Source organism: Zosterops lateralis (genome assembly GCF_965231275.1).
Source record: "Zosterops lateralis genome assembly, chromosome: 3".
Lineage (NCBI taxonomy): Eukaryota > Metazoa > Chordata > Aves > Passeriformes > Zosteropidae > Zosterops > Zosterops lateralis.
Genome location: NC_139764.1, coordinates 78,380,089 through 78,524,267, shown reverse-complemented (window position 1 = coordinate 78,524,267; position 144,179 = coordinate 78,380,089). Strand labels below are relative to the sequence as shown.

At 40.8% G+C, this 144,179-nt stretch overlaps 1 protein-coding gene and 2 long non-coding RNA genes across 5 annotated transcripts in view; 1 reads left to right on the top strand and 2 right to left on the bottom strand.

The window, feature by feature from the left end:
* The window catches only part of SYNCRIP (synaptotagmin binding cytoplasmic RNA interacting protein), a 24,712-nt gene extending 6,294 nt beyond the window's left edge, over positions 1–18,418 (bottom strand). For 2 of the 3 annotated variants that reach the window (XM_083856461.1, XM_083856462.1), the window contains exons 1-10: positions 18,287–18,395; positions 16,827–16,986; positions 15,832–15,950; positions 15,549–15,656; positions 13,737–13,850; positions 13,478–13,654; positions 8,430–8,565; positions 7,506–7,711; positions 2,392–2,541; positions 946–1,067 (exon numbers count right to left, since the gene is read on the bottom strand). In XM_083856461.1, the coding sequence (XP_083712587.1) occupies positions 946–1,067; positions 2,392–2,541; positions 7,506–7,711; positions 8,430–8,565; positions 13,478–13,654; positions 13,737–13,850; positions 15,549–15,656; positions 15,832–15,950; positions 16,827–16,974 (1,280 nt within the window). In that variant the 5' untranslated portion in view covers positions 16,975–16,986; positions 18,287–18,395. Of the gene's footprint in view, positions 1–945; positions 1,068–2,391; positions 2,542–7,505; positions 7,712–8,429; positions 8,566–13,477; positions 13,655–13,736; positions 13,851–15,548; positions 15,657–15,831; positions 15,951–16,826; positions 16,987–18,286 lie in introns of all 3 variants that reach the window. The other variant, XM_083856463.1, reaches the window with a different exon arrangement.
* A 15,174-nt stretch (positions 18,419–33,592) lies between these two features.
* Positions 33,593–39,561, bottom strand: LOC310906856. The gene is made up of 6 exons (XR_014589494.1): positions 39,499–39,561; positions 37,904–37,953; positions 37,352–37,421; positions 36,715–36,794; positions 35,010–35,062; positions 33,593–34,394 (listed from the first exon to the last, which is right to left on the bottom strand). It is a non-coding gene; the product is annotated as an uncharacterized lncRNA (long non-coding RNA).
* A 2,332-nt stretch (positions 39,562–41,893) lies between these two features.
* LOC310907227 lies at positions 41,894–103,268 on the top strand. The gene is made up of 4 exons (XR_014589571.1): positions 41,894–41,925; positions 42,076–42,144; positions 78,135–78,254; positions 102,919–103,268. It is a non-coding gene; the product is annotated as an uncharacterized lncRNA (long non-coding RNA).
* Positions 103,269–144,179: the final 40,911 nt, after the last annotated feature.

The window sequence follows — 144,179 nt, the reverse complement described above, 5'->3', positions numbered from 1 at the left end:
TTATGGTGGCATTGCCAAGATGCAGAATACACAGAAAGAAGTACAGCTGTATCAGCAAAAGATTTAAGCAGAACAGAAAAGGTCTGCTTGGCACAGAAGAAAAGCTGAAGAAAAAAGAAGAAATTCACTTCGTACAGTAATACCAGATGCCCATGGAAGAACAAAAGGGCTAATAAAGTTATGAGAACTATAAGCAGGGCAAACTTAACCAATTCCATGTGTACAGTAGGTCACCATGTGGAAATCTCTATTAATCTTGCAACCTCACTATTCCATCTTCTTGGATGCTGCACAACAGCACTTCCAAGTTATTTTTGGAAGTAAGGTGGGGGAGGGAAGACGGTTAAGAAAGCAGGAAGATATCCAAGAAGAAAAACACATGAGAACATTAAGCAGAACACACCAGCAAGAAACTGCCTTTTTTGTTTTGTTTCCAACCATGCTCAGCATTTACTAGTGCAAGATCTCTATCAGTATGAGTTCATAAGCTTCATGGGTAGATATATCTTCTGGAAGTAGCAAGAAAGAATATCAGGATCCTCCTTTCAGTGGGTACTTTACTGAAGAGGGAGTGCTGTATCAATACTACTAAGCCTGCTGAGAGGAATGCACAATGCTAAGTTCATCCATGTGATGTCACTACAGAAGTACAGGGAAATTTAGAATAAAAAGTGAGAAATATGTATGTTTCATGACTTTCAGACAGTTCCTCCAGTGCTCTCATGCTCAATAAGCAGAGCAAGACAGCACCTAAATTATCACTAAACACCACTGTTAGATATTTTTTTTGTGCAAACAAAAATGAATCCAACATTTTTCAGAGAAGCCAGAAAACCTGTATACACTACAGGATATCTACTGAAATACCCAGATGTTCTAATTTGACAGGATTGTACACATCTTTCAGAAGTAATAAAACATAAAACTACATGCATTTACACTTACATCTGATTTTTAGCCGCTTGTCTCTGAGCTTTCCGTTCTTTCCTTTTTTGATCTGGTGGCTTAGCAAAAACAATTTCAATGTTTTCTCCCTCTAAATCTTTGCCATTCATTTCTTCCATTGCCTGAAGGAATTAACCAGACTTTAAATATACTTCCATGCATATCTGAAGTTATTAATTTTGTTCTATCTTTTAGAGTATGCATTTTTTAGATTTGTTATCCAGAACTAAAATAACAATATAAAGCTAAAAAAAATTTAAACAATCAGCATAATATTATGGGTTCCAGTCATGCACTTCTTTTGAACTTGGCTCTCAAACGCAGGACTTCATGTATCAGTTTAGAAATCTTCCCCTCAAAACCAAAAACGGGCTTCAATCTTTGCAAGCTGCTACAATTAACAAAGCGACAGAACTGTCCTCTGAAAGTGCACATTTTGTAATCCATGAATAAATTCCTAATGTCAGCACACATGCAAACAGTACTAAAGCTAGGGCTCAGTATATTCTGCTATTCCTTTTACTTGTAACAAATATCAGCACCTTTTTCAACCAGAAGCCAAAAATTAAAGTCATTCTGATCAAAAGGAAAAAACAACCAAACCAACCACAAAAAAACCCATTCCTCACCACCGTCTCCCCACAACCCTATCCTCAAAAAAATGCAATACAAACAGCAAACCATCAGCTCCTTCCCTACCCTCCCTGCCACAGAGAATTCCTGTGGGCCACACTTATTACTACAAGTTAATTTTGAGCAGAGGAATTCTAAGGATTCTACCACTTTTAGGGACCCTACATAGCTAAGCCCTGACAGGATATATGTCTTACTAAGACTCTTCCCATCATCTTCCTAAGCATCTGTTTTAAGACATATGGATATGTAAGAATCCCCCCGTATCCTGCATCCACCCACAGAACACTAAAAAAATGGATACACTACAGGCAGGAGGGGAATTACACCTTCCCCTCCTTAACAACACATGGCATCAAGACTGGGCTAGCAAAATCCAGGAATGACAATTACTAAATTGTCCAGCACCCCTCATTTAAAAAAAAAAAAAAAAAAAAAAAAAAAAAGTGTTTATTCCTGTAAAAATAAATAAAAACATTACCTAAGTTTTTATCACCTGCTCTAGAGAAACTGCTTTAAATTTCTACCAATAATTTGATGAAAGAGTCATTCAACTTCTGGCACTTGAATTTCAAAAGGTAACAACATTATTATCTCAAAAGTTCATCTGCAGAATTACTTAGGATAGGTGTATTTAAGATCCACTTCTCAAGCTAGAATTGCATCATCCTAGGAGACACTGACTGAGGACAAAGTTATCAGTAACAATGTGTTATCATTTCTCCAGACAAAGCTTTTTCTCAAGTTAGAAGAAGCATACAGCTTCTAAAAGCACTATTTACAACACACACAGTTATAATCCTCTTCACTTACCTTTACAGCACCATCCCGTTCATCAAAATGAATGAAAGCATAGTCTTTTAGCTTCTTCACTCGTTCTAGCTTTCCAAATTGACTGAAGGCCTTTTCTAGAATCTCCTCTGTTACAGTATTGGCAAGATTGCGTACAAACAAAACTTTAACCTAAGAGGGATTTATATTAAAAAAAAAAAAAAAAAAAAAAAAAAAAAAAAAAAAAAAAAGAAAAACAAAAAGGACTTAAGAGTATGATCTAATTTCAAAAACAAAATGAAGCTTTGCAAGTTACTGTTATTGGCAGTACTGAAAAAACATCATTACATTTTCTGTACAGCATTTTATATACATATGAATATGTACATTTAAATGGTAACACAGTAAGAGTTAGCTCCAAAATTCCCTGACAGAAATATTCCATTTGTTATCAAACATGATTACATAAGTATTAGTATCCTGAAAGTCAATTCAATTTGTGTTAGTGTGATCCTAGCAGCAGTTATCTTCAACCTAGAACACTATTAAACTTGAGAGAAGGTAACCAGAATTGGTTACCCACAAAACAATTAACTTATCAAAACATTTAGTTGTTTAGACAGGCTTTTGCTCAGTTATTTGCAGAACAGTCATCACTGTAATATCTAGGTCAGAGGTGACAGGCCTGCAGCTTTCAAGCTGCTTAACTTGTGATTCCCATGCTATAGCTACACCAAACACCTAACATCAGGACTGTGCTTGCCTGAGGGGCACTCAGTGACCTGAAGTCACTGCTAAAAGAGAGAGCTGCAGACAGAGGGGGATACTAAGGCTGACACAGGCCAGCCACCCTTCAACTTTCCCAAAAGTCAAACTGTGCTGTTCCCTTGAGGAAGGGTCACCCCCACATAAATCTGGAAGTTTACTCACTCCCCCAGCTCACTAAAGAACACAACTCTTAAGCTACACAAAGACTGCTCTGCAGCTTCTTTGAAAATCAGAAAGGCAACTACTGACTGCCTGACATGGACTAAATCATCAATATAAAGTTTCATCAATCACCAGTTGCATAGGATAAAGGAAAATCTAGAGCAGTCTGACAAAGGCTTGAACTAAACCCTTACTTAACATAGCAGACAACATATACTGGAAAGCAGGAATCACCTATTAGTGACCCGACAGTAATGAAAGACTCATCCTTGTGTCCATGCCGAGGCTGCACTCAATGACTGAACATGAGCATGTTTACACGATGTCATCCACGTGTTCTCACCATTTACATGACTCTTCAACTTGCTGAGAAGAGTTCCTTCCACATGCTGGCACCATGCTCTGACAGTTTAATCACCTCCTATTGCCAAGGAATGCTCAGTCTTACCTGCCTACGATGCAGCTGCCAATCAGCTGCAAGACCTGCAACTTCTGCTTACATCCCCTCTGCTCCTACTGGTTTCAAATTAGCTGATGACATCAAACGAACACTGCACATGGCAGCACTACTCCTGACCCTGAAGGCCAACACAAATAACACAAGGTGTGAAGGGACAAAGGAAAGCATGCTTCCATTTCTGAAGCAGAGCTGTACTCTACACTCCCACCACATACAGGAATCCAATAAACCCAGACACCCTTTTTGGAAGAACTGCTATGTAATTAAGTTACCCAAAAAAAAAAAAAAAACCACAAACAGGAAAGACCTCCAAAAAATCTGTCTCACTCACTAGCTGAACTAGGGATAGGATGCAGAATTTGGAAGAAGTGATACTACAGACCATAAATCTAACCCAGTGTATCAGCTCTAGACTTTGGCAATAGTAACTCCTGCTGATTCTCAGGAGATCATAAAAGTCATAGCCAACTCCACAAGGAAAGCTGTTTCCTATTAAGTATTAAGCTTCTTCTACATGTCTTGATGGTAAAACAACCTTTATTTATTGTAACCCATACATAATAACCATTTTTAGTAAAATATCCGAACTGTTACCTTAACCTCATTCCATGGAAATTCATTACACAGCAAGTTTTGTGATGTAATCACTGGGTTTGAAAACCACTAACTTTTAAACAGATGTTCCATATTCTTGCTCTTTAGAAAAGCATGAAAACTAGAACCTCACAAGGAACCATAACTAGCCTAATGAATCTGTGATGACTGACATGATTAAAACCTAGACAGAATACTCACTATTTTTAAAAAGATGCACTAAACCAGTGTTTTTTAAAGAAATAGAAAAGCAACAAACCTAAATTTTCCCAGTGCAGACCAATCCATTAATCTCTAATAGCTGAAACTTTTTAACACCTTTGCTCGTGTTTGATTGAAAGTGTAACTGAATGAGTCTAAGATAATGTAAAAGCTATTAGGCAGGTTAAAGCATAGGCTGAGAGAAGATGAACCCATTTTTACTTCACTTAAGCCAGCTCAAAAAGGAAGGAAGGGGAAAGAAGTCCTCTTCATTAAAGCTCACATATTATTACATCAAGAATCCGTAAGTACTCCTAAAAAGCAACATACCCAGCAACAGCATTTTGTTTTAAAGGCAGAACTCACATTTTAAAAACTGTCTACTATCCCAAAACTTCTGGTATCTGCTCCTTTTCCTCCTCTTACCTACAGCACAAACACTTCAGGCCACATTCTGCAAGGGTTACTAGCCCTGTCTCTTGTCCTGTAATCTGCCAGACAGCCACAAGCATAAGACTTTATTTGGCTGCTTAACCTGCCACTCCAGAACGTCCTCTGCAGCCTCAGTCATCCTACAGAAATCAAGTAAAACATTAATAAATTTAGCTAGACTACAGGTATAAGAGGCAACAAAATGACACTTAGAAGAAAATAAACTATCAACACAGCTGCTTGTGAAGGTGGAAAAAAGTTCACTTTGGACCAGAAGTCAGTATCTTAACTAATTATACTCTGATCTGTTAGTACAAGCACTTATCTCCTGTAGCACGTCCATTTAGCTTGAGAATCCAGATTCATCCCTCATCACACTCAAGCTACTTTGTACTTAAGCTAACATGATATGCATTTACCCATACAGTACTCTCCACAACGTTTTATCAGAAGAACAAAGGAAAAGTCCTGAGCAGACATTTCAGGAATTTAGATTAGTAGGTGCCCATATATTGATGAAACAACATGCTGCTTCTGAAAGATTTAGAATACTGTTCACCTTCTAGCTACATATCAGAATCTGTCTTATAGCTTGCTCTCACGGACTTGCTCTTCTAGCAATCTTGACAAGAAAAACTGGTGACCAGATGATCATTCTGATAAAAAACAACCTATTTTTCCTAGTTTCCTCCAGAGCCTTCTACCACAGCAATGTGCAAGATGACATGGGTCAACAGCTTTCCCTTTGCTCTGGACTGACAGTAGTCAGAAGCAACGACAGCCAACCTGCAGCCCACATCCAGGAACTGCAGCAGCAGCTCTGCTGCTTTTTCTCTTAGGAGAAAGATAGCAAGAACAGAAAGTAAACCTTACACTTGGCAAAGGGTCAGACACAGCCAGCTTCTACACAGATACAGAAGGCGGCCAAGAAAGACTGGAATAGAGACCTTGCTTGTTGCAAGAATAGACTAATGGACACAGTCAGTGAGGAAGGTCTAACACCAATGATTGTCTCAGTTTTTCTTCAGACACAAGCCAGACGTTCTCTACTTTTTCAACATTCTTATTCATAAAGCCTCGCTTTTCCACACATCTTCAACCCAAGCTCCATGTCCTATCTTTGGCATGTGGCACCTGATGCATGCAAGTTGATTTTCTCCATGTTTTCTACCTTTCTTTCCTTCATTTCCATGTTTCTTCTCTTTTCATGTCCCACTTCAAATACCAAACAATAGAACATATTAACACATTCAAAAAACCTGTACAATAGACAAGGCAAACCACAATCAAGCTTTAATTTCTTTAGTCTTTCACTCTGCACATCTGTAAACTTACTTTAAAGACATGCTTGATTATGTCCTCTATCATTTCCTTTCCATCTATTTTGTTATATCAGCAGAAATTCCTGCCTATTTATTTTAACAGTTTGGTGGATTAGGTCTCTTCTCCTTTGAGCCAAGAAACTAAACATACAGGCTGCCATATCTAGGAAGTGCCACACAAATTTGACTTGCAAGACCCCTTCCCAGTCTATCATCCTGGGCAAGAAAAAATGAAGTCTGCAGACAAGATAGTCCAAAAGCTTCTGTAATACCTGCACTACAAAAGCAGCTTTTTGCCTAAATTGAGCCCCCACCCCAACCCTTTTCCCTTATGGCTCACCAAAGAGGAGATCCCAGCCAAGCTATCTTACTAGGTCCATCAAAGTAGGACTCCAGCAAGTGACGTGTCTCAGATGAGAGTAAAAGCACAGACGAAAAGCAAGCAAAGAGAAAGAGATAAGGATATGGGCTAGCTAGGAGTTTCCATTAAACAACTCAGCTACACAACACAACTGAAAAAGACAGGGTCAGGCAATATCTGATGGGGAAAAAAAAATCAGGTAGTTTGTTTCTGGCAAGATACTACACACATATATAAAACAGCTACAACATACTTCAAAATGTTAACAGTCCAGACTTCAGCTTCACCTCAATATTTGAAGTCTAAAATATTGCCAGTCTAGGTATAGAAAGGAATTAACTCCCCCAAATTAAAAATAACCACCAAGTTCCAAACAGAAGCTAATTACCGAACTCCTCAGAAGTAACTGCTAATGGCAACTTTGAAAATACATTGTATACATTTGAACACCAACATGTTCTAATGCTGAAGTGATACAGTTCCAGGTTAAAAAAACAATTAAGGCTTGGTCTGAGATCTCTATTTCTATCCTTCCAAACACTAGGGTACAAAACCATTTTTACTCTAGGAGTCATCACCATCACTTCCAGGTAAAAAATTAACTACGTCATCCTATGTGTCATTTTGGCAAGAATTACATTCACTATTCAGCCTTAGGAACACAAAATAATATAAGGCCATACAGAGTTTTAAAATCCACATAATTTCTGCGGTATATTCATTTTTTATCATCACCTACAACATTCTCTGTCAAGAAGGTTGAAAGATGTTATTTAATTTTAGGCTAATGCCAGGAAATACCTAAATTGGAACAGAGCATTTTAAATGTACTATGGTCCCCTTGTAACTTTATTACCTTTGCCATGACTTCAGGATCTGGGTCTTCTATAGGATCAGCCCATTCCACTGTAACAACATTTCCCCAGACTTTCACTTTGCCGCTCATTAACCTACGTCTGGCCTGAGCAGCAGTTTTGTGATCTTCGTATTCAAGAAAGCAGAAACCCCGGTTCTTTTTCTTGTCATCAGGCTGATGATATAATATGACATCTGTAAGACCCTCTGAAATTAAATAAAAGGTTTATTTGTTATGCTTTCAATCCATTGACTTGCTTTATAAAGTGCAGGTTGTCTTTGTAGCTATGGAAGAATATCCTCTCTCTAACTGAGTGGAAGGGAATTAGGGGCAGCCAAAAGTTTTGCTTTGTCAATTCCCTTCTTAAACCCCTAAGTTAAAACACTTATGAGTGTGTATTTCTTCCATAATGTCTGAACAACCAGAGATGAAAGTCGCATGACTTCAGTATCTAAAAAGTTTATTGCTCCAAAGAACTTAAAAGTCTATCATTCAATAACACAGAAAATCAAACAGTACCTTTGCAAGTTCAAATGTTTTCAAAAAGATCCTTAAAATTTAAGAATTATAAAGCATAGAAGCAGTTACATTCTTCAGCTTGCTTCAGTTTTGCCATGAGAAGTTTTAAAACATCCATCAGTATTGAAATTACTAAACTTTTAATTCAAATATCTTCAAACAGATTTTTTAAACATCACACACTTACTCTACAGGTAGAACTTAGAACCACTCATCTAGCCTAATTACAAATATCTCAGCCCTCAACAAAAGAACAGTTTTAAAAAACCCAAGCAAACCCCAACACAATGTTGAAGTAATTGTCTTGGTTTGGTTTCATCATCATTCAGCTATAAGGAGAAAGATCACTCATCACTGACCATATCTGACATTTTCAAGCTCTACAAAACCTACTTACTGACTCACCTGTTACTTTGCTGAATTCTTCAACAATTTGCTCCTTGGTTTTACTCTTAGGAATAGAGCCAACAAACAGCCTATTATTGGCAACAGAGATGCATACACCAATGTGTTTTCCAGAACGAATTTCATGGTTGTTGTACTGCAAGAAAAAAATTATTCAAAAAACATCAGTTACAAATAATTTTTACTACCCTTCAACAGCAGTATACTGAATATTTAACTTTGGAAAAGCCAGAATTGAGCAATATATTAAATTTTTACAGCTTAACACATTTTTACAATGTACATTCAACTGCTCTGAAGTATACCTATGTTTTCTAAAGTATCTTCAATTTCAGCCAACAATTATCTTCCCTCCTTGTTCAAGTCTCTCAATACGTTTTTCTTTAGAGACTTCTTTATACAGAACCATGCAAGTCATCGAGGTCAAGGCTTCTCCCTTCACAACCATGCAACTTTACAAGTTCCTCTGTAGGCTGCAGATATAAATTCTTGATTTGTGTGTAATACAAGACATGAGTTGCAATAAAGTCAGATTCCCTTCTGAAGTTCCACAGTTAACAAAAGAGAGTCATGATCAGTTCTTCTCCACAGAACGTTCAAAGAGCAAATACTTCCCAAAGCATTAACATTACACATGTAAAGACAGTCAGCAGCAAGAACAACTTTCTAATGATTTGAAATCCTAAGACTTCTGTTAAAATGCTTCTCCCATAACATCTGGAAGATGCCCTCAACAACTCAGCAGTTTAAAGGGAAAAAAAATAGTTTTACTGTAGACATCTGTTGAGAAAACATCAAAAAATGCCTTTCACTGAGATGCAGACACAGACATGCGTCACCCAAACAAGCAGCAGGGAGGACAACTGCTGGTACATCAACCCACTTCTAACTTGAAGCCCTGCAACAGACAGTTCTTAACTAAGAAAATGAATTTTGTGGTCAACATCTTATTGCCAAGTAGCACAACAGATTTTTAAAATTTCATCTAGCTATTTATTCTATGATTTATTTTATGCTTGATGGTAAATCTTACTACATAAGCTAGTTATTCTCCACCCCATCCTGCTTTTTGCACAATAAAATCCAGGGGAAGATGTTTATTTATATTTATCCTGGGCAAACAAAAACTCTACCACCACTGAAAGTCTTCTAAGCCAGGTAACTGCACTGAAAGTGAGCAAAAGAGAGAACTGTACATGTGGAAAGGACCCAGAGTGACATCTGCACAATGAATTATGTCACAAAACACAGCAGGAGATAACAAAGGATTTCTATCTCCATATCTGTTGCCCACGTGGCAGAGGAATAGGTGATCCTATTGCAGCAGGAGCTGCACTATCTGCATAGGAAGACTGTATATATATTATCATCACTAATAAACATATACATTAATGAAGAGAGATTAGAGTAGCTAAAAAAAAGAAATCTTCTAAAGAAACACATTTAAAGAAGCTGACAGTTTATTAGTCTGTAAAAGTGATCCTTTACTAACTAAACTGTACACTAAGAAACACTTCCTTGAATTAGGAAACTTTTTACTGAGGGTGCTCAAACACTGGAACAGCACAGTCTAAGAGAGGCATCTGGACAATGCCCTTGATGATCAAGCTGACAGCAACAATTTTGGTCAGCCATTAAATGGTCAGGGAGATGGACCAGATGATCATTGCAGGTCCCTTCCAAATGAAATACTCTATTCTATACAGATAATAGAAAGTATTATCCAACTGTTCCTGCTGAAGTCTAACACCAAAGTTTGACTATACACTTAATCCTAAAAGAGTCTTTCATACAACTCAGTATGTTCTATGGGAATAAAATTAACAAAGTAAAATTGGTATTTTCTACCATATTGCAGTTCCACTGGTAGTTTCTAGTAGTTTATTTCATCCTACAATGTATTAACTGCTATTTTTCACTGTGTGTTTCTCTTTACACAAGAAAACAGCCTTCAGTTAGGTGTTCTTGACCATCAAGTCACTGATTTTTAGGTAAATAGTTTGCATACCATCTGCAAACTCAGATTAGACATAAAAAGGCTCAGATCATGATCTGGGTAAAGTGCCAAAACAGCCAGGCTACCAAAGTAGCTATGTCAGCATACTGCTTCCCCCTCCTGTCACCATGGAATCTGTGTCTGAAGTCAGTAGCAGAGATTGCCACCCTCTAGACAATGTAATAGTTTTGGTTTTTTTCTCACTGACTTATATAAGAACTAACTGACAAGTCAAAATATGCAGAAGGTCTGTATTGTCACTTTACTGACTTATATTTTCTCTACCAATTTTAGCTCATTAGGAGCAAATGGCAAATTGTACCTCTGTGCATAGCTGGCAAACTGCTTAACTCATCTGTACCTTTGCTCTGATCAAGTTTACACCTGTTCTAGTCAAAAACACATTGAATGCTTCAATAGTTTTCAGTATGTTTTCCTACAAGCTTCACCTCGAAAGTTTTTATACTGTACAAATCTAGAGTGAGCTTATTCACACAGAAATCCTTTGAAAAACTTAACTCTAGCAACTTCTTATGAAATAGGAAGGAGAACTGAACATGTGTACAAAAGAACACAACTTGAGTTGTAAGTCTTGAACGATGTAAACATGCTAACATGGGAAAAAATTACTGAGATTAAAAAAACAAAATATTTTGATAGTGAATGTTTCTGTGAACATCTGAGACGCCATTGCTACTTAACTAGCAAAGGGTTAACCACACTGAATTAAATACTGGCCATAAAAAAAGAGAGAATTCCCTAAATTGTGTTTGAAATAGTTCTGGCTGTGTTTAAGACAAAAATGGAGTGATACTATGGCCTGATACTGAGAAGAATTACAGATATGAAGAGTAATTAATTATAAGTGGCTTAAAAATGCATATGCATAAACAAAATCAAGCCTTCAACTTTTTAAACTGCAAGATGACTTCTTGTTAACAAATAAAGTAAGTCAACATTAAGCATATCCAGAAATATTAGTTCAGTCTTAATTAAGTTGACTTACAGACTGTGGAAGATACATACAGCAGCCACACAAACACAAATTGTATGCAAAATATGTCACACCAACTCCAAGAGTCTGAAGACAGGTCAGTTAATTCTCTACTGTAGTTTGGGTATTGACAAAAACATAGCTGTCTCTTACTACCCAAGAGCCTACAGGCAATGCAAAGACTTTTAATCTCATTTTTTCTATACTGTCCTGAAAAAAAATCCTCTTGGAAAAAGATGGGAAATAACAGAACCACCATTATCTCAAGGAGTCCAGAAAGTATGAAAGTAGGTTGCATACACATGAGAAGATTACAGGCAATATCAAAACAGACACCACCTGTTAAAATAATAGGTTATGAAAATGGCTAAGACCAAGTGTTTAGTGTTTTGAAGAGGTCTTTCAACAGTATTTCCCATACACATGTAACTAATACAAGTTATAGAGCACAATTTTCAACTGACCTCAAGAGCCACAACTGGCTAACACTCCTGCAAACCACTTCTAGATAACTTGGGAAACTTATAAACCAAAGTAGCCAGATCAACCACGGTTGGAATCACTCCAGAACAAAAACTGACACATATCACAGAATCCAACTTAAGACTAACCCTACTTTCTAAGAGTTTAGCATAAAGGTTGGAAGACTGCTCCATCAACTGCAACACTTCTCAGCTGTTACCCTCAGCAGCTATTTAACTGACAACCAGAACAGTGTGCTTTTCTCCTGCACATCAAAGATCAGACATAAAGAGACACCAAGTAGCTCCTTCCCTTGTATCATTGAGTGGAAGACTGAGGCTAGGATCTGATGTTACTTTTCTGGAAACACAACTTGAATGACTTTCCAGAGAATGTTGCCTTTAAACAAAATCCAGCTAAATGAAGAGAATTGGTTTTTTAATTTACTAGGTACCTCTGAGAACTTATGTGATTTGATCCACTGTTTTGCTAAGTTTTAAGAGTTAACTCTTAAAGAGTTTCCACACACTCTGAACAGCTAGATTGACAATGACAGTACAAAGAGAACACACAATTATCCCCAGTATATCTGACTGCACACTAGAACAACTGTTTTTATTTAAAAAGCCAATGAGCATATGCCAGATTGGTTTTGTACTTCCACTTTAGCAGATATTTGCATACTTTCTCTAAACAAATTCCCATTTTCAGCTTGATTTGTTTCCACCAGTTGACTTATACGTTTATAGGGTACCATAATTTAAGCTATACCTCATCACAAACAAGTTATGTTAACCCAACTACAGCAATACAGGATCAGTACACTTCAGATGGTTAGCACTCACAAGTCATACCACACACTAATCCTGGCCATATCAGTGTAGGTCAGTAACCAGCTCAAAAAATTCAAATTTAACTTAGCTAGGAAAATAAAGGCACTGTGTTTCTCCCCACCCTCTTTTTTATTGATGGGTACTTCATGCATAAAACCTGAAAAGCTTATCAGGAATATACCACATCAAACTATTTCATACCTCTGTGTAAAACAGAGAGGAATGCTCCTTAGACCAGCAGGATTAATGATGCTCTCCTGTCAGCTGCAGCAAACAGAACAACCTTCAATGCTCAAGAGACATTTTTCCCCCCATCTGAAGTATCTTATAAAACTCTGTGACTTTGAAGCACTTTTCCAGCACAGGCCCCCTGCTGGTGCAGAAGCACATCAGGAGTCACAGACACCCTGACCAGCACTGCCCTTGTACCACAGCAACCCCAACACCACTTGCTCTCCAGAACTCACACAGATGCAGACAGCTCAGAAGTCACTACTGCCAATACAGCTTGGGCTAATAATAAGGGCCCATCTAACTGGACCAAACAGAGGTCCATCAGCTTTTTTTTTTCCCTTTCCCTAATGCAATTAGTAAATATTTATATGCAATGAGGAAATAAATTTGACACCTAGTGGACATTTATGAAGTAATCTAACAATGACAGTTTCACCCTAAGCATTTAAGCACTAGGACCAGGAGAACAACTGCTTCTAAGCTAGAGACTACTTCATCAAAAAAGAAAAAGAAATCCAAGAAAACTTACCAGTTTAACAGCTTCCTGAGCTGCCTCTTTAGTACAAAAAGTGACAAAAGCATATCCTCTGTTTAGACCAGTTAGTGGATCCATCATTAAGCGAAGATCCCATATAGGTCCAGCTTTCTCAAATAATGGAACAAGTTCATCTTCAAACAAGTCTCTCGGAATCTTGCCCACAAATATCTACAACAGACACACAAAGCACCGTTTATAAAAAGTATTTCCAATGAGTAAGTCTACATCTGTATAAACATCATCTTCTTACCTCTGTACCAACAGAAGGTTGTTGTCCTGAATATACAGACTCTGGAGGAGGTCCACCATACTTCCTCTGTCCAGTAGTCACATCAAGAGTGTAGCCAGTTCTCTCCAACAGTGCCTTCAAGTAAGAAACTTAAAATTTTAAAATCACATACAAACTGAGCAAGTTTAGCTGCACTTCATTCACAGATAGACATGTTTCTAATTCCTTTTAAACTGTCCTGCTTTGAAGCTTCCACAAACAAATGTACTTCTAGTATTTCAACAAGAAACTTGCAAAACAATTAACAGAACTATTAGGTAAAGAAACACTGCTAGAAAATTAGAGATTCACATCCAGTTTTCCCAATTCCTTCATTTTCATTAAAAAAAAAAAGTCAAGTAGTAGTGAGCTTCCCTTTAATTAGGAAGATCTTAGTCTGAGCCACTTGTTTTGGCATGTCCAATCCTGCAGATGTTTATGCACAAGAGTTCCCCGCACTTAATGAGATTACTCATGAGTGTGAAGTTAAAGAACACGTGTTTAAGTGCTTACACCCCTGGAACACTGTACAGCCTGCTTCAGGTACCCAACTACCAAAGTGGTAGCTTTGCTTCCTTTCTCTCACCAACCCTCCCTTCAAATTCCTTGTGGGCTTATACAGGATACCAGGACAACTGACCCTCACTAGCACCACTGCATGTAGTTATAGATATAGTTACAGACATACTATCAACTTAAAATGTTAGCTGACATTCAGCACGCATACACATGAGAAACTCCTCTGAAATTAAGTATTTCTTAATAATTTTGTACAAAGACAAACCAACTCTCCATACAAAGAAACTGCATATTAAACAAGACCAATGATAGTCAAGAGTTAGCAATTTTACAACTACAAAATTATGTTTATTTTAAATGCTATTGGCCATCAGCAGTAAAAGCTATGCTACTTGAAGCTATTAACCAAGTCCTCATAATATTGTTTCATGTGGCAGTGACAAAAACTGAGCCAGTTTTTAAAAAACTTGTAATTAATGGCATCCCAGCCTCCTCTCAAGTCAAGAGGAAAAATGAATTTCTAATTTTACAGGGTCATTTGTAATGATCATTTCACACTATATACATGAAGTGTCAAGGAGGAAAGATTCTCTGGATTTTTTTTACAACATCACTTAAACACACTTAGATGGTTTTCCTTCCCTTAAGCTTTGGTAAAGTTGCTAATCACAGTATTCTAAAATAAATCATTATATGCCTAACTCTTGAGAAAGGAATCCCTTGCTAGCAGCACCCATGGTCAGAAAATAATTTACCCCTTATTAAAACAGTTTGGGGTACAGTTTATGACCACAGTGATTATGTCATAAGAGTGGGCTAAATCCATTACAGTCTGTTTTTTCAGACACGTGGTATCTCCTCCCTATTGTGGAGTTGCTCTAAATCTGAACTAAGGGGGCGGAGTGGAAACAACAACAAAAAAAAATCAGCAATAGCTGAACTTATACACTTTGAACTTGAGTAACTATGCTGACAAGTGTGCACAAACTTTTTACTATGAAACAGAGTAACTGTCTCAATAAGACAAACTACGAAATCGTTTTCACTTTTGTATGTTCAGTTCCAGCAATTAAATGTATTAACTTCCTACTTGAAAAGGAAGAAGTGTAGAACAAAATTGCAAGTGACGGCTTTCAACAATGAAAAATATGACAAAAAATCTGTAATAAGCTTTTTAAGTAAAGCACAGTGCCAAAACAACCAATATAACTATCACAACAACAACTTGGAAAAACAAACAGGCAGACCTCATAACTTCTATTTTTACTGACATACCTTAATTTTTGCCTCATCTGGTCCTTTGCTAGAATCTGCCACCTTGGTCCCCTGTTTTTCCCTCTGCCTGTATGTCTTCATGACTCCACATAAAAAGGCACTTTTGTTCTGCAAAAGACACAATCTTCAGTTCTGAACACATGACAAGCCAGAATCTCATTTTACCTTGAACTAATACAGTGTTCACTTCCCATATCATACATGGATCACTCAAGAGACTTAGAGCTCTTCCCAGACAACAGTTTATCCCTCAACAATTATACTGTCAATTGCTTAATGTTACCTGAACATGTGAGAGATCACTGTCTTTAAACTGTTGAAGCACTGCCAGTGCACCTTCTTCATTGAATTCCTTTAAAGCTTCAATAGCTCTTTCATCTAGATCACTATGTGCAACTAGCCCTAGAGAAAAGAAAAAAAATTACCAATTATATTTGGTCAGTAATCTTTGCAAATCCTCATGTAGCATCCCTAACATATTTCAGTGACTTCTAAATCAATTACTGATTAAAGTAAGTTACTATGCCTAAAAAAACCATTTAGTTCCTTTGAAGTAAAATATTTAAGAGTATATAATCCTTAAATTAAAAACAAAAAGAGATAAGATTCAGAGTAAAAGTTACTACATTTATGTGTTCATTTGACTTCTGTAAAACCCAGATGTTACATGGGGCAAGTTTAATTTCAATATCCTGAAGCTGAATTAGGGGAGTCTATCAAAACCTATCAAACCCTGACTTAGCCTGCCTAGCAATGGTACCTCGGTACACTTTTAGAAGACCATAAATACAAATAAACTACGGCACTAAAAATGACCACCACGATTTAAAAAATCAAGCTTAAAAAATGCTAGCTATTACCACACCTGAAAAAACCAGCTCCATAACTTCTGCATCCATGAGCCCAAACACCATGTCAGGAAGTATCACTTACACAAGAAAATGCACACCAAGGCTTTAGTTTCTTATGGTTACCTACAATTACCACAAAAAACGCACAAAGACCACATCACCTGCTCCTCCTAAAAATCATCTGTTGCCTATTCCAGCTGTTGCTCTGGTCCCTGCATACTGCTTCCCACCCCTCAGCCCAAGTAGCCTGGGACTTTCCTCTGAAAGACAGTAAAATAAATTGAAGTACTGAATCTAAAACATCCAGATTTTGGTAAGACTGCAGTTCCCATACTTTTGGAAACCACAAAAAGTTGCTATTTTAGCCCAAAGACAGCAGAATCCAATAAAATATTGTATGTGTGGTTTTGCAAGTCTTAGATCTTACCTGCAACGTAAATTTCATCTAGTTTTTCAGCAACTTTCTGTGGTAAACCAGCATCAAGCAATGTCTGGAAATGCTCAGAATGGGTAACTGCAGCAGAAGTGTCCATGGGCTCTTCAGTACCATTCCCATTAACATGTTCAGTAGCCATGTTTCCAGATATCTGTTCAAATGCAATAAGCATCAAAATTAAACTAAATATATCTTCAAGTGGAACAATTTAAGTGACAGTACATGCAACAGACTACTCTATTCTTTTAAAGTAATGGGGAAAAATATATAAAAAATACCAGATCGCCGCCCTGATAATTTTTTTTTTTTTAGTTTACCAAGGCGCAGGAAATTCCTCAAAAGAAGCACTAACACAAAGGAAAGCCCTAACACCACTGCCTAAGGGGGGTGGGGTAGCTTCCACTGCAGGTTTTACACAACCCAGACAGACACTGACTCACCTCCCCTCTCTCTAACATACTCCCTAAGACGCTCTGAACAAGTTAGAAACGGAGCAAAAAGGCAACAGCGGGGGTGGCAGGACAAGCAAACCTGCCACATGCACGGCGATACCGTCACTGACACTCGCTGCCGCCTCCACCGCCCGCTGCAAACCCGCTGCCCCTCGGCGCACGCCGCCTCTCCAGGCCCCGGGCGCGGCCGGGATCCCTTCCCGCCTCCACTTCGGTGCCGGCCGGGCAAGCGAGAGGAACAAAGCGCTCTTCCCAGCCCGCACCCACCCACGGCGGCGGCGGCCATGAGCCCGATGGAAACACGTGCTCCGCGCGTTCAGATGTCCTACAACTTCCTCCAGTGACCGACTTCCCCCCCTCCCCGCCACACTCCCGCGGGAGGAGCGGCTCCCCCCCGCCCCGAGCCCCGGCCATTCCCCACCTCTCACCCTATTCCCCCCGGAGAGCGGCTTGCAACACCCCGGGCCCGATTTCACCACCCGGCCGGGAGCTCGCGGTGCCTCCCGGGCCCCGCCGCCGCCTCCCGGCCGCACTCCTGTCCGGAACAATGCAAGGCCCCGTTTCCCAGCCAGGAAACACCGCTGCCCGTCGCCCACCGCCTCCCGACGTGACCGGGGCCACGCCAAACCCGGGCGGCCCCGCTCCCCAGGCACACGCGGGGCACCGAGGCCGCGGATCGCCCTCTGCCCCTCACGGGCAATGAATGGAGCGGCGGGCCCGGCGGGACAATAAGGCGGGAGCCACGCGCCCCGCGCCGGCCCGGCCCGGGTGGTGCCCCGGCCGCCGCCGCCACGCCGGGGCCGCGCACCGGCCCGGCCGGCCCCCGCCCGCCCGACAGCGGCGGCCACGAAGGCAGCGCCGGCAGCTCCTCCGCCCATCGCATGGCGCCCCAGCCCCACAGCGCTGCGGGGCCCCGGCGTGCGCCTCCCGCCCGCCGCCGCCTCAGCCCGCGCTGCCGCCCGGCCCGCTCCCACCCCGCCGGCGCCCGGCCGCCCTGACCTGTGTGTGTCTGCGGGGGGAGAACCGCCCTGTGCCAAGGGTCTCTCGGGGCGCGGGTCGTGGCTCGGCGTGCTGAGGCGCTGCCCCCGTTCCGCGCTCCCGCGGCGGTGTGTCCGGGCAGTGCTGCTGCTGGAGCTGGCGTAAAATGGCGGCCGCTCGAGCGCTCACGCCGCTGCTGCTGCTGCTGCTGCTGGCACCAGCCCCGGCCCCTTCCACTCCGCGCGGGGGGGGCGGGCGGAGGGCGGGCGGGAGCGGCGCGGGGGGAGAGGGAAGAGAGGAGGAGGAGGAGGAGGCGCCGCCGCGCGCGCTGGCGCAGCCCCAAAACCCGGGGTCTCCCAGGCAGTTCCGCAAGGGTTATATCCCCGAGCCCCGCCCGCGCGCGCGCGCCCGCCCCTCCGTTCGCCCCGCGCGCGCGCTCCCCGCCTTCCATGCGGAGCGGCGCGCGCCGCTCCCTGCCCGCGCTCCCGCCTCCCGCCCGCGGGAACCGCGGCCAGGGGGAGGCGGCGGCGGCGGGACGAGCCCCCCGCGCGCACGGCGAGTTCCCCGGCGCCGCCCGCCTGCACCTGTGCGGGCTCGGCGCCGGCGGAGCGGCCGCGGCCGGACCGGGATTGGGCGAGCGGCCGTTCCCACGGCGCGCAGGTGGCACAAAGCGGGGGAACGGCGGCGGCCGCGGGCGGGGGGGCCGAGGGGAAGTCCCGGCCCGCGGCGGGGAGGGGACGGAGGAGACAAAGCCACGCAGACAAAGGGAGGGGAGAGCCACGCTTTGTGTGGCTGCCGGCCAGGCGAGCCCGGCGGCGCTCGGCGCTCCCGCACTGGGGAGGGGAGGCGCCTCACCCCCGCCCAGAGGGGCGCCCCAAGCCCAGCGCCGGCCCCTCGGACCGCCCGCCCCCAGGAGCCGCCGGGCGGGGCAGAGTTTGGCCGAGGGCAGCGGGAGTTTCCTCAGGCGCCGCGCGGAGCGGCGGACGGGCCCGGGGCGGGGTCGGCGCTGAGGGCAGCACGGGCCGGGGCGCCGCGCGGCTCTGTGGGCCCAGGAACGGGGCCTGTGCCCCGCAGCCGCGCTTGGGGCGCACCCTCGGTGGGGATTTAACTTTCTCCCGATGGCCCCAGTGGAATGTGGGTCTGCCCGCACGGCGCTGTTAGAGGCGGGTTCCCTGCTAGAGCCCACACTTCAGAACCCCAGCTCTGAGCACTCGTGCTTGCACACCCCACACGAGAAACTTGGGAGCCAACCTGCTGATCTCTGCCAGACTTGCGAGTCCAGATAAAGAGCGAAAGGGAGGCAGGAAGGCACATAGAGTATTACTCACTTCCCCAGAGGCAGCTCGGCCACAAGCTGAGCAGTGCCCGCTGCCCCTGAGCCCGGCCGAACACCTCCAGCATATCTCCAGTGCTTTAAAAACACTTGAACCTGTGCAGTGGAGCAAGCACAGACAATTACAGGGTGAGTTCGGTGTCAAATGCTCACATGCTGGCATGTGTGTGAAACATACAACTGGTATTCGGTGATACAAGGAAAAAAAAAAAAATCTCTTCGAGTATTCGATGCAATAATACTTAATTAAAAGTTGGACCACCCCACAGATGTGTCTGAAATGGCAACAAATACAAGGCAGATGCACACTATCAAGTAGTCCAGCTAATTTTTACTTCAAAAATTTGATGAAAGGTCATTTTTATTCTGACTTTTCTCCGCATTTAAAAAAATAAACCTTCCTGAAAAAAAAATAGTAAAACAAAATCTAACTTTTTTAGTGCAAACCTGAGTGGTATTTTTAAACATATCTTTTATTAAAAAATACATATTCTTTTTTCCATTCAAACGTTAATAACTTTTTCCAAGAACATAGCTGTCAGCTGGACAGTGAAAGTAATATTCTCAAAAACAAGCCCGGGGGGAGTTTTTCTACATTTCCAATTTTTCCAGTTTTGGAGGATTTGCACCAAAGCATGCTGTTTCCAGATATTTACAGAAGGTGTTTTAGTGTTATATTTATAATACAGATGTGGTCCAGAATATTACCTAAATTTCATATATGCTTTTGTTGTCTGGAACTAATGAAAATAGTGAAAAATCATAATCATTAGGCTTGGAAGGGACCTCTGAAGATTATCCAGTCCAACTGCCGGGAGATGGGTCACCTACAGCAGGTGATACAGGCACTGTATGTCCTGGTGGGTTTGGAATTCTTCAGAGAGGGAGATCCAACCTCCCTGAGCAGCCTGTTCCAGTGCTCTGCCACTCTCAATGAAAAGAAATTCTTCTTCATGTTGAGGTGGAACTTCTTGTGTTTCATTGTAATTCTCAGACAGTCAATCTGACTAATTGTAGGTGGCAAACTCTTGAGAAAGTAACTCCTGCTACAGGCCCATTTTTAGAGGAAAACTTTTTTATGCATTTAACTTCTTCCTCCATAAAATGGAAGCAAAAACAATAAAAAGACTAGGATTAATGCAGTGAACAGATTTGCATCCTTACTTAAAATCACAGCTGACCCAGAGTTGCAGTTATTTAATCCTTTGAAATTTTACATAGAAGGCAGGAAGCACAGAGTTTGACACACAGTTCCTCCAAATACAACTCCATTATTAGCCCTAATATCAAAGCCAAAGTGGCATGCCCAGGAAAACCCTGAGATTAGCTCAATTGGGTAGAGCATCGTGCTAATGAGAACAAAGTCACAGGCTTAATCCCTGCATGGTCTGTTCACTTAAGAGCTGGACTCAATGATCCTTATGGGTCCCTTCCAACTCAGAATATTCTGTAATTCTGTCAAAAGATCCATGAAACCAGTGGTTGTTTTTAATCAGGCAAAACACTAACTGAAAAAATACCCTTGCCAAGAACATTTGCAAGTACTTACCTGGTGACTCAGATTTACATGAGGAGCTTCTCTGCACATGCCTGGAAGTTTGACAGCTCTCACCATAATAAAATGTTTGCATTCATTCCTAAATTTTCCAGCTATATGAAAACCCTGCCTGCTTCTGTTCCAGTTATAACCATTGTGGAACCACACCAAAGCCACAGCTGGACTTCTGCACCTCCCAGCACACCCATGTTAAAACCAATGATTACAACAAGACCAGCTACAGAGTAGTACATACAAAGCAGAAAAAAATAAATTTAATTTGACAAATAGACTAAGACACTATTTTTTGCTTTGAAGCTACTTAATCATATCCTAAAAAAAGAACAAAAATCTAGGAAACTCAACAAGAATCTTACCTTCAGTTTCTATGATGCCTCATCTTTCCAAAGTGTGTATTCTTTGGGAATTAAGGCCTGTCTGTAGAATTCACTGTACTTGAGGTATGAAATGCACCAGCTTTAGCCCTAGAGGATCACTCTAGTCATGCAGCAAATGTCATCGCTCGTCATAACGAAACAAGCCCCTTGTGCTGTGTCTGCCTGCCACAGCAGAATTCTGAAATTAATGAGCCACTCTTGGGGTTTCTCAGCAGAGTGCTTTTCAAGCCATTCCCTGCCCTTAGCCTGGTTGGTAAGGTTGCCAAGTTATTAATATATCTATATTTTTATAAATATATTTAACTTCAGGAAAGGATTGCTGTCTGCATTTTATTCAATGTAATGCACAGCTAGCTAGTGGCCTATTTGCCCTGCAAGATCCTTGGTAAAATAAAGCTATTTGGGGAAATACCTGTTTAATTAAAAGTTTGTGCAATTTCGCCATTCTACCAAATTCTCTGTCTTAAAAGGTAGGTTGCATTATAAAACGCAAGGCCTGCGTCTGTTAAGAGAAAAAGGCAAGACAGAAATTAATGAAAAGGAGATGAATCACATATATGAAACTTTCTTCAGAAAAAATACTTTTCATATATGACTGTCTCAGTCTTTAATATGCAGATCTGAGAGTCCTTCCATTCTATAAAAAGTAACTTGCCATCTAAAATTGTCATATTATTTCAGCAAAGAAACTTTACTAACATAACTAATGATAACATTTTCTTTTACCATTCTTTCCTGTTATCCTTTGTGCATATTCAAACTTTCTCAAATCTAGGCAGGGTAGCACTTCTTAAAATCAAGGTTAATCCCCCTTATATTTAAACTATTTCTGAAGCTATAACTTTCATCCTGCATATTCTTCAAACACTCCACTTCTTCTAAGTCAGTCAGGAAAACAAAACGAGCTAACAAAGCATTTACAAATCCAGTATGATTCACAGCACTAGAGGCAATGGGCACAAACTGACACACTCTGAACATCAGGAAATACTTTTTCACTGAGTGACCAGGCACTGGCATCAGTTGCCCAAGCAGGTTGTAGAGTCTCCATCCTCCAAGATGTTCAAAACCTGTCTGGACATGGACCCAAGCAACTAGCTCTAGGCGGCCCAGCTGGAGCAGATAGATTCTGTGACACAGTTCTTTACCCTGGATCTCTACAAATCCAGTTGTATCCATGAATTGATGCTCCTTTCCTTCTCCCTGCCTCCCCCTCCCCTCCCCCCACACCCCTGCCCCAAATCAAAAACACAGAATAACTAAAATTTAACTAATTTTTAATTCTTCTAGTTCTGCAAGATGGAAGAGGAGTCTGATCCTACAGACTTGATACAATGTATTTCAAGGCTTTTGAGATTGAAATCGCCTGCATTCTGCTAAATATTTGCCCAGATAGTTGCAGGCAGAGAACAAGTCTGGCAATGAAGAAGAATGAGGCTCTCTCAGGAATTCTTCTACTGTTGAATTCTACGTATGGACTGAAGGTGTTAAATTTTTCTCTCATTCTTGTTTTATGTCTGTGCTTTAGCAACACTGCCAGTGAAAGAAAGGGTATCGAACTGCTCATTTCTGTAAAGTATCTATGTTTTAAGTCTTTTTTTCCAATATCAATCACTTTTTGCCTCTTCCGAGTCAGCATCATCCCCAAACACACAGGTACGTCCACTTCCAAACAAAACACTCCTGAAGTGACTTTGTTAGAAAAAGGTACAAGAAAAGCAGTAGAAGGTAGTTTAGTTCACATTCTGTTAATACCTTTAGTTTTTTCTAACTTAAGTTAGAAGATTTAAACAGTTGTTTACCAGCTGAGGGTTCAGAACAATCACTGTAGAATTCAATGTATTTGCAGTATGCTGTAGGCTAACATGCAAGTATTGAAAGAGGACTGGAGGAGGAGAGCACTAGTTTTGCATGCTCAGGAGACGGTGAAGTCGCTTCTGCGGGAATTGTGGAAATGCCAACTGAAAGCCATCCCAAACTGACTGTTGTCACTCACGCCCAGCCTTGCAACAAAGAACTACAAATGCCACATTGCTTACTGGCAAAAAAAGCACTGCAAAGTTATTCAGAACCTGTACCTTCAGTATAGACCAGACAGATGAGAAACCTAATGCAGGCCTACAAATCAGAAGTGGCATGGAAAAAACTAGACAATAACTGCTCACTCATTCTTCCAGCAGAAAAACTAGGAAACATTAAATCAAACTGGCAGATAGCCAGGCAAAACCCTCTACTTTTACACACATGCAGCTAAAGCTGGGGAATGCATTGGCACACGAAGCTGTAGGTATTTCCTTAAACCCCCCAAATAACTAATTAATGCAAGAAACACCCATCTAAAATTGCAAATTGCAGAGACAGAGATATCACCCCAATTTAAATTTTGCTACAGAAATTAGTGGAGGAATTGCAGAAACTGGAGGAGCATACTAGAATGTGCTATCATATCTATGCTTGCCCTATCTTTGTATTTTTGTATCTTCATATTTCTCCATTACCCAATATCCACTACTGGTCTCTGCTGTTCAGTCTAACAATTGAAATACCTTGTCATTGCATCAAGCAGAACGTGCAATCACAAAGATGTTCCTTTGTTCCCAAACCCTTTCCACTTCCTGGAAAACTATACATGCAAATGTTGCTCCAGATTCCCTCTAATCACATACTCCTCATTCCACTATAGACCTATAAATCACAAGCTTCCTATACAAATAGCCCACAAGTTTATCAAGAGTGAGGAAACTATGGAAAAAGGCTTCCCAATCTGACCAGAAAGTACTGCTTTACTATTGCTGTGTGTACAAGGGTGAGAGTTAGGACACAACTGCTGCCTTTTCCATTCCTGTTTTCTTAAGCATCTGATGCTTTAAAGCTCTTAGAGGAATGCTACCATTAGGTCAGTGCCTGGCAAAGCTCCATGGAAAGAAGAGACAAGATATTCAGCAAAGAAGTGACAGGAGAGTTACCACATATACTGCCCAATTTTCCTCAAATTAGCACGGAAAGGTTGGAGAAAGAAGTTTCCTCCGTGTTCTAGTGCATTCTGCCATGTGAGAAGGATTCATGGAGGAGAACTGCAGAGAGCATTCCTGATCAGCATCCAGCTTCAAAACATCCCCGAGTCATCTCAGGACAGTAGTGCTGTCCTGTCCACTTGCGCAGTGTGAGGTAGCCAAGTGCTGAAGCTGCAACTCACTGAATCCAGCCACAAATGAAAGTGTCAATAGGGAACTTACTGCTGTACTTAGCCCTTCCTTCGCCCCAGACATACATCCAGCCTGGCCCTTACGTCCCTGCAGCCATAAGGATTCCAGTACTTGGCAGCCTTGTAAAAGCCAGCTGAAGGAAAGAGACCTCTGGGATCTACTTAACCCCACATAAGTTACTTACTGGATTAAGACCATCTCTGAAGGCAGACAGCATGTCACTGGGTCACAGAATATTCTTCTCCAGCTCTGGGCATCTTTCCCAGGAGAGGAGAGCACAGCCCACCACAGACACAATGGCCACAGCCATACAGCAGATGGGACAGGTCACAGTTCTCCAGCTGTAAGGCAAATATGGAGAGCACAGCTTGCATTCCCACAGCTAAGCTCTCACCCACCTGAACTTCTAAACCATGCCCAAATATTAAACTGCTGCCCAGGCTTTAGCTGTCAGACTGCATTAACCCCTTTTGGCATGGATGATCTGTTGCCAGAAACGGGGCTTATGTCCTAGGCCTTTTTAGCTGGCTAGTAATTACATGGCTGAATACTCAGGAAAGTGTCTGATGCAGCAGTTGCAATACACAGCTTTTAGGTCAAGTGTTCCAGGCTACTTAACATGTAACCAAAGAACCTAAAAATCCTTTCAAGGATGGGTGAGCCCAAATAACCTTGTGTCTTCAAGGTCCTTGTAAGAATAGAACAATCTCACATACACACATTTATGACCCTTGCCAGATGCAAGACAGAAGTGACTACCAAAATGCAGCATTTCTGCAGATCCCAAGAGCAGACAATACAACCTTTTGTATACAAATTATTTTTTTTAATTTTGTTTTTTAAAGATACCTGAAGAATGGTGCCCTATAGGATTTCTCATTTACAGCACAAACATCAGACCAGAGGACAGGGGTGAAGAACTGACTATATCAGTACCTCAGGCTGTGCTTGCTGCTTTTCAATGATCTTCTTTTGGAAGGCCTACTCTCTACTTCTACATGAGTAGATACTAGAATTAGATCTTAACCTGAAATAGAGCTTCAGAACATGTGTATAAGTTTTCCCTTTCTAGCCTGTGCAGCATTAACCAGGAATCTCTTCACTGTTTTGCATTGGGCAGTGCAGTGCAGGCAACATAACCTGTGCTCAAACCTGAACAAATTTGTAAATTATTATGCTATACAACTAATGTAGCTGTATTGTGCTGCTAGAAGCACAAGTTTCGATCTTTAGAGAAGCAAAGTTTTAATTTTACATGGCAACTAATAACTAAAAAAAAAATTGCTCTTCTGTGATCTGCAGGGGCAGATAAAGAATATTATGCTTTTAATCTGCTTTTTTAAAATTTTCAGTTAGCTTTGATCCTGAAAAACATAAAAGGTTGTTTTTTCTTTTTTAAAGTTTAGATCTTAAAAATAGCAGTGAGTAAGAACATTGAGAGGGAAGTTTCATTTTGAAAACTCAAATCTATTAGGGTCAATTTAAAAAAAAAATAAAAAACCAGTTTATGACTAGGTAAATACCTGGCTGATAAATCTATGAACTTGTTTATTGACACAAACATTTAAACTAACCAAAACACTTCTAATAGCTTTTGTGTTTTCCAACTGAAGTTATGAACCAATGGAAAGCAGTGTTTGGAGGCACATACTGACCAGTAAGAGGAGTCAATGCAACTGAGTAAGAATATGCATTTTTACTGCTAGTACATCAATTCCTAGTTACAGCAGAATCAATAAAGATAGCTGAGTGAGCATGTCCATAAAAAATAGTTTAAATCACTGATGATAGTTATCTGCAGAAGTTTCTAAATTCTTTCATACCCTTCCAGTCAAGCGTTTTTAGATTTTACTGCCACATCCAAAGCAATACCTTATGTGTCTCACAAGAAAAATTATAAAATAATTCTTACCCAAGAGATGATCTTATGTACACTAAAAGGCAAAGGTTTGTAATTTAGTACCAACTTTTATTTTAACCTCTTTAAACATCAATTAAAAGATCAGTCCTGGTTAGTAAATTTGATATATGAAAACAGTTAACAAATCTCAAATCAACAGTATTGACACAGACCTGCTGCAGCCAAAAGAGGCAGTGAGGAAAGTGCAGAAGAATTTTTTTTTTAGTCTGAGAATATTTCAAACTCCTCCAGTCTCAGCACACAATGGAAAAAAATTAGAACCAGAATTAAGAATGGAGGACTATTAAAGTAGAAACTTTTGTAAGCTATGCACAAAACCCCTCAACCTAAACAAAAAAAAAAAACAACCAAAAAAAAAAAAAAAAAAAAAAAAAAAAAAAAAAAAAAAAAAAACCAAAAAAAAAAAACAAAAAAAAAAAAAAAAAAAAAAAAAAACCCAACACAAAGAACACCAAACATGAGACATTCCCAGCTTAGAAGTTCACCTGCTTTCTACAGCTCAGCCAAGGTGACTCAAATGGTTTCTTCCATCCTTAGGCTGACAATAACAGTGTTGGTAACACATCAGCTTTCCCTCTGAGCCTCTGACAACCCAACTGCTTGTGAGATTTCTTAGCAAGCAGTTGAGTCTATGCACCCCAACAATGACCAAATTCATATTAAGATTAAATCTCAGCAAAAGAGGAGACTACCTCAGCAAATCACAGAAAACAAATACTTCATAACGTACTGTTGCTTGGCTCAAGACAGTATTTTCTGTATTATTTATCTTAATCACCAAAGTTGAGCAGTAGGATTAGACTATATATGAAATCAAGACAGCCTGGGAATTTTCTAAAACCTCATTATCATGCTTCTTTTGGAAGCTTTAGCAGAAAGCTCAGAATGTTTTGCTTCTAGGGCCAGATGCCAATTCTGCTGATAGCCCTTTTTGCTGGTGCTATAGAAAAGGCTGTCATCTTCACAGACGTTAATTTCTGCATTTTTAATGAATTTGAGGTGCCTGTTTCCCAGCCAAACTTCAAAATAGTCAAGAAGAGCAAGTTCGACAGAGCCTATTTCTGCAGCATTGAGATATTTCTGAAAAATGGTTATGACTTTTTGGAGTATACAAAATACAGTTGAGTTTTAGCCCTATTACATTAATTGTGAGTAGGAAAGTTTTTTTATTTAAAATAATACTCACCTTCCACTTTTTTTTTTCCCAACACCTACTTTATAGCCTGAAACTTTCTAGCAGAGAGCTCAGTATGAGCATGGAAGCAGAAAAAGAAGTATTTCTCATCCATATCTGAAACAATCTTAATCCCTGCTAGCTGTCCTTGCTGATAGATCTGCAATTTACCTCCTAAGTGACTGTTACTTGCAGGCTGTCTCTGATTTCTGAAGAGCAAATCACAGCTGTCAAATCACATCAGTTTCAGGACCCGGTCTTGTTTTTAAAACTCATCACGTATTTCAATTTCATTATTATATCCTTGAGTCCCCAAGATTTTTCTTTTTTTCCCTTTACAGAAGTTTCATATATTCTTACAGCCCTTCTGGGATTAATATTGAATGCTTATGTAGTACTCTTATGGAATTCTGTGGTTTTTTATGTTTAATACATAACTGTTAAAAGGAAAGCAATACAGGACTAGTACAGAAGAGGAGGAATAGTATCTTTAGGAGGCCAGGACAAAACTGAGCATAATATAAAAGTTTTGGACACCAAGGGCCCAACCTTGGCCCAGAGTAAGAAATCTTATGCTGGGAGATAGCTCAAGCTTCCACAGATAATCTGCTCTTTCTATAAAAAATGTAACTTCAGGAAAGACCAGATATGCATGATTCTTTTGTCATTTTAAATGTGTTTTACTAGTTGGTAATCAACAATACTTCAGCATTACCTGGTCTCACCTCAGTGAAAAAATCACAACTAGAGAACCGCAAGTAGCCCTTAGGAAAAACCAGCAGATAAGACCAAGAGACAGAGCACCTCCAGGAACACTACCTCAGAATAACAGAATTATTCTTTTTCTTCTCTTACTGGTAGGTGAAGATACAAGAGTTTCATTATAGTGAATCGTCCTTGTCACTGTCAAGTTTCTTCAACCAAAAACCGAAGATAAGTGGCTATTTCCTTTGAAAGCTGGCACTGTCAGGCAATAGCCATCAAGGAGTCAATGGTCCTTACACCACATGTCTTTTCATATCTGTAACTCCTAGCAAATCATATTTGTAAGGTAAAAGTTTTGAATTTTCCCATATCCACCATGACTCATAAAGGGACTGTACTTTTACAGAATACATATCAAGCAGTTGCTACAATTGTTCAGTGTCACTTTTTCAATTATAAAACTAGAAACTATATAATACTCTCAGGAGAAAATACTCATACAATTTCCAGTCATCTTCTCATAGCATTTAAAAACATAGCAAAAACATGGCAAAACACCTTGCAGTCAACCCCTGCCAAAGAATCACCATATTAAGATACCTTTATATGGAAAAAAAGGTTTCCAGCAGCCTTACAACCTGTATGTCAAATTAGCAGAAACTACACTGAACAACTTTTCACTAGCAACAGAAATTAGGCTGAAGTACATGTAAATGAAGACAAGCCAGTTCAGACAAGTGTAAGAGTACTACTTCAGAAACATTTTCAAAAGCCTAGACACTCTTCCCTGCCATGCAGATTTTTTGAGGAAACACTCTCAGCACTGTGAGAGTGTTTATTGTAAATTACTGTTTCAAGATGTTTTAAGAGGTAACTCCTGTTCTGCCGTTAAACTTTTTACATTGTGTGGTTTATAATCTGTGAAACAGGAAAAGGGGAAGGAGCACTAATTCCCACAAACCAAACTTCTCTGTTTGCATAGCAAATACGCAGTTTAATAAAATTTTCAGAATCAGAAATGCATAATCCAACTACTTTCAGAAAAATTCTTATTCTAATAAACTCCAGGGAGTGAATAATCATAACCTGAACTGTTTTAGTTGTGAAGTCAAAATGACATTAAGAACTGCCCCTCACCATGTTTCAATATTGTACTTTTCTGGTGGAGTGCAAAATATAAGACAGCAATTTTGCTTGTATTTTTTGCTGTAGAAAATGATCTGACTACTCGACAGAGCTAACACACCATCATGGTTTCAGCTGGGTTAGGTATTTTTCTTCTTAGTACCTGGTACAGTGCTGTGGTTTGGATTCAGTATGAGAATAGAGTTGATAACAGTCTGATGGTGGGGTAGCACTACTTTGCAACAACCAGAAGTGTCTGCAAGTGAGGAGGGGCTCAAGGAGCCATGAGGGAGCAAGGCCAGGACGGCTGACCTGAACTGAGAGGGTATTCTATACTAGCACGTCATGCCCAGTACATAGGGGGAAAGCTGGCCAAGGGGCATGGATCATAGCTCAGGCTGGGCATGTTAGCAGGTGATCAGCAGTTGTATTGTGTATCATCACTTGCTCATCTTGGGGTTTCTCTTTGTTGTCTTCCTTTATGGTACAATTATTGTTTAATTTTAATTCTGTTCTCATTTCAACCTATTGCTTCTGCTTTTCCTCATAATTCTCCTCTTTATCCTACCAGGGTAGGAAGGATGTGGTACTTAGTTACTGGCTGGACTTAAACCTCGAGACACAGAAAAGAATTTAAATCTCAAATGCTTTTCACAGGACCTTAGTATCAGCAATACTCCGATTATATACTTTGTTTCTGAAAGAAACAAAGGTAAATAAGCCTAGGGAAAATTATTTCCTCTTTTGTCAAGGTAAGACGAAACACAGATTTAACAATAGCTGTATCTTCTTCAATGATCTTAAGCTGATTTAAAAATACCTTTACTTTTCAATCAACCTATCAATTTCAAAGTAAGGCCTAAGTATTTGTTTTGTTACAATCCATTAACCTTACTTTCCACAACAAACAAACAAAACAAAAACAAACCCAAAAAACTTCATTTTGGGACAGATATTAATCATTCTTCACCTGCCACTATAAAACTAGTACCATTGTTGCTGGGAGAGTGCTCCTTCAGTTAGGGAGAACTCCAGTTTCAGGGAAAAAGAGTTTATTGGTCTCGTGAGAAGCTTGAGGCTCTCTTAGCTCAGGAGTAAGAGCACACATCAGTCCTTCACATTTTCACCCCCAACACAGCTCAATTAAACAGGAAGGCTCTCCTAGCACCGGGGCCTTCACTGAACTTCATTTGCCACCGTTTTCAGTAACGTGAGACATCAGCTTCAAAAACGAGAAAAATAAAAGCTTTTACTTCAGCCCCCTCCCAATCTACCCTCCCTACACTTATTAACATACTCATTACTTCATATATTTTACAGCCCACACATCATTCATATTTCAAATATTTTTAAATGGAGATAGATCATAATTGCAAAGTGGTATTCAAATACAAATGAAAATCTCAGGAAATTCCCAAGAAAACTGCTGGAAGGGCTCTCTATACTTCTCCTGTTCCTTATACTGGTCATCCTCAGACAGAATACTGAACAAGGCAGACTTTTTCCCACTCAATACAGCCATTCTTCTGAGCATCAAACACCACTTTGTCCTCCGGAGCCTGCAGGAAGTTCGAGACAATGGCAGAGAAGTACTGTCTTCATGGCCCCGATAGTTTAACTGGACTATCAACTAAAAAGCCACATGATGTTTGAAAGGAAACAGAATTCATCATTCTAATTGTACTTTTCCAGTTTATATCCTCTGAGGGAAATACAAGGGCAGACAAGCAAAAATGCTTGTAAAACTGGTTGTAACACCAAAAAATAGAGAATGTAAAGCATCACATGTATTTACATAGCATATAAAGCCTCCATGTGTACTCCACTCATCTGAAATTACCATTTTTCTGTTTAATCCATTCATACTCCAGATGATAGCTCAAAGGTTGTCCTCCTGGACAAATGGAGTGTGAAGAAAAGCTACCAAAGTTAGGGCAAAAGACTCTTCAATATGAAGAATACCTTTCCTTGGGCAAAGTCAAATGCTGACTGCTGTGTCCGTGTTTGAATATACTATGGAATAATTTTCTTTACCAACTGATTTAATTTCAATGCTGGTTTTTAATTGGCACATACCCCAAACTGCGTATGGCAAATTTATACAGTTAAGAGTTTTCCTGCAGGAAAGATGGTAGGAACCTCCACACCAGCACACAATATAGCTGCAGTCACATTCACACACTCCTGCAGGACGGCAGCCAGACAGCATAACGTACACTGAAATTCCTGTTCACTGGGATCTGATACTTCAAGCAGGTATCACACCAGCACTGACACTCACATAGCAGAGCAGGTGCTGTGGTAAGATAACCACTGCTAGCTTAGTTTCACTCGCAACTCTTGATTATAGATGACAGCCTTCACCAGTAAGACAAGTTCTTCAGCAAGACAAACCTCCCACCTTAATAAGGACCTTATTATTTCAATGGTAGCAAAGCATTTATGCAGGGCTACTCTCAAATCTTCCAGGTGGTTGCACAGTATTTTTCTTGCTTATAAGCTCAACATTAATTTAATTACTAAGTCTCTACTGGTTTTGCCCAGTTACTGACAAATGGCAACACTGCAGATGTTTGTTTAACCACCAATTTCTTGGACCACAGCCCAACATCCATGTGACACCTTCTAGCCCACCACTAAGGATGGTTAGTGCAATACTTCACTGGACTAAAGCACAAAAGCAAGTAAGCGCTTTCATGCTGTTTACTGCAAAGTCTTAAACATTTAAATCTTAAATATCTGTTTCATAAACCCGAAATCTCATTGTTTTCGCAGAGAAATCCCATGCCACACGTTCTAAATGTGTCATACAATAACTCTCCACAACTACCTCTCCTTATTTCACTTGTATTAAACATCACTCCAGAAAACATACCAGAACTAAATCTACAACTGGTTTGAAAACCGGTTAACCTCCTCCCACAAAGCAGAAAAGCCAGTTTCCATCTTAAAATTGATTATAAAAATGACCTTCCAAATTTTCCCTGGTCTTATAAACCAAATCCTCTGGAAGATACCATGGTTAAAACATTAATTCACTTTTGTAAACACATGACTCCCTATACTACTAATACACATTTTTTATTGGCTACTAATTTTCAGTAGCTCTGAAGTACAGGATCATTTCTTGACAAAGTTCTGCAGGGCAATATTCAATGCCTTATCATTGACCACATCTATCTCTTTTACATGCTGAGAGGACATTTTCCACAATTAAACATTCTGAGACACACCTCTACAATACTGATATGCAATAACTTTATTCCCTGCCACCCTTTATTGCTGCCAATTCTATCCCCAAGACCATCCCAAATAATGTTTTAGAACACAAAGAACAAGACTGTCATGAAATACTTTGGGTACCTCAAGCGCCACCCACAACCCTGAACTTTAAGTCTTCTATTTGATCCCCAACATCACTTTTACTGCATACATAAGGCATTCTAAGGTTTTAACATATTGTATTAACACCTAAAGGATAAAAATGTACCTTTATTACCCAAAACACATGCCACTCTGACTTTGTAATGAATATATAAATCCCTTTGAATATCTAACATAAAGTACGTAACAAAAATTGCTGTCCTATTAATCAACTCTCTTGACATCTTAACATCAAGGAGACTGACTAGCTAGGACTGACATCTGGACTTACCAGCCAAGCAGCTCCACTAGATGCTGCTAACAGCACTCAAGACTTTTTTGCAGATCTGCAGTGGGCAGAAGATTGAGACTGATCTTACCTTCCCACTTCTTGAGTACAGTCAGTAGTTTTTGTCCCAGAGTCACTCAAGCACAACATGAAGCACCATGTGCACAGTACATGCTGCACCACTCAGCACAAGGCCACACTGCCTCCATAGCTCTTGAGAAGTACAACCAGTCAAAGAACACTGTGGTGTGACCCACGGCCAATGTGCAACAGCCATGACTTTAACATCGTTATCTTTATTCAAAAGAATGTACAGAACATGGCACATGAAAATATGCAGCACTCTCAGTAACGTTTGTTAACAGAAACAAGTATTATTGAAAGCAATGAAGAGAAAGCTATTTTCTAGTTTATTATCTGCAGATCTTGATATTCAATAGACTGATTTACCATTCCTTGCTGAAAAGGAGGAGCCCTTAACCAGAGTAGCTGGCCACCGCTTAAAAAGCAAACCATAGGAGATGCTCAGTGAGCCAATGCACTCCTGGAGTTCAGTCAGATCCTGAGCACCCACTTTAGTAGCCTCATGGATACTTATAGGGCAGTGCCATAGTTGTGGTACTAGTCTTCTGCTGAAGTGGCAATCCATAAAACCCCAACTCCTCACTCCCTCACTAGATACAGTGATGCAAGCTGTAGACATTATCTTCTTATTTGCTTTCACCCTATCTTTTCCTGTGAACTCCACTCGAGTTATCACAGACTCCAGTATCTGGAGTATCTGAGACTGTACCCATATGGTATTTTAAAAGGGTAAATAATCAAGGGGTTTTCCATGTACTGAAGCTCAGTAGACCTTTCCCTAATATTACTGCTACACTTCCTAGAGAAGACAGTAATTTTGTTCTACACAGTTTCTGAAGACAGTATCTACTGTACAGAATTGCAGCTCTTTCAGCAGACTTTTTAAAAGCATGGCATCCCACTCCAAGTCACAATATCTCTTCAGGTGTTACACTTCCTTCTGGTTACATCATCCACATTTGTCAGGCAGTTCTGACAGTGTTCCAATTCATCACTGAAAAAGGAAAACAAGATCTAAGTAAAATGGCTCATTCAAGGCAGATATTTCAATTTGCAAGTAAGCATACAACAGTTTATATTAACACACTCTATTTCTGAGGAAAAAAAAAGGCAGCAAAACAAAACAAAAAACGAAATCCACAAAGACTTTTCAGAAAGTTTAAATAAAGTATTTTAGTCTCATCTCAGATGCCGGATCCATATAAAGTTTTTCAACAATGAATTCAGGTTCGGGATAGGATCATCACAGATGAGACAAAAGCAGTACATGAACAAAAAAATTAGTAGGAAATATTTTATAAGGTTTCTGATTGCTTAGTTTTTGTATTATAACCTCTAACATTTTGCTGTATTTCAGAATAATGTACACTTATTTAAAACTTTTCATCTAGGTTTGAAAGCAAACCAAGGTAAGGCACAGCTGTCTGCTCACACTGTGCCTTGAGGAACAAGTGTTTTTTAAATGCCAACTATGACATATCGTATTAATTGATCAATTAGTCTATCATAAGGCAAAAACTATCATAATGCAAAAAAAAAATCTGAACTGTAAGCACAGTTTCTTTAGACTTAGAACCAGAAAATGTTTAAAAGCTTTTCCGCTACATACCTGAATCAGCCAAAAGCACTTGTTCCTAGTTGTCTTCTACAAAACATGTTTTCCTGTAAAAAAGAGAGAGAAGTCTTCCATAAACTTAGTTCTTCATTAAGACAGAGAAGTTTTTTTTCATCATTTAAAATATAACTATTCTATTTAGCCTCTTGCACAGTCCAAACTGCATTATTCAACATGTGTTGCATTAGTATCAGCACACTGCAAGTTCTGTGAAACTTTAATCAGAAATGTAGTCATGTCACAGTAAGATTTGTTTTCCTTCTCTTACCCAGTTATTGCTCAACCTGGGTATGAACTATGATAGGAGGGGGGGAATTATATTTGATTATCAGTATACCTGATACTGGCAATCTGCCTATCAGGATCAAAAATATTATTTATTGGAATTCATACTTTTTATTCAGAAGCAGCATTCAAGCATCTCTGCAAAGACATAAAATGTACTGGTTAGTTACCACTAACAAGGTTTGCTACTTTCAACTTTTCTCTAGGTCAACCATAGAAGTCACTCCCCTTTCTACTTGCAATAGTGCCTGTCTAAACAATACAGCATTTTATAGGCAGCACTGCTGCACAAGAAGTTTCAATCATACATTTGAACTTCTCATACTAGAACAAAACCTGTTGTTCAAAAGAAAGAACTGGTAGCTAACAAAGTATTTAAAGGTATCTTTCTTGAACAAGGAATAGAATAAAGTTAGAGATGTGTAGCAACACAGGAAAATAAGAAGTTCTCACAATCTACATTTTAAAACCAGCCTGTGGATACATCCAAGCACTAGTGCAGTAAAGTGAATTTCACTGAAAAACAAAGTTCAGATACTTAGGTGGGAATGAAGTTCTTGGAGAAACTACTGCTAATATTCTTAATGCACAGAAACCATTTGTGAGCATTCTTTTTGCCTGCTTTAAGTACATTACACCAGTCCTTGTAATTCTAGTTTGTCCCTGGAACTGAAACACCCTTATTTAGAATCCACTACAATTTACTATCTGATTCCACCTTTGTCATTAACACAAAATTTTGAAAATGCAGACATCTGAGTGAGCCCTAAATTAACTGTCCTAAGAGGATTGAAGTGCAAACATCACCACAAGCCCTCAAACAACAGCAAAACTTCCTAACCATACCTGACTTGGTGTGCTTGTAATTTACCCACAATAAGGCAGAATACTTTAAGTCTAACGCTTCCCCCTCTCTGCTCTTTAAAGAGGCAAGCTTCTGCAATAGTACGTTTGTGTCAACTGAGGTGGACTGTGATGGCTTGGCACAGAAGAGATTTTTTAAAGAAAAGGTAAGTTTTGAGCCTGCTTTGCTCTTCTCCTAATCCTATCTCACCTCAGAAAAAGAACAAATAATTCTAGTGGGCACTCAAACCACTACACGGATTTAAATAATGCACCAACATTCTTATTCACAGCCTGGTGCATGCTGGCACCTCGCTTGTACAGTGACCACATTAAACCAACACCAACTGGGATGATTTATGATTGAAAGATTAAGTGGTTTCATCTCAGTCACCAAAGCCTTATAAATGATTCACCACTATTCACAAATACCAGTGACAGGAACTGTAACACCACTCATACAGTCACATATAACACACGGCAAACTTCATGTCTTTCACTAGCAATGTACTAAAAAGGGAATACATTAAAATCAACAAAAAATGTCTGCTGTTTAATCAATAAATATTACCTCTGTTTTATTCTCTGTTGTGAGGAAATCTTTCTTCAGGACACGTCACATTCCCATGACTAGAAACTTTTCATGACATTCTAGAAACTTGAGTAAAATCCCAAATTACAATAAGTTTATGTATAATGTAACACAAGCCAGTAAGAATAACCAAATTTTATTTTTGTAACAACTGACTGTAAGCATTTGAATCAAATTAAAATCAATACAGATCCTGGAGTTCCTTTTTTCTTATAAAGTAGTGAAGATATCAGCTATATATTAAAAAAGTGAATACTTTTATTTAAATATGGGAACATTTGCTTATTTATGTTAATAAGCATCCAGACGTCCAGTTTTCTTCAACTAAACACTATCTCATACTTATTTGCCAATAAAGTGCAAAGTCACAACTAAAATCTATACTGATGTAAACTTTAAATTTAGTATGAACACTTCAGACACACATTTTACCAGCTCCTCCAGCACAAAAATCTACTCCCAATCCTCCCAGCCCACACAGTTCTAGACCATGGCATGCCCAAAATTACTGCTACCTCAGTTTTAAAGCTAATGACATAACTACTCATTTAACCCTATGCATCTTTTGCTAATTCATTTATTGTTAATTTATCCCCACTGATAATTAAGAACATACATGGCTTTCAGGAAAATCCACTTGTGTGTACCAAGTGTTGTTCTACTTGTGATGGTCCTTCCATGACGTGCTAAAATTAAAAATAAGCAAAAATTATCTTTTAGACTAGGAAACATTTCTTGCGTTGGTCTAGCATCACCTCATATGTTGCTATATCAGGAACAATCACCAAGCACTAAAAACTGACATCTTCATACAACAATGAAATACTCTTCTGGAACAGCCTACAATACCTGACAAGGTGAAATTTTGTAAGCAAAAGAAGCCCAACTAAGAACTGACCTACAGGCTGACTTTAACTCAAAGAGCACCAAAGACAAAAAATATCAAATAATGACTTATCACTTTGATGGCAGTTATGAAAATACAGTGTAGGTTTTCCTTTCCGTCCCACACAGTAGCCATAAAAAACTGACAACTCTGGCTCTCCCCATACTTTGACAGATAAAAATACAGAAACCAAGTTATGAAACACAAGTATTTACTGACTTGGTCAAAACCAGAAATGCAGAGTTACTTCTAGAGCAACATTAAGAATTCCAGAGCTGTTACCTTAATGTAGGATGTACTCGACACCACTGAAAATTTCCTCTCCATGACACCTAAAAACAAACATGGACAGTCTTACAACTTGAGACCAGCAGATTCATATTACCAGGTCAGTAAGTCACGTACATTATGAGGCCAAAATCAACACAATCTCTAGAAGCAGTACATGAAGTACTAAATCATAAGCTTGCAGGAGAAAAGCAGCAAAAATGCAGTTCTAAGCAACAAAGAAGTTACAAGTTACATCCACTTAAAACCTCATATAAAAAGTACTCTAGAAATAACAGCAGGTACTCAAGATTTTTTTAATGAAAAATCATCATCTTAGGGTTTTACTTTTAAGAACTCATTTTGATACCTCACTCTGTACTACATATATTAAATAAATGCATCCTGCCATGAAAGGTAACTCATCACACATTTTGCTTCAGACCACAAAAATAGTTAAAGCTATAGAAAGCCTTAAGTTAAAACTTCCACTTCTCACATTCAATGAACTTTACACTTACTGAGTATAAGAAACCAATTAATCAAGGGGTACTAATGGTTCAAGTTTCAAAAATTTTACTGTTCAATAATCTAATGTGTGACAGACTGTTAGACAAGCTAATTAAACACACAATGAACGGACCTGACAACTTTCACAGTAAATCCAGCCACATCCTAATCTTTGCTTGCAGGTAAGAGCCTGGAATCCTAGATATATTTAATATCATTTCCCATTCTTTTAGAAGTATTTTGGGTTTAATGACATTAGCATTAAATGGAGAGGACAAAAAGGCATCTTAAGCAGACAGCAGGCTCCTAGAGGAGCTGTGAGTTTTTTGGGGTGCTTGTGGTGGTTTACTTTTATAATAAATCGCTCTTCATTCTGCTAGGTCATTGTCTCAAAAATGTAAATAATACACCATTAGTTAGAACGAAATCTTATGATTTACGTTAAGTATCACCTAAATTTGGGGAGCCTTTTTTTCCTTGGGATGCTGTGGGTTTCCCAAATCCTTTTATAAGTCTGCTGGAGGGCAATGCCATGATTCCAGTGGCTGAGCACTCCAAATGATGTAAAGGTCACCCAAGCAGGTGGGCTAACCGTCTGCTCCACGAACAAGGTGGCTGCAGCTGATTTACCATGTTACGCACGAACTCCGAGGAGTGAGGGCAGAGCACAGGCCGCCCCCGCACCAGCCCCGGCCGTAACGGGCGGGGACCAAAATGGCGCGGGCCCGGCGGCGCCACGAGGGCCACCGCCGCCTACCGATCCCAGCCTGCCCCGCGCCTCCGGATGCGGCTTCCGGCAGGGAGCCTCCCGCGGGGCATGCGGGACTATGTAGTCCTCCTTAAGGCCCCTCGCACGGCCGCGGCTGCCAGCAGGGCACCGCGCACGGGCGGCTGCGGCCCCACAGCTGGATTACGGCTGCCTTTCGCCTGGCTCTACCCGCAGCTCCACGGGTGAGAGCTTCACTCGCCAGCTCCAGCCTCGAGCCTTACGCGACCGGCACCGCGGGCGACCCTCCCGAATGTCCAAAGAAAGGGAAGAAGCCATATACCCCCACCCCCCGCCGGGGCAGCGGCACACACCGCATCCCGCGCCGCCTTACCGCGCGCCGCCACGGCAGGCGCTCCGCAGGGAAAGAGGGGGTGGGGCGGGCGCTCGCCACCTTTATACGTACGCTGGGGGTGGGAACGAGGCTGGCCCCGCCCCCCGCGCGCCGGCCGAGGGGCGGAGACACGGCGCGGGGGCGGCGCGGGAGCGCGCTTTGGTCACGGGGGCGCGCGGAGGGGCGGGGCGCGCGGAGGGGCGGGGCGGAGGTCCCCGGCAGGGCCTGGGGCCCGCGGGAGGGACGGGACAGGCCGGCAGCGGGCACAGGGGACGGGGTACGGGGTATGGTGCTGCTCCCAGGGTCTGCAGTACGGGCTTCCTGTGTAAAACCCGGAGCGGTTTTATGTGAGTGTTTAACGGGAGGGCAGGAACCGACCTGGTGCAGCCCCACCTCCCAAACTTAAAGAATATGTTTTCCGAAGAATCATAGCGTCGTTAGGGTTGGAAAAGGCGTGAGATCATCGAATCCTTTACTAATTCCTTTACTAAATGCAAAATATTTCCATATTTCTACCAATACCTGTGGGGGGCTTTTATTGCATGTTAGTCTCTCAAACACTGGAATTTATTTCTGGGGAGAAAACACAATTAGGCCTGAACTACATCACAGTAAGTATAAATGAGTACAATTTTAGTTTGCATTTGATAATGAGAAGCCTATAAATAGTGAGGTGAGTGAGGGCTGCCCAGGGCTGCTCCGCAGTGTGGCCTTGGCAGGGGGAACAGGGGTGAGCCCCGGGTGCAGGGAGCCTCGCACTGCAGTGCCCCTGCACCCTGGAGTTTGGGACCTGGCACAGGAAACTGCTCATCTCTGTTAGACTGGAGGGTACAGCTTTACTAACAGAGCTTGGATGCACTGCTATGCAAACCCCCCCAAAGAAATGTGTCTCATATTTCTCAGCATGACCCAAGGCTGCTAGCACTGGGCCAGCCTGTGGGTCAAGTGAAGCACAGCTTTACTGTAGGGGGGCAACAATTACAAGTCTGAAAAAAGTTAACCAACCCAAAGTAAAAATGTACACTACAAACATAGATTATTTTTCAAAGTAAGTTTCTTTCTTTTGCCTTTCTTTCCCCTCCTTCAGGCTTCCACATCTTTAACCTATGTCCCAGCTGTCTGGATGAGGGTGCAAGCTGTAGAGCAAGAACTGATCCTCTGTTGCCACTCTCCAGAGAGATCCTAAGGCTGGTCTGAACCATAAGCCTAGTTGCCATAAAGTGTTAGTTTATAGATGAGTTGCTTGTGAATTTAGCTCACCACATGGCATCACATTCATGCACAGTGTCAGCACTGGCAGAAGGGAGTGCTGGTTATGAGATAATGGGGATGTATGTACTGGATTGACTCTTGTTGGCCCACACAAATGTATGTCAGCCTGGAAGTCTGGTGGTGTGACTACCTCCACTGCTTTTCAGGTCAAGGCAACTCTCTCCAAGTTCTCTTTTCTTGTCTTAAATTATTGATTTCTTGTTCTTTATTTCTATCTCCCCTCCACTTCCTTTCTGTTCCTATTTTAGATGTGACTTCCTGGATTTTCTCCAATGACATTGTAGCTTTGATGACTCATGTCTCTTGGTTTGGGGTTTTTACCAGTGCATCCTTTGGGATGCTGAGCTCCCTTCCCTCTAACCTTCCCAGCAGGAAGTCTATTGTATGTAGCTGTAATTTCTTCCTTTTCAGAACAGATAGTACTCATTGTAAACTCCTGAGCTGACTTACTTCTCAAGTCTCTTTGATTTTTAGTCACTTCAGTGTCACAGAAAGACAAGCACTTTTTTTTTCTCTTTTTAATAATAAATGAGATCATAAAAATATTAGAACAGCTGTACAGGGTCAGATCAAAGGTCTGCCAGCCCCCACCACCCGCTAGTATCCTGCTTCCAAATGTAGCCCAAAGTAAATGCCCAGGGAGGGGAATAAGGATAGAACAAGCACATCCTTCCCCAAGTATTTGCCCAGCCTCTGGGAATATAAAGCTTAGAAACCTCATAGAGGGTTATTATTTCTGTGTACATAAGAATGTAACAATCCTCCATTGATTTCCTACCCATAAGGTCGTCCAGTCTCTTCCCCAGGGCATTTATAAAATTTTAGCATCCCCAATTACAATGGCAAGGAATACCAGAGCTTAATTAGTGTTACAGGAAAATACATCTCCTTTAATTCACTTTGGTTTTGCTTTCTGTTCACTCTTTGTGCAGTTTTAGAAGATGCAGTGGGTAATCCTTCTCTCTACAGTCATCCCCTCACTGAGTCCTCACTCTCCAATCTCTTCTTCAGGCTGGGAAACTTCATTTGTTTAATCATTCCTCATAGAGTAATTAGTTCCTACCTTTGACCATACTTTTGTTGATCTTCTTTCAACTTCTTTTGCTTTCTTTTTGAGATGGCACTCCCAGAGTATACAGTCTGTTCAGGAAGCAGGTATGACATGGACTTATGCAGAGGTGCCATGATGTTCTCTGCTTTCTTTTTTTGTTCCTTATCACTTCGTAAACTCTGGTGTCCTTTTTTGGCTTGCTCTGTGTGTGCATGGAGCTGACATTGCCACAGAACTCTCTGTCATAACTGCAGGATCTCACATTGGAGCACTAAAAGCCAGAGCCCATCATTTTGCATTCGCTGTTGTGTTTGCTTTCCTTGGTAAGCAGGGCTTTGTATTATCTATGTTGAATTTCATGTGTTGCTGTTGTACTTACTCAGCCTTTTTAAGCTCCTGCAGCTACTTTTGCATCAGCAATAAAGAAATGATTACTAGTTTCTTTTTACACCTCTGCATACCACCTATTTCAGATCAATTCAGTAAGTTCACCAGTGCAGGTCATGCAGATTTCTGTGGCAGTTTTGTTCTGCTGTGAAAATTAACCATTTGCTTCTACCTTCTGTTTCCTGTCTTTTACCTTCTATCACACGTCTGCTTAGTTTGCTTAAAATCATTTGCTAAGAGGCTTTAGGGAACCCATGCACTAGATCAATTTATCACATGCTTGATGATGTGTGATGTGAGTTTACCAAGTGTTCTGACCATTGCCCTATAGATCATAATTATCCAGATACACGCTAATTCTACTTTTTAAAGTAAGCTCTTTGCTTATTCCCTGGAAGAGATGTGAGGCTTTGTGGGCTTTAGTTTTCTGGATTTTTGTAGAACCTGTTCAAAACATTATAATTCTGTTTGCTTCTTACCCTTCTTTAGCACCAGAGCAATTTCAAGGAGGAGCTCACACACCACAATTAGGAGTTTCCTCTAAAGTATAATTTGGTCTTGTTGAAACTGTAGCATCTTCAAGAGGTTGGAAGCAAATTCCCTCATGAAAGCCTCAGAAGTCATGCGGTGCGGGGAATTTCCCCAGATTTTTCACACTGAACACAGGAGCAAAAAATGAATATAATTACATGCCCTAATGTTCTCTGACCAGACTTCCTCATGGGGGTCAGATTCATGAATTTGAAAAGGGATATATTATTAGTTTTGGTGACTAAACAGTGTTACTCTGACATGTAAGTATGCTTTTGCCCTTATAGGAGCCTTGAATGTTGATTTTGTGCCTTCAAGACAGTGTTCTCTGTTTGTCTTTATACCACTTGTGAAGATCTAATGCGCATTGAGGGTTCTGTTACTTTTGTTTTTAGCAACATCTCCATTTTTAGGTATCTCCCCTTTCCGAAGCTGAGCATGGCTGTGGCAGATATTTGGGGTTTCTGCTGCAAAGTTAATCTAGAAGTACAAAGTCAATTTATACTGACTATACTTGGTTTAGTGACATAATCGAATCAAGTTTATATGGCTAAAATTAACAGTAAAGCATAACTAAGTTTTATGCAAGAAAAACCCTCAAACCCTCTCCACTTGGTTACCTAGAAGAAGCAATGAAGTTGGTGTATTAAGGCAAACAAACTACTTCATAATTTTAAATTAAATCAGCTATTTTTTCCTCTGTTTACAAAGGCAATTCTCTTTGCTGTCTCTAGGAGTACATAATTGTAACTATTTTATTGGGCAACAGAAACATTCATTATCTTGAACTACTGCAGCAGCATGCCCAAAAGTATTTAAGGGAAATTTTGGTCTGAGTCTTCATTAGTGGTTGGGAACAGCATTTTCTCTCAGTGTTTAAATCTCTTCTATGTTATTCCACATAAACAGCATATTACTGGAAGATAATACGTTTATTTAATTGCTATATAATTGCTACTTATCTTAGTGGCTTTTCTCATCCTTAAATGATGAAATGAAAAGATTCAGGTGAGATGAAAGCATTGAAGTGACAAGATGGGAGAAGAGCAATCTGTTATTTAATGTTCTTCTCATAGCTGTATGACCCAGCCATTTATTGCTATCACTTGCAATCACTTCATTAATTAACGAGGCATAGGGAAAATAATGTTTTTCTGTCATATTTATGCAGCCTTGGCAAATTAAGTGTCAAATCCATTTTTAAATAGGAAATATATCTTCATGTTCCTTAACAAGAGGCTGCCTCTGGCTCTTAGAGAGTAAAAGGCTGGAGAACTATTTGATTATTTTTATCAGAACTATTCTTAATATTGCCATATTTCAGAGCCTTTCTTACAATTATATCTTATTTCTTACAATATCCTAAAATCACACTCTACAGAATCAGGAAAAACATCACATGCTTACTTTGTTCTTTTTAAAATGGAATACCATGTGAACTATTGTAACAAAATAGAAGTTGTAAAACTGCATTCCAGTATCTGGAATTGAATCTGGATATGATAAGTACAGAACTCTGGGTAAGAAAGAGGCACTGTGTTTGAAGTGGATATTTCTCAAACATTTCTTCAACTGCTTGGAATGTTTCATTTGATAAAGTTAGAAAATCAAATAGGCATACGTATTATTTTACTCATTGTATTCATAATAAAACAGATACATTTTTTTAGTTAATTTAAAAATGTAGGAAAATGTGACGGCCTTAGCTACAGTGCCAATATGTTAAATTTAATAGAGGTAATTATGCATCAGGTCTTCACTTACAATTGTGCATAAGTCTTTCCTTCTCTGAAATTTGCAGGTATTTTTCAAATCTTTTAATGTAGAATTTTGTTTCCATGTTGTCTCGTTCTTAAAAGATAACAGGTTTTGCAAGTGTGTCTTGCTCTCAGCAGCTCAGTTTTTCTCATACAGGGAGAGGTCAAACAGCACTGTCTATAGTGTTTCAACTTTACAGTTAAGTAGAACTTATGTCCTAGAAAGGGATCACCTTGTTCTTCCCTCCCCTGTCACTACTATAGGCTGCTACAAGCAAATTACCTGGTGCAATAGAAAACATTTTTAAATTTTTGTTCTGCTTTGGTTTTCTAGCAAATCAGCCACCTGAGCTGACTTAGAATGTGGCCATCTAACCACTAAGTTTAACAGACAGGAAGTGGTGAGAACAAAAACTCTGGGCTGGGTAATTGTTGGGCAGGGTGATGTCCCCTAACACCAGCTAATACTCAGGCTGCTATAAATATGATATGAAACCTCATGCTTGATCTCTCCAAAATGCAGTGTACTCCCTATTTAATTATGCCTAAATGCAAGGATTCAGCCAATTAAAATAAAAAATATTTGAAGTTTAAGAAGTCTGTTGTTCTACTGTTTGCTGATATTTACTTTCATACTGTGAAGAAACAATTACCTCTGTTTAAATACAATTAAATTAAAGAAACAATTTATATTCAGAGCAGTAAAACTTATGACTGGTCCTACTAATGAGCAACACAATTGTGATGCTCTTCCCTAAGATATGTAAGATAAACGTGTTCAGTGTTTGAAGGTAGAAGTCTGTAGTTGTCAACAACAGAAAGAGGCAGGCACAGTTAATCCTATAATCATGATAATATTCATTAAAACCCAAATAATCCATTTCAACTGTGTAAGTAATTTGTTAACTTTAAGAGAAAGTAAACTAATATTGATAGCTTCTTAGGAGGGAACTCATAACATTGCAAATTTTTAGCAGGTACACAAGCACATACTCCCTTGTCCTGATATTCTTGACTGGAGTGGGTGACAGACCTCCTGACACCAGAGAGACTGCATCCCTCTTTTATGGAAGTGTTCATACAAGGTGGCTTCTGCTGAAGGCCCTCCTATGATCTAACTTGCTTTGCCTGCTTGTGCTCTCTTGGATATTCACCAAAACTCAGTGGAGCTCATACAGGCTCTCAGGGCAACAGAAAGACCTGAGCATTTCAGAACTTGCAGGCTCCCTCTGTGTGCTCAAGAGTAGAGAGCAGAGTAAAACAAGGCCATCCTGGTTTTGGGTCTTCAGTTTTACATACGCTGTGTAGGGAAAGTATGGGACAAGACTGCCACTCCTTGTCAGCACTGGGAACATGCAGCTAATAGACAGACAAGTTTTCTTCATGCACCTCAGGTGACATGAAGCAATTGTTCTGCCAGAGGTAATGAGCATGCACTGTCTGTAAACACAGGGCCTTTTCAGATCAGAGAAATTGTGGTCTGAAGCTTGAGTTGCCATGAATCCTCTGGTGCTCCTTAATCTCCAATTGCTGCCAGAGTCTTGGGGTGTATTCCCATCAGCGTCCATTGCAATCCCTAAGCTAGGCCCTCTTGGGAGCCAGGAATGGATGATCAGGAGGTTCTCTATTCCTTCTCAAAAAGCAGTGCTGGGAGAGTTTTCAGAGGCACCAGTGATCACATCTGAGTGTATCTCTTCAGGGAATAGCAGTTGACTCAGCATCCTCTGGAGGAACTCCCCGGTGGAAGCCTGTGGTGGTATTGTGCAAGATAACAAAAAGGTCTGGCCACTACCTGTTCTCAGATGAGGCAAGCAGCCCACTGCCCACGGGCAGCCTGGTGTTATGTAGGGGAACTTAGGATGCCAGATGGGGCTGAAGAAGCTGCTGAGTGGCTCTGGTAGCTGCATGCACAGTGAAAACCATTAATATTTGCTGTAATGCAGCTGACTATTCCCACAGGAGTTGTCTCAGTTGCCAGAATTACCATGTGACCCTGGCTGGTGCCAGTTGCCCTGTTAATTGATATCTTTCATTTCTCTTGAAGATTCTGCAGTTTATTGGGATGTTTGAGCAGTTTCTATGGACTGCAAGTGGAAGTTTGTGACACAGCTTGATTGTAGAGTTTGTGTATTACATGCAAGTAAGGGATAAACTAAGATGGCTTTAGCATAATTAATACATATTATACTAGGAGTGTCACAGAGTTTGAAAACCTTACCCAGCCTACCAGACTGGTTGTAGGCAGAAGCAGATTGAGGGGTTATCCATGTCCTCTCCTTTGGGGAATCATGTGGATCCAGCTCCATGTGTCCCCCTCCTGCTATTGCCCTACTTTGAGTTACCACAGACCTCGCTAGGATCTGCAGTAACTTGATCTTACTTTATACCTACATTTCTGCAACAAAGGCAGGACTTGCCTTGCAGGCACTGGGAGGGAACATCAGGTAGAGAGGCAGCCAGTGGGTCTTGCCCGCGTTTCTCCACAGCCTGCATGGGATGGGGCCGAGGGCCTGTGCAAAGCCAGGGATTGCTGAAGGTTGCAGCAGAAGAGCTGGTGATGAAGAAATGTGCCACACGATACTGCATGACAAAACAAGAGGCTGAAACCTTGTTTGAACCAGCAAGCAATCAGTTTTGCAATGCTGAACAGACATGTACACCTGACCTGCAGCCAGTCTGGACATGCTTGATACAGGGGCAGATGAATTTTCCCCACTTAGTGATTTTGAATGGGATGACCATTAAGATCGTTCCTCTGTAAACACAAGAGGGCACTCCCGCCTCACTCCTCAATGCTTTGTAGCACACGGAAGTTTTTAATGTAACAACAGATTTGCAGCTAATCCGTTGTACGTGCTTTGATAACACAACACTATGCATTTATAAGCATTTATAGTTCATGCACTTACAAGCCATATTTAAGAAATATGGTCTTGGTTTGATGCTTTCCCTAAATTAGTATGTATGGAGAAAAGATTGAATTTCATCCTGATCTCAATGTATTAAAACCAAAATTCTTATGTCCTTTTAACCGGAATAATACTGAAACTGGAGGATTATAGACTACTTGTTTATCTCATGGAAACAGAGATTACTTGTTTTGTCTACCATTTAAAAAAAATCTCCAAGAGAAACTACAGAGAGGGGTAGTAAGTTTTAAAGTGGTTCCACTTGTCAACACTCGCGTCTTGAAGTAGAATGTTGATGATCCATTTGTATAAACTTTTCTTGTCAACTCATTTTTGTCTGTCTAATATGCTATGCTATCAATGTTTTGCACACTCTAGTCACTTACGCAAGAAAAAATGTATTTTAAGTTTACTCAAGGGCCTCTCGGCTGTAGGGGTCAGAGCCTCACTTGACCATTCAGAAAAAAATTAATGACTTTTAATATTGTTCAGCACAGTAAAAGAAAATCTAGGCTTATAAAGGAGAACTTTCTGTCCATTTTGAAATACAAATAAAATCCATAAATAATTACCCTTTAATGTAAATACATGTATTTACAAACCCCAAAGTCCACTGTGCTAGTTATCACAGTTTAAATGCTCACAGTTCCTTCATTTGGAGAAAGTTATTTGGTATTGTCTAAAGCTTTTCCATGGGGACACAAATTTTAATTGCACATTTAGCCTCTTCACATTCTTTCTGCAAGATGTACTTCCATGCTATTTTCTGTAAATAGGATGCACTTTTCATTGTCCCTTGATGGTCCCCTCCCTGTGAAGTCTATTCAGCCTTTGCTTCTCATATAAGACAGAAAATGTCAGGCAGTGGAATAAGGAGTGGGGTAGGAGGAGAAAGCCTGGCAGTGCCCTGTGGGAGATGGTAGATGTGTATACGTGAGTCTTGTCCAGATACCAGCTTGGTGATCTTCCCCTGTGCTTCTTACCCCTTCTTCTAACCCTCTTGCTTCTTTTGGTCATTATGAGCTTTACCACTGATTTCTTCAACAACTCTTTTTTTGGCCAGGGGGTCTGCTGTCTCTCTTTCAGAGGATTTTTGATTTGAGATGCTGAAAGAAAGAAACAGAAGGATCAGCACTATCCAGTTCAGCACTCTGGGGGAAAATTTGAGGGACTAGAAGTGTAAAGTACTAGAATAAGAATTATGTAGAGTGCTGCATTAAAGGCATGTGAGTATGGGCTGTGGAGATTTGCATTGCATTTTATCTTCATGACACTACTTTTTTATTTTATGGCCCAGCAGACCCATAAGCTCATCCCTGACTGCTTCATAAAGTAGACTGTTAAGGTTTGAACAGATTAAAAGCAGATAAAATGTTTGTAAAGTAACTTCATAGAAAAATGATCGACACTAACTGAATTGTCAGTTACCAGTTGCTTATTCAAAGAAACCTGGTTTAAAAAAATGTGCATTTTGCCTGAAACAAATGAAGCGGTGACAGATCCTTTTGGGTTTATGTGCTCATTTCCTTCTCAAGTATGATCTTCTCCTCAGAAATAGTAAATGATTTGTAAGCATGGATGTTTCTGAAATGATGGTCGTAAAAGTTGACTTTTAGCTATGTTAATGAACTGTACTGAAGAGGCTGGCAGCTCTACAGAAGGCTTCCTCTGCCAGCACCAGGAAATTGCTCCCCCAAGGAGGGTCGATAGTGATTATTAAAACAGAAGAAATCAATTTGACATGCTAGTGACTCTCTCATAGGTTTTTCCTTTTCCTAAAAATGGTCCTATTTATATACATGGCAAAGTTGGGACAGGAGGAGGAACTTGTCAAAACCAGTATAATTTAAAAATAAATTGTGACTATGAATTTGGCTATGAGACATTATTGTAATTAATTGTGCAATTTATTGATAAGTATTAATTTTCTATTTCTGTTTATTTTTGATTGAATTATGAGGCCTGTATATCCCATCCTCCATCACAGACAAATCCATTTCCTAGTCCTCTCTCGTGTCTTACAGCAACATGAGGTGTTCTGGCCAGAAATGTGTTGGTGCAGTGGTTGACTGATGGCTCTCACAACCACAAATACTGTGTAGAAGCTTTTCCACCCTGTCTTTGAGCTGTATATGGAAAACTTTGCATTTTGTGCAGGCAGCTCCTGGTGCACAGGGCATGCTGCAATGAACAGGGAGAATCCTGTGGCACTGGAGGCAGCATGGGGATGTTCTGAGGCCTGTGCTGTCTGGGGAGAGCCAGTCTTGGCAATGTAGGCTCAGTAACCTCCATTTGTCAACTATGCTTTAGCAATAAAGAGTTAAACTTTTCTGTATGGTTAGACTTCAGTTTTGGATATGTTTAAACAGTGCAGGAAACAATTGCCAAGGAGAGAACTTGTGAAAGGCCTTACACCAAAAATGTTTGTTTTAAATCACATTCACAAGTAAAATGACAAAAATGGTTTGCTTATAGCATTGGCAGATGGTAGTTGAAAAACATCCTGAAGGTAGATTCTGAGAGGGATAAGTCAATATGTCCTGAATCTCATCCACGCTTGAAAACATGAGTCAAATTTAATTACAGACTCTTGGGTGACTGCCTGGTCGGAGAAACCTACCACAGTTAGTGATGGAGCAACTGCCCTCATGGAAACCATCCAGCAGGAAAAAGAAGACTGAGATGGATTGTTTTGAAGCAATATACATATAACGTGGAGTATCACTGTACTTGACTGGCTGTACAGAAATTCAAGGAGTGATGCAAGGAGGAAAATCAGCAAAAATAATTATGTGGTAGATTATGAAGCAATGACTGTAGACAAAATCTGGCACAGTAGTCCTTGTTAATGAAATAAAAGCTTGCTTCATGTTATTTGGGCGGTATGAGAATGGGACAGAAAGATACAACACAGAAGTATTCCAGTTTACAATTATAATAACTCAGCATCCACTGACATCAGAAGTCTTTCAACTGACTTTACTAGACCTTTAGTCAAAACTTACATTACCGAAGAAATACCAGAATGGTGACAACAGAATAATTTAGGTGAGCATCTTAAAAATAAGACACAATGCTCTAGCCATTTGCAGCCAGTGATCGCCAGCAAAGAAAAGTCACTGAAAAGCTCCTGAAATTCCAAACAAAGCATCCCCAAAATGCTGCTGAGCAGAAATTTCTCTTGAAAAGTAGGACTGTGCAGTGTCATGGGTACCAAAGTATTCATTTCAGAAACAAAAATATGAAAGTGCTTGCGTTGCTAAGTTGTATATTGCTGCAATGACCACAAAGCTGTGCCTCATCTCATTGTCTCTTTGTGAAGCTGTGGTTTAAGAGCAAGGCTACAGCTTAAAATAATCTGGTCTCAACATCGAGGATGTACAATGTTGAGGCCTCTATACCGTTATTCTAGTTAGAGATCAAGTTGTTTAGTGGGATATTTAAACTTTGACTTCTAATATTCATGGGCATGATCCATGGTACATGCAGCATCCTCACGCAGTGCTCCAGAGATAAAGCAAAACGAGACACCCAACACTGCAGTTTGGGTTTGATGGCTTGTGAGCAGGTAATAGCTCAGAGCTATTAATTAACATGCCTAGACATGACTCAATTATTAATCTGAGTGGATAATTTCTGTTTTGGCAAAACAATGGTAACCAGGGCACTGTGACAGAGAAGGGGTTGAGTCATCTGAGGGCAGAAAGAGTCACAAGTTTGCAAACATTTTGCCATTTTAACTTAACATTTTTAATGACTTCTTGAATGCCTGAATCAAAACAGAAAACCTGTATTTCCCAATCCCTAATGCCAAAGAACTTAGTTGTGTAGTGTTATTCAAAACACCCCCTCCACCTCCTCTTTAGTTCCTTAGATCTTTTCAAGGCAATGAGGATTCCCATAAGGAATTCAAAAGTTCAGAGGTGCTGTGTTTGTGTTCACTGCATGTGAAGGGAATGAGGATAAATCCATTCTGTGGTCCTGCAGGAGCTTATTCACTTCCTGAGCACTGCCTAGGAGACCAGAAACCTGCCCTTTGTGTCTGGCTGTAAATTGAAACACTATTCAAAGAACTCAAATAGTGAATTTTTAGAAGGTAGAATTGCAAGTACATGAACAAAATTATATTTAATAGTTCTCCCATCTCTCATAAATTCATTATCATTAATTTCAGTGAATCTGTGCTGATTAACACTGAACACAAATCTGATTCTCCTCTTTCATTCTGCCTTTCAGGAAGGAATTCCCTGTGGAGACACATTGGCTTGCACTAGAAGCCTCTGTGTGGCAGCAGACAAGTGGTGATACCATTGCAATTGTTGTCTAAATGGTAGGAGTTGCTAGGTAAGATATCAGCAGACATGGAGCAAGTGAGTTATTCCAGAGAAGAAGTTAAATCCTGGTGACTTGATCTGTTCACTAAAGAAGGAAGAATGGGGTTTTTTTCCCCAGAGGAAGGGGGATAAAAAAACAGGATTCAGGATGTACAGATCTAGGAATGAGAGCCTTGTCCTTGCAGCACAGGATTGCTGTTCTCAGCTAGCAGACCATGATCTTTGTATTGAATTTGCAAGGCAGAGTGACTGTGGTTTGTTAGGCTTGCTCTCTGAGCTCTTCTTGACATGTTTGTAGCTTGGTTTCACTTGTCTAGCTGTGACAGCAGTTTCTCTGACTGACCAGGTGTCTGTGGTTAATTTCTTTCGCTTTTGTGTGTCTTTGTGTTATACAACCATGGTTCTGTACAGATATTTTAGCAGACAGTTATTCTATATGCGGAATGAGATATTTATGATTTTAACACAGTGATGTAGTGTAGAGAAATACAGCCCTGGAGTGATAGCATCAGCCTTGAGAAATGGAAAAATGGGACACAGCACAGAGGAACGCAGGCAAGGGATAGGGAATGCAGATAGGGCCCTGTTCTGGCACTGGAGACCCCATGGCTGTGCACAGTTTTACAGCTGCCAATAAGGAAGTGCAGATATAGACAAAACTGGTTGCAGGGGTAACAAAGAACATAAATAAGTAGAATATTTTTGCTGTGAAATGTATGTCTGAGGTGCAGGGAGTCTCTCACAGTACTCTCTGGACATCATCAGAGCAGAGCTACCCTAAAAATGATAGGACAGCTATACAGCCTGCCTCCATGGACCTTCAGACAAGTGGAGTAGACCTCTGCAAGGAGGGAGCCCAGTTTTCCTGGGACTCACAGGTGGTACAGACTTAGAGGGAAAATCTCAATGTATCAAGATCACTTCACACTTTACTGCAAAAATATGCAAAAATAAGGGCACACTACCAGTAGTACTGGCGTAACACTGTGGATGTAGCATAGTATTTATGCTTCTGTCACCAGAAGAATACAGATGAGAAGCATTAAAGTTGAGAAGAATCCTCTTAGTAATTCACACTTATTCTGTGCAGGCTAAGTGTATGCATAGGTTTTCAAGCTATACGGTATTAAGTTTCTTATATGATTCTACAGATTGTTTACAAAATACTCTGCAAACATCTTCTCTTAACAGTCCTTCAACATTGTTTCAAAGGTGTTTCTGTAAATGAATATTCTGTTATTGCTCTTCCTGATTTCCCACAGTGAAGGGAAAGGATGATGAAGTGTGATTTATCTCTGACAATAGATTTACTCTGCCCATCTAAAAATGTCCAGTACCCATGAGCTACAGCAGCTGGCTGGTTTGTTAGTCTGTGTGATTTACAGCAGACCCACTGTACCACAATAACAAATGTGTGTTGTCCCTTTCAAGACATGTTCTCTCACACTGTTGATTAACAGTCTCACTGGATTGGACCATCATCTGAGAAAAAGGAATGATGCATACAACAAACCTCAGATCTTGATTTCTCATTTAATTGCATTTCATGTTGCTCTAAGAGTGTCCTCTTACTGTAGTATTACCCTTAAATGGATGTCAAGTAAAGGCTGGCATATAATTTGTGTAGGTGGTTTTCTTTTCACAGGTCTATTATTGTCATGCCTGATAGTGCAGCTGTAGGAAATGGGAATACAGGTGACCTCACCCCTGATAAGTAACAGCTGTGTTAATTAATCAATACAGCCTCACCCCTGATGAGTTACAGCTATATTCAATAAGGGTAAGTGAGATAAAAGAAGGGACTAGCTGGTGAGGGGTGGGGAAATCTTGAGGAATATGGAGTAGGAGCCTGGGAAAGGGGGAATGACTGCTGCAAGGTCAGTCTGGGTGTGTAGTTAAGAGTCTCTTATTGGAACCTGTAGTTATAGTCTAGCTGTAGTCTGCATTCAGAGTCTGCAAACCAGTATGTGCAATCATAGTTTAGCAGGAAATAACCAGCTGCCATGGTTGGCATCCTGGGAGTATCCTCTCACCTTTCCCTGGCCAGCCCTGTGACAAGTCTGGTATGGCTCGGTGTGCAGACAAGCCTTGCTGATCCAGTGAGTCCTTGGTTCAGTGTAGGTGTGATTATGGTGAAGGAAAGAAAGGGGGACTCTGTTGAGGGGCCTGCCACAGAAGTTTATCAATGCCCTGAGAGAACCAAGCTCAAGGACCCTGCCTCAGTAGAGCACAGACTGTCCTGTGACAATGGTTTTTATTTGGGGGAGGAACAAGGGGAAGGGCTAAGGAAGGAACCAATAGGGGCACATCTGGGCGTGGCTCTGGATTGAGGGACTTCCCAAGGGACCAATCCTTGGGTGTGGAGATTCACGAGAGTGAGACAGACTTAATGAGCATATCTAGTTTGGTGACTAGGATGCCCTGGCGAGGACAAACAGAACTTTGAGCTCATGAGAAGATGGGATTAGAAACCTGCTTACAGAAAAAGAATCAATCAACCCCCTATGATGAAGATGTTGAAAAATGTATGAGTTGTTTGTATGATCTTTTAACCTAATTATTGTAGTAGAAATTATTAATCTTACTGAAATGGTATATAAGTTCTTAGAAAACCTGAGTAAAATTGGATTTTGATCGTGGTCAGTCTTCCTGTCTGTCCTTCAATTGCCGATACCTGGGGGGAAGGAGGGAACTTCTTGGATCCTGAGCAATTCCATGATGCTCTCTGTGGAACTTTCCAGATGCAGGAGAGGCCCCAATGTGACTGACAGGACCTGGGGGTTACATAACACATGACTGACTACAAACTGTAACTTGGGGTAAACCATATAGCAAGGAACTTAGGGGGTACATAGAGCAAACCATTAATTAAACATACATTTAACAAATAAAACTGAAAAATGCACCACTACAACCAGGAGTCAGAAGCTGCAAGGGAAACCTACAGGAGGAGCTTGCTGCAGCCAGAGTCAGTTGGAGTTAAGATAATTAAGCCATGAAGAGGGATAAACCAGGACCCTTTTTATGCTGTGTTTAACAAGAAGTTTGTGTCTGAGCTCATTTTTTACCTGCTAATAAGAGGGTTGGTACAACATGGAGCAATTTGTGTTTGTTTCAAACAGGCAGACAAACTTACTCTTGTGCTTGCCTCAATGCAAAGGAGGACCTCTGTAATTCAGAGTTTTCTTTCAGAGGATGAGAAATAGCTGTTGATGGAGAGCTCCATGGGTCAGGAATCAAACTCTCTACCCATAGTCCCTAAATGAGAGCAATGCAGCTCTTTAGTACTTAGAACTGTTGGGGTTTTTGGTGTACATTAGTCCTGCAGTTTCATGGTGGACTAAAGGCACTCTAATTGCAGAATGTTATTGTCCCAGCTATCAGTGCATGTTCCCATCACTGCTCTTGTATTGGCTCAAGCTGTGCTTCAGGTGTTCATTCCTCAACTAAGACTTCAGTAAGATCAGTTCCCAGTCAGATCAGTAAGGAAACCAAGCTCACTGCCAGGTGGTGAAGGCTGAACCTGATGTGGCAGAGGTTAATGGGTGACACAAGGGCACCCATTTGATTACCTTGTTGTGGTCATGGTGCTACATCAACAGACAGATGTGTCTCTTATATCTGTATTTTCAAGGTTGACAAAAAATGACAAGGGCTAGACTCAAAGGATGAGATTCTTCACCACAGCCAGTGGAATGATTGTAGCCTTTTCTGAAAGTTTCTACCTCACAAAGCCTGTTTCCTCTCTTTACAATAACTCAAGGTCCCCCATGTTTGCTCCCAAAATTTCAATTTTTAACACTTTGTGAATGTAATGGCACTCTTTGTTACTTAGTTGAGAGAATTTATAGAATGCTAAATATTAATACATTAAATGATCTCTAAGAACCTGGCAAGAGCATGGAAGAGGGCAATGAATTGCTCTGCTATAACTGTTTCCTCTCTAGCCCACTGAAAGAACCTGCAGCATCTCACATAGTATTTTGAACTCTTTCTCAGAGAAAGGTTTTGATGGGTGGTCATACTGCAGAATGGTAGGCACCAACAAATGTCTTCTTAAAAGGAGAAGGTTGGATGAAATGTCTCAAATGCAGCTCAGCTCCATTTTTTTAAATATTATGCTCTTATTCAAATCAGCTTGAAAACTTTCCAGCAAAGTCATGAGTAAGCCTAAATTGATTGCATTTTTACTATACATGTTTTACAGTAGCTGACATTGATTTGATATTATGGTTCTATTTTAGTGCTTTGTAAAATGAATGCCTTAACTCATTTTTCTCATCCCCACACTAATACAGTGTCCCTATCTATAATCTGTAGAGGCAGCAGAGACATACTGTATACAATTCTAGAAATGCACCCATCAAATTATTATGCAGTTCTCGTGCATCATGAGAATACGACGTGATGTGAATAACGTCTTCCACACCAGATTTATGGGTTTGCGTTCTTGTTACATTTCTGTTTCTGTATTGTTTGTATTCTCTCAACCTTTTTTAAATATATAGGTAAAAGTTTTGCAGGGTTCAACTGCCTTTTGATACTATGGGTGTCAAGATTGAAGTCATTACAAAAAGAAGTTCATTTCAGAATGCACCATGGGTTCTAGAATTCTTGTTTCAAGATGATACATTTATCTTCTCACATAGATGTGGGATGGGGGTAAATTAGAACAAGTCTCTTCCCAAACAGAGGGACAGCATAAATTAGCTGCAACTAATCCCAGTCTGCAGAGATCAAGGGGAAAGTCTGGAAAAGGATCTTTTATCTTTTGTGAATAATGACCAGGATGGCAAACACTTAAGCAAACCAGACATACATAGGGCCCTAAGGGGTTGCACCCATGAATACTGAGGGAGCTGACCAATTTGTGCACAGAGAAATAATTACTGTAATTAACTTTGTAGCTTCAATTTTTAATGGTCAACATGGATGATACTCATAAAATTTAGATCAGTGTAATTCCAGTTCATTTCCCTTGCCTGTACAAAGCACATCCAATCCACTCATTATGGTTTTCCTGGAACAGCAGGCTTTCAGCTTGTTATGTTAAGGTATATTGAAAGAGGAATCACCGTACTTGAATATGGAAATTTACAGCATTTTGGAAACTAATTAATAGTGCATCAGATTGCCCTGCCTTGGGGCCAGCAATATCCATCAGAGGGGTAGGGCAGGTGCCTGGGAAAGGTATCAGTATGAGCCATGTAATTTCTCATGTTGCTGTGTTGTATCAGAGACCTTGGGTTCTACAGCTGCCTCTCATTTTTCAGTCCCATCATTTGCATCTACAGTAATGTTGCCACTGTTATTTTGGTAAAGTGGCCATGGTTCATGCATCTTTGCAGGTATAGAGACCAGAATTTGTTTTCTATCTTTTTTAACATAATACTGCATTAAAGGATTAACAGATTTCCTAACTGCATATAATAATTTATGACTAGTGCATTGTTTTAGCTTATGTGACAATATACCTCTTTGTGGTTTCCCAAAAAAAGGAGATATGTAACATCTCTGATATAAATTCATAGTGGTAAACTTTCAATAGGTATGACTTTTCCTCCAGATGCCCCCAAGCAGATTTCCTGGTGTTTTCTATCTCCATTCACCCCGGTACTTGTTCTTATGTGTTGCAGGAGGCTAAAATGCTTTGATTTGCTATTTATCTTTTACAATTAAACCAGATGGCCCTTATCATACATTTTACCCCTAAGATATATAATACTATTTGTTTCCTTTTGACATAGGTAAGCAGGCTTATTAATGGTGAAAATGTCCAGGTAAGGGATATAGCCATTTTTTCAAATTTAAGGACAACTTTCTATAAAATGGAAAAATTAAAGGAACCTATAAAATTTCTGTTGTAAGAACAAAGGGCTGCAACAGTTAGTTATTTTTTCCCCCTAGAGATTCTTTTTGCAAAACCCTATCAATTGAGCATAGTGAGAAATAGTTTTGAAAAGCTCAGGATTTGAATGGGTGTGGAGCAACCGAGTCAAGTCTGATCAGTAGAAATCCATTTCTAATAAAAAAACCTCATCCTTCTCTCCTTCAAGCAAATTACAAATGAAGAGTGCAGTTCCCTGTCTGCAAAATAGAACTCCAGCCTTTGATCTGTGAAGATCTACCTCCTCATCTTGAAACTAAAACACAGTTTCATTTTGTAGTACGGGATTTTACGCTCTTGAAGCAAAATGGAACAAAGGGCAATTGTACAATCAGATTTCTCTCCTGATGTATTGAAAGAACAGCATGGCATTACTGTGGTAGTTTTGCTGCTTTTAAAAAAATTGCTACAATTGGTCTCCAGGTCTTCATTGTCTTCCCTCTGTATTGTCTCCTCTAGAGGGCAATTTAACACAAGCTATACGTTTACGACACTTTTAGGCTGGTAAGTGCTCTGTCAGTGATAAGAGAGGTTGAAGAATTTATTTCCATTTAAAAGGCCTGAACAAGCTAGAACTGGTTTGTGTGGCTGCCTATCCATAAAAGATTTGCAGGGGGCTGCTTAGACTGTTAAGAGTTCAGAAAGGTGTCTGTGCTCCCCAGGGTCACATTGGCCTTTTCCAGTCCTGTAGAAGGTCAAACACAGGTTTCTGAATGTTCTCATTTTCCAGAAGAGAGTCCCTTCAACACGGGCTGGGGGACATCATCTGCCTTTTTTTCCCTGTATTGCTTCCACCTGCTTCCTTGAAAAATAAAAGAAATGCATTACCAAGCATGAACAAGTAAGTGATACTCAGGCTGCTGCTCAACTATCTGCATGAGGGTCTTAAGGGCAACCTGAGCTCATGGCTGGGCCACTGGCCTGGTGCTTCATATCCTCAGGGAGTCATTTCACCTTGTCAAGGTTGCCACCTGCTTGCCCTTAGGAAGCTGTGTCATCTCTGTGCCTTACTTTCCATGAGCAAAAAGAGGACAACAAACAGCTGCATGTGATTAAAATGGTGTTTCATAGGGCTCACCAAGTTTCTTGAAAGAGAGATTCTTTAGAGACCACTGTCATGGGCCTTACAAGAGCAGAAGATACCAATCCTCTTAAGTGGGAGAAAATCTATAAATATCAGACAAGCTGATGGCCCTTCTTTCAGAAACAATTTGCAGAAGTATTAATAGCCTTGTAGTGTCACTATGTCAACTTGGTTCAGCCCTGTTTTTCTTATCTTTTTAACCATAAGTGGTTTGTATTTCCATAATCTTTAACTCAAAGTGCCTTGTATGTTTGAAGGGGTAATATACTTTTTTTATCAGATAAAAGATGTAAAAATAAAAATAGGGGATGGGGACTGCTTCTTTCATTGTCTGAGCATAACTGCCATAGGCTTCTACCTATCTTGCTTGTGCCTAGAATAAATCTCAGCAATAGCAATGCTAATCAGGAATTGATCAAGAGGCCTTTGATTTGTAAGAGTTGTAAAATGTAGCTGGGAAAAATGAGAGGAAAGGCAAAGTGCATTGCTTCAAACAGAGGAACTTAAAAGTCTAAGGAGTCTCTTCAATGTTGGTATGTCTTGGAAAGTGATGCCTTTCAGAGGTTTACTGAATTATTAGTGCAGGTCATACAGGAACTTCAAACTCAGGAGTGCTGGGATCTAAATCTGTCTGCCACAGAGGCCTCTTAATCTAGCATGATTTTCTGTGAGGTGGCTCCAAGAACAGTAGACTGGAGCTCGTCAGGCAGAGGATATGGTGGAGGTGAAGAAAAAATGCAGTGTCTTGAGCTAATCTTTAATTTTTGAGCTGTGTTTGAGGTCTCCAGTGCAATTAAACTAGACTGAGATTTGTTTAATTTATAACAGCTACTTTAATCTGCATAAGTCTGTCCTCTTCAGGGCTGTTCCTTTTGGTTACTCTGGTTCTTCTAGCTGCTATATGAGGGATCAAGTCAAGATTTCTATAATTTGAGGGACTTCCATGACACAGGCAGTGTTACTGTGACTTTTTCAAAGCATTTTTGAAACCCTACTTTCAGAATATGTTGTAGTAATACAAGGATGATCTTTAAAAGCCCCCACTTCTCATGCAGTCAGTCATCTTCAGAGTTACAGGAAAATTTTTCGTCACTGAAATAGGAATTGACCAAACTGACTGGGAAACTGGCACTTGGGAACAAAGCCAGCTTCCAAAACAGGGGCACAGCATCATGAATTATGAAGATGTTTTTTGACTTTGAGCTCTCTGGCTTTTAATTAACTACCTCATATCAGGCATAACCATTTTACAGGAGCTGTTGTATTAAAATCAAACTATCAAATCCGTGTAATTTGCTATATTGGATTGGACATCTGATCTAGCTTTGGCATTGGTGAATACTTGATACTGCAGTAGGAGAGAGGTCTTCAGTAACGCTGATTGAATATAGTTCTTTATTTTGGAAATCGATTTTTCCCTGGTCTTCATGTATGACTACACCCTTGAAAGAGGAAGGTGGATTTTCTTCTTTTGTTTGAATTCCTGTACCTAAAAGCCTGGCAGATACTCAGGTCCTGAAAATTCTCCATTGCACTCATGTGGAAATTGGTGAAGGTTGCTTGGCATATTGGTTATGCCAAAATTCATGGTTGGTTTATTTTGCATATAATGTTTTGGGTTTTCTACATCAATTTGCCATGGAGTATTAAGCTTTCTCTTCTTTCAAATTGCTCTAAAGCTGCACCATAGACTTGGGTTCAATGTCAAACATGTAACAAAATACATAGTTGGCCACAGCCTTGCCTGTCTGAATGCAAATGTTACATGGGGTTAATAGTATGAATTTCTCTTGAATATCAGCAGAAAGCACTGTGAGTTTCACAATGTGTCAGTTTGCAAACGTTGCTATGCTAAATGAAACCGGGATTTATTTTTTTTTTTGGTAGAACATAGCAAAGATTCAGAGTTGCAGAGCTGATTTTATCTAACAATAGACTTGTATTCTTAGAAATAAAACTGGGTTAATTTTAAGTCTGACTCAATAAAAGTGTCCAGACTTCTACACAGCAGACAATCTGTGCAGCACCATTGCAAGCTTTTAAAGATTTTGCTATGTTTTGTGGTCTTCAGCACACTCTTACTAGGTTTACTTACTATGAGACACTTTTCTCTCAAATTAGCTAGTGTAGCACATGCCTGGCTTCAATACACCAGTCTACTGCTCCATAGACAGGGAAACATAAAACCTCTTGTCAGTGTGTACTCTGCAGCTCTTCTAGGGGGCATTGCTTGGGGTGCCTGGATCACAGATACTTTGCATTTTTGTTTTAAATGACTAGGGGAAAAATGATCATTGCATTGATGTCCTTGAAGAGAAACTACTGACATATTTCTATGTGAGTCACTATGGCACTTGTATGAAGCAACAAAATTCTACTGAATTTAAATTAGTTTAATAATTAGCAATTTAATGGGAGCATTTTAACAGTGATATACTCCATAAATGCTTGTAGCATTTTAACAGGTTTATGTGCCATAAATGCTTTATTTCATATTTCATTACTTTATAACTTGTAAAATACCAGAATTCCAGGACTTGGAGTTAAAAATTGTCAGCTCAGTGTGTGTGTGCCCTATTGTGTATATCACATTCATTATTTACCCAAGATAACACAGAATACATTTGCATGCATGCATGGCCTATAATTGTCTTATCCCTTAATTAAATAATAGCAGTTTTTCCCAGTTCTCTAAATAAATTGATACATCTTTTCTGAAGTACCCTGACTCATGACTGTGTCCAGCACTATTTGCATATTTAAAAATAGAATCTTTCTATAATGTAGCTTTTGAGACAATATATCTAATTATTGTAAGAACTGAGAATCCCTTGATTTTTCTGCTGCAAAGCCAGAAATCAAATCTGAAAGTGTCAATTCAAGAATTTATTGCTATTCAATGAAACACTCTGGTCTGTGTTTTGCTTAAAGCAGGACTAAATTTGGAGGCAGAATAACCTGAAGCTGATTCCACCTTTAAATTGAGCAATGATGTTAACTATGATTTTATAAATTCATGTTCTATTATACTTTTTTATACAAAATTACCTTTGGCCTCAGATCAAGAAATGAGATGGATAAGCAAAATATTTAAGTGCTCTGCTGCATTAGTGCCCCAAAAGCACAGCCACTGCTAACATAACACCATTGACCTCAGTGGGGCATTTTACTGGTCAGATAAGCCAAACTATGTGAGGATGTAGAAGGGAAAGATGCCAGTTTTCAATATTCTGTTGTGCTGTCATTTTCAAATATTCTGTCATTGCCTGATAAAAATAGCACATACAGTTTGGTACCTCTGAAATGTGAATGCAGAACCTGCAAATTGATGAAATAGCCTGACTTTGTGAAGAGATTACATGTTTAAAGTAAGTGGGAATCCAAGAACAAATATCCTTAAAGCAGTACCAGCTGATTTAAACCTTCTGATCCTGACTGCTGCTGTAAATGTTTTGTCCCAGCAGGAAAATGCTACCATGCAGAACAATCTTTTCCCATGTTGTCGGGAGCATCTTGAAGAGGGGGACCAAGGCTGTGTGGCTCAGTTGGAAGCAATGCTGCCACCTGAATAGCATGGAGTGTTGGGAAGAGCAATGTGGTGATGCACGAACAGGGATCAATGCAACTCTAGTCAGGGCAGGAATGTAAGGTCCTGAATATATGTGTGTAAATATATACGTATACATGCATATATATATATGTAGCTAAGAGCTTGCACTGTGAGATAAAGTGTCTGGAAGCACCATGAGTTAGCCAGGCTGCCCAGACCTTAGCTTGCATCCCTGTACAGCACCAGCTTGTGTTTAGTGCTTTTGGATACTTCAAGTCAACATATCTTTCACAGGTTTGGGGGGGGAGGGAGGGGGGGAAATAATTCTGCAAACAGGAGATGTTTACTTTTCTTTGAAAAGCTCTGATGCCTTTATAATTTGAGGTTAAGGCATCACATCTGCTAAAGAGCACCCTTTGTGCCAGGTGTGAACTTTGCATTTTCCCATTAATATGTGTTCAACTTTGATTAAGTTTTCACCATTTGCTTCTGCTTATTAAATGCTAATCACAGCTTAGACTTCCATAAATCTCTGCAGTTTCCAAGCAGTGCAGATGCCTTGCCTCTTTCCCCTTCTAGACCCCCAAACAGTGATGGAAAATGGGAGGAGGGCTGCCTTTCCTCCATCTTTACAAATCCACAGGTGGTTTTTTTTCCTGCACTGTGCATAGAAAAGCTACCTTATTTAAATCCAGAGTCAAGAAACTCACTTGGCTATTGTGAAACGGGAGAAAAGGCAGTTAGCAGGAATGATTTCAGAGACCAAAAATCTATGATTGGAATTTGAAGAAGTGAGGAGAGAGAGGAATCAGGGACCAATAATGAAAAACAGTGAGTGGAGAGGAAAGATAAAAAGATCTTAAGAGGATCTTAAGAGGAACTGCAGTGTGGATTGTAGAACTTAAGGCTGGAAGAGAACAGCACTCTCTGAGTACTGAAACCTTGGGGCAAGATTGAGGGGCAAGTAATGATGCCTATCTACATGTAGAACTTTACACAAGTAACAGATTTTTAAGCCCTCTTTATAGCCAAACTCAAAGCTTGCCCTTCTGTCACAGCAGCTCAGACCACACACCAGGCACTCACACAGCTTTCAATGCCTGTGAGAGGAACAGCTGAACTTACCCCTGGCTGGGACAGTCTTGTGTCAGCTTGTTAAATTTCTCTGAAGAACTACATGATGTAGCTACTTCTAACTGCAGAAATTGACCCTAGGTTTCCTCTCTAATCCAACATGCCTGAATTATTGAGCCAAAGTATTAAAAAAACTTTAGTTGCAAATAACTCTTCATCACCTTTATACAGTTGCTTATAGGAAATACATTTGCCCTCTGTCTTGATCAGTGTATTTGTCTTTACATCTGACCTGTAGAAGTCCAATACAGCCTTGTGATATGTTATAAAATGGGATAGGTGTTTGTGATGTGTCATAATGGTAAAAGGACAAGGAAGAGAGAATTAATTTTTACGGGCTCCTGTTATGTAGATAGTAAATGAAAATTTCTGTCCCACATGTAAAAATTAAGTATTTAGTAATAGCAACTAGCAATTTATGCTCTGGCATGTAGTGTGTTTAGGTAAGAACATATATTCTATTGAAATTTAAAAGAATACCTAATTTCTTTAATTAGGTATTCCTCTAGGTTAGCATATACAAACCCCTGGCTATCAGTGAAATCAAGTGTGATACAACAATTGTTGGTTTTGGATACTAACTTATATCTAAACTAAATCTAATTTTTCTTCATTACTTTATCACAGGGGGTTTTTTTGTAGGTTTTCTTAATAAGAAAAAACCAGATACTTATCTAATGTGGGTGTCCATATAGATTGTAGTTTAAAGATTATCAGAGCTATACCTAAATTACCAGCATAATTTGGAGCCAGTCAGCTGGTTATCTAGCTGTTTGCTGTTTGAAGAGGTAATTCTGAGATCTGAAACAAGGAATTTGAGATGCTCGCTCTCAATTTAAGAGAAGCCAAGCTCTGAGAAGGCATCATTGTCTGAATTCCCTGAGATTTCTAATGCTTGCTGTTGCTACAGAAACAATGGATGATTTCATTACCCAGGCTGTGTTTTGGATTGAACACTTCAACAGCACTTGGAGTGTTCTAGGAAAAGACAATGTTTCTTGACAGTTTTCTGGGGGGAAAATGTTACATGACTTTTCTTACATGTCAGTGTTTGTACGCTAACTGTGCTTCTCATGACAGGGGAAATGACTGGAGGGTAATGAATAGGGGAATACTTTGATACCAACTTTGACATAAAAGGGTTTTTTTGGTCCTTTTGGGATCTTTTCTTGATCATTCATTTCTACGCAGGCAGTCTAGAAATGCTTTCAAGTCCAAATCTCGAGAAATGCTTAGTGCAAAGAAAAGAGAGATACCATCTGTACAAGGAGGCTGGTCTTGTCATGGGCATGTATTAGAATATTTCTGTCCTGCCCTATGCTAGATATGTCAGCTAGATATGTTCCCTAGGACACTTATAGGGGATCTTTGGCCAAGGCATTGAGGCGAAAGGTAGAAGAAGATGCAGAAAGATCATTGTGTGGAGTAAGGCAGGAAATAAGCCAGGAGCTGCCAGAGAAGTTCCATAGCTCTTTCTCAGTGCAAATCTTTCCTTGCTGAATTCATCCCAAGTTTTCAGCTCTTCAGTTAGAAATATAGATGCTCTGCAGTCACATCCTCTTTGCTGCTTGAGATCTTACAGGTGCCCATCATACCCTCTTTGATCATCTCTTCTCCAAGCAGAAGGATCTGCATGTGTTCAGTTCTCTTACACAGAAGGACAATCATCCCTTGATCATTCCCTGTTCATGTTTTCAGTTGAGTAGAGCAACACAAATTACAATAAAGAAGACATGGATGCGGAAAGACTTTCATAGTGGCTTTGCTTTGTTCTTTGTTCCTTTTCTAACAGTCATTGACACCTAATTTATACCAAAACTGTTTGTGGAAGGGATGTTTTAATACTCACTATAACTGTGATATTTTCTTTATAAGAGATTACAGTCAAGTAAGAGCCTATCCCTTTGATTGTAAAGCTGGGTTTGTTTAACATACTCTAAATACATTTGCTGAATTTTACCTGCCCATTTTAATCATTCTACAAGGTCCTTCTACAGTTCAACTATCCTGAAAGCTTACCATCAGCAAATGCTTTCATTTTCCTGTTCATCCTCTTCTCAAGATCATTTAGAGAGATTGAGCAGCACAAGTCAGAGCAGAGATCCCTGTGGTGCTTCATTTAGAATCCCCTCACTATGAAAATTGCTCGTTTCAACCACATTCCTTCTCTTTAACCAGTTCTTCATTTATGTGATCGTGTTTCTTCTTATCCAGTAGCGATTTTGTTTACTTGAGTCAACAAACAGTTATTAGGGAGAAATGCGTTAGCTAATTATTAAATCATTTTACATTCATTTCTGTCTCTGGATGTTGCCAACATTTTTCATTTTGAGAAGCATTCATCTGTCTCTCACTGCCTCGTTAGTGCTTTTTCAGTTCTCACTTTCAGATGCCTTATATTCATAGGCCTTAAAATGATCCTCGTAAATCTTTGGAGTTGTTGGGAGCCAGACAGAATTCTCTCTTCATCAAGCTATTAATAGCAGTGAAAGACATACACTGTCCATCTTGCAGATATTTATGCCTTTTAACTGCTAGAATCTCTTGGTCTTTTCATCAGTATAGAAACATATCATTGGATTTACTTTCACTGAAGTCTCAGAGCTGCTGTTGGTTTCTCAGCTCCAAATTTGCTACCCCTCTTACAGTATTTAATGCAGCTTTCATCACGTATTCCATTTGCCATATTCCAAAGATTAATATCCAGTGATGTTACCACTGAGATTGGCCCATCACCTCATCCAGAAGTAAGGGATTTTAAGTGCCTGTCTCAGATTTAATTTAACTAAGATTAGATTTCACACACACATACCATTTTGATATCCTCTTTTAAAAAACTCAGATGCATAGTTAACCCCAACTGGTTTAATATAGATTTCAAATATCTCCAAGACAGAGCAGCTGAATCTGGGATGAGGGGGGTGAGGAGGAGGTTACTACTTCCCTGGGGAGCAGTGGAACATGCTTATGGAGGGAACCACCCAAAACAAGAATTCTTTCACGTGAAGGAGAAGAACGAAGTGTTGAGGCTGTGACAGATGCAAGGACACCTGGGACTAAAGAACCAAGGGGCTATTCCTGGTAAGGCAATTTGGATATAGATACCCTACTTCCAGGAAGTGGAAAAGCACTTTGCCTTGTGGATGTAATCTGTACTCTACCAATTGTCTTTGGGAGTAAGAGGTCTCTGCCTGCCCTATTTAGTGCCCCAGGTGTTGCCTGTCTCAGTGGTGACAGAACAAAAAAATGCCTCATTTTTGGCAGTTTTCTGCAATTCAGAAAGTCCCTGAATTGACTTTAAAAAACCTCCCACAAACCCTGTGCAAAGACATAGTGGGTAGGGGAAAGAATGTCTTATAACCTTTTTTATTTCTATTCAGCCAGATTTAGGACTATGAGATTTCTCTGAAGAAGAAGTTGAGAATATGTGTTTAAACTCCAATGAAACTTATTTTTCCCAAGTTTAAAGTCTTTATACTCTCATTTGGAGAGTTTATTTTGGAAATATATGCTTCAAAGGTCTGTCTAGCTTGCTCTCCTGATGCAAGAAATTATGCATCCATTTGAACATCTGAGTTTCTCACACTACAACATGGCCTTCTGCAAAATCAGCTTGGTCTGTGTTTGCAGCTTCTTTTTCAATGAGCGCATTTCAAGCTTTTAATTTATCTCAAGATTTTAATTTATTGAGCTCTGAGTATTTTTACACCAATGTGGGATATGCTGTTTTTCACTACTTATGCAGATATGCACTGTTCTGCATCATAATTGTTTTGATATGAATATGAATTACACAGCAATTGACCTTGGGCTCTGCTTAGTCTGTGCTGACTGCCAGGCCTGTGCTTTGTCCTCTGCATAAATAGCAAATCACATCACTCCTTATCTGGGTCTTTGTACAAAAATATGGTTTCTCTGGGGACCCATTTGCATTGATCTAATAGTCATGATACTTTTCACTTTTCTGTGCTGCTTACATGCCCTTTGCTCTCCTCATAGGTTGTACAGTGATCTCCAGTGCTTTCCAGCTTGCTTCTTATATGTTATCTGCATGCCTTCTACTTTCTGTGCCATGCTATTGCCTGAAAGTTTGACAGCTCTGAAACCTTTTCTTTTAATAATTTCTCTCCCCCAGAGCTTCTGATTCAGCAGATTTTACTTGTTGCAGGGACCAGTTTGGAGGTGTGTGATTTAGAGACATGGAATGAGACTGAAAGTAGAGCGCTAAGGGATGTACACGGGCTTTAGGTGTCACTTTTGCAGCCCAAAGGTGACACCAAATGAGAATGAAAACCTTTCCAAAGTGACCCTTGGAGCTGCTCCAGTGAGTGCCAATACCACACATAAGATGTGTGTTTAGGACAGTCCTTGGAGGTGCTGAGTGTTCTACTGGGAGGCCAAAGTGGGCCTTGGCACCTCACATTGTGTGTTACTGATGTGGGGAGATGGTGACTCCCATCCACCTTACACCAGAAGTGTAGTGTGGAACTCCCCAAACCACCAACACGAGCAACAAAAGGAGGCACAGAGGCAACTACCATCTGTGAGGGGAACAAAGGAGCAATCCATAGCATCCCAGCTGGAGCTGAGCATGTCCACTCCTCTGCTGGCTTGCAGCTGCCTGGCCAGCCATGCCAGTCTCGTAGGTGCCAGGTGGTTTACTGCTCTTTGTTTGGCAAACCCAAGTCCCAAACAGATGGATGCTTATGACCTAGATCATACTATTGCAGCAAAGCTGGTCACTTGGAAGGCTTTGTCAGGACATGGACAAGTGCAGTGCATAGAAGGGAGCTGCAGCTGAATGGATACTATAGCCAAATAGGAGGAAGTTGCAGCCTCATCTATTTCATCTCTCCTGTGGTTTGCAGGGGCTGCTTTCTGTGATAGCAGCTGATAAATTCTTCAGAGTCAGTCCAACATAAATCCCTTCTGAGCTGAGCTGAGTTTTGACAAATTTGTGATCAGAGCTGAGATTAGCCTGCTGTGACCATGTGTATGTATTGTGCTTTTGCTTTGCTTTGGTTGGAATTACGTGACCTCAAAGCAAAATTTTGTGGATGAAATGCCACGCTCTGCTGAAGCCTTGTAGATTCATGTTTATTCATTTAAAATTTGTCTTCTCAAAAGTAATTTTCTCTTAAATTTGTTAATGTATCCTGATAGCTGTTGGGAATTTAATGCTGTCATTTTCCTTGGCTTGCTGTGGAGGGTTGTGTGTCACCTATAATTTATACAATATGGTGCTTGAAAATATGGTGTTTCATTATTACAGGGAGCTTGGAGAAACAACATGGCTGAGAAAATTAGCTGTAGATAGCCTCTAGAGATTCATGCATCTCAAGGATTTTGCGATCTCTGTTTGATGAGATTCATTAATAGTGTCACATGTGTAGTTATACCTCCAGCTCTGCCTGGCAATCCTAAACTGTGATATCAGAGAAAAGTTGCAGTGCTCAAAGCCTAGTGTTGCTGAAAAAGTCAATGAATCCCATCCTGCACAGGCCAAGGCTATCTAAAGAATCCACTGTCATTGCAGTTTTGCTGGTGAGTTGTGGGAAAGAAAGCACTTACAGGGACTGTAGTTCATAAATACTCTGATGGGATTTAGTTTGTTCCAGGCACTGCTTTTTCCAAAGAGGGCAGTGCTCTTCCAATTAAACCACACCTATACCAGCAGCTGCACCTGGAGGGACTTTGGTGCTCTGTTTCCAGGAAAACTGTGTATGTTTTTAACTCATACCAGTGAAGCATGAAATAAATGCAGTGAAGATTTTTGCCAGCAACGATACCATCAAAAAATCTGGAAGGCCTCTTTAGAAAAATGAGGAAATATGGGTCACTTGGTAAATAACAAAAATAAAAGTCAAAGTTAAGCAAAATTAATGAAAAATCAATCAAAAAACCCAGGAGAAATTGAAAAAATAATATTTTCTAAAGATACGGTGGTTAAATGACCGGGCTAAGAAAACATTTGCCTTGACATCTTCTGGATTTAATGGTCTTTTACTCTATTACTTCCCAGATGCTTCCAAGAAAAGTGGGATCTGCTGTTGTTGCTTTGAGCTACTGGATGTTTCAGAGAGGCAAGGCCACATTTCTAGAGAAGTTGTTCACTAGAGTACCCAGACTCATAGAATCACAGAGCATGCTGAGTTGGAAGGGACCCATTAAGATCATCAAGTCCAACTCCTGGCCCTGCACAGGACACCCAAAGGGTCACACCATGTGCCCGAGAGCATTTTCCAAATGCTTCTGGAACTCTGTTGGTCTTGGTTCTGTGGCCGCTTCCTTGAGGAGCCTATTCCAGTGCCCAGCCATCCTCTGGATGAAAAATTTTCTCCTGATATCCAAACCTCCCCTGACACAGCTTCAGGCCTTTAAGGTCACTTCCAACCCAAACCATTCTATGACTCTATGATTGCTAGCAAACAGCTCTTCTGAGAGTAGGATATTTGCATTTAGCTCATAATGAAAGTAAAATATGCAGACCGTTTCAAGTAAATTAAACAATGAAAATTGCAAACCAATAAAACTATTCTAACAGTATGTTATTCCATAGGGAAAAGCCAATAGTTAATATATTGTAATAACATTAACTCAACCAGACACACAACAGGAAACAGCCACTTAACTCTGGAGTCAGCAACAGTAAATCATTGGTGTTTTCAGCTTAAGGCAAATAGGAGAACTGAGAGGAAAAGCCCTAGTGTTCAGAGTGGACTAGTCAGGTGAACGAGAAGGAACATGTTAATAGGACAAACTGAGGGCATGGCAAGACTTGGGACATTCCATTGTACAATTCACATGGGGAACTTCTGTAGTATTGTATTTATATTGCAACAGACACTCTAAAGGTGCTGAGCTGAGTCACATAACCCAGGTCAAAGAAGAAAGCAAGCTGTGTTCCAGACACACGGTCAGCTCTTGCTGATGCCTAGTGTGGTTCCAGCTTCCTTCACTACACTTTGTTGTGTATTGTGGGAGCCTGCACCACACAGAGAGGACAAGCTGCCTGAAGATCAGCTGTCTCTCACACAGAAGTTGCCACACCTGCCCAGTTAAACATGCTCTCACCAGAGGGAATAGCATATATATGTGGCACATAATTGCAACTTGAGTGTTTGTTTCTTAGGGAAATACACGGGAAGGGGCACAAGGGTCTTTTGATTTTCAAAGCACAAATCAAATCACCCTCACAGGCTGGAGGCTGCATCAGAGACTTTGGAAATTCGGAAGGGTACACATGCATATGCAGACATGTTGCAGTGTAAATTTGAGATTTCAGAAGTTCTGTATGTTTTTGTTACGTTTTATTATTTGTTTATAATGGTTTATCCCTAACAGCCCCATCCCCGAAGCCCCCAGATGATCTCTCCCTCTGAGACCCTGTCAATCACCTTGTAAGATCTGGAAGATTCTGGGGAAAAAGCCCTGGGATTTGGCTAGGTGCTAGGGCAACACCTTTCTCCTTAGTTCTGTTAAGTTCCCCTGTTCTGGGTCACACCTCCCCTCTCCTGCTATTGGTTCTGGGTTCTCCCCTCCTAGGGGATGCCCCCCAGGTTTTTAAGGGGAAGACTGAAGCCCAGACCCTGCTTTTGCACGTGGGCAGCTGTGGGAGAGGAATAAAGCCTGGTCAAACCCACTGAAGTGTCCGCTCTTTCTTCCACATTGCCAACCACGCTCCAGCCTGGGGTCCAGACCTGCCAAAACCTTCATCATATGGTGATCAAGAGAGCTAGCTAGCTGGTGAAGCAGCTCAAAAGTCACCATACAGACAAACAATTTTTGCTTCAATTTTTGTCAGCATATACCAAGCACAGATTACTGACTAGGCCTGTACCATTTACCTGGGAAGCATCATAAGATGTGAAAGACCATAAGCTGTGAAAACTGCAGTATGAGGAACTGCTGCAGTTCCTCAGAGGGATTTTGCACAGTGAAGGAGACTGTCATAATGAGGTCTTCTACCCACAGACTACCTTGAATGTGTGCACTGAGCTTTTGGTTTAAAGTCCTTTGTAAAATAGTTTTTAAGTGCCTAGACTCTCCCCATTCCACTGTCTTTGAAGAAAGGGATTTGGAAGGATGGGGTGCTGTGCTTAAAGTTCCAGAAAAATCACTATCTAGCTCCCATATAACCTGGGCAAATGGATGAGACATCATCTTTTGGTGATATTTCATACGGACATTGTGTTCAATGCTCATGAACCTGATGCAAAAAACCTCCCAAACCCCAAGAAATTTGTGTTAGAAATTCCAATTATACCAACCAGAAGTTATGACACTTTCTCTACAGCTTTCACCTGTTCCTGGTAACTTGGCCATCTCAGGGCACTAAGCAGTGTGTTGGAGATCACAGACTGGGGGAAGACCACAGACAGGGGGTTGTGTAATATACCCTGATTTTTAACCAGTGGTGAGGAAATAGGCTGTGGCTAATTGGTGTGCAGAAAGGACTGAAGGGTTCAGTGAGTAACTGAGGCATTGCCTTCAGAAAAGTTAATCTGTTCCAATCCATCAAAAAACAGCAAAACAACTGAAGTATAAAATGACCAGGCAAGGAATTAATTTGCTTGAATGCATGGAAGAATTTGTGTCTATGTGATATATTCAGATACCAGCTCAAGGATTTGCAACATACAAAATTAACTGGTGTAGCAGAGAGGTGAATCTTAAATGGCCTCACAGTATCAATAAAACATACTGGAAATAATGAATTTTCCTAGATCAGGGTAGTATATAATTTCATCATCTTCCTTCTGAAATCTATGTTTTTAAACCAAGGAGCTGATCCAACCCCCTGCCTTTATGGAAATGCTCATACTGACTTCAGTGGACTTTGGGTCAGGCTTCTGACAAATATCACATGAGTTTTTTAATGTCCTGAAAGGTTTTAAAATACATAAACTTTAGGGATTTTTTCAGCTGAGTAATTATATGCCTTAATTTTTCATGGAAAAATTCATGGAAGTCCACAATAGAGATTTGGAGTAATATACAAAAAGCTCATGCAAAGATCTACTTGTTTCAGTCTAAAATAATTAGTAAGGCTAATAATTAGTAAGGAGTGCAAATCAGTTAGTTTTCTTTATCACTTGCCAACAACTAGATTGTGCCTGCATGGAAATTTTCTTTCTTCTGCCTTAATGGCCAGAGAACTTTACCAGTTGGTTCATAATTATCTAAACCCTGTTGTACCCCAAAGTGAAATGAAATAACATGTCAAGAGTTTCAAATTGCCAGCTGTTGTGAAGCTGCAGTTGGAACATAAAGAAATTCTGTGATTAGAAAACATCCCCTGTCTCTCTCTCTCTTTTAATTTAAAGAAATCACATCCATCAGGAGGAACAGAAAATTCTTTCAATGGGCTTTTTGTCATCAGATAGTGAATTACTGAAAAAACTGGTTTGAAGGATGCCATTTATTATGTGCTGCTTTGAACTGATACACCACTCACGGTTGCTTCTGTCCTATGCTCATGCTTCATATAGAGCAGCAACCTGCTAGTGCTAAACATCCTGATCGCACATTGTTATTAAAATTACATCTGGAATAGACCTGGCCCTTTATGTTTTAAGTTTTTGTGTTGTTATGGATGTATTTCCCCATAAAGACAAGTATAACTGACATATCAAAAGATATTTGTTTCAAGGAGAGCAACATTTTGCAACTGAAAATGATATAGGCCAAAATTTGTCACCTCATATAGCAGATATAGCAGTTCTTCCCAGTAATTTATTGGCATGGGTTCCAGCAAGGGCAGTTGTACCCTGCTTGGAAAGCAGTTTTTTTATGTGAGCAGAATACAAATCATGTCTTTGCTCTTTACTTTATTTTCTACATATTTTCAGTGCTTCCTGTAGTCAGCAGAATGACTAAAATTGCTGGAAACTCCCCCTGAACCTTTATATATATATCCAAGAATTTGTGTTATAAAACTTAGCAATAATTTTTTGTAGCATAATGCTGCCATGGAACAGCCAAGGAAATTCATTCAGTGGGAGAGCCATGACTCCTTTCTGCTCAGTTTGATCTGCTCAGACATTATAAATCTTTTCCAAATACTTAACATTAGCTGATGAGGAAGGGAATTCTGGGAGGGTCATAAGCTTACAAGTAGCGCTGTGCACTGAATTGCTAGGATGCTATCACAGTATTTGCTCTGCAGCATTCACTGAGATCACATGGATCTAACCGAGCTCCTCACTGGACTCCTTCACTGTCTCTGCTACAGTTGGTCCATTGCTAAACTTCCTTCCACACTGTAAACCTCTGTGCAAAGTAAACATTTCTTCTACTCAGCTTAAGAAAGTTTTGTTTAAAATACTATTCTCAAAGTATTAGTTGTTCCTTTTGTAAACAAATAAAACTATTGTTGCAGCAGGTATTTCATATTATAAAAAGTCAGTAAAAGAATTTGGGAGAATATTGACATACTGACAATCATTCCCCCGCATATCTGTAAACACACACTAAGAAAAATCTATTGTAGGTTGTTTGAGACAGTTTTTGGTGTAGAATTTTGCTTCACAATAAGAGTAACAAAGGAAGAAACTGTGATTTGCTCATGATTTCAGATAGTTCTATATGATCTATGTGTTTTGGATGAATATGCCTGCACTTTGCCATTAATTAGCAGTGTCTGGAAATGCACGTTTCATATGTATGGATCATGGAAAGGTGATCACACTGCCAAGTGCAAGGTATTATTTACCAGTATTTTTGTAGGTGGATTTGTCAGAAGAGCACAAAATATATAGCACAGACTTTTCTCTTTATAAAATACATTACTTTATATAGCAAGGCAGTTACTTTCCAGAGCAATGAGGAATGTAAAGAAACATTGCAATAATGGTGGTTGAGAAAGGGCATCACTTTATCACTTTATTTTCCCCCATCCTTTACACACCTTGAGATTTTTATCTCCTTATATAACTACTCCTTTGTACTCCTTTGGCCTTATTTGCTGAAAAGGTCTGACAAGGTCTAGGGTAGTGGAGTCAAATCTCGAGTTGTTTTGAGCCCATTTTACTTGTTGAAGTTTATCACCATGTCTAAAATTAGAAAAGGATGTCCCTATGATGGGCCTTCTGAGTGTGCTGTGACCGAAGACATAGTAATAACCCATAAAATATTTCACTATAACGTATACTTGAGAGTACAGAGATGTAAGAATTGGGTGTTTAGAAATCAGTGCTTTAAAAATGCACACCTTGTGTTTTTTTCTCAGCTGTAAACAGGATTTCAAGTTTTGGATGTGAACAATTCTTTCTTTAAAAACACACAATATTTCTTTAACTCTTGAAGAAAACTTTGCATATTCATAGAAGCTCTTTAAAATGCTTAGGGAGGTGCCAACTCTTTCTGTTTCCCCCAGGAGATACAGGTCAATCGCAAATGTGAGTCTGTACACACTTGTAGTGTCTGCTGATCTCGACAGCACATCCAATAGCAGAGGAAAGGAGTGCTGCTTGGATGGAAATGACAGCAGGTACCTGCAATTCTAAAGTGTTCCGATGTCCAAAATTCTTATTGAAGCACCAGGATTTCAAGCAGTATTGTTAAAGAACATCCCTAAGCTCAGCTTGGGCTGGCAGCCTGAAGAATGCAAAATTCCTTTCCATGACAATCATGACCATGTGAATTCTGGGGATGGTCTAGACCACAGTGCTCATGAGATGATACAGTTCAGGTTCCTGTGAGGACAGAGTAAAGCAGCTAGGAAGATCACAGCCCGGGATATCAGAAGAGCAGGCTGTGGCTTATTCACAGATCTGCCTGGAGAAATCCAATGCGATACAGCCCCAGAGAGAGGAGAGGTTCAGGAAAGCTGTTTGCTTTTCAAAGATCCCCATCTTTAAGCTGAAAACAGAAGGTCTGCACAGATGAACAAGCAGCTCCTGACAAAATCCAGACATAGAAAGGAAGTGTACGAGAGGTGGAACCAGGCATGGGGGAGCCAGGAGGAATGCATCATGAAGGGTTGGGCTTAGAAAAACCAAAGTCCACCTGGAGCTGAATCTGCTGAGGTATGTAAAAGGCATCAGAAAAGGCTTCTACAGGTACTTAGGCAGCAAAAGAAAGACTGGGGAAAATGTTGGACAGCTCCTTAATAGTCCGGGGAATCTGGTGATAAAGAACATGGAAAAGGCCAAAGTACCAAGTGCCTTCTTCACCTACATCTTTACTCATGAACTAATGGCTATATACTAATATACTTCATATACTAATGACCTTCAGGCATTCTAAGTCTCTCAGATACAGGAGAAAATATGGAACGAGGTTCAGCTGTCATTAATTTGTGTCATGTTGTATCTAATTCTTCATTTACACTACATGTGGTTGTTTCAGCCTATAAACTCTTCTAGGCAAGAAAGTGTGTTCATTAATTTGGCTTCAAAAAGATGTTACATGCTTTATGCCAACCAGTGTCTCTGGAGGTATTCTTAAAATAAGTTGCATTAAATGCCTTTGCACTTTGGGAAAGTATACTCCTTATTAACAATCCCTGCCTGATTCTTAATTTAGTTTCTTTTTCTGGTTTGTCTGCACATGTGCAGATAACCAAGCTGCAAATTCCCAGTAGATTTCAGAGGCCAGACTTGGTTGCTGTGTGCAGTAATCTGCAAACACTGTGCTATGTGGTTCAGTCTGCTACACCAACTCCTTCTTACTCCAGGAAATCTTGACAACCACCAGAATATCCCCAAAGAGGAAGGCATGGGAGTTGGGATCTTTCTCACTGCTTCCAAGAAAAGGGATTAAAAATGTTTTTTTTCCCTCCATGGGTAAGTGAATAAATTAGGACGTTTTTTCTTCCTTTTGCTGATCCATGGCTTTACATGTGTGTATCGAATTAAGTAGAATCTATACTGAAATAAAATTGCTGTGGCAGTAATCTTTTAATTCTAGGAAAAAATAAAACCTCCAGGGCAAAAAGCATTGGTAATTAAGAAAATAACTTTAACATTTGCAGATTATGCTGACTCAGGAGTGAGAGAGGTTTGCCTTGAAGTGGTTTCCCTCTGTCCAAAGACTTCCTGCTGCTTTTTAAGCCTTTTGTTTCAAAGCTGCTTACACCGTAGTTTTGCTTTCACCTACCCTCTGTGTTCTCCCTTTGTTTTTAGGGTGGGTTTTTTGTTTGTTTGTAGTTGTTTGTTTTTTTTTTTTGGGGGGGGTGTTGTTTGTTTGGTTTGGTTTGGTTTTGTGCTTGCTGAATTTTCTTGGAAACAACTCTCACCTTTCTGTCTGTTTTTGGCACTTCTGCAATGTGCTCCTGCCTCCCTCCTTCCCCTTGTCCTTCTATCCCTCCTGTTTCTTGTCCCACTGCTGTTGTTGGTTTTCTCCCCAGCACCTCGTACTTCTCGCCTTTTGTTGGGTCCCTGTGGCAGGATTGCTGTCCAGGGCTGGAGCTTTCCTCTGACAGAAACCTGCTCATCCCAGGAATGTAACTGGGGAAGTCCAAGGAGTGGGCCAGAAGACTGGATTCAATTTTCAGCCCCAGTGTTGTCTTGCATGGATAGGATATTTGCCTATAAGAAGCAGCATGATCTTTCATGGGCTCTCAACTTGCTGCTGAGCAGTCTTGTCCCATTTTACTTGGTTTTGGACCAAGAAAACAGGGAATAAAAGTAGTTGCTGAAAGAACAGCACAAGGACAAAGATTTCAGCCCAACAGAATTGGCCTTGCAAAGAACTATCCAGAAAAAAAAAAAACAATATTAAGTTGTGTTTGGACACACTGGCTTAAATAATAAATTTTACACAGGTTTATGAAGAGTGGCATCTTTAAAAAATATTTTTAAGTGAAGGGGTCTCCAGCATGTAAGTATAAATAATATTATTATCAATATATATAAATGATAATGGTGCTCTAAGTCTGCATATACGAGTGATTAAAAACTGTTGATTTCAGCAAAGTAGGAAAAATGGATTGGAAAGCATCAAGAAAGAAAAGAAGAAAGTTCTTTCCCCAAGTAAATTACCATATTGCAAGGAGGTGATGTTGTGGCACTAACTCCAGAAATCTTGTTCTCAGAGCACAGTGGGGTTTAGAGATCCCTGCTGCTACTGGAAGATAGGAAGAAAAATCTGTATTTCACCAAGGGAAGCTCTTGGCAAAGTTCAGCATAGCTGTAGATACATATTTGTTAAAGGTGGGAACACATTTTATTTGAATTCTATTTTTTGCTACAAGTGCTGGGCTCAGTCCAGAGCAATGCTATCTCTTGCCAGTGAGGTAGCAATGTTGACTCAGAGCAGAAACTGGCCCTAAGCGTTTTTATATTTTTTGTTGTCTTTCTTCATAACCGAGTGAATTTTATGTAGAAGAAGTCAAATATGAAATCAGTTATTGTGTTGGGCAAGATGAGAAATATTTTTGAAAAGTAGTAAGTACTTGCCAACTGTTTATATTGCCAAAGCAATTGTTATTGTAGATGTTAAACTACTTCAAATCATCAGGTATTTTTCTGGAAGAATGAGTATCTTGGAAGTAGGAATGACCTCCCAAAGTTATTTCACTCTTGCAAATGATCATCTGTTAGAACATAATAACCAGAATTTCATTTTCTGTCTTTGGCTGTGAAAGATGAAAAACATTTGCTTCTCCTGCCCTTCTTGCTTCCTCTTGTACTCAGGCATTATCTCCTTGGCAGCTGATTAGGATTGTTCCTCAGCAGCCAACAAGCTGCAAATTTCAATTCAACACCATGATTAATCTGTCACTGCTTCCTTGTAGGAGTCATGTATGCTGCTGGCCTGGGGGATCCAGCTGTGCTGGCGTTGTGTCTGGCCTGAAAACTGTGCTTTTGAGGAGATGGTACCATCTTCAAGAGAGAGGGAGGAGACAGGCTGGAGGGTAAGACATCAGTGTCCTCTGTGACTGGCTTTATGAGCTGCCACTCCTGCTTTGTTGTAATTTGTGAAGACCAGTCTGAAAACTGCTGTCTGGTTTCAGCCAGAAAAACACTGGACTACCATGTTGACAAACAGAGGCATTTAGTACAAGATATCAGTGGGTATCAAACCCTGAGACATTATAAGAAAGGATAAATGCTGCTTTTCACAAAAATACTCTGTACATTAGATAATTTCTGGTATTTATCTATACTGACTCACAAGCCAGTGGAAAATCAAGAATAGCGTTTGAAAGTCTTTCTATTCCAGATGTGATCATATCCTCCAGATTGTTGAAAAGACAAATCCAAAACAAGTCCCAAAAAAGGCTGAAGCTTATCCCATTAAGACTATCTTAAATTTTACATTGATCTCAATGTGCATGGTCTGCAGGTGGTTCTCGGCAGAGAAAGGGAAGTTGAGTGGATTGTGCATGCCTGTTCTGCAGCACAAGTATTGCCATCCATCCAGGTGGGAAGTCTTCTCTCCTGTGCCAGGCAAATGTCCATGCTTGGAGCTGGGCATGTAAAGCAAGATATGCTGAGCTTCTTAGCTTCTGACCTTATGTATTCAGTCTTCCTTATAATAAATGAACTCTATTAAAAAGTCAGTGCTTGGCTTTTAAAAAAAGTAATACCCTATTTCTGTAGATACTGTAGTAGTTTCTGGGTGCAAATATTAGAGAAACCATCCATTCTCCAGCAGATATTACTGCAATGTCAGTGCCAGGATTACGTGATGAATTGCCATGGGTTGTTAGTGGTTCACTTTTTTCTGCAGGATTGTTTGAGCTGAGAGATTTCAGTAAATATCAAGCTTATTCTAAATTTTGATCTCTTAACTGGAGCCTGTAGAACTGTTTTGTTAATCTTGTAAGTTATGTGAAGGACTATACTACAGAATGACATTAGTGACTACTTGAAAGAATCTCCTGCTAAATAATACCTGTTATCACTGAAATAAAGGTAATTTATGCTCCATCTGGGTCACTAATATTTTTTTTTTATTTTTGCCACAAAGCAGGCATTTGCTTAGGATGGGAAGAAAAATTTGGAAGCTTAATTGGTGTACATGAAGTTTTACAGTGGTAATATACATGTAATGCAATCAGTAATAAAACATTTGTGTCTCCTGATGTTTATTAAAACACTTATCTTATTTGCATAGAAATGGCTAAACAAAAAATTAAACACTCCTTGGAAGCAGAGTGGCTGAAGCTAATTTTTTCTCATTGTTTTGGAAACAGATGTGTGATCATGTCTTAGCCCCAATGAAAGTTAGTGCAATTTACCTACCAATCTGTCCTGGGATAAGCACAGCTGATAATCGCCTTCTTCATATCAGAATCCAAGTCTCAGACTTATTCCAAAGAAATATTACTCTTTCAAACACTCTTTCTTCCTATCCAATACTTCTTATCTCACAAATTTGTTTTAAAACTGTTAAGATGACAACTTTCTGACAAGGTAACTTTCCTTCCAGTTGAATTATTTCAGAGAATTCCATCATACTGAGTAAAAAAATATTATTTCCAGTTAAATAATGGATACAGAGACTGTGCCAAGCAATCTGTTGAGATTAGGAGGTCTCTGGCCTGACAACAGAGCTCAGTGGCTAGTGTTATTAATTTCTCTGGGCTGTAAAATTGCTTATTTTTGCTGTCCAAATAGAAGAACCCAGGGGTTTAAATAGTTGTAATAAATAAGGAAGTAGTATATAATTTAAAATGTGAGTTATATAAAAATAGATTTAGTGTCAATGAAGTGTTAGAAATATCAGGTCAAAGGGCCTGCTGCCAAGAATTGACAGAGGCTCTCTGACTTCCATGGATTTACTCTAGGAGTGTATTTGCACAGTGATTGATCTCTAAGAAATGCCAGAAGCAGAAAACAAACTATTGTTGCTTGCAAGTGTAACACTAAAGCCTGAACAGGAATATGAACAATTTAGGGATCACAATGCAGAAAATTCTATTAGGAAGAAAAGGAATGAGGTAGGCTGGAGAATTGATGGGAGGAAATGCTGGAATGACAGCTGGCAGAAAAAAATATTTCTCTAAACTAATTTTTGCTGTCTCCTGCAATAGTTTCAAATTGAGTCTGGGAACACTGGAAAGGAATTTGGAACCTGAGTAAATGATTGCATGGAGAGAGAGTAAGCAGCAACTAAGAAAAGAGATTGCTGACATGGAAAAGAAAGAAAAGATTTCTTGTAGGTTTATGGTGAATTTAAATGTTTGCTGAAGAATAACGTGCAGAGAGCTGAAGCACAAAGATAAAGGACAAACCTTACCTCTCCAAGGTGACAAAGAAATTGGCTGGTAATAATGCATAAATGCAAGGCTACTGCTGAAACTAAATCCTGATGCATAAATAACATTTCACATGCTTCTGTGCTTTGTTTGACTTGGCTCTTGAACCTTTGCATCAGTAAGTGTGATGATTTATGCAAAAGAAAAAAATTCTCAAAAGACAGACTCTGGGTCCTCTCAGCCATGAGATGCTGGGCCACACTGAACAATGGTTATTTTGTCAAGATGCAGAGACCTCAGCTGCATGGTGTGCTGGTTTTGGCTGGTGTCAAGTTAATTTTCTTCACAGTGGCTGGTGTGGAGCTGTGTTTTGGGCTGGGGGTGCTTGGGAGGCAACACAGCTGGAACAGGTGACCCAAATTGACATTCCAGACCATGCTCAGTGCATAAAGTGGGAGGAAGAAGGAGAAGGTGGACATTTGGAGTGATGCTATTTGTCTTCCCAAATCACCATTAGCAAGCTCCTACTGTAGGCTTCCCTTGCAGCCTCTGACTGCTGGTTATTTCCTGCTAAACTATGACTGCACATATTAGTTTGCAGATTCTAAATGCAGCTTTTACCCAACTAGACTATGGCTGCAGGTTCCAACAACAGGCCCTAACTACAGATCCAGATGGACTTTGCAGCAATGATTCCCTCTCCCCAGAATCCTGCTTCAAAATCCTCTTCTTCATGCTCCCCAAGGTCCCTCCTCCATAATAATTCCCCACCACTTACCAGCTCACCCCCCCGCCCACCTTTTATCTCACTCATCTTTATTGGCTATAGCTGTTACACATCAGGGGTGAGGCGGTGGGTAATTAACACAGCTGTTACTTATCAGGGGTGAGGTCACCTGTATTCTCTTCTCCTTCAGGACCAAACTTATAACTGTCTGAAAAACTTGTCACCATCATCCATCTTGGGTGTAGCTCCTCTTCAGAGGCTTTTGACTGCCCAAGGTGTACCTGTTGAAGGCCTTTAATAAACATCCACTTTATTGTCTTATTGTTGTCTAGCCTCTGTTCTAGGTAGCCACTCCAAGGCATCAGCTCATGTAAAACACTGTATGCAAAAATGAAATGTCAAAATACTCCAGGAACCTGAGCCTGTGTTGATAACAGTGAGTGGACAATGTCAGTGTCATACATCCCAGTAGAAGCACTGGGGAATTTTGCAAGTGCTCAGGGTTTTAGAGGAAAGATGTGTACTGCCTGCATAGCTGGGAAGACAGACAGAAGTAATCCTCAGGGTCTGCTTAGAGATTGTTTTTAGGAGAATGCTCACAGACATCTTGAAATTCCAAGGACAAAAGAATTAAAGAAAAACAGAAAAATAAAATGCAATAGGAAAACACTGGATAGTCTCATTAAAGGCACAAAGATGAATTCAGCACTTCAGGCTTTACATTCACACTCTGTAGCTGAGTTGGAATAATACCATTGTTTGAGAGCAGAAATAGGTGATAAAATGTGACAGCTGGGGCTTGTTCAATGCATGAACTTCTGTCAGGGCTATAAAATTAGTCAGATTTCTTAGATTAACATGACTCACCCTGGTTCTTCCAAGTCACCTTTGATTGTTTGTCTGGATATGATGGCCAAGCATTGCTTTGTTGGGAAGCAGGTTTCTAGGACAGAGACCTCTTCCACAGACAGAACAAGGGTGTAACCTCTGAGGCCTGGCAGGCAACATTGGCTGTGAGCAGCTGTTACTGGCCAATAATCTACTCAGATGTAATGGCAGTGATGGTCAGGAGACACACCTGATCAAGGGGCCATCTTCAAAGCAAACCAAATGGTGATAAGTCACTGAACCCCCAACCACTGCCTTTCCCAGCTTGGCCAGAGCTCTCCTGCTTCCACTGGAGGCTTAGCTGCCTTCTACAGTGCCACTTAGAGCCCTTTGTGTACTTCACTACTTGGGTTTCCTTTCTTCTCACTCATAAATAGATGTTTTTTCCACTTGCTCTGGCTTTACAGCCATCTTCCCCACAAGCTTTAGCCCAGGAACACATAACTGAAGTGACTGGGCCAAGCATCTGAGAAGTCTATATTATCTGCAATTATTGTTCAACATTACAGTGGGCAATTTAAATATATTTTCATTTTTGCTTACATTAATTATTTGGTGGTTGTGTCCATGCAGTGGTCTATCCTTTTGTTCATAATTTATTATCCCTTGAAGTAACTGTAAATGAAGAGAAAACAAAATTTTCAGGAAAATACTTGTATTTTTTTGGGTATAATTTTCACTCATAAACATATTTTTCCCTTCCTCTGGCTTTACAATACACTATTCTCTACACGATTCAGCACAGGAAGGCATGACCTAGGTGACCAGACCAAGCCTCTGAGAACTCATTTGGTTTTACTATCTCTGATGAGAATGGAAAAGCTCTGCATGTCCTCACTCATGCTGTCATAAGCAAGAGCAACCATTTAAGATATTAAATATTCTGTACTAAGGCACATTTTGAAAAGCTTGAGCAGGGAATTTTTAGTTATGTCTGCTCAAAGGATGCTGGTCCCACCATGTTTTAAGGAATCTGTCCAAACACATTAATTCTTAGGAAGGGAAGCTTAGGAACACATTTAGGTCCTGCTAACTATGATGAAGGGGTCTTCTGCAATCAGAGCCAGAATTTCCCCAGGGAATTTCAGTGAATGTAAAGACATAGACTTCACTGTTACATTAATTTGTGCATATTCCCACTACATCTAAGAAAAAATAAAGAGAAATTGCACTGAATCTGTATTTGGATGTTCTCTGCATTCAGTCAAGAGCTTTTTCTTCCAATCATGCCTAAGATGCTGTTATTTATAACTTTCTGAATTAGAAGTTTGCTTTTTATATTTGTAGGAAAAGTTACTCTATGATGATATCCTGTAGATTGACTAGTAATCCCCTGTAGTTGATTAATTTCTAATGAAGAATACCATTTCTGTGTTTTCATTTTGTTCTCTGCAAATTTTATGATCTGTTGAACAAACAGCATTCCAAAAGGATCTGTCATAATTGAAGTTATGCAAATATTTTTGATTGATTTTGTTAAAATAATATGACTTGGTTTTATTATCTCTGCCACTAAGCCTGACATTCACTTATCTGAAAATTAAATATCTGCATCTGAATTGCTATGATGCTTATACAGCAGTATTTAGGATCTGTGCAATGTTGCAGTTCTAAAGCAAATCTCATCCTTGTGTCTGTTGTCAGCTCAGTTCTTGGAGCAGTTGTTCTGCTTAGCTGAATTCCTTTAAGAGGAAATTGAGCCAAAACCTCTCTTCCAGGTGTGCATCAAATGTCCTTCTATCTCTAGAAAGGCACAGTGCTCTAAATGAATCCTTCAAACAATTTTGAAATGTGCTTGTGGTGGAATAGCTGCCCTAGGTAGGATAGCTGGTCTAGGGGAGCCAGACTAAATCAAGTCCAAACCAAACCCCATATGGATATGGGGTGGACATCAGGACTTCAGCACCATCTGCTTTGCTCTTCTGCTGTGTCAAAGCAGATGCTAAACCAAAAATGGCTTTAGTGTCCCACTATAGTCAACAGAGAGAAACAGGTCAAGCAACACATCTATCCAAGGCAACATTTGGTTTAGAGTATCAGAGCTACCTATTTCTCTCCATTATTAAGGGATTATACAATGGCTCAGCCATCAGTCTTTTAAACACCTAAGTTAATGCAGATGAATCCCATTACCTTGATTTTTTACTCATGGCTCTCTATGAGACATTCTCAGATGGTTCCATCTCCCAGCTAGATGGGATGGCTTTGTATGTGAAGAGAGGATTGCACATGCTGTATTTTTCAGTGCCCATATTTTAATTCTTCCCTTATTCCTCTGTGGTTTCTGCTCAAATGCAGGTTTGGAAGGAAATGGAGGAGTTGGTCTGAGCTTGACCTGGCTGAAATCAACAGCAGAATTGCCCTTGGTTCACCTGGTGCAGCTCTGCCTGATTTACCTTGTTTTCCAAAGTCCTTGGTACTTCTGTAAATCAGATCCCAGGCACCAAGAGCTGAGGAGGACTGAGCTGGTGATAGCCACTGAGAAGTGAGGTTGTATGACTCACTTGGAACTTCTGGACAACAGCAGGAAGGATGGGATAGGGGCACCAGTCAGCATCCAGCATGGTCTTGCCACAGTGGTGTCCTTCACCCGCATCCTGTAACAAAGCAAGGGCTGAAGGGTTACTCTGTCTGTGTCTGTGACTCCTGTTCAGGACTGAAAGGGTCTGTCTGATAAGGGTCCTATGGGAAACTGGTGTATGAACACGTCCTGAGGGACTGCCATGGGATGTATTATATACTGATGGCCTTAATCTTGGCAGATCCTAAATTCTCTTTGTTTGGCTTCCTAACCTTAACAGTGCTCTTTAACTTACTTCTGGTACCTTGAGCTTTTTAGGCTCATAACCTCCCACATGTATTCTCAGAAATCAGTCCTGTGCCATAGTCCTGATACTTCAGCTGGCCTTACAGCCTCATTGAGCCCATCTTGAGCCTAACTCATAGACTCAATTGTCCATGCCGCTCCTTCAATCCATTCTGTCTTTAAATTTTGCATTATACAACCTATCCCATCCAATATCACACTATAGACCTTTCTCAACCCTGCATGACATATAAAATATATTTATTTGCTTGATTTTTCTAAGCAAATTAGCAGTTGACTTCCAAGAATTATTATGCATGCTTTATGTCTTGATTTAATAAATTTGTGCAAGTGGAAAGCCCGGGAGGGAGAGACAAAGGCATCATTGCATGGGTGCTTTGAGTTCTTTTACTGGCAATTTATTAGACTAATTGGGCATCACTAGCACAGTGATTAGCTAAAATGAGAACCATTGTTTTATTTATTTAGAATTTACAAGTATTAGCATGGCAACACTTGAGCTGCTGGCTGCTGGTATTTTTTATTTCCCTTTTGATATTTTCAGATTCTTTACTATTTATTGTACCACAACAAACTGCTTAGAAGATGTGTTTGCAAAGCTTTCTGTTGAAACTGAGAAGTTCCCCATCAGTGTCATTTCCAACAAGCATGAAAAGGTTTCCAGCATCTTTCAATAATTGTCCACAGCGTAACTGAGCAACTGAGTCACATGTAACAAATTGTCCTAAATCATCTAAGAGTTAGTGCTATAAATCCAGGGAAAGTTGAACAAGTTCAGCATGAGCTTTCAGAAAAGCTTTACAGCACAGGGCAGGCTAAGTCCTGATGAGTTCTGTGCTGGCAGTAGTGGGAAATGCCTGTCTGCAATTTGAAGGTGTTCTCTATGCCAGCCCTTTTGCAGCCTGTCAGTAATTAGCAGCCCGTGGGTGTGTAGACCTGGGAAGAGTAATGTCAAGGCCTCTAATTTTCTTGAAGAGTGCACCCTGTTAAGCTATGCTGAGCCACAATAAGTGCTTGTCTGCTTATTAGCAACTTTGAGATCACAAAAAAATGCACAGACGTCCCCTATTATTCTTTAACCAAGTGTGAGCCTCTTCCCATCCTTCTGTCATACAAAACATGTTGGTGTCAGCACATCAGACACTGGACTCCCTGCAGAAAAGCCATGGCATCTGATTTTCCAGCTGCATCTGGGTGCTCTCATGCTGCACTTTGCTTCACCCCAGCTCCAAGCACACCCTCTGCAAATAAGAAACTGGCTCAGGGACATCACCTTGGCCAGATCTCTGCCCCTAGAGAGTCCACAGGCAGAGGCAATAAAGGTTTTGGATGGGACTCATCTTCCTCACTGGTCTAAGCATCCTTGGCCTCCTCAGGGGGCAGCGGCTTGTGCATAAATTTTCCCTGCCAGACAGGCATGCCCTGCCTGGGCTAAGGAAACTGCCATTTTATTTTAAATACATCCTTTGTTTCTCAAGGGAGAACTGTGTCTTTTTTTCATATTTATTTTTATGCAGTTTGTCTGTCAGTCTTCCCTCCAAACTTGTGATTATGTCAGACAGCTTCAGCCAAATTTAAAGAGGGCTTCTATTCTTTCTGGATCTGCTATTTTCCACCTGCTATTTTCATCTGCTGCCACCTGATTCTTGTATCAGAAGAGACAGTGAATTGTCACTGTCTGGGTACCTTTTCTCTGTGTTTTTTTCCTCCAGAACATCTGTGTATAAACTGCAGTTAGCAGAAAAAACCAAAATGCCAAAGAATTGTCAAAATAAAATAAGACTCTTAAACTCCCACATTCTAAATTTTGGCACAGATTTGTTTGGTTTAAACATGGCTTGGACTGAGTACCTGGTAAGTGTTTTAAGCAGCCACTGCACGGCATGCTGTGTACTGTTGTTTTCAGATTGCAGAGCTGCTGTTCATGAACAAGACATTTCTGGCAAGATTACATAAAATTACAATTCTGCCAGTAATTCTTGCTACTCAGTGCTAAAGTGAACAGTACAAGAATAGTACGTACCTGAAAACAAAAAAGCACCTCACTATGCCCCAAAATCCAAAATAAGATGATTGTATTTCAAAAATATGTATTAAAATGGGTTGTTAAGAGAGGAAAGACAAAGAGGGGAATCCTGGGCTTGGCTAGTGCTGAGGAATGAATTAGGGACCCCTGCAACTAGAAACTGAGAGTCCTAGCTAGCAAAACTATGTAGGGATGAGAAATTATTCTGTTTTTAGGGAATACAGAGAGGCATCTGAGTCATTTACACCAGGTGATAGTCATGCCCTTAATTAATTTTGAAACAGATACTGGAAATTTACATCAGAAGAAATGGACACCACTTCCATGGAATGTAAATCAGGTTAGGACAAATAATCTGACCTGCAATACTTCATGTGCCATCCATACCTTTATCCATGACTTTCCAGTGAGCTGTTACGCACTGATTTACAGTGGGTTTGAGCCTGAAGTTGAACAGGATGAGATTTTGAGCAAGTGATTTCCAGTGCAGCAACAATGCTTCACTAGGGCTGAGTTTTATTAATGCTAGTAAGGAAAGTTTAGAATTACTGACTTCTGTTAAAACCAAAGTCAACAGCTATTATTAGTTAATTCTGTATAAATATATATCTATCGCTAAACCTTACTCTTCATATGAGCAGCTCTTGTCTCCATGAAAGACAGTTCTCAGTGACACAATGTACTTTGGCTTGCTTTTTTCCCCTTCTGTCTCCCCCTGACAAATGTGTATGAGTTTGAGGAAGGAAAAGCATGAAACTCATTCCAGAACACATTTGTCAGTCACCCTTGTAGTGCTAGGGATTTAGATTTGTAACTTAAAGCTGGTAGCATTAGTATATAATTAGCTCTGAAAGATTCGAAAATTAAAAGACTGAGTTAGAAACACTGAAGGAAAAAAGGTGTCTGTTCTAGAGTCTAGTCTGGACTGTTTTCTTGACCAAATGCATCTTCAGTTTTTCTCAATTACAAACTGTAAAACAGGGTCTAGAGTGCAGAAGAAAAGGTCATCTTTCATTTTATAATCCCCAATCTAATAATGGGGCACAAATGATTAGATGACAAAAATCACCCTTAAAATGAAACTGTGTATAATGAGTCTGGGTGAATGGTAACAGGTATTACTCTATTAATATTCTGTATTTAGTGCAACAGAAAATGGCTTTGAACTAACTAAAAAAAATATTAATTTGAGACCAGGTTTTCTCTGTACTTCCACCATAATCATCTCAGGACCATGTTGTTGTTTCCTCCTTCTACTGTATTATCCACACTGTGGCATCCTGGACCCCTACCCCGGACCAGCCTCCTCCAACTCCACAGCACCTCTGTGGCTCGTCCCTTTTTTCATAGATCTGCCACAGTATTTTTAGTATCTTCCCAGCTTCCACTTCCACTGCAATACACTGTTTTTCCTCACTCCCTGCCTTTTACTCATCTTTTGACCTGAAAATCAGAGAGCTGGCAGCACAGACTGTAAATGACGTGAACTGATGTGGATGGTGATTTCCTGACTTACACTTCTGCTTCTGCCAGGCAGAAGAGAGGATGGCTGAAGCCACCCTGTCTAAGCTGATACAAAACTTACAGCATTTCCTTTGAGATCTATTATGGGATGGACCAAGGATTGAAAAAATTTCTAAAGGGCACTGGCAGGGACTGATAGACTGGACAGCAGCAAGAATCTTCTTGTGAAGTGTTTCCACTTTTTCCTCTTTACCCCTAACCCTGCTACAGTCCCAAAGATTCTTAGATGTCCCTGGTGGCTGTTACAGCATGTGAGATTTCTTTCCAAGTGATTAGTGATGCTGGCTTTACAGAATCTGTTGTGTCCTTGACAGAGGACATCTCTCCAGGCCTCAGAGTGTCTCACATAGGACAAAAAACCCACTGTGGAAAACAGAAAGAGTATCATGATAATATATGTTCTGATGAGCCAGGATGTGGACTGAGACCTCTCCAGTTCCATCACCTGACAGGAACCTTCTATCACTGCTGCTCCAGGCTGAGCTCAGGTAAAAATACCCTAGAAGCTAAATTGTACTTGAAGGCAGGGATCATCTTTTTGGTCTGTGTTCACACAAAACCTGCCAGAGGGCACTGATTCATCTTTGGGCTTCCTGTGAAGTACAGTCACATAGACATAATAATATCCTTACCTAGTTCTGCCCTCCAGCCTGTTCTGTACAAAGTAATATAACTTTGCATTACAGCAAAGTAATGCAAGCAATGTAATAATTTGTCCTCTAATTCCTGTTGTAATATATAAGCCAATGTATAAAGTCAGGCATTTTACACAAAATTGAGATCAGAAGAATGACTAGAGATGAACAAACAATAGAAATGGCACATTATCCAATGCCACCTGCCTTTCCAGCCTGACACTTATTCTTCCATTGTCAACACTCACACTTGTATGTATGCAAATCAACCCATGAGGCACAGGGAAAGGTAAAGGTAGGTAGACAAAGCTCCAGTTTGGAGCTTCTTCTCCAAACTGCTATTTGTTCCTCCATTTAGCAGGCTTCACTTTAAACACATAATTTTTAAAGCAAACCTGTGAATAACTGCGTAGACACTCAGAAACCAAACAAGATGGACATATGGCCAGCCCATTTGCACAGTGGAGTGCTCTTATTTAATTATACAGCTATTTCCCGATTGGATTTCTGGTACTTTAAAAATGCCTCTCTGCATGTTGCAACATTTTCACTGTGCTGGGGAAATTAAGGGTTGTGAATTCATTTGCATCTTTACAAGAGAAAGAAGTGCTAAAATAAGGCTAAACTTCATCCTGTGCTCAAAATAACTTTCAAATTCCCTTTCTGGTCCATGCATCCACATTTTTTGCCTGAGTTGATGAGCCTTTTCCATTGTAGGATGCTGTTTGGTTCAGATATGTTTGCTTTTTAAAGAGAATTTTGGTTTCAGCTTGTATAGGCACCTGTCTGGGTTACCTGCTGTGTGGACCACCAGCTGCTTGATGTAACAGTGGCCTCTTAGTCAGAATCACTACACTCTGTCCCTTCCCAAGTATGTGATTCAAATGAGGTATTTGAAAGCTCTCCAAAAGCATAAGCAGTTTCAAAACTCCATCGCAATCCCAATGCAAACAATGGTGTTACGGTGAGCAACCTCTCTCCAGCCCACCTCCAAAAGTTGCCAAGGAAATAATATTAAATTAAAGCTGAATCCCATCTCTCTCAAAACAAACAAACCTCATGCACTCCCTTTCATCCCAGATACAGGGAAAAGCCTGCGCTGCTGCCATTGCAGCTATCAGATGTGCCTGAGTCAGGGCAAGGGAAGAATTCCAAAGGGAAGTCTTTGGGGCCCTCCCTGTGTCCTTCTACCAGTTCCCTATCAGATTCTGCCCTCAGATTATCTGCCTCCAGGTCCCACTGCAAAATGTCAAAAAGATTTATGGGCAAGTAGCCAAGGGCAGAATTTGGCAGTGATAATGAAAAAGCTCCCAATTAGTGTCAGATAAAGATGACAGACTCAATCTGTCTTTGAGAAAGCTGAAGCCTTTTGTGTGCTGTGTCATTTTTTAGCTGTGCTCTCAGGTCCCTTTCACTCGCCTTCACTTACATCAGCTGTGATAAAACAAAATCGCTGAGGCAAAGCAATTACACTGAAAAGTGCTTGTTCTGGCTTGGCCCTCTCCTGTTATGTTAGTGAGGGCTGGACTTGCTCCTGACAGAGATGAATGTGTTCTGTCTCTATCTCTCCTTCCCAGGAAATAAAAGTGAAATATGAAACAGATTCAAGGAAATAAGATCACAAAGCTTGCCTTGTCTGCTTTTCTGCCCACGAAGCCTGGGATAGTAAAAATTTTTATGACCCAGTTGGCTTTCACAGTTCTTTCAGTTCTGTTTATGGTCAAGCCTCTGTCACACTGACAGAGGAAATGCCACATTCTCCAGGAGTATGGGGGAACACAGTATGGAGCTCCTTTGTGATGATGATGAGCTCTCTTCTGAGTGTTCTCAGACAGAACACTGCCAGAACAGTGGGAACATTCCTGACTCTCTGCTCAGCGTGGGTGAGGCTACACTTGCAGAACAGTTCCTACTTCTGAGCTCCCCAGTTGTGGTGGTGCATCCTCCCCTGCCCTCGGGACTGCTTTTGATTGCTGGAATTGCTGTTAGGAATTTGGCATTTGTGTCATGAGTTGGGCAGTGAAGCATCCCTTGACCACACTGGAAACTCTTGCATGGCTAAAGTGAAAGCAGCACTGACCATACCAGGAACTCCTGGTGCCTGGCTGAGGTGAAGGATGGGAGTGGGGATATTCATTCATCCTTGACAGCCTTGCAGCATTCCCTACCTCAATCATTGCTTGAGTGGAACAAAATCATTGCTGTTGGAGCTTTGGAAACTCCAATAATTACTGACCTGGATTGTGGCTAGCATGGAAACTCACTCATGACTGAGGCAAGTCGTCTCACAACCCTATAAAGAGTGCTTCTGAGGGAGGTCCTGTGAACTCTCCTAGGTGTCAGTGGGTTGAACCAGCACCTCTGAGAGGGGCATTCCTGGAGCTCATTAACTCCCACGTGTGTGATAGTTGGAAGACTGTTGCTGAAAGCTGAGGATGGGGTCTCTGCTGATACCCCCAACCCTTGAGGCTCAATCTTTGCCTGTTAAGAAATTCCAAGGCATTTGACACATTTCACTGACACACAGGGGGGATTTTTAACAAGCACGTTTGTACATATAGATATGTATATATAAATCTCTGTGTCTGTATGCCTACATGTGTGAATTGATTTGAACACCCTATGGCAACTATAGCATAAATTTTGCCATCTCAGATCTGTAACTAAGTCACTGTTGTAAGCATAGTAAATTCTACAGAATCACTTTATAAATGCTAAATTAGCCAATGATTAAGTGCTGCTAAACCCTGTAGACATAAATTGTTGACCAGGTCTGTGACTGTAAGATTGGACTCAGCCACACCCAGACCATGTCAAAGGTTTAGAAAGCAAGGGGTCTTCTCTGAAGCAAGGGGTCCTATCATGAACCTCATGTCCCAGAATGAGGGTGTCCTTTACCCCACACACCCTTATTTTTGCATCCTCAGTCTCTGGGCAGATCATTCTAAAGAGATTCCAAGCCTATTTTCCTTTGTATTATTTGTCTGTGTAGTAAGTAATAGAGTGAAATCTTGCCACGAAACTCTGTTGCATTTCTCACCAATTTATATTAAAATCAGCTTTTGACAGAACCTCTGATGGTGATTCTTTAAGCAACTTAAGCCACTTATTTGTGACAATTGGGTGTAGTCATCAGGATCCTAAACTGGGATTCATGATGCCTGTGCATGAGTTACATACATGGATTCAGATAAGGAAGCTGTGTGACCTTGTGAGACTTTTTCACAAGTCCCACAAGTTAACATCTTCCTTTGTGTCTGACATCCTTTTTCCTGCTACACTCACCCGCTGCTGGTCCCATACAACCCCTTCCTTATGTAATTGCTCTGTCCTTCTCAGTAAGTATCCTTGTACTACCCTGTTCACTGATGGTTCAAATCCCAGCCCAGGAAATCATTAGTTACCTGCTTCTCAAAAGTCAGGATTGATCATACTAAAGGCAGCAGCAACTTTCCTGCTGGTTGTGTGGAAGTTTGGGTTCATCCCAAAAATTCCTGTGTGATCACAATTTTCCCCATCAGTTTGCAGTTATTGCAGTTATATTGTGTTTTGGTACTTTTGATCCACTTTCAGAAGCTTAGATCTGAAGGCTTCCTCTGTGAGGATCTGCAATGTGGCAGAAAAGGCACCTAAACCACAGGACAGATTTCCACTGGTTATGGTCAGCCTCGGTCACTGCAAAACAAACCTCTCTGTCTCTGAGACTGGTTTTTCCTGCTCTCCCTTCCCAGGGATGTGCTGTGTTTTACAGATATGTTTGTCAGACAAACCTACAGTGTTACATTACCCTGTTCTGTGGTTAAACAAAATGCAGCATGGTCTGACCATAGTTGTTCCCTTATTTCAATCTATTTTTATACTTAATCCAAAATTCTATCTTGTCTATAAAGCTTATTCCCTCCCCATGCCTCTTTGCTTTGTAAAAGAACAGTTTTCTACACTGAATAATTTAATTTCATGAGATTTTCCAAGTGACTTGGCACAGACACTTTTCAAATCACTTGGGATATAAGAGTCTGCATCATATTTGTTCTGTCTCTTCTGCCCATTATGTGCAAGCTATCAGGCACAGACCTTATAAATACCACATTCTCTCAGCCTCTCCTGAAATTTCATCACACTTCTTTAAAGAAGCATTAATGTTCATACATTGGAAAAAATCTTAGTGCTGAAATCCACAGGCACACTTTGTGTTTTATATCCATGATTTCCAGGTCCTGCTATGTGTGGCCTTGAAAAGTCTTGCAGTTGGCTGGTAGCAGTGGCCATGCTGGCCTGTTGATCCTGCATTTCATATATTTCTTTACACCAGAGTCTTTATTTGAAAAAAGCGCCCACAAAGTCTTTTCTATTCTCTTTTCACCTCCTGCCTCTAATATTTTCAGCCCCTGGCATGCACAGAACCTGTTGCTTCTGTTTGTTAGTGCTCCCTAAATTCACTATGTGACTGGAAATGTGGTGGCCAGCCTCCCACCCCCTTGTGTCCCTATCAGGTTTGGTCCCTTATTTGGAAAAGATATTTTTTGACATCAGTCACTCTGGTCTGTGAGCTTGGATCTTTGAATGCCTCCAGCATGGAGGAGGTGATTCGCAGCTGGGTGTGGGAGTGAGTAGTGGCCGTGTTGTCAGACACCTTCTCTGCCTCTGCCTTCCAACATGCTCTGCTAGTGGCCAAGGCACATGCCCTGATGGATTGAGGGGACTTAAAGCTGTCTCTGGCAGGTGTTCAAGTGAAGTGGAAGTCCTCAACTTCATTAATGGAATTTTCTGTTAAAAAATTAGAGCAAAAAAGGGTGTGATCACTCTTGACACGTTTCAATTCCTGGCAAAATAGGCTCCAAATGCTCTAAATTCATGTTAAAATGTGTTTCTTAGTGACTTTTATGAGCATGAGACACAGTCAAAGGAAAGACCAAAACACAGCAAACAAACTTCCCTGGGGGATAAGCCAAGTGTGTCAGAAATCTCTTAGGAGATAATTTTTATCCACATGGGAATGTTTGCTTTTTCCTCTGGCTCAGATTGCTCTGCCAGTCAGAGGGGGAACACTGCCCCACGACTAGAAAATGGGGTGGAAATGGGGTGGTGGGATGGGGGATACCATTTCCTTTGTACCCCAAAGAGCTGCCCATGCCCTGGTGTGGTGTCAACGCTGGGCTGACCATGGGGCACTTGACAACTCCTCAATCCTTGGCCCTTGACTGAGCTTCCAGTCTTTCCCTGCTCTCCCTGCTGGCACAGGTACTGAAATGTGCCATTCTCCCTCAGGATCCTTCCCCCTCCCCCGTCTTTTTTTTTTCCATCAACTGTCTGAAGTTAATCAGTTCATCTTCTGCCCATCACAGTTCACTCTTTGATGATACTTATCAAGTGGTGGGAGGATTTGTTATGGCTGTCAGTGATACTCTGATAAAAGCAATCTCATTCAGTAGGAGGAATCCTCGTACAATCTAATTACGGTTTTGTAAGGAATAGATGGGGTGGCATCTTACTGGTAGGATGTGCCCTGGTATCAGGAAGCACAATGTAATCATAGACTCATAAAAAGAAATTTCCATTCAGGATTACTAGGACCCTAAATGATGAGGATTTTACCTGTAGCAGAGAATGTGCAAACAGGATTTTCAGTTAATAGCAGTGTTTTCCAACTGACATTGTGTACAGGCTCTTTTTTTTTTTTTTTCCTTTTTAACATGGGCTTTAATACAGACATAGAAATGGTAAATTAAAAACAATCAAACAGAAACAACTATGGAAAGCAATTAGGACTATCTTTAGTGTGAAAAATAACTCTGTGGTTATATTATTTGTGTTCAATGCCAGAGAAATCTGGTGCCCTGCACTACCAGTGAGTCCTGATTCCTTGACTTGACAGGGGTAGTCTGCTCACAGGTAGTACACATAAATAAGTCATACCATTTTAAAAAATCTAAGTTGGACAAAATAGGACAAATTACTTCATTAGAATTAAATTGGTCTGATTTGCAGCTTCATCTGCAAATTAGGCATGTATAAACCAGGATAAAACATTTTTAAAGGCACCCACAAGCCAGACTTGTCTTGACATTTATTAGTGACTAAAATCACAGTCCTGCTAATGGAGAAGAAGGAGGTGGGTGAGAAGCAGGGCAAGGCAGTCTTGCAGCTGGGTAGTCACTGCTGGTCCCAGGCTGCTCCCAGCATTGGATCACAGTGTGGGCTACCAGCTGCTGAAGGTGGGCACTCCCCTGCTCTTGTAGCCCCAGTGGGAAGTAGGGTGGCCCTTGGGTGAGGCCTGAGTTTGAGGACACTATTTAGGAGAAGGAGTCACCTCCTGGGAAAAATCCTGGTGATGGATCAGTGCTTGATCCTTGGTGCTGCTCTTTAGTTTGTGAAGTGTGTAAATGTGTGCCTTGCTGAATACAGTCACTAGGAATGTCTGGAGGGTGTTCCATCTCCTTCCGCCACTTTTTCAAAGATCTGTTTCCAGCCAACACTGTGCCCCCACTGCATATCCCTTCAGCTTTCTCTGACAGTTCACTTTTTTCCATCTGACCTTGCTTTTTTTTTTTTTTCTGCCTTTAGTGCCTACTTCTAAACCCTGTCCAGCTACAACAGTTCACACACATGCACGTGTGAACTGCATACATGTTCAAAGCCCTTCAAATAGCACAGCCACTTTTGCAGGTGTTCTAAGTGCTCAACAAAATGTTCTGTAACGTTCTCTAGGGGCAGCTCCTGCCTGGTCCCCTCTTCCCACAACAGCTCCCTTTCTCAGGAAGAGAGCAGGATTGCTTCATCCACCAAATCTGGATAAAGAACAGCTGTCAAATTTACCACTCCCCTCTAAAGTAATTTCCCAAAGACAAAAGAACAAAAAGCAGGAACAGCATTTTGTGAGGAAGTTTTGTGTTAGAGAGGGAGAAAAACCCTTTCAAAGTCCAGTCTACCCAGTCTTTCCAATCAGGGAAAGTACCAGGAGGACACCCTGGACAAGGTGAATTTTCCCTGCTTCTGTCTGGAGTTATTTGTCTTCTTGTCCTGATTCTGGTGGTATTGATGGACTAACAAGCAGGGGCCAGAGGTGTGGCAGAGTGCCTGGTGTCCACTGCCCTCCACGGGCCTGGGCAGGGTCTGAACTCTAATGCTGACTCTGGACTCAGTGTGACTTTATAACCTGACAGATTAGCCAGTGCCTTTGACCAGTCAGCATGACACAAATGCCGTCATGAAGCACGTGGAAAATTGCCCCAAACTAAACTGACATGCCTGAATAGGTGTGAAATATCTCTGCACTGCAACAACGCAACAGCTTCTACAAGTATCTCAAAGGAAGCGGCATAATGTACATGAAAAGTCACCACAGCCTCAACAAACTTGGAAGGCGGTGCCTCTAAATGTTAGAATACAAACAATATTTTGAGCTGCAGCATGTTGCCCTTCTCTGCAAGCAGAGAGATGGCCAGGTCCTGCTGCCTGCCCTGCTCAACAGAGCCTGCAGAGTTGTCTGCTCAGAGCTAGTGCCAAACTTGAGCCTAGTCCTTTTGGTTCCCGTGGGACTTTTCCTGTGGTCTCAAAGAAGTGTAAGACCTTCTGAAATCAGGTATACATATTTAGAAACGATTGTAAGAAATCCTAAGTGAGTGACTTGCATGATGCCCTCAGGGAGGCAACAAATGTAAGATTTCATATTAGCTAAAATACATTTGCATACAACTCTCTGGAGAAGTCTGCTGCTGGAGATGTGATGTTGCTATTGCTTTCACAGCTCTGCACTACCACATACCATAATTATCTTTGTAGAGAGCATCACTTTCTAATGCCCCCACAGAACATTCTCAGCAGCAGGAAGGTCAGACATGCCTTAACTTACAGAGGAAGGGAAGGGGAGCTCGACAGTGAGTGAAAACTGCAAGGACTACAGCTCACATAACATCCAGCCCCCATGCTGGGCAGAAATATTGGGTGGGAAATGTCTTCCAGTGGAAAATGTTAGTCTGACAACATTAAAAGTGCTCTGGGAATGAGCAGGTAGTCAGGTGAGTGGGCAGCTCTCCTAGATTTCTGCACACCTGGTTCCATCTGTCCTGTCCAGATCACCCGGATTGCTCCTCAAAGGTTGTGGGCAGGGCTGAATGTACAGAGTTATCTGCTGCTGCTGACAGCTTGATTCTGATAATAATAGCAGCTCAACTGATAAAATGATTTCTAATGAATACTGGATGTGATCTTTCTCTTTTCCAGCTCTAATTTCAATTAGAAAAATGGTAATTTCCCCCATATTTTTATTGCTGTGCATTCCCTTCCAGTGTACGGCAGTATGAGGCAGAAAATGTAAGGTTTTCAAAGGTACAAAAATATAAATTAACAGGAAACTGTGCATTAATTTTAATTATTGTCAAAGAATTAAGAAAAGGCATCTTGCCTCTCCCTATCAGCATTTAAGCAATAAAGATAAATACTGTAATAATTAATTTCCTTGCACAATTGCTAAAGATAATAATTAAGACAGTTTAATCATCACTGGATACACTTTGGGAAATCCACTGGGAGGGAAGGTACAGCTGTTTAGATACCACCTTCTTTGGCAAGAAAGTCAGTACAAGTCTCTTATAGACCATGTCATTTATATTATTTGAATGAACTTTGATAAATACTAACTTACAGAAGGTGGCCACAGCAGAATTGGTACCTGTTGCTTGCTGGGCTTTGCTATGATGAAGGAAGCTTCTTGAAGAGTAGATACAATAGCCAGGAAGAGAAGGCTTTGCTGATCAGATTTTGAGGCACAAGGAGATTCAACATCATGGTCATTCATCCTGTTTATATATATGCCAATTAACAAACGTGTATTAAATGTCCTGTTACAAAATTGGGGATTACCTCATTATTCTGTCAATATTAAATTGATCCCTTGCCTGTTAAAAAGTCTTGTTTTGCAGTGTATATGGGGCTATTCTTTGTGTGGGTAGAATTTGGAAAAGCCTTGAGGGCTTATAGCATAGACCCAAAGAGAGCTTATCACTGAGGAGGTAACAGACATGACTGAATGATCAACACTCTTGATCTAACGGAGGAGTGACTTGAAAAAGGTCATTGCAAGGATCAGTGATAGAGCCAGAAAACAGATCCCAATATTCAGGGCCTGAAGATAATTAAAGCTGCATATAAATTAACCTTGCCTACTAGTAATTGTAGTGACTATCTGCCTTTCCTCCACCATTGCAGGAATGAAGGGAAATACAGAAATGCAGACTGAAAACATGGTTAAGGACATAGCTATCCCAGTTAATGGAAATTCATGAGAGTATGTGAAAGAGTGGAGCTGAATGAATCTCTGCTTTCAGGTTTGAATCAGTAGTTAGAACCCTCCAACCTTGTTTCTGAATTCTCCTTTTTTGAGATACTTTCCCCAAGTGTCATTTCCAAACAGCTAGAGTGAATTAATTGGGGAACAAGCCAAAGACACAAACTGCAGTGAGAAAGATCTTTGTTCACTGTAAAGAGCAAGTGTCTTTATCACTGAATGTTATGTCCAAATGAATATAATGTCCTCCCTCAGACAGTTATGATCCAACCCGTAGACCCATAAAAAAGAGATTGGCATTAAATTTAGAGAGCAAGTGAGCTTGTCATGGCCAGCCAGTGGTGTAGCCAGGCACAGGCTGAGGAGAATGGCTAGGGGTCTGCAGTGCTCTTGGCAATCTGCTTTCAGTAGAACTGCAGTAATGTCAGCAGCAGAAGAAAAAATAGGCTCGATGCAGATGCGAACCAGCCCTTCATCTCTCAAGTGTTTGCAATGTGTGTGTTTATCAGCAGGTGTCACTACGCTATCGGCTGCAAGAGTGTCACACCATGGCTGTGAAATTATTTTGAGCCTGCACGAGTGGTTGTTTTGCTGTGCCCTCCAGGGGTGTTTGCTGAATAGGGACTATTCTTTCTTTCTCTTTTAACTGGCTTATCAAAGAAGCTACCTTTCTACTTGCTTCTGAAACATTGCCCTAAAAATGTCTCCTTGGGATTTAATGATATGCTTAAGACTTCTATCAAGCGTTTGGTTGCTCCAGACAAAATGTTAGTAGATAGTATGTGATTCAAAGCCCCAAAGCCTGTGATAATTAATTCTCCTTGTTGTCTGATGTTGGCATGCTGTGTACTAGCTACTACAGTATTAGCAGTGTGAGCACAGTGGTAGTGAGTGAAAAGATGCATCTGATGTCTCACTGTGAGCTCTCTATTACCAGGGAGCTCCCTGTTGTTACAGCAAAAGTGTTAGAGAGGAGGATGAGTTGCAGAGGACCACGTAGAAACGTTGTCCAAAAGATGCTCTGAAGACTGATTCCTACCATGGCTTTACATGGTCCAGCAGGATAATTTGTGGATTAACACTGAGTTACCTCTTCCTTAAATGGGAGGCAGCTGAAGATGGCTTTTGGATAGTGGACATATTTAGATTTTCTGAATAGCCAAGCCAATTCACAGATGGAGCATTAGCATAAAGCACTTTCTATTCGAGGCTGTGCTTGGTTTTGCTAAAAGGGCTGTGCTTTCAAAGTCCAATGAGTCAGAGTGAAAGACCTCAAGGGCACAAATTTCCAAAGTGAGCAGGTGGGGACAGGGAAACAAAGGGATTGAGATCAAAGTTGAGAATAAAGAGAGTGGCTCTTGGATAACTGGGTGGTTTTGTTTGTGTATCTCATTTGGTAGATTGAAAGAAAAATTGCCTTACACATGGTTTTTACAATTTTATTCAATGCCAAATTCAGTAAATACCAAAATTGCACCAGAAAATTATTAGTACAGGTTTAATATCTAATGGGGAAAAAAAATGCTGCTTTCTGGAAAGAGGCAACTTTTTTTTAATCATCTATATTTCAGTTAAATAAAATGCAACTTGCAAATTGCCATCTGTTGTCATTAGCAGTATTTGCCACTTATTCTCCACATTCATTCAAATTCCACTTCTAGGGGCTGGCACTTCCAAAATTTCTTTCAATCCTGCTTCTTTGCCAAATAGTGACTCCGTTAGACTCAAACTGCTTTCAACACCAATTTTTGAGGGTAGTGAATCCCAGCACAGATTTCAATGAGTTTGTATATTACAGCCACTGACCATTCATGGTTTTAAAAATAATAGCAACAACGAAATGTGCAACAATGACATCTCACCATGATGCAATAACATGTGGGAGTCTTATGTGACTCTCCTTGAATCAGCATACATATGCATACAAAGAAACATTTCTAAAAGTTTTATCTGGAAATGTCTTTAGAAGCTTTCACTTTGGCCAGCATCTTTCTATGTCATTACTTGTACCTTGCATATTAGTTTTGCAAGGTTTTAATTTACACTGGGGGAAGTTTACTTTGTTGTGGTATCAATACATATAGAGTCTTGATACGGGATAGCACAATCCTTTTATTTCTAGGTGTTTTCAGTACAGGTGGCAAGGCATGCCTTGGTATTTAAAGACTGTTTCAAAAATTTATTTTAAGAGAAGGAATTCTGAGACTTTTGATCAAAATATTCAGTCCTGGATTGTTTCCTGTTTGTTTGTTTGTCCTAGAAGCTGACTATTTTCGCTTATAAAAACAAATCTAAATGCTGTGGAAACTGTGAAACAGCATTGACCAGTTTATTCTTCCCAGTCTGACTTGTGGCACTGTTTTGCACTGAGCACTGCTGAAAGAGTTTTACCTCCCTGCTCTCTAGTTGGCACTGGTCACTTTACTCAGAGAGCAAGTTTACTCATGCCCATTTTGAGCAATGGAGCTGGACTATGACCAGCTTGAAATTCTAAATTCTGGAGGTTAAAAAGGAATCAGTTATGAAGGCATCTACTCTTAAAACAGTAAAGTATTAAATGCCAACACCTTCTTACCAGTCCACAAAACACCCCTGTCCTTAAAGTTTGCTCCTGTTCTCTTTCTGAATGTTGCTCACAGGCAGTTCAGTGCTTTTCCAAACATTTATTTACATCTTTTTGGTAAAAGAGAATCTTTTGGTTAACTTTTGGAAACAGATTTTTTTCTTTCTTCCCTTATTTATCTATGTTCCACTTTTATAATACACTTGCATTTACATTATCTACAGCGTTTTAGTAAGACTAAAGTAAACCCATTTGCCACAGGAAGAACTGCCTGCTGAGCTCTTCAAAGATGCAATGGTGCATATGACACTTGCTTGGTAGAGTTTGCCAGTTTTCCAAAATCACATTATATTTGCCATGTTTCATTTTTTAAGGTTTTTTCTGCTTGCCTGATACATTTGCAGTGATTCCTGCTAGCACTTCATGGTCAGGTCTCTTCAGAAAAATCAGAGGCTGAAGTACTGGAAATTTCAAGAGCATCAAAAACTCATCTGCTGCTTCTCAAATTGGTTTCTACCACTGATAGCAGAAGTCCAAAGAAGCACTCTCTCACATTTTCTGTAGCCTCCTTCTCAAGGTCAAGAGCCTGAAAGCAAGTTTGGAGTTTGATTTTAATATAGGGTGTGCATGTCATTCAACTTCAAGGTCTCAATACAGTCACGTCTGCTTGTTGGGATTTTTTAAGCCTCATGAACCGTGGCCATTTTCTGAATTTCAAAGTTATATTATCATCCCTGCCATGGCTCCTAGGTTGAAACGGTCACCTCACTCCTCTTGGATGGGGTGTATAGAAAGTCAGACTGCCTGAAAGCTCCAGACATTGCTACCTCTGAAGGAAGGAGATTCAGTGAGGTGTCAAAGGGATCACAGATGCACAGATCTTTGCACCTGGACTGACACAGTTGCAGATCATCTCATATGGGGATGTCTACAGCAGTAGGATCTTTATAATAAACTTGGTTTTATTTTGGCGTTCATATTAGAGCATACCTCTGTTTATATCTGTTCATACTCAGATGTATACAACAGATAAAATACACATGCAATCACAGACAATGCACTGGAGTCACCCTCTGCTTGTTTCCAGCTGGAACCAAGAGGTTGCAGGAATGCAAGTTGAAGGGGCCAGGGGAAAACTTTATTCAGCTCCTTTTGCAAAAAGTTTAAAATGTTTCTGGAGGCAGTGGAAAAGACAAACCACCAGCCTTGTATCATTTTCTGTTAGGTAGCAGAGGGGACTGACAAGATTGCTTGCAACTAAGGAGCTGGCAGCAGCAGTATGTCTTAAACCAGAGGACAAAAATGGCACAGAGCTGTGGGAGAGAAGTGAGGAGGTTCCCAGATGCAGTGAAAATGACACAAATGTACATGGATGGTGATTTTGGCAGGGGTATATGCAGTGGGTTGAAAGAGAGTTAAGGTGCCCAAGGTACTAATACAGCTGTTTAGCATCTCTGTCACAGTAGCCACAAACATGTCACTCTTGAAAGCTGTGGTTCTTCTTGTCTAATATTTTACTTAAATCCAAGTATCAGGGCTAAGCTTGCCTCTAAGCCTCGTTCTGTGCTCAGTGGATAAGGGAGCACTTTCAAAGGGCAATTCACGTAGTTTCCCTTGACTCAGACTTTTAAGGAGGGTTGCATTCATGTTTCCTGGTATCTGTTTATCCCCATTACATATGAAAATAGCTATTGCAGTCACTTGATGACTTGAGACAGCTGGAGTTATGTGGACTGATCCCTGTCCTTAGAACATATGTAAAAATGCACATTGATCCATAGAAACTCACAGTTTTGGCTACAGCAACTGGGATATTAATGTCTGGATATTAAACTGTATTTCATCAGCTGCTATTTTTAGTCTGACTCCTATTTTTCTTCTTCATATTTTAATTTGCAGGAACTGTCATGGAGGATGAATCAATTCAAAGCACATGAAGAGTGAAGGAAGAATGGAAAAAAAAATCTACAATAATTCCTCCCATATGAAGTTGTTCAATGGATTGAGTAAGGCAAATAGCTCCTGTAAAAAGGACAAGAAGGCTTTGGGGGTGTTATAGTGGTATTATATTAAGTAACATGCTTGGAAAACATGTGATTCACTTTTATTTTCATGCAATTAGTTTGTTACCCTCTTTTAGTGTGTCCCACATATCCCAAGACCAGACTGAAAGCCTCACCCAGTTTTCAGTTATGAACACTTGAGAGAGGTAAAGGTAAGTTTGTTCACTTTGTTCTTTGAGCTCCTTCAGCAAGTGACCTTCAACTGTTTGCCAACACTCTCAAAGCCATCTTTAGGCAGTGATTCTTCCATATGAACAATGAAAGCAGATTATTTCCCTTTAGATCAGTAGAGTCCCATATAGACAGAGAAATTTTGGTGGGATTGTGTGTATGCCATGTGGTTTGTGTCTAATGCTTTGCTATCTTTGGAGTTTCAAAGCTGATACTGAGAGCTGACAGTATGCTGCTGTTTTGGAATTCACCATCAAACAAACAAAGAAATCTTAGTTTACTCCTATAGTTAAAACCACTAAAGTTTTCTCTCTTTATCTCCATCTTTTCACAGAATATCTCACTTTTTTATTCCTTATCACTTTCCAGCATATCCTAGACCTCATGTATGATTTTGCTTTTTCAGTAGGATTTTAAATGCCTCCAAAATCATTAATTACAGTGATCTGAGCCTTGAAGAATAATTTCACTCAGAAACTCCCCTAAATCCTTCCTATTAGGGAATTTGGGTTCCACTTCAATAGAAAGAGAGTGAAGTTTCTAGGTGGTGCCAGCGTGAAATTATTATCAGAAAACCTCCTAGTCCATTGTTTTCCCAATGGAAATACTACCCACCTGTCTCGTTCTGGCTGAACAAGAAAAACGCTGCTTCATTCAGATGGAAAATCACTCCTGACACCAAACACTGCATTGGAATTGAGGAGGTATGCCCAGAGCTTTGTATTTAATCTATAAAGCCTATTGTTTATACTGCATGTTAGTTTCTTCCATGACATGGGTTGTAGAGGATTTTGCATCACCTCAGCCTTGATCTGGTATACATTGAAAGTTTGACCACATTTTAAAAATTCCGGTGATCTGGGACACAATGGGACTGGGAATATCTGATAAAAACTACTCTCAGAATTTTTCTGTGGATGGATCTTTCATGACTACCCCTGCAAGGTAAGCTTTGAAGGCAATTATCTGTGCTTGTGGGATGTCCCCCTCCCAAACCTGTTGCCTGTCCCAGAGTTGTGCTGTGTGTTTATGAGGGCTTTCCCTTGCAGGTATGCACAGACTGCCAGGCAGTGCCCAGGGCAGGTGAAGGCAGTCCTGTAGTAGGTGACATCCCACATATGAAATTGCCCGAAGACAGGGATCATTTAGACTTTCTCAGGGGAGTGATATTAAATTTCAAGTGTCCTCAGGCCACCTGGACCTGGCAGACCTTCAAGTTAACTTTTAATATTGGACACAGACTTTGCCTTCATCATTGTTTTTTTACAGCTGGTATCTCTAACTGCAATGAGCTATTATCTCCTCTCACATTGGCTATATTTGAAGGAAAATGTCTTTTACCACATTTTTATATTTGCTTATCTGCAACTACACAGTGTATATTTGTAGAGCAAAAGACATTAAATGAGTAGATGCCATGAGTCGTAACAGTTAGTCCATCACAATACTTTTTTCTCTGAATTATTTGGGAATGAGAAAAATGCTATTTTTACACTCTTCCTGCAAAAAAACGGATGCAGTGTAACTCAATAAATTTTTTGCCATGCATCAGTAGGTTGGAAAGCACAAAATATTTACTTTCAATTGGACCCTGTTATTACTGTATTGAGCAAAATGGAGAAATGTGCAAATGAAATTATCTGGCTCCTTCATGCTTTCTTGTTTATAGTAGACAAGGTTATTGCTTCACAGATTTTTGCTGATTAAAATGCCAAAGCTGTCAGGATATTTCCAGGAAAATTATGTAAAGATTAAAAGACCCATGAGATACAAATACAGATGGAAAAGTAGTAAAAGCTGAAAGGGAGAAGAATCAGGAGGAAACAGAGGATAGTAATGAAGAGAAGAAAGGAGATACATAAGGAGTTCCATCTCAGGCATAACTTCACACCAAGTGATTCCCGTGTTGCCTCCAGGGATTTCACAGCCACCAGAACATCCAAGGAGGAGCTGCTCTTGCCATCAAGCAATGCAGGGAATGTCTCTGAGCCCCAGCAGTGAGAGGCAAGGAGAAAGATTTGTTTTGTCCTGCTGAGCAAAGGCTGTCCCTGGACTCTTCCTACAGACTTCTTGGCAAAAGTGGGTAAAATGCAGCCCTGTGAGTTAGGAACTGCACAAGCAATAAGAGACTGATAGTTCAATAAAAAGCTCTCTTTGCATGTTCAGCATTGTGCAGTGTTTCATCTTGGTCAGCAGTAAGACATTTGATCTAGGTAGAAAGTGCCTCTGCCTTCAGTTTCTTGTCACAGCAACTTGACCATGAAGTTTCCATTTAAAAGAATAATTTTGGTTTAATATGCATTTGCAGAAAGCTTCTAGATAAATGAGTAATAAAAATATAGTACAATTATAAGCAAATGCAGACAATTTCCTCTTTAAATCAGTCACGTTTAGTTGCAGAAAAAGGTAAGGAGTACTTGGTGAAAGTTACAGTACATCTTCCAAAGAGATATGCAACTTCAGATGAACAATAACAATTTGTGTGAATTTTAATGGTGTTTAAACAGACATTTTTGAAAATCCAAGCTGCAGGCCTTTCCCTGGAGTGAGTGATAATATAAAAGAGCAAATAGGCATTCTGCCACTCCTGTGTTTCAGCAATCCAACTTCTCCTTCAAAACCATTTTAATTCTGGCTAACTGTAGTGAGTACATCAAGGAGAATTGAACTTGAAACAAAGTCCCTGACATCCAGTAACACCGTGTTACAGATCTTCTTGTCATTTCCCCATGTGGTCTTGCATAAAAAAGGTGACAAAACACAGTCTTTCTTTCTGGCAGCCTTAGGAAGGTTTCAGCAGCCATCTACAGTTGTAAGTATTACTTTTGTATCAGCAAGAAAAGAGCAGAGAAGCAGCTTAGAAGCAGCTTTATTCATTTGGGCTGCTGTCAATAAATAGTATCTCCTTGTTGCTGCTGGTAATAGCATCACTTGTCAAGGAACTTTACCATGTAGTTTGTCTTGCTATTTTTGTTTCAGATTTGTTTCTCCAGTGGCTGGAAAGCAAAGTAACTTAACAAATGTTCCCCAGTCTTTTCCCATTTGGGTGTTTCTGAATTCTGGCATGGACATAAGTGCTGTTGTCGCGGCGTCTCGGGAGGCTCGTCCTGCTTTGCCTGGCTAGTAGCCCTGACACTGGCTACAGAGAAGGTACAGCTCAGTAGATGGATCTACCTTGCTGATCCTGTGAGCCCTTTTTACTGCAAGTGTGTTCCACGACGGAGGAATGAAGGGAGGACGCTGTCGAGGTTTCTGCCACTAGAGTTTATTGGCACCCCACAACACCTCACCTCCAGGGAGTCTGCCACAACAAGGCACAGGCTGCCCCCCCGTGCCACAGCTTAAGTACAGGGAGGAGAAAGGGGAGGAGTCGAGCAAGGGACCAATCAGGTAAAGGTAGGGAGTGGCTCTGCATATGAAAGACAGACAGGGGAACCAGTCAAGGAGGGGAAGGAGGAAACAACTGGGATCCTGCCCAATCACTCGACAACCTCACTAGAACTTTCTAGTCCCAGGGTGGGGCCTCGAAGTGATAGACAGGACCTGGGGGTTACGCAACGTAAGACTGACAGTTAACTGAGACAAGGAACAAACCATATAGGGAAAGAACATGGCGGGAGGAGGGTACAAGGAAAGAACCATTAACAGGCACATAACAATATAAGAAGAAACCTTAAATGCACACATTAACTGATAAAACTAAAAACTCATCACTACATCTAAGGTGATCAAAATTCAACCTGAATTAGGGTCTTTTACTGTCCAGAACGTTTCATTGACAAACGAACCACTCCTTTACTTAGGAAGATACAGCATCAGTGAGATGTAACAATCTTTATCAAAAGTGAGAAACTGAAACTTGCCTCATATCAAGTCTGATTTGAAAATTTCAGTTGTAAGTCTTTGTGTGCAATTAATTTGGATGCAAAAATGTATAATCTAAGACTTGATTAGAGCATGATGCTAATAACACCAAGGTCACTGGTTCCATCCCAGTATGGGTCATTCACTTAACAGCTGGACTCGATGATCCCTGTGAGTCTCTTCCAATTTGGAATGTTATGTGAAATTCCTTACTTCTGTGATGGGAATTCACAGGCACAGATCTGCCAAACTGTTGCAGCAGCAGCAGCAGCAGCTCCCTTTTCCTGTGTTGCTCACAGTATTACACTCATTGACAATCACTCTTATCTGTCCTATTGCTACATGGTGGGAGGTAGAGCAGTGAAAATATATATCCACAGGGAAATAAAAGAAAGTAGAATTTCTCTAAAGATTTCTCAGTAAGTCTGAATCCAATTTAGCTTGCTGGGCGTGCTGCAGATGGAGTATGTGATTTGCAAATCTCTCAAGCAGGAGCCTATTTGTTACTTTATTTGACTATTTTACCTGCAATTTTGTTCACAAACTTGTCTGTATCTTGCAAATGGGGTCTATATATCAACTCAGGTCTTCCCTGGTGCTTGGTGCACTTTTATTGCCTGCTTTGCACTGCTCTTTGGAGCCTTGCCTGCAGTGCCATCATATGCATTTGAACCCCTTCCTCACTTGGAGCTGAGCCTGAGATGCTCCATTACATCTGAAAGCAGGTATTGCCTGTGAGATTTTACATAATTTTCAGTTTCACTAAATTACTCTGTGATGTGATTTGGTAAACTCACTGCAAATACAACATGTGTGGTTTTAGGGCTCAGCAGGGAGTTCTTTCCCTACTGTGTGTTCTGCTTATCTGTGATCTGACAGAAAATGTAATTCTGTTGCTTTTATGGTCTTGTACACTATTATTTCAAAACATTGTCGGCCACAGATATGATCTGCTCTTCAAATTGGGTGGATGGTTGTAGAAAAGTCTGTCTGAACTTTAGCCTTTCATACCTGTATGGGCAACAGTCAGGTGTGGAACATTACTCTGCATTTACTTGTACTGCTGTCAACAAAGAGGAATTACCAGGAGGTGACCATGTTCTTCACAAAAGACCATGACATTTCAGCATTTCTATGTACTGATGCTGATTAAAGGTAGGACAGGTGTTCCCAGAAAAGAGCCTGAGGAGGATGTGTTTGCCTGCTGCTGGAATTACCTCTCTGCAGCTGTCTCAAAATGTACCATAAAAATTCCTCAGCAAACAGCAACAGAAGGAAGATGAGCTGATGTTACTGAGCAGGGCAGATTTTCAAGAGATGATCTCAGTGGAAGCAGCAGATCCTGACACAGCCTTGGAGGATATCTCTTGTGTGAGAGCTAGAAAAGATGTCCCCAGGAGTGGCTCTGCTCTGTGTATGTCGATGGGACTAGGGCTCAGTGCTTGGCATGGATCTTTGGATCTCAGCACTCAACTTAGGAGGCAATAAGAGCTACTGTTTAAGGATGGTTCAAAAAGTTGCCAGATACGGTCCTTTTTAATACAAAAATTGATCTTACTTCTTAAACAAATTGCTGACACCATCATGTGCTGTGGGCATGCAGAATTATTCCTGCCCACGGGCTCTGCTGCCCAGAGATAGCACAACAGTGTTTCCAGTTCTCTTTATGTTGTCATGAAGTTTGAACAGCATGCAGCATTTCTCCCAAGGTCTCAGTTCACCAGTCTTATGATTATGGGGTCAAATTGTGATCACACAATTAACTTCTCCACCTCAAGGTGTGACTAAGAGGAGTTATGTGACAAGCAATGGATAGCAGAGAACTGCTTATTAACATGTGCTGTGAAGGCAAAGAAGAGAGAGAAAAATAATCAAGCATTCTTTACTTTGAAATTTTTTTAAGGATTGGCTCTGCTTTTGAAGGGTTTGGATCATGTCTTGGAGCTGGAAATCTTCTCTGGAGGTCTTGGTGCTTTTTTTCTTACTCAGTCACTGTTAGCTCTCCTTGGTTCAAGAAATGATCTGCCTGGAGTGTACAGGGATGCAGGTGAGCTGCACAGTTCAAAAGGAATCCTTTGGGCCATTCTTTTTTTTCCAAGAACACTGACATTTATCCTTCAGATCCTGATTTTCTCATAGTGTTTCTTGAAATTTGATTCAACTATATGAACAAGATGTGAAGGTAAGGTTTCAAAGCTGGGTGTTCACACAGGGAAAGATGCTTTAGCACCACATACCAGGGTCTACAGACCTTGCTGAACCTTCTGACAGGAGCCTCACTCACTCTTTTTTATTCCCACCTGGGTATGCCCTTTCCCTACATCAAGTATTGCTTTTCCATAGTTGTTACTCTGGTATTTGCTGACTCATCTGCTACCCCTGGATGATGGAAAACAGTTTTTTTGTCTTCTACCATGACCTCCTGATGTTCATCTGTTCAGCTTTTCATCTGATATTAGCATAAGGATTTTTTGACAGTTTTACTACAGCCCTATTTCCATCCAGCATTCCCTTGAATCCTGTTTTTTCAGATTATGCCTCTTCACTAAGACTGGACGATTTATTTTTGACCAAGCACAGCTAATCCTTGAACAGCCAAATATTAATGAGAGGAGTCCTGAGCTACATCTGGCAGTGTTATTTTTCCTGCACAACCAGACAGCATAGATAAGTTTGGAATTTCTCCCTATGAAGATCTTGAACTTTGACCAGAGTGAAGTGGGTGCTGCAGCCATAAGGACAACCTGACAGAAGGAAGATTTTGCATCAACCCAGATACCTCTTTGAGGTAGGGACCAGAGACATAAGCCTGAAAGAACGAGCTTCATAATAACTGGAACCAAGCCTTCCTGACTTAGTAACCTAATACATACTGTTTAATTTTATATCTGAGTTTTTTGTATGCCTTAGGTAGGCCACGACCAAATGAAAAGAAAGTTTGTACTTTGTGTTGCCTGACTGGACATGAATGATGAAACTGCTAAATCAGGTCTGGCCTGACAGGAGGGATTTCTGTTTTCTTAATGAGCTAATTATATTTTTTCTTCCAAGTCATTTGCATTTTTACGTGACTAGATATTCAATACTCTCTAACACATGGCCAGCATTGCACTGTGAGCTGGGAAAATGGCCATATTCTCACTGTCCATTTTAATTTGGGAAGCAGACAAATTACAGTTTGGCAAACTAAAGTTATGTGCAAATATTAATAAGCACCTCTGCACAAAATGAAGATAAACAAAAGCAGAAAACATCTTGCACGTCCTGTCATATATTTCAGAGCAGCTTTCATTCCTAAAGACTTGCTCAGACTAGCCATTCATGTAAACAATAGCCAGTATTTATGTAATTTCTGCAGAACTCTTTTGGTAGTAGAAGACTTTTGGTAGTGAAGGCTGCCTTCTGGAGACCCATGCACATCCAGAAGAGGTTTGGTACCTGCCCTGGTGAGAGTGCAAAGGAGCACTGGTTCCCCATCAGCACCCTGGATGAGGCAGCCTTGGTTCAGGAGGCAAAGAAGAAGCTCTGCTTTGTTGTATACAAACTTTGAAGTGCTGCTTGCCCTTTGGGTTTTTTGATCCTGACCCAGACTGGTTTTAAATAAAGATGTAGTCTTGCTGCTCTTGAATCTGGGAGATCTGCACCAGAAAATCCTGCCCAAATCTTCCCTGACTAAAAAGTTCAAAACTGCATCTTCTGAGAGGAGCATGGGCTCATGGTTGCAGCTTTTCTTCCATTAGCCTGAACAATGTTAACATCCCTATTGTGGGGCTTGTAAGCCCTTGTGAGTCAGTCTGGGATACCTTTAGGGGATGACTAGGATGATTCAATGCAGATGTCATTAAATGTACTCCAGACTCAGCCCTCAGCAGCTCTGGTCTCTAGAACTAGGTTAAATTAGAACCAACCAAAGCCACTGATATTAACACTCCTAAACCGTAGGAAAACAGGACAAAACAGTGTCAGAAAATGCTCTCCTTAGTCTGTGTGCATGTGAGGGAACCCAACCCCTTCTCTTTGTTTATTTAAAAAAGCACAAATTATACACATACTTGTCTGCAAAGAGAGTTAGGTAATTTAAAAGCAGATTCTCCCTTTAAATGGACAGATGATTCTTCTATTGCAGCAATAATTTTAATAGGATGAACACACACAAGTACTGCTTGTTACAGAGGGGTGTAATTTCTGAGATCACCATGAGTTGATGTTAAAGGTCATAGCAGATAGTGTGTAGCCTTTCACACACTGCAATAAATTGCCAAGGACCTGCAAGTTTTTCTTGGCAGACCAGCCTCAATTATTAGAGAATTCAGCAATAGAAAGCATCAGGGAATGGCAAGCTTTATTTTTTCATGCAGAGTATTTATGCTTTTTATAGTAGCTAATCCATCAGGTTAATTTCATTGCTCAGGCAGGAATGCAGGCAGCAGAGTATTTCAGGAGAGCAAGAAGCAGTCCCATAGAAGAGGATCTTGTAGACTACATTTTTGCAGAGAAGCTTTCAATTATCTCCACACTTTTGCTGGATGTGTGCAAACCCCTTTAGCCTATTGTGAAGCTAATCCAGGTCCAGTGAAACTAAAAGAGAAGTTCCCCTTGATTTCAGTGAGCTTTGGATTAGACTTTATGAGTCACTGTTCATTCATGAAAAGGACCCGTTGCCAAAATGAATGTGAGTGGGGTGGATGGTTGTGTACTATTTTGATGTGCTCCATCACTCCTGAATACTTCTGCAGCTTATCTAAACTGTAATTTATGCCACTTTTCCACTCAGGGTTGCTAGAAGGAAAATCTGGGCTGAAGAGACATAGGTAGCAAAACTATGTACATGGACATATTCCTGGTGAAACCAGGGCTAAGAAAACTGTCCTGACATGATCTGCCCCTAATATCAAGTCAGGATAAAAATGCCACCTATTGAATCTGTTTCTCCCACATGCATTTTTAAAAAATCTTCTTTAATCCAGGAGATTTGATACCATTAATTCTTAAAGCAGCAGTATATCAGATACAAAGGGAAGTAGGACTTTGTTTCTAGCATTGATAGACAAAGTGTCAATCTCTACCAAGCTCCACAGGGTGTTGTTTTACTCCACACTGACTGTACTGGACTGTTCCCTGCCTGACCCCTTGCTACTATGTGTGGTGTCATAAACTGAGAACCAGAAAGCAGATAACTCTTAGCTGAAAATACTTGTTCCAAAAGAGAACAAACTTTTAGAGTATCTTTATTTGTATGAGCTTCTTGATCCACATGAATTTCATTCTGATAAAATATTAGAGGGGGTGCAATGCCATTAGTAGTCTTTATGCACAGATGAATGGTATTTTTGCTGTGGGTTTTTTGCTACCATGAGCGTAATAAGCAGGAACAGATTGTGAAAGAAAAAAAAATTAACAGACTACCCTCACAAGGAAACATTCTAAACAGAGGAACAGCTTCTTAGAATCTGGAGGACATCCAACAGCTCACCACTCATCCTCAGTACTGGACCTTTCACCCTAGATCCTATGCCACTTAGATCTGCAAATTAACAGGTGAGCATCAAAAGTAGATGAGTTTTTAATCCCTGACTACCTGGTCTTGCTCTGACTGAGACCTCACTGTCAGGGGTTACAGACCAGTGTGGAGCAGAGGTGGATTTCCAGTGCTTTGGAAATGCTGGTTGACATCTCATTGTTGGAAGTTTCAGTGGAAGAGGCTCTCAGTGAATCCTATGTCATTCAGCACTGGGAAATAAGTCCTGCACCTAGGGAGGAACAACCCTATCTACCACTGTAGACTGGGGGCTGACTGGCTGGGCAGAAACTCTGCAAAAATGGATCTGGAGGGCCTGGTGGACATGAGCCAGCAGTGTGCTAGGCTGGTCAAGCATTACAGTAGGTCAAGTGAAGTGTGTCTTCCCCACTGCTCAGGACTGGGGAGACACATCCAGAGTACTGGGTTCCATTTCAGGTTCTCCAGTAAAAGGCTTTTGTGTGACAGACATGGACATGGTGGGGTGAGCCAACCAACCAACTATCAGAAGAGATGGTATGGAGAACATGGTGCCAAACTCATCTTGGGAGTGCAGTGGACAGGGCTACAGCAAGACTCAAGAGACACAAGCTGAAACTGGAGAAATTATCATTAGATACAAGGGCAAATCATTCATTGTGAGACTGGTTAAACAGAGAAGTAGACTGCAATAGCTGAGAGATGTTGTTGTATTTTCATATTCAGAGTTTTTGAAGCTCTGCTGAGCAACCTCCTCTCACTAGTCCACCTTTACATAGGGGTCACAGCAGCTGTCCTCTGGAGGCCCTTTTGGGCCTCTGTGGATCTGTGACAATGAGCTGCTGAATACATCTTGTTCAACCCTGCTGCCAGTCTTCTTGTCTTTTCATCTTGAAAAGCCTTGGCAGCAGAAGAGGCCACGGCTACTGTCATCAAGAGAAGGAACAGCTCCCTCCAAGGGCCAGGCTGCCAAGTGACACTGGCACAAACTTCTGACAGTAGCTGAGGGAAAACTGTGGAGTTAGTAGACTAGAAAATCATGAGCAAATGGTCAGGATCAGAAGTCATTGTAATGGAAACAGAGAAAATCTGCAAACCCTTTCCAAGAAGTTTCTTTTCTAAGTAGTTTCTAAGTTTCAGGTGAATCCACCTTTCGCTCTGTATCTTCATACAGTGCCATGCAGAAAGAGTGGCAGCAAAGACACCATCACTTGTCTATGTTCCTGTGCTACTCGGAGGACCTGAACTGTGGACAAAGTAATCTGGAGGTGTGGAAACATTTCTGCTTGTATTTACAGCTCTGAGCTCTGCTATAACACAGATGCTTAAAAACGTTCCATTTGGCTAAAGATGTTTTATATTCACAACTGAAAGGAAATACTTCACTATTATATCTTTTACTGACTTTTGCCCAGAGAAGGTACAAATTGTTTGAAGATATAAGTGGCTTGTCTCAGAGAAGTCCTGATACTGACCTGGTGTCCTTGCTTCCCTTCCTCCTTCTATCCTGTACTGCTCTGAGTCAACACCATATCAATAAGGAAAATTATCTGAGAAGCAACAGCCTTAAAAAGGAAAAGCATCTAAAAGTTAGCTTTTCAAGAAGAGTTTCTTTCAAAGTCTTGGCTTGAAATGAGGTACAGTAGTATGAATTATAGACAAAAAAAAAAAAAAAGAAATCATCTTAGGGATGGGAAAGATGCTCTGCCTCAGCAAATGTGCCTTACTTTATTTTTTCTCAAAATACATCAGCAATGATTGCAAAAGAATCTGAGGAGTGGATGCAAGCATTGCAAAAGGACATATGTAAGTCAGGAACTGAAATTATCTACCTGCATATAAAACTGGCATGAGACAGCAGGTCATGTTTATTTCAGTGCCCTGGAAGGGGCATGCAATTGTTTCACCTCTAATTATGCAGCATGTTTTTGACTAAGATTTCTCTTTCCTTCAGCTGCACTTGTTAAAAGCATTTAAGCACGTGCTAAACTCTGTGTGTGTGAATAATGCTCTGTTCACTTAACAGAGGCACTAATGACTTAATCTGCTTAAGACTCCTATTAATTCTTAGGACACTTATTTCTTACTGTGGGAAGTACCGTGACAAGCAAGATTACAACACAGTGGACAAAACTCCCTGGTGCAGAGTATTGGAGATTGAAAGACTTCTGAAGAAAGCCTCTGTCATACTACATCAATTATCTGAGCCTGTAATATTTTTAAGCCTGTAAGAGTTTTACTTTCATGTCACTGACACACGGCTTATAAGTATGCACCCATATAGAAAAGACATGACAATAAATGTCATCACAGGAAACCCCATGCAAAATTCTTTCATCTAATTTGGAACATGAAAGGAAAATTATGGGAACATCGCTTCAGCGAGAAAGGTGTTCAGCTTCAGAAACCTGCTGAGAAAATTTGTCTTGATCATGGGTTTGAAAAGAAGCTGTCGGGTTCCCGAGATGCTTGGTACTCCTCTCTGTTCAAAATAAACTGCTGACTCTAATGACTGTCCTTTCAGAGATGGTCTGTTTTAAGACAGTGGAGTTACACCATGCTGGAATGACAGCATGCAGTCAAACAAGGCAAGCCAGGATGGGGGTTGAATCAGCTGCAAAGGGATTCCTTGCATGCTCATGCTTTAGAACTGGACTTCACATTAAATCTTGTGAAACCCAGGGATTGAGAAGAAAGAACTGACAGCCAGAGGCTCAACAGTTGCATTTGTGGTGCTGAGATAAGTATGCCCTGTGGCATGATCTGGAGCAGATTTGGCCTTCCTGTAGAGCCATGTGTGCTTGATTTTTCTGTCTGCTATTGAGTATCTGCTTAAGTGTGTTACTGCTTAAATGAAAAGCTATATTCTGTCTCCAGAGAGCCCATGGTGAAATGCTGAGTGTTTCAGTGGAAGGGAATTGCACCCTGTTTTGCCTCCTGCTTAATAGTGGGCAACCTCTGACTCTGTGCAAGACCTTACAAATCACTGTTTGTCCCAGTTTAAGTCCAATGTGCCCATGTGGCTCCTCTGGAGCATGAAGGAGCCCTTAAATTCCTTCCTTTAGTGCATTTCTAGCAGTGGTGGGTTTTTCCACACCCTCACAGAGCGTTTCTGGGACAGTTAGTAAGCATTTGCCAGTTTTGCCTGGGTTCCCTGAGGGTTCTTCATTGCTTGGGCCATGTCCCACAGTGTAGTACAACTGCTTTCTGCCATTCTAACATTCATTAGGATTTATGTTTGTTCCTGAGTACACTGTCACAACTATTTACGAAATAGAATAAGTAACGTATAAGCTTAAACAATAATAAATGTAATCTATCTCTTGACATGTATAACATTATAACTAGAAAAACAATATTTCTTTGTGCATAAGATTTACTTTTTCAAAGAGAATTTGACTGGGTTAAAAGACAAATGATAGTTAGACCTGCATGACCAGGTAGGAATCAGCATACAGAGCTGCTGTGAGTGCTTCTTTGCTGCATTTTTTATGGCTCCTTCCTAAATTACATGAGTCCTTCCCAAACAACACTGGGACTCAAGGAGTAAGGTGCCGATTATCCCCTATATGAAATGCATAAAGAAGTGTGAATTGTAGGTTTGTTGGCACTCTTGGTGATACAAAATGCATTATAAATACAAATATGTGCTAAGATCTGGTCTTTGAGAGAAGGTGCTGCCTTTTCAGTGGTCCCGTGACCACTAAAGTTCCTCAGTTATCTCGATCAGTCAAACCTCCATCAACTTGTAAGAGCCATGATTACAGGTGGGATTATCTCACCTTTGCTTGGTCCTTCCCCATGCTGAACACTTAATCTACACAATTATAAAAAGCTGATAAAAACTAGTCCTTGGCACTGAAGTTAAGGTACAAAGCTTGTGTGCTCTAGGGAAATAAAAAAAAATGTTATTTATATTATAGTATGCATAATAATAATAAGTAATATATACACATCAATATATAATTGTACATTGTATACATTTGTCCTGTTTAAACAAACCCTAACTGCAGTTATATCTTGCTTCAGTAAATAGAAAATAAACACTGAAAGCATTTTAATGAAATGGAGAACTGCAGACAATATCTAAAATCCCTTATCTCCCTTTCAAGAAAATTACAAGGGGTAAAAGCAACACAGTTCAAAATTAAAGACCTAGACCAGGGAAACAGTCACTTGATCTATAAACAGACAAGTGTCCTTTGAACAAGTCATATATCTGTATGAATGCTTAGAGAATTGTTTTGGTTGGAAAAGACCTTTAAGATCATTGAGTTCAACCATTAACCCAGCACTGCCAAGTCCACTGCTAAACCATATCCCTAAGTGCCACATCTCCATGTCTTTTAATTACCTCCACCTCCCTGGGCAGCCTGTTCCAGTGTTTGACAACCCTTCCAGTGAAGAATTTTTTCCCAATATCCAATCTAAACCTATTCTGCTGACTAAGTTAAAGCTTAAAGCATAAGTTTTTAAGCTTTGCTTTTTTAAAACAAAATGCTATGAAGCCTGACACTTCCTCTTTAAAAGGCACAGAGAAAATTGGGATTTCAGCTTTAAAAAATGGTGTCTGATGAATTTCAGTGTGAAGTGTGCAGGATTTAACAAGCAAGTGGGCAAGCCTCCAGTTTGGCCTGAGCAGAGCTGTGGCAGCTCCCATCCACTGAGAGCCTTAGACCCTTCAGGCTTCTGAGATGGTGCCTTCTGGCAATGATGCCCATGGACTCAGCTGGTTGTTCTGCCATCTTGATTGCCAAATTTTCTATTCTGGACATTTTTATTGATGTTATAATCCCTAGATTTCTTGCTATTGTCCTATTTTTGCAGTGCTCCTATTGCCTTGATTGTTCTGCCTGACCATCATTCTGCTGCCTTGCCCATCAGCTGCTGCTCACCAGTCAGAAATGTGGGAAGTCACAGACAGCCAAAGTGGTGGGAAACCTCTGCACCAATCATGGGTCATTTGGAAAGCCAAAAGAGGGTGTGTGGATCTGTTTCAGGACTAGATGTAGCTGCAGGAATGTGAAGGAGGAATGCACAGGCCTTTCCATGCCCCCAGGCAGCCCTGGGCTGCCCTGGGAAGGGTCGGCATTGCCTTTGCCTTCTCCTCCCGCTCCAGTAAACCACCCCCTACAACACAGCAGTTCTCTTGGTATCTCTTATAAAAAATGAGGGTAATGGGAGCTGCCAGGTATGCAGGAATAGGGGGCCTCTATGTCTGTTCTTCAGCAGTATGGTAGCAAACAAATGCCTCCCCAAGTTCTCCTTGCAAAGGAGACCCTCTAAGTTCAAAACGCTGACTGACCCCTCAGACTGACCTTGGGTATCATCTGGCTAGCAGAGTTGATTATAAGGGTGACATCTTCTCTTATTTCTTACATACACACAGATCTGCCTTTATCTTTTGTGTTTATATTTGTTTTTCTCTGCTTAGTCTGGCCTTGCAGTCCTTTCTAAAATGTCTATGAAGAAAGTCTGTGTTATTAGTTCAGTAACATTCTTCAGAGGATTTCAATCCAGCATGATAATTTTCATAATATACATAGCCAACAGATGTGTTTCATTTATATACAGAGCCTGAATTCAACAGTGATATTTATGTGGGAAACCTTTTCTGGCTATTAGCTTTCAGTATCTCTAGTGTCTGCAGTTGCTGTTTGTGTCACAGTTGACTTTTCAGAAATATTTCCCTGTGAATTTTTTGTCTATATGAACAGAGGATCAAACCAGTTATCTGAGCCATTTTCCTTCTAGCAGTTGTGTTGGCATGGCTGAAACCTTGTGGACCTGGGCCAAATTGCTGCTGCCTATGAACAGATGCAGGAGGAGCTGGGTCCACTTGGCAGGTGGAATCCAGAGCCACTGGTCCCACAGACAGTGCGTTTTGGGCTCGCGAGTGGTCTTCAGATAGCACAGCATTGTATTTTCATTTGGGATTTCAAAGTTCTCCTTAGCTGTCACATTCGGGGACATAATCCCAAATAAGAGCAGGAATGATCCATTACTTGGAAAGTTGGCTTAAGCTGAGATGCAGGCAATTTCACTGGCCTTGACCTTTTCTAAAATGCATGGCAAAATTTTCATTTCCCTCCCACCAGCTGTTTCTGGCTGGTTTTGTTTATTTGCCTTTGTAGACTAGGAACTATCTGGGGCAAAGTCTATGCTGTGTTTGATCCTTGCCTGTCAAGACATAAAAATTGTTGTGGACCAACTGATGTCTTCATTTACATTCACGCTTTGCTGTGCTCTCAGCAGCTTTGCTGGGTGGAAATGGAAGCAGGATTTAACTCCAGAGACTACAGGTCTGTGTGAATGTTTGAATATCTTATGAGTCTGTGAGTTTTGACCAGTAGTAAGTGCCTTGAGTAAGTGCCTACAAAGTTAGAAGAGAAATTAAAAGGCCCCAGTAATATATAGAGGGTACCACTGATCCAGGCAGATACTGAGTGTTGGCACTTAAACCCCTCTGTGGCTTTGGATTATGTGTGGCCTACATCCATTTCCCCAAGGGAGATTGGTTCAAGTGGCAGTGTTTTTATGGGAAGTTAATGGCAAATCCAGTTTTCTAAGGTCCTCAATGAAGTAAGGACTCTAGTTTGAGTCCTATCAAACTAGAATGAATATGGGATGGTAATAAAGGAACTTCCATTAAGAAAATGTCTGTAAAATGCAAAACTCAATAGAAGTGACTCCAGAGAGATGAACTTGCTGTAACTGCTCACGGAGAGGCTGGGTTGTGCCTTGCAGCAACCAGCATGTCTCCCCTTCTCTTTGCTGCCTTCTGCACTTGACAGACAGGCAGCTGAGGAAAACAGCTCTCATCCAAGCACAGGGTCATTTGTCCCTCTGGTTCTGTGAAATTCAGATTCCTAAGACACAAGTCTCTTTCTGCTATAAATGACAGGGAGCCCAGTTACATGGTGGTTCAAGGGAGGAATATCTCACATCCCACAGGGGAAAATACAGACTTATTTCTGTGGTGTGAGGAGCTTCCTCTGTGCCTGGTCTTGCTCTGAGTTTATTTCCTTGCTTTATTCATAAAATGAGGGCTGTTTCAGGCCCCCCTGATCTGGCCTGAATTCATGCCCATCCAGGATGTAAAACTCCAGAAACCTTGCCTATTCTTTTTCCTGTTTTCACAGTTTGTTTAGTAAATATACTGCTTGTCCCCAGAAAATTTATTTTTCTTATACATCAGTATGTAGGCATTTCCCTAATCAGTCTCATGTTTTTCTTTCAAATCTTATTTTACTGCAGGCTAAGATTCTTTAGATCATACAGATTTGCAGTAACCACTCTGGAGGTGTGACAGCACTGGAGCAACAAAAGGAAAGGAAGGATACCTGCAGCCTCCCTGAGCTACACTTTGGCATCCCCCATTGAAATGACACAGGGCACAGACCCTTTTTGTCACCAGCATTGCTTGCCAGCACTTTGGCCCTATATAGAGCATGGAGGAGTTCCCACTGATGGCAGTGAGTGCAGTGTAAAGCATGGGGGATAATTTCTATGCATGTCATCTTGCCTTTTTTTATAGGAACTTGTCTGATGTAGCATCCTGGGATGAAATCCCACAACATCCTCTCTGCCTGCTACTGATGCCTTTAGAGTAGCTGCGTATCTGGCCAGTGACTTTCTACCTCCGTTGGCAAGTGGGGTGTGCAGAGGAGGGGAGTTAAGAAGATGCAGTGTTTCCAACCTCCTGCCAGCTCACATTTTCAGGAGAGGGGAATGTGGCTGCCTTTCGGTGCATCCCAGCCATTTGCAGTCGGTGCATCAGTCACTTGGAGTAGCTCTCATTCAATTGTGCTGTGATGGGGAGGTGGTGAGAAGCAGAGGAAAAATAGTGGCTACTCATTCTTGAAAGAAGGCTCAGCTATAACCAAGCAGTTTCAGAAGGCAGTCAGGTGGAGAGGCACTCACAAGGCATGGAAGAGGGTATGCAGGCATCTGCCTGTGCCTGAGCAAAGGCATGCTGAGGTCCCACAGGGGGTGCAGGAATGCTCACATCTTCACCTTTGGAGGAAGAAGATCCTTCTGCACTCAACATGGTACGTTATGAATGGCTGGACTGCAGATGCAACAGTATGAATAAATTAAAATTGTCTTGTCTTTGATGGGACTTGAGACAGTGTGGGATACCCTGACCAGGGCACACTGAAGCTGATGGGGCCAGGAAGGCCCTTGAAGCACCTTTCGGGCATGGACAAGTAAGGACTGATCTCCCTTCAGCAGGGAGGTAGTGAGCACCTTGCAACATGCACAGAAAAAATGGATTTGTTTTATTGTTCCCAACACAAACATTCCTTTGAAAGTGCTCCTGCACATTCACAGCATGGCAAAGCTGCAAGTGAAGCAAGTGCTAAATCAAACTCATGACTTTTCTCCCACAGCCATGAGAAAAGGCACAGTTATACTGAAAAAAGGAACACCATCAGCCCCTGTAGATGTGAAAGGCTGATTTACACCCCCTCTCACACTTATGTGGCCTCAGCAACAGCACTGGAGTTGCATAAGCAGTATTTGGCCCCTGACTGGCAGTTTATTAGTTATGCACATAATTAGTAGTGATTCTTTGACAATTTATCAGGAGAATTATGGTAAGAAAGACAAGAACAGGAATCAAGGTGTATTTAAAAAGAAAAGGTTGTGCTACTGGCTTCTCTAACAACAGGCTAGTGGAAAAATTACCTCTGTCTATGGAGACTGCGTTTACCAGATATTTGATATTTGACACTCCTACAGGTGGCTTTTAAAGAGGTGAATTAGACAAAATAAGTTTCAGAGTCAATAATTTCTGTTACTTTTTTGAAACAAGGTCTGGTATTTGCAGAATAATTAATGATGTTATGATTCTAACACGGTGGCTTTAAAGAGTCTTTAACAGTGTCAATCACTTGAACAGGTTAGGAAAGATCATCTTATTTGTCCCCATAAAAGAAATGCTTTGGCTGTGATTTTCATCATCCATTCATAAACTCTCTCTGTTTTAGAATGTCTTTGCAAGAAATCTGCTAGTGTGAAGCTGAAAAAACACTTCTAGAAATGGGTATTCAAAATGTTTCAACAGATCTAAGATAAACTATTTTTACTATCCATTGCAGGTGAACAAACACCCTATCACCACTTCTCACCTGAAGTGCAAAATTCACAGTAATAAATCTCAGATTGTGTCCAACAGCAATGCCATATTTCCATGAGGCCGCTCTATCCATAGTAAATAGGTAACTATGGAGACTGATGAACATTTAGCTGTAATCAAGGAAGAAAGAGTGGGGAAATCAAAGTTTTCTTTTCTCATTTGCATGCTTTGGGTATGCTTATATGTGCTAATTTTTTACAGCTGTCTGAATCAGTTAAAGTGTGCACCCAAGCCAGGTCTAAAATCTGCAAATCCCACCTCAGGGAATTTTCAGTGAAAGAAATTAAAATCACTGTAATGCTAAAAACTCCACTAACCTGATCCAGAGAGAGACCTTAGGAGGAAGGAATACATATCTATTTTGTGCTCATTATTTTCCAGTCTATATGGGAAAAGAAAAATATATGGCTTGACACCTGCTGCAGCACTGCAGAGCAAGATGCAGAGGCTGAGGAGAACAGCACAAGGAGGGGCTTACATCACTTGCTGCTGCTGGCCCTCCTTGCTCAGAGTCCTGAGCTGGGGAGATTGTTGGGGAGTATACTTTTGTACTCCTGAGTTGCTTCACTTTCAGTGGGAGCTCTGAACATCTGCTGTATCCATAGAGCCCCACTGACATCAGTGGGGTAAATGTACAGAAATCAGCCTCACAAACACAATCCCTTTTGTACTGCTGTCGTTAGCTGAGAACAAAAGCTCAAATAGAGAGATCCTGAGCTGTCGAGTGTGATCACGGTAGCTAAAAACTAAAGAGGTGAATTTTGCAGCATCCAAAAAGTCACTTGCTGAGCAACAGGAAGGCACAGATTTGCATCAGGCTGCTGTAAGTTGTGTGTGAAGTGGGGAGTTTTGGCATGCTCACCCCATGGGTTTGTGCCTGTAGGTGCTTCAGTGAGGTCTCCATGTACTTCTGGGATGAATAACTAGCCATGCTTAGCCATGAGAATTAACCTGAAAGGGATTCAGAAGGAACAGAGCTTAAGAATAATCTTGAAAGAGGTCAGAGATCAAGTGGTGGGATCCTACAAGCCAGTGGGAGGTGTGGATATGCCTAATCTTCTATCTGGAGCTGACTATAACCTCTCCCTTCAGCTTTGATGCCTGCACCTTCAGGTGAACTCAAATATGAAGACAGCCTGTGACTGGTCTGGACCAGCTCATTCCAGATAGGCATTTTCCCTATAGAAATTATTTCTCAGAAACTCTGAAATTGTTTCTCTGAAATTCTGAAATCTCAATGAGCTCCATACTTGCAACAGATTAGTGGCAGGTGTTTCACTGGAAATTACTCACTCTGTTAACACTCAAGTGTTCTTAACAGGTATTGTCTGGAAGCTCTCCTCTCTAGACACACAAGTCTGAGCAAGTATTCCTGCTCTGGTTTTCCCTCTCCTTTGTAGCTGATGGGGGGAAACTGGAACATGTATGGATGAATCACTGCTCTATGGAGCATATTGACCTGGGAAAAAACAATTTCCATTTCTCACTGCTGATGTTTGAGTCAGCAGATGCAAGAATTTCAGTTGCTTTGTCAGAAGACTCCCCCTTTGGACCTTCTCAGGTCTCATTTCTAAGGCTGTGTTTAACCTGTCTGCAGCCTTAGGCTGTTTCCGTGTTCATTTACACAGTAGGAGAAGATGAGAAGGTAAGTCACAAGGTAAAATCTATAGTTTTCTAGCTGAAATTCTCCTCATTATCAGGATCTGTTCCTTGGCCAGAAAAATCGTTAACCAAGTCCTTTCCATTTGCATAATTTAACACTCAAATTCTCACTCCAGAGTTTTTGCAGCAGGTACTTTTCATTAATAACACATATACAGCCTCAGCATCATTAGGATGGCATCTAGCTAGAGGTCATCCCAAATTCTTACTTTCATAAAAGAGTTTTCCTTGGTGAAAACTCATTCTGTCTACCTCTGTACCTTTGGTACTAAATTTTTAATGGCTTCAACTATTCTTTCCATAAGTAATACAGACACAAGGATTAGTCTTGGATCCTAGCCTCCATAATTTCTTTCATATGTATTTCAATACATATGTTACATTCCAATACAAGTGTACCTACATACACTAGCTATACGCATATATATTAAAATTTCAGTATGTATATATAAGATGCAGCTGAATGTTTACAAGTCCAGTCAGCCCGATGGGATTCATCTCAGGTACTGAAAGACTTATTGAATGTTATGTCAGGACTGCTCTCAACCATCTACCAAAGGTCTTGGGAGTTTGGGAAGGTCCCTGCTGACTCAAAGTTAGCCAGTGTTATTCCAATTTACAAGAAATGACCTAGGGAACTACAGACCTACTAGTCTAACCTCAGTTCCAGGAAAAAATATGGAGGAGATCATATTGGGTGCTGTTGAAAGGCATTGAAAGAACAACGCAATGATCAGGCACAGTCAACACCATTTCACAAAGGAAAAGCTGTTTTACTGATTTGATAACTGCAATAAGGAAACCCACCTAGCAGATGAAGGGAAGGCAGTGGATATAGTTTTTCTGGATTTTTAGTAAGGCTTTTGATAGTGTCCCTCACAGCATCCTTTTGGACAAGCTATCCAGGAGTGTACTGGGTGGATTCCAGGGCTCATATGGTTGTGGTGAATGGGGCTTCATTTGGTGACAGTCACCAGTGCTGTTCCTCAGGGATCAGCTCCAGGACTAGTCCTGTTCAATGTACTTATCAGTGATCTGGATGCAAGAGTTGATGCACCCTTAGCAATTTTGTTGATGATACCAAACTGAGAGGTGTTTACTCTCTTGAAGGGCAAGAGATGGTTCAAACCTTCATCAGGGCTGCTCAAACATGACATTAGGAAATATTTATTACCAAGAGTGTGGTCAAACACTGGAACATTGGATAATGCCCTTAATAGCATGCTCTAACATTTGGTCAGCCCTGAAGTGGCCGGGCAGTTGGATTAGAGTTGCCGATTGTTGCCGATTCCTTTTACTGATCTATTATATTCCATGCTATGCTATGCTATATTTTGATATTCTATTTTATTCTATTCTAATTTTTGCAGGGGTTATAATGTTTGGAAAACCTCTACCCTACAGAGCATGACCTTGATAACAAACACACATAAATTTGACCTGAGGCTTGACTACACTTTGTTTTATTTACCTGCTCTCCCAGACAGCAAAGATTTTATGAACAGAGCATTTTGTCATGCAGCTGCCTCTCCACTGCCTGCTGGGGTGTGAAGCTTGGGGGAGAAAATGACTGTGCTTTCTCTGCAGGGACATCAGTTGGGTGACTGCTCTGATGTCTTTATTTCTCCTTTTAGTCTGTATTGCTGAGGTTTATCCCTTATTTTTATAAATCACTGGTGTGATTATCTGCTCTCAAAATTGAGTTTTCAGCACAAGCCAAGTAAAACACCATCAAGCCCATCACCACTTGCAGTGATGAGTGATTTGCTTGTAGAGGGTTTGAAGAGCAGCCTGGTTGCACACTGCCCTGGCAGCCACTCCTGTGAGACTAGAGGATACCCTGGAGTGTTGGAAACAGCTCACACCATGCCCTTTCTATAGCTAATTTATCTAATGGATCCAAGGTGAGGTCTGCAGTCTTAAGGACCATTAACTTCTTCACACTGTTTCCAGCTCCTCACCCTCTCAAATGCATGCACACACCAGCATTTATATCCAGACCCACCAGTTTGCTGAGGATGCAGCTGTGCCAGTTCTGTCCAGCTTTAATTAATTGCTATAGGGAAGATATTAAGATGTGAATAAGAGCATAAAATTCCTCCAAAAGCTTACCTGTCTGTCCAAAACAACAAATAAGGAAATCAAACTCATTTTCAGAGGGATTTCTTTAATCTGTGGTCCCCAGGTCTAGGATAGTTCAAGCTAACCATCTAGAAAAGGAGTTTGCTGCATTAGGCTTAATGGGGAACAATTTTCTTCAGTGAAAGAGAAAACCAAATAGGGTGCAGCTGAAGGAATTTAATTTTGTTGCTATGCCCTCCTCAAACTTTTCCAGTGAATGGATAACTTTTCTCTCATAACTGTAGACTGTAATGAAGATCTCCTACACAGTCTACATTTGAGGCTGCCTTTCTTATTTCTCCTGTCCTCCCTTTTTTTCCAGGCTGGGATTGCATTAATGTTTCTAAGAGATGCAGCCTGCCTCTTCTTTTCCTCTTCTTTATTTTTTCAGACTTTATTTTGACACCTTGTCTCTTTATATTTCTCTTCCCAACTTACAAATTGGAAAAACTTCTCTCACCTTTGCATGTTTTCTCTTCACAAACTGTTAAATCAGGAAAACCCCATGGTACTCCTTGGTGTTTGCTGTCATGTAGGTCTGTTAAAGCTGGGAAAAGGTAAATGCTATGAATTAGTCTTTCACATTCTTTGATAAAAGCTTTGAAAAAAAACTTTGAATTTTTGTCCTAGCAAGCAACATATTCTTTTGGTTTTCTTCCAGTCTTTTACCTTAGACTTGTAAGTTAAGTGCAACATACTCAAAATTCTATCCAGACAGCATGGGAGGGAAAAGTCATTACAAAAAGCAATTTTTAGAGACAGCCTGTTCTGGGAATGTGTTCCACACTCCTCTCCTGTGGGCAGTTTAAAAAAAGCCACAGAACAACTGTAGTATTAAGGTGTTGCTTTGTAGTGAAAGCTTTGGGACCCTCTTTTTAGAGGAACTGAAGGCAGATATTTGAACTGATTCTTCTCTGACCTACACTTTCATGAGCTGCAATGTGAAATGTAGGGGATGCCAGTCTGCAGATCTGAGGGCACAAACAGCTACGTGGGGAAGAAGCTTTCAAGCTCACCCCTCTGTGGTGCTATTAGAGGGCTGTGCAATTCTGGTCCCATCTGGTCCTCCCGTGCTAAGGGCAGCCCAAATGCCCAGTGCCTCAGGGCTCACAGCTCCTGCAGGAGAGGACACACATGATACTGCACTGGGATGAGGAGGACACTGGCAAGTTAAGGCCAAAGGCAGCTTTTACAAAAACAAGGTATAACACTTTCCCCTCCATGGCCCAACCCCTGAGACATCTGCAAATTACCCATGCATCCTGGGCTGGGCTGCTAAGGAGCACAGGGGACATGGGGACAGGCAGCTGCCAGGGATTCCATGGGTGCTGCAACAGCTTATGCCCCTCCTGGGTGAGCAATCAGCACCTGGTGCAGGTGCAGCTCTGTACGGTCATTCTTGCAGAGCTCTGGAGCTTTGATCGGAATAAAAAGATGCTCCCAGGACTGCTGTGACTTGAATTATGTGGAAAAAGGAAATTTCTCTGGGATGTCATAATGATGAATTTGGCAAGAGCTGCATGAAACATTATCTCTGCACTCTGGACAAATAGCCTGTCACTATCGAGTGCAAGAGTAGCAGGGGTGAGGGAGTGGAAGTGAAGTGCAATATTTTCCTTCAACACTGCATCAAGCTGATGTCCCATGCACGGGCTCTGCTCTACCCAGTGCTGTGTTTAGTTAAAAGCTGCTCCAAAGTTGCTGGGGAGGAGAGGAGCTGCCAAGGACCCATTCACTCTGCACCAGCTCTCACAGATCAGCTTGGGTAACTGCCACTCTTTGATCTCCTCCTGCTGAGCTCTATTTAGCTCCCATGACCTCTCCTCTCTGCCACATACACCCTTTGCCTTGAGCTGTAGCCAGAGGAGACCTCAGTCCAATGACTAAATTCGAGTGGCAATGCCCTTTTGCACATTTCATGCTGGTGAATGAGTTGTTTTCCCAGTGGAGTTTATAGTGTTTAGAGGAACAACAAAAGCTCTCCTGGCAAACTGCCATGAAGAAGATTTCTGTGTCTCAAGGCCATCTCCTGGCATGGCTCTGTCAGCTGAATGTGCAATTTCTTTAATCCTCCAGCTGACATAATTCTGAGGGCAAAATTCCTTAAATGTGTATTCGAGGTGTCCTTGAGCCACGTGCTTGGTCAGTGTGTCACAAACTCATACCTGCTAGTCACCTGGCAAAAAGAGTTGGCAAAAACAAAATTGTGCAAGACAAAACTCTGCAAATGAAGCCTGAGCTGGAGCCTATAAAGAGCCAGGATCACAAGAAATAAGTTATTCAGTGGCTAAGTCAGTGGCTGCTAAGATTTATGGATCAGAGGAGGCAGAAATGCAAACTGCAGCAGTGAAAGGAACAAGGCAAAAGGTGTCTGGGGATGTGTGCTTGTTTATGATTAGTCCACGGATTATGGAGTTTTGTGTCTAAAACTAGCAATTACTGACTGGCTCTCCACAGAGCAAAGAGCTTAAAAATGTAGCAAATTCTGGATTTTAAAATAGGCCATAACTTAGTTGGAAGATTTGCTAAGCTTTACATCATATCAGAGCAAATTTTAATTCTTTGCAGCTCTACAGCCAAGTGAAAGAACATCCTTTCTTTGTCTTCACGAAGGGCTTTCACAGGATAAATTTTTCAACAGTTTGCTAAATATCCTGTGCACACAAGGGCATTTTGATGTTTATTCCCTCTTCTAGCCACTGACTTTTAAATATATCAATCTACACTTCTGATCTTCCCGTATCCCTACAATTTTATGTGTTCTGGATTCCCTCTCCTGCATAATAGTGCTAAACTGTTCCAAAGAGTTCCACAATTCAGTTAAATATTGCATTAAAAAGCACTTCAATTTGTTTGTTTAAAACCTACTGCCCAGTTATCATATTAGATATTCACAGTCCTTGTATTGTTTTTCCCTATTACTTTTCTCTATTACTGTAGCACCAGTTCTTGTGTGTGCAGAGTCCCATGTCTAATCTTTTCTCTCTATGCTGAAGAATTTAAAACTATGTTTTCTGCTCTCAAAAGAAGCTTTTCCATATACCTTATCTCTGTAGTTTTCAAATTTATCTTATTTTTAAGCTGGGATGACTGACACTGCAAGCAATATTGGAGATGCATTTATATGCTTTTATAAGGTGGTGCAATCATGTTTCCCATTTCCTTCGCTCTCTCTGAGATGCAGAAAAGGCTGAACACTGCATCCTGAACACTCATCTACTGCTTCTACCTTCACTACCTAGACTAATAAAATATATTAAATCCAAATATACCAACGTGTTGTACTCTGCTGCAACAGTCATACTGCTGACCACGTCTCATAGTTTACTTGTCTTTCTCTGAGCACTGAGTGACATTTCCAGACAACTAGACACATTGATATCAAGAGTTTTTCTCCAGCTCATAAAGGGTAATTCAGAGGCTGTGGATGGGGATGTTGCAGTCTAGATAATTTTCTCCTTGGGTTTGAATATGCTTTTATTTGCACTCAATTTCACCTGCAAGCTTATTGCCCACTTATTTAGTGTTCTGGTGACAATTCTTGCAGACAGTTTTAGATTAGATTATTTTGATGTATTTTGTATTATCTTCAGGCTGTGTAGCACATATTGCTACTCCTTTTCCATCAGCACATTGAACTGTGTCACACCCACACAGAAATGGCTGGCGCAGGTATGTACAGAATGCATTGAATGGTCCCAGTATATATATGTATATGGTCCCCTCATGCACCCTGTCAGAAACCTGGTTTTTAATAGTTAATCTCTGGCTTCTTGTCAGGTATTAGCCTGACAAAGAACTTCTACCCACAGTATCATGGCAGACCAATTTCTTTCAGAACTGATGGTAGGAAATTTTGTGCTGAATATCAACTGGACATGTTTCACAATGTCTGCCTGCCAGGACTCACACATTTGAAATGCGGGTTTTGAAAAAAATTCCTGTAATCCTGTAATCTCCTCCTATGAAACAGAAGGGTTGAAGGGTGAGAGGAGCAGTTACCCTCTCCAGGATGGACCTGGGAAATGAGGATGATTTATGCAGCTGCCACTACATCAGAGCCTTATGTGTTGTGGGTTGCAAGGCATTTGCCACGGTGTGGCAGTGGCAGGTTGGCTCAAATGATGGTAAGGTTCAGCAGAGCCAGACTAATGATGGGTGCTGAAAATTCAGATGGCTGAAGACAATTACTGAATTTTAGATAGGCTTTGGGAAATTAAATGAGTTCAATGGCTGTTCTACCATCCAGAAATCAGCAATACATTAGTGGATGCACTGGAAGTAACGTTTGAGAGTCTAAAAATAGGCTGCATATACCACTCCTTCTGCTTCTCCTGGAGTGCTGAGAACATTCAGTACTTATTAAAGAAGGCATTAGAAATAAATTGAGGTTGGCATATTCGTTTTTATGAATTCCTTTTTGAAAAATACCAGAGTAGCCATTTATAGCTGTGGCTATAGTTGTGACAAACTCATTTGACCAGACAAAATTAAAAGGAGGGGATATACCCCTCACTAGGGCGCAAAACTTACTGCTGTGCTGGACTCTGGGGATTCCTTTTCTACATGAAACCTCATCCTCAGCCTGACCACTTCTTAGCAGCTTTCCTTCCTACAAATTTAGAAACTGGCAAAACTTTGAAGCAATGACTTGGAGAAGAGAAACAGGAGAAATCCCATTTTCCAGGCAAAAGGCCAAAAGGACAATTACAGGGTGATATTTCTTTAAGTGACAAGAGAGTAAGTCTCAAAGACTTCCTTTTGAATTTTGTTATGGGGACTGAAGCTGTGCCTGCACCAGCCAGACCAGAGATTTTGGTCACCAAAAACATCTATTGTGATTACTGTGAGTCAAAATGTCCGCAGGGGCATTTTGTTCCAAAAATTATCCAGGAACATCACTTCTGGAACCTGATTCACAAAAACATGTAAACAATATCAACTGCACCTCTATGTTAGCTAAAGCCCTGGGGCTTGTGTTTGCCTGGTGTGTTCCCACATCCACTGTGGTGTGATGTGGAGAGAACCCAATGACTCACATAAGATTTCCCATAAAGAATTTAGCACAGACAAGAAGACCAGGTGAATTTGTGCTTTCAAGTCCCGGAAAATGTATTTGCATTTTAGACCAACAGCTTGCAGTCTATGTTTCAATGGATTTATATCTGTGGAAGTAACTCTATTTTTCCTCTGGAGACATTTTTCTGCCATGCAAATGTTCCTCTTGAAATTGAGCTCCCCATCACACTTGAGGCTGGATAAGGGCTCAGGAAAGCACCTTGTACTTCATGCATGCTCCTTGCTCCAAGGCCTCTAAGGAGCATCTTGGGTTGGAAGGAATCAGCCATGTCTCATCAAGGTCCTGCTGCTGTGGCTGTCAATGGAGCTGTCCTGGCTGTATCATGTGTGCCACTGTGGGCCAGGTGAAGGAGCAATAGAAAGCTCATGACCATTACTATTTCTTTAGATATAAAACCACTGCTGTACTTCAAAGTGTGACACTGGGTATAAGAGAAATGTAATTCATCAAATAGGAGAAAGACTGATCAAAACCAAACTACCAACAAGTTGTATTTAGTTTTGGGAGCACCAAAGTGTGGCATTTCATATCCTGAAATACTTCTATTTTTTATATTCAAGGACAGCATAAAATGAAGTTGATGAAAAACCCTGAGTTCCTCACTGAGTGTCCTTGTCTACATGCTCATGACTACCACAGCCCTAGTCCAGGAGATCCTGTGCTCACCCAGCCTCTTGTGCTGAGGGCATTTTCTTGGTAGGTGGAAATGTGTATTTGAACCACTGCTGTCTAAAGCTGATCTCACTTCCCAGGTAAGGTGCCAAGACATTACTCTTATCCTCCTTTAACCATGTTCGACAAGAAGAGTGAGAAGACTTGTACTTACTCAAGTCAGACAACCAAAAAAAAAGGAGGGATTTAAGACTCCTCTGGGAATGAAGCAATGAAATTTAAGTCTGTGCCTCTGAAGTTCTTCACCAGAGGTAGATATTAACAGATAATTTCTTTTATTTTAGAAGGAAAATATTTTCAAATTTCCTACAGCCTCCACTTTCACAGTTTTTAAAAATTAAATCAATAACTAAACAGAAAGAGAGGAAGAAAGTACTAAAGGTCCCACATTTAGTAAAACTGTGCAGTTTTAAGTAGATTAGCAGCATTTCCCCTCAGAGCCTCTTTTTACTTTTTTCTACATAAATTTCTGAACAACATAAAAATTCCCCTGATCTTGTGAGATCTTTTGGCATTTGCAAAGGACTTTCAGGCAAGCTGTTAAACAATGATATTTTCCTTTGTAATTGGTATTAAAAAATTCTCTCCCTCTGCTTGTGTATTGGGGCAGACAGAAAAGAAAATTTCTAGATCCAAAATTAGAGGGAGCCTGGCAGTATAGATTAAAACCCTAGTCCTGACATAGTAGTGTCACATTTGGAACTGATGGTAACTTCAGTACCACAACTCTCCAAAGACTAAATCCTCTGAGTACAGGGGAAAGGGGTTAGTAAAATTGGAGGGAAGCTTTCCATCCCTTCCTGGCATGCACTTACTCTACTGTGTCTAATAGCCGAGTTGGTACTCTCTTAGCAGCTACTAGTAAATATCACAGGTTAAAGATCAATTTATATCTGATATGATGAATATTTACTTACTTTTACTTCCTATTTTTGGCATAAAAACTTCTCTTGGTTCAAAAGTCACTTAATGTTGTGATGGCTCCCTTAAGGGCTATTACTGCCTATCTTCTATAACCCAAATACACGTGCTTGATGGAAAGATTTGTAAGGTATATCCATAAAATGAAGTGTTATTTATTTTCTGAAAGGTTTTGAGGCTGCAGAAAAACACTGTTTATGCTACAAGTTACATCCATCAGTGTTTTCTAAAGTAGTTGAGTCTGTGGACTGCTGCCAGCCCACAGTGTCCCTCACTGCCCACATTGAAAGCACCACTGATTGCCATTCCCAGCTCTCTCTGTGAGCTACTTGCTGCATCTATGGAAGTCACTGGTGAAAACCAGGTCCATAACACTGGTGGCCATTGAGCTGTTCTGAAATCTTGAAAATCACAGATCCTGCACTTCATTTGACTCCCAGTCTCATAAGAAATCCAAGTAATACAGATACTTCAAGTGCTAAGAACATCCCACCGCAGTTTGTCAGACTACATGCATGTGAATTTCTTTTTTTTCTTTCTGAGTTGGAGAAGTACAGAGCTGACTCTGAATTATGCATGCCTACAGTAAATCTTGCACTGAATTAAATCACTAATCCTGGTGTAAGTGCTCCCTCTGAATTAATTTTTTAATTCATTTTTTCCCCTCCGTGTCTTTCTGTTTGGTTGATTATGGTTTTAAAATTGGGCTGAGCATACTTAACAGGGAAAATAATTTTACCCCTGTGTCATTTTGCCTAATGCCATGCTATTAGTGTAAACTCCTGACTACACAGAAACAGCTAAACACTTTCTCTTTGGTAATTCAGAATTACCGGATTACTTCAACTATCACAAATTCCAACAGCAAACATGCAGATACAGTCCCTGTTGCAGGAGACATCAGCTGCAGGGAGTAACAGCAGTAGGGTGACCCTTCCCTCTCCTCTCCTTCTGCCCAGACAGACTGACACTTTTGCTTTCACCTAATGGCACCACTCCAAACCCACATAGTGCCTTGGGATGAGCTGTGTGTTACCTGAGCTGAAGTGAAACAAACAGCATGGCCCTACCAAAGTACTGTCACTGCCTGTATGCATCCCTCAGCCCAGCTATCAACTCTGATAAGATACTGCAGCCCCAAGGAAAAGGGCAGGCTAGGCAACTGCAGTCAGCAGCTGCTGAGGCAGGAGGATGAACCTGCCCATGGACAGCACGCTGTATCTGCATCCCAAACTTGTCCTCGAGGAGACACACATAATTTCCTTCACATCTGGGGTTCCTTAGTGCTGGTGCCTTATCCTTCATCTCCAACTTGGCTCTCTTGTCACACAGAGACTGTGGTACCACTATTGCTGCTGGGGCTGGTCCCATACCACAGTGTCCACAGAGGCCCCACAAGGCTGTACCCTGTCCCTCCCTGCAGCCACTGGGAGGGAGGCTGGAGATGTCACTCACACCACAGTGGGACAGCACCCAGAGTGGGATCAGGGATGCATGAGGCACTGGGGTTGCAAGTACTGCCCTGCCAACACTGAGAAAAAGGAAGAGTGGACTCTCTCTTACATCTGTGTGTTTGCTGTCTGCACGTGATTCCTATCACTGCCACATTCAGGGGACTCTGTAGCAGGGTTGCATGAATGTTAATTAAAATTATGCCAGCTTTTATGTGTCTAGCCGATAAGGCAGGCTGGCTGTGCTCTAAATTTAGACTCGTTGGGAGCTGTTTGAGAAGACAAACACAGACAGCCGTGCTGAGGTGTCCTGTGGCACCACCTCTGCTCACAAAATGGCACCACTCCATGGCAAATGGGCTGGAGGAACAGGGCAGGACAGCCCTGCTAAGGGCAGCATGGTGGTTTTATGTCAATAGTATTAACTGGTCAAACCTTGAACACTCATACTCCCATGGTGGATTGTGTTCAGAAATGGAACATGCAGGAAATGGCACTGTTTTAACTGGATAAACGATGTAAGAGTAGAAAACTCACCCTAAACAAGCAAACAAACACGCACACACACACATGCACACAATTAAGATTAATTGAAAATCTTAACTTTTGCTTGAGATTAACTTTTTTACTGCGGGGTGGGGGGTGACGTGGGTGGGGTGGTGGTTGTATCTTGTTTTTTTCAGGATTCTCTGATAATGTATCTTTGTGCTGACATCAGTTTTGTGGAGCACCTGAGGCCGTGTGCCATGGGTAGTTTCTGCAGACTGAATTTATGGAATGTATTTCACATTCTACCCCAGTCTGAGCACCCAGTGTACGGTCCTTGGAGAGGCTGTCTGGAGAAGAGCAATGTGGAAACACAAGTTAATGAGAGAAAGAGCAGTAGGAAGACAGAAAAACATGAAAGTTGTGACAGAGTCTTCATCTTGCAGAGGGCTTGTGCATACTCCCTTTTATGTTTTATTGGAAAATAATTAGCTTGGAGTTTTCAGAGAGTGTCAAAAGTAAGTTTGATAAATGCAGTCAGTTGTCCTTGTAAATCTGGTCTATGGCATCAGAGATAATGGAGTTTCTGTAGGATTTGAGTACCCCTCTTTAGTACCCCTTTGGCACTGCTTTTAGAAGGACAGTATTTGTACCTATGGATTTTTACCAGTATTTCTTTCAGACTGCATCAAAATCCTGAACTCTCATGTTACCTACACTTTCCCTTCTATTCAAAAATTACCTATTGTTTGAACAGCAAAGGATATTTTTTTAATCTAACCTGATCTGTAGCAGTATGTTAATCTCTTACAAATTTAGTTTTTCATACGTTTTCACATTTCAGAATTTCTACTAAAGCCTGTAATTATTACAGCTCTAATTATTCTGTCATTTAAACATTTCTATTTCCATTTTGGCATAATTGGCTAATTGATTGTATAATACTTCCTTTATGACAGCATTTTCCTTGATAGGGTCCTCTGACCCTCACCCAAGAAAAAGATAATTTTCCTTTCCTCGTTACTGCAATTATATCAGGAAATGATAGCTCGCTGAATGATGTAAGTGTCAGTGAATATTGCTCTCTAGAAACCCATTTGTCCCTTTTCCATCCACAAGCAAATGTTAGTTGTTTGCTTGAAGGGGTTTGAATTTCACATCAGCAAGAAACCTCAGTGCCAAATCACCCCGATGTGCAGGGCTCGCTAACCCGCTGTTGCTGAAGGACTGAGCTGCTGTCAGATCACAATATGGGGACATCTATGCAGGTCAGGACATGGGGATACCCATGCAGATCACAGGATGGGGACATGTGTGCCACAGGGACATCTGTGCAGATCACAAAGTGGGGTGATCTGTGTGGCCAAGTCCCTTTACACCAGCTGAGGATCTGATCCACACCCATGTGTGTTGGGCGTGACAGGTCAACAAAAGCCCCGGGTTCTGTGGGCTGTATATTTACCGACTAGAAAGCCATTTAATTCCTCAGGAAATTAAGTTTTTCTGTTTGTTTAAAACAATCTATGGGAAATAGTAAAGGTGTGAAGTATAGGACAAAGGGTTGAAAAACAGCCTGTGTGGCTGACAGCTTTGTCTGCATGGTCCCTACAGGGCAGAACCCTCTTGTTGGAGAGAATCAAATCCTAACCCACTGGTTCAGAGACATTTCCCTGAAGCCAGTTTTCCTTGGAAGGAAAACAAGCAATTTAGAGAAAAAAATGGTCTGGAAAAGAAGGGTAAGTCCTTTCCACAGAATCTTCTCTCAAAACACATTTTCAGAGTGAGTAGATAGGATTCATTGCACCCTGTCATCCTAAAGGAAACATTAAACTGACCATAGAAATTGCACCCTGAAATTGTCTATTTCTTTTCAGTGATTATAAAAGGCAGTGTCCAGCTACTGCCACCAGCTCAGACCTCTTCACTGCAGGATGTCATGTTAGATGGTGGGGCTCTCCCCTTCCTATGGACACTTCCTTGTGATGGGCAGAGTGAGGATTGTGCTGTATTTTTCCTCTTCTGTCAAGGATCCCAGCATCTTTAGGTCACCTGGAGCAGATTATAATATAACACCACTTTATTTTATAATGCTGGCTGATATATACATTATTCATGGGAGCAGTAACATACAGTGCATGATTTAAAGGTGGTAATTGCTCATCTGTATATTCTAGGGAATCACCCTGCTATTTAAAATACTCTGAAGTTTCCAAGCAAAATCTATTTTTCCTTTCAACTGGAAACACATTTGGCTGATAAATGTGTAATTGCTGCAGCATGCCAAGTGATGCTTTAGCTAACAGGAATATTGTGATAGTAGAGGCAGCAATTCAACACTGTATCTTAAATATAGGGCACAAATTTTAATTTGATCTGAAGGCCAGAAATAAAAAGAGTAAGGTTTGGAATAGCTCATATTTTTTGCTTCTATGAAATTGAATCATGAAATTATAGAATTGTTTGGGTTGGAAAGGACCTTTAAAGGTCATCTAGTTGCAACCTCCCTTCAATTTGAGATCTTGAACTGGAATAGGTTGCTCAGAGCCCCTTGCTTGCACTCCTTACAGCACTAAAGGTGTGAAAAGCAGTGTTACCACCCGCCTGAGTAAAGTAAGCAGGGATTTATGGCACCCTTCAAGCTCTGGGAAATTTTGATTGTGATAAGGTTTCAGGTGAAAGTGGGGGTCGTTTCTGGCAGGAGCAGAAGCACTGGAGACTACTGAGAATGTCATAGTCTTTGGGAGAAACCTGACCTTGTGGAATGTGGGTATGGAAACTAGGACAGGCTGTGAGCAAATTTATTTCTTTGTGTCGTGCTGGCTGTGGGTTGTGTCACCTGTGCTAACCAGCCAGGTCAGTGAGGCACACAGGGACATTTGACCCTCCATGAGATGACAGGGCTACCCTTTAGCACACCACAACATAAAGCAAGGTCTTGCAAGTGCTTTGAAGAAAAAAAAATTGTAAAGCGTACAAATACATAAAATCATACTCAATCCTATTTGTTTGAAACTGGAAGGAGCACTTCTTGCATGAGCTTGCTGCACTATTACTGGACTCCAGCTGCAAAGTTCCTGGTTTTATCTTCACTCCCTCACCTGGGATGAGAAGTTGATTTCTTCAAGCAGCCTTGTCCCACCTCAGGCTGCTCCTGTCCATCTCTTCCAGCTGCCCAGGACAGCAATCTGCAGGAGAAAAAGCAAGAACAAGCATGGGATGCTTTGTCCCTCATCAGGAAGCAAGGCCTGTCAGGACAGTGATCACTACCATGAGGGCAGCAACTGAACCCAAACTGAAGAAGGACATCAGATCTTAAGACTGACAAAAGAAAAAATCACAGGACAAAGCCTTTTCAATAAATAGAGTAGTTTTATTAAGCAATTTTTGGATACAGTGTAGACAATAATTGACTAAATTAAGCCATGTGAAGCAAGTGATCCCGTAGTCACTTGCTAATTATAATTCTCTGCTGTCTGTTCTGGGAAATAAACTAATTTCCATTCTTGCAGGAGTCAGAGACAGCTGTATGTAGAGCAGAAATGCATCTGCCAGCAGCCACAGAAGAAGCTGTACACCTCTGAGCAGACCTGCTGGCACGTTTCCATGAGTCCTGCAGGTCCTCCGGGTGGAGCAGCACGGATGGGACTCACTCGGTGCGGTGGGCACATCTCCACCTGCCAGGGCAGCCCTGCCGCCCTGGCAGAGCCACAGCTCTGATTTACATCACCGGTCCTGATTTACATCACCAAACAGCAGCACTAGGATGCCCCGGCAGGTCTGTCTGAGTCTCCACTGCAGAGAATGAGTCTACGAGAGCTGCCTGTGGTGGCACACGAGGAGCTGCAGTGCTGCTCTTTCCCTCACCCTGGGAACAAAGTTGTGCTTTGGCACAGCTGTAGAGCTTTTCCCTTGGAGAACTGAACCCAAGTCCTGGAAGGCAAGGCAAAACAGAGAACTCCCTGTTGAGGATAGGGGTTTACACATCCCTGCAGCATCCCTGCTTGTGGCAAAACCAGGGGGAGAGATTGGAAACCAGCATGATACCCTGGAGATTAGCAGGTCTTTTTTTTGTTTATTGCTGAGGCGTGAAGTGCATTCAGGTGTGCAGGGAGTTCTGTCAGTGCTGCTGTTGTAATTCCCAAACTCCCTGGTAAAAGAAAGACCTGGGCTGTGTGTAGTTGAACTCTAGATAAGAAGGGCCACCAAGTGCTGCCAGAAATACATCACGAGTGCTGCTTTTACAGGATTTTTATTGACTGCCATATATCCAGTCTTGCTGAAAATTTCTGTGCATTTTTCCATTTTCTCACAAATCTACTTTCTCTCCCACAGCAGCTCATGAGGAATTAATGAAATACTTTACCTGTAGCTTCAGGCTGTGACTTGGGGTTCTACATTTACCTCCCAACTCAGCTGCTGACTGTTCCTTTATTAGGTCCTGTGTAACACACTGTTCTGGTTTTGGCTTGGATAGAGTTAATTTTCTTCTTAGCTGGTACATTGCTGTGTTTTGGATTCAGTAGGAGAATCATGTTGATAACACACTGATGTTTCAGTTTTTGCTCAGTAGTCCTTACCCTGTCAGGGGCTTTTTGGTTTCCCATGCCATCAAGCCAGTGCCCAAGAAGCCATGAGGAAACACGGCCAGTGTGGGTGACTTGAACTGGCCAAAGGATGTTCTGTACTATAGAATGTCACATTCAGTATATAAACCAGGAGGAACTGGCTGGGAAAGGCTGATTGCTGCTCAGGGATGAGATGGGCATCAATCAGAATGTGGTGAGCAATTGTATTGGGCATCACTTGTTTTACTGAGTTTTACTCCTCTCCCTCTCTGCTTGTCGTTACTACCACTACTACTATTATTATTATTATTATTATTATGTCATTAGCTTGTCATTATAATATTTCATTCTGTTTCAATTATTAAATTGTTCTTATTTTTACCCATGAGTTTTACTTTCTTTCTGATTCTCCACACTGGGGTTGGGGGGTGACTGAGTGAGTAGCTGGATGCTACTTAATTGCTGGCAGGGGTTAAACACCTGATTTGTCTGATTTCAGGAAAAAAAGCAGAGACAAAACATCTTTGAAATTCATACTGTTTGGTTAAATCTCCTTGAAATAGTGGCCTCTGGGTTACTGAAGATGGGACAGAAGATACATCAGGCCTTCTGTGAGCCTTCTCTCCTCAAGAAAGCAGGCTAAAAATTATAATTTTTGGTTCTGCTGTTGCTCCTGATGTTTAAAAGATGCAGTTTCAGTCTTTGATCCCAATTCTGATTCCAGCTGCAGCACTGGACAGCAGAACACGTCTGCTGATTTTGTTGGAGTGAGTCTAAATTTTCATGCCAGTAGCTGAGATCATAAACTTTTCCTTTCTATTTACTGATAACTATTTTCACTATATTACTGTGACCTTAAAACAAAAATAAACATTTTAAGGTACTTTGAATGGCAGTTTTACTTACGTTAAAGTATAGTTAGAGTTTAATTTTTGCTGCTTCCATCATGCAGACATGAGCAGAAGGAGTTATTTCAGTTATATAAAAATCTTTTACATTAAATGCCACCTTTGGGGTCAAGAGGACTTTCATGGTCATTTGCAATACAGCCAACAGCAATGTGACTTTTATGATAATGCAATTATGTTGCTATTTGTGAATGAAAATAGCAATCTCCTGTTTGCTGAGATCAAATGTCAGATCTCAGGAGGGGTATTTCACAGACCCCAAGCTTGTCAGCAGTCACCTAAAAAAGAAATGAATGCTGAAGACATCAATACTTCTAAAAACACCCTGAAAACCCCCAACAAATAACACTGTATCCTTGGCAAGGTGATATTAACTTAATACCATTACTCGTTATTTTAAGATTCCAGTTAACTTTTTTACCAGAGAAATAAAAATACTCAGTGATCAGAGCATTACAGATTCATTTGCCATATAAGGTGTTTATTAAGTCTCTGAAAGCCTTATCATCATATTAGGTTTTGCCATGAAACTTTCATGAAAATAGACTATTCAAATACATTCCACTAAATGCCTTAAAATAAATCCCTCAATGATTTAAAACTAGACTTTGTACTCAAGGAAAATAAAAGATGAATTTTTCATCTGTATTTACCAGCCCTTACTAAAATGTTAACATAGCCTACTGAAAAATAGTTCTAAACTTTAATAATTTGTTGAGATATATGAAACCATACTGAAAAGTACTGGAATTTTGAAAGCTGAATCCCTAAAAATTACTGATGGGTTTTGAACCTTTTCCTCCCTATTTTCAAGGCCTCCCCCATGCTCAAGAACAAAATATTGAAATTTGCTGCATGCAAGCATAACAATGCTGTATCTAAACTGAAAGTCTGCCAACCTCTAGGTACATCAAAGAAATATTGAGACTTTTTAGACAAAACAAAAAATATTATGTGAATTCACCAGTGATCTAGAGAAGCCATGCAGTGCTTCTTACCTCTCTACTAAGGTGCTTTGATGGGGCACAGGAATAGGAGTTTTGTTTGCGTTAAGTGACAGATCCATGTCCCTGACCTTTCTGAGAAATCAGGATGATTTCTTGCTTACAGTCTACTAAAGATGACATTCATCTCCTCAGTCTCACTGCTCCTCAGGACCTCATTGAAACAGTACAACTTTAAAATAAATGACAAAATAGGAAAAAGACAAACACCATCTGATGTCTGGTTCCATCTGTATGCGAGATCACTGAGTGCTCTACTGGGCAGGAACATGAATGGGCTGATGATACTGAAGGGATCTCAAGTTCACCCAGGGATGCACACATGGCCTGTTCCTGACAATCCTCCTCAAAATCTCCAGAGGCAGCCCTACCACCTGCCTGCCAGACCTCAGAATGCCCATGGCCATGTGTTTGCCAGCAAAAAATGTGCTATTCACAGAACCACGGGCTCCTGGATTGTGAGTCCTAATTACTGAGAAACCTTCAGGGGCTGTGCTTTCACACCAAATGATTCAGCAGAGCATGAGTGGATCAAGGAGATGAAGCAGCTGGCAATGGCTCTGCATGTGAACGCTGCTGGTAGTTCCAGCTCTTCCCTCGGGATCAGATTTTCCAGTCCCTCGGAGGAAAAGTTGCCGCTTGCGAGTGGTTTGAAGCTGTCCATGGTGCTGATCTCTGACAGCTCTGGGCTCTCGAGTCCCCCGATGGCTGCAAATGCCACTGGCAACCTCTAAGGAGAGCTTCCAGTCTGGTGCCTGTGGAATAAATCTGCTGTGATCACCCCAAAATTGGACTGATGTGCAGGAAGCTGGGGTAATCCCTTCAAAAAAAAGAAAAGGCCTCAATTCAAAGACATACAGATAACTTGAAATCATTTGTGATGTCATCTAGAGTATATTTACTAGTGTGATCTTAAGGTGTTCTGGCTAACTGGAGAACAAAACCTCATATTAAAGACCTGATCTATCTTTTTGTATTTCTTTCCAGTAGCAAACAGGTTTATTTTAAACAGTTTTTATGACCTTGTGTAATTAATTAACAAAATATGGCCTATGTGTCAAATTATATGAAAGTAAAAATTATATGTGTTCATCCCTCACAAGGTTTTTAGACCAAGATGTAAAATTCACCTAGAAGTTTTTAAGGAAAAATGCTTATTTTTTATATTGAAGATATGGACTGCATATTTTGATGTCTACCAAAACCAGCTACTTTTACAGATTTCATTTTATGTCCTCACAGAATCGGTAACTCAGAATCTTTATTTGGAAAAAAACCAGTAAGTTCCTTTCCCATAGTTCCACAAATTCTGACTCAGCAATATAAACTAGATTGAATGCAGCTATTTCTATTGATTTAACTTAATCTAGCCTAATTTTTACGGATATTTCCTAGCTGAGTTAAAGCATTTCTACGAGCTATCATTTAGGCTGTTTTAAACCAAACAGACATTAGTGAAGTTTACTACTCACTCTGTCACAGTTAAATGAGAGGAAATCTTCAGCACAACTCAGGATGTAAAGTTGTTGAAGAGGAAATACAAGGGAACCCATCATTAAAAAGAATAAAAGAGGAAGAGAGAAAAAGAATGACTGATCATTAATGCTGACATATGTTTCTAACATGGAGTGCTAACCTTTTGATATCTCAACTTACCCTACCCTCTGGTTTATACATGTTTTCCTACTGACAGGGATGAATGCAGCTGAAAATGAAACTATGCTTATGGATGAATTAAAGTGTCATTCCTTTAAAAATGAACAAAATACCAGTTATAATTAGTTAATCTATAAGTGAGGATTGTGTACTGAAATTTCAGCCTAAGCTGACACTTGAAATAAATGGAACCCCAAATAAGAATATGTACTTTACACAGTACTTGTTTAAAAAGAGCTAAATGAGAAAGGATGTAGGTTCATCTTTTGGATCTAAAATAGTCTAAATTTGGAGGCTTTCTGGTCCTCACTGTGTGACAGGAGGTGATTTTGCTGTATGGCAGAGTTCACACAGGTTTAGAGGTGCCTGGTGATGCAAAAAGTGGTAGAAAAGATCACAGTGCTTCTACATCAAATACCATCCAGTTTCCACTGTCATGAGTACTGGAGAAATTTGGATAGGCTGCTTTTAACTCATAAATTGATGTACTTACTCCGCATGACCAGGTACAAGCACCCTATGTAAGCAGTCCAGTTCTCAACATTTTCCTCCTTCTCCTCTCACATTTCAGTCCCAGCTGTACCTGCTTTATCCATCCATGTTGTTTCTGGATCTCCTCATCTTATCAGAAAATCACCAAGACATGATGATTTCCCTCACTCCATCAGTCTCCTGCATTTTCTGGCTGCTTTCTTCACGACACTTTGCAAGAGCCAGCTGAGGTATTGGGATGATGCAGGCTCCAGTGCTGGAATTGCACAGTCCTGGGAGAAGGGTCTGCATAGCAGGAAAAAAAGCCTCCTTATTTCCATTAATAATGATGACAAAAGTGCTCATTCTCTATCCTGATGACAAGTCCACTGACTTAAGGGCATCAGCAATGCTCTACTGGGTCTTTTTGCCCAGGACCACATCTTCAGCAGCAGAAAACAGTGAATCCTTGGGGAAAGATAACAGAGCAAGGATGGGGTACTGGAAACTACCTCTAGGATCTCCTACAGGCATATGAATCTTAGAGATCTCAAAACTTAATAGTGCATTGATGGTTTCACTGTTGTTTGGGTTTTTTTCATGAATTCATTTCTATTTGTTACCTTTTCAGGTATGACAATTATATATTTCATACCAGGTGAAACAAGTACTCCTCTTGTTAAAATCTGGTGAGCTCAATTAACAAATGTGTCTGTGTTCCTGTAGTAGTAAAAAGAATAAGCTATTTCTGTCCATTTTACCCATGCTATTGTTGGTTTGTCTGAATTTTGAATTTCCAGTCAGCCTAAGACTGGGGAACTTCTGGGTTTAGTTGAGTCACAATGGCCATAAGAAGCAGAAAAGGAAAAATCTGTAAGCAAAGAGCTCTGTAGGGTTGTATTTGTCTCTCTTTCCTCCCATAATTCCTCTCTCTGCCAAAAGAGAGAGTCCTCCTCCACCAAGTATGACTGTCACTGTCTAGACAGACAGAAGAAACAGGACTAGGCAGTTTAAGCTACCTTTACTCTTGCTAAGTCTAAAATGTCAAAAGAAAAAAATGTTTTACCATTGCTCTGAATTTGTTCTGTAATGTATTTGAATAATTAGAAACCACATCAGCAAATTTAAAAAAAAGAAATTTCCTGATGATAATTACTCATCTCCAGTTAGTCAAAACAGTTCTTTTTCCCAAGAAAACCTGAAGTTTTCAAATTATATTTTCATTCTTATATATAGCAATTTTCAATTTGAACTTCTGTGCAATTTTTTACTATTTTTTCACTTCATAATTTCAACATTTGATTAAAAGTTTCACAAGTTTTTCTTATTTTAATGTTATTCTTCATCACAAAGCAATGCAGTATTTGTGGTATTGTGAAACAAAAAATACTTGACTTGAGAGACACTATAATTTATATTTACATCT